The 144,179-nt window shown below is 40.0% G+C and overlaps 3 protein-coding genes across 6 annotated transcripts; 1 reads left to right on the plus strand and 2 right to left on the minus strand.

Annotated features, from left to right (window-relative positions):
- Nucleotides 1-250: 250 nt before the first annotated feature.
- Nucleotides 251-14,128, minus strand: QRSL1 (glutaminyl-tRNA amidotransferase subunit QRSL1). Its single transcript, XM_069011042.1, has 11 exons — nt 14,014-14,128; nt 13,621-13,780; nt 12,333-12,431; nt 11,229-11,325; nt 9,353-9,529; nt 6,976-7,151; nt 6,755-6,867; nt 5,027-5,219; nt 4,508-4,625; nt 1,180-1,385; nt 251-700 (listed from the first exon to the last, which is right to left on the minus strand). The coding sequence occupies exons 1-11, from the start codon at nt 14,035-14,037 to the stop codon at nt 489-491; spliced, it is 1,575 nt and encodes a 524-aa protein (XP_068867143.1). The 5' UTR covers nt 14,038-14,128; the 3' UTR covers nt 251-488.
- A 68-nt stretch (nt 14,129-14,196) lies between these two features.
- Nucleotides 14,197-38,300, plus strand: RTN4IP1 (reticulon 4 interacting protein 1). Of its 3 annotated transcripts, XR_011149957.1 has the most exons (10): nt 14,197-14,555; nt 15,756-15,907; nt 16,689-16,757; nt 16,994-17,118; nt 22,428-22,476; nt 23,957-24,093; nt 26,239-26,422; nt 27,771-27,863; nt 29,529-29,635; nt 38,141-38,226. XR_011149957.1 is itself a non-coding variant. In XM_069011044.1 (9 exons), exons 1-9 carry the CDS (start codon nt 14,309-14,311, stop codon nt 28,634-28,636), a joined length of 1,095 nt encoding a protein of 364 aa, XP_068867145.1. In that variant the 5' UTR covers nt 14,197-14,308; the 3' UTR covers nt 28,637-28,878. The 3 variants fall into 3 exon arrangements, 2 of the variants coding, with proteins under 2 accessions (XP_068867145.1, XP_068867144.1); XM_069011044.1 differs by lacking the exons at nt 29,529-29,635; nt 38,141-38,226 and adding an exon at nt 28,598-28,878; XM_069011043.1 differs by lacking the exon at nt 29,529-29,635 and having other exon boundaries at nt 14,198-14,555; nt 38,141-38,300.
- A 699-nt stretch (nt 38,301-38,999) lies between these two features.
- CRYBG1 (crystallin beta-gamma domain containing 1) lies at nt 39,000-85,096 on the minus strand. 2 transcript variants are annotated; one of them, XM_069011040.1, is made up of 22 exons: nt 85,017-85,096; nt 82,312-83,804; nt 74,445-75,897; nt 74,191-74,367; nt 71,685-71,732; nt 71,458-71,576; nt 69,958-70,120; nt 68,872-69,011; nt 65,027-65,153; nt 64,613-64,648; nt 64,069-64,211; nt 63,687-63,813; nt 63,450-63,595; nt 57,006-57,132; nt 56,797-56,829; nt 54,931-55,040; nt 54,591-54,720; nt 50,736-50,875; nt 48,317-48,440; nt 47,028-47,186; nt 44,144-44,306; nt 39,000-41,021 (listed from the first exon to the last, which is right to left on the minus strand). In XM_069011040.1, the coding sequence occupies exons 2-22, from the start codon at nt 83,061-83,063 to the stop codon at nt 40,933-40,935; spliced, it is 4,506 nt and encodes a 1,501-aa protein (XP_068867141.1). In that variant the 5' UTR covers nt 83,064-83,804; nt 85,017-85,096; the 3' UTR covers nt 39,000-40,932. The 2 variants fall into 2 exon arrangements, with proteins under 2 accessions (XP_068867141.1, XP_068867142.1); XM_069011041.1 differs by lacking the exons at nt 39,000-41,021; nt 44,144-44,306; nt 47,028-47,186; nt 48,317-48,440; nt 50,736-50,875 and adding an exon at nt 53,267-54,380.
- Between the last annotated feature and the right edge of the window lie 59,083 nt (nt 85,097-144,179).

Consider the following 144,179-nt stretch of genomic DNA (forward strand, 5'->3'; position numbering starts at 1 on the left):
CTAAAGGATTCTGTGGTTCTATGTTATTCCCTTGTTTCCTTTTGTATTTAACTCTTGGTGAACAGATCCTTGATACCTTTGTTCCAACAGAGCTTGTCTGGTGGTTGTCATTACAAAAGTCTACACTCCATAAGGTAACCAAGCCCTTTGGCAACAACAGTTTTCACACAAAAGTTCAGGTAATTAATTGGTCAGATACCTTACACACCCTCTGGGGATGAAAAAATCAGCTTCAGAGGCATAAGATACGTAATTTCAACTTGGTGATTTTAATATCAGTAAGAAATGGCTCTTAATGACAAAAGCATGTTTACTTAATGATTCACTTTCCCTTAATTACACAGTAACAACCTGTCTTGATTCCATCATGAATTACTGCATAACATCTTCTTAGATCATTACTTCTGCAAAAGACAATTAACGGCAGAAATACATTTTTAGACCATTCCCCACCGCTTTCTTGCTCTAGCTGACTAGCAAGTCCCATGCTATGAAAAAGAAGCAGATTTCTGATGCTGAAAGACACCATTGTCATGCCTCTTTACTTCTTCTAGTTGAATCATTGGGAATTGTACTTGTTTTTCAAACCATTTGGCCACAGTGAGAAGCTGCTTCTCCTGGAATGAACGTCCGATGAACTGAAGCCCAACTGGCAAGCCTCTCTCTGAAAGAGCTGTAGGAACATTTATGGCTGGCAGTCCTGAAAGAAAAAAAAAATACACATGCAAAGACTTACTATTAAACCTTAGTTAGAATAATTTTTGTATCAATTTTAAGAGAACAAGAAAAAAAATTATGTAGAGAAAAAAGATTAACTAAAATAATTTGATTCAATTAAATGAATGCTAGATGATCACAAGAAATTATTAGAGAGATTTAAGGAGTCAGCATCCTCTGAAAAAGATAATCAGTTCTCCTTAGAGATTTCTGTCTCTGGAACAGATTCATCTTACCTGCAGCCGACACTCAGCTCCAAGGTGCCCCACTTTAAAATCTAGTCTTACATTTTCAAGGGTTTAATAAACTATCCTTACACCTGGTTATACCTCACTGCAAGACTTACACCATGGGGGTGAAATACCTTGATTCTGAAGAGAAGGTTAAAGTTTAGCTAAAGGGACCAGACATTTAAAATGACTGGGCAGGGGAAAACATAACTGAATTCCTGTCCCTACTCACCAGCCATGTTTGCAGCCTGTGTCAGGACATCATCTTGAGCACTGCGGGTCCTGTTGTCTTCTTGGATGAATTCCGTGTACGGTGCTGCATCACTCAGAGTGGTGGGAGTGAGTAAAATATCAACACCGCTCCTGAAAACCTTGGCAAAGTCATTGGCAATGAGACGTCTCACCTTCTGTGCCTTGACAAAATACTTCTCATAGTTCCTAGAAAGAAATAGGGACATAAGGGCCTGACACTTTAATTCCCAAAATACAGAACTTTATTTCTTAGTTACGGTGGAAAAGACAAGCCCAGTAATCTTTTTGGACAAAATTTTGACTCACACTGGTATTTGGGTTTTTGATATGCTGGAAGCTTAGTCACCACACATGTGTTTATGCTTTCATAGCAGTGAAGCTGTCAGAGAAAGAAGAGACGAGGGCATACAGCTGAAGAAAGGTGAAAGGAAAACAAAACCCTAGTTTACAATAATTAACTAAAAATGAAAACAACACTTTTATGACTATTTGGAAAGTAAACTGCATACTGAATTTCACAGAATCATGGAAAATGCTGAGTTGGAAGGGACACATCAATATCATGGAGTCCAACTCCTGGCCCTGTGCAGGACACCCCAAGAACCACACAGCGTGCCTGAGAGCACAACTCAGACTGGCTTGGTGCTGTGACCACTTCCCTGGGGAGTCTGTTTCAGTGCTCAAGCACCCCCTGGGTGAAAAGCTGGTATCTAACCTAATTTCATTGTAGGGCAGCACAACAAAATATAGAAAATCTAGAACTACACAGGTCTGAAAAATAGGAATTAACCATTTAGGATTCAATCCAGCAAGATACTTGAAGCATATGAAAAAGTCCCATCACCTGTGGAGGACTCCAAATGGATTTAAAACTATGTATGTGATTGTAGTATACGTCTCTGTAGAATACTATAAAGACTTTATCTTTACCCTTTTTTTTTCCCCTCATGTAAACATGTGGTCTATGGACTTCTATCTTTACACAAGTCTGAAGCAGAAACACATTAGTCAGCTTCATGTCTATTGTTCCTTTTAATTTCATATGCAGAACTGGTAGATGTGGAATCTTAAATTCAGAGAAGTTCAGTTTCAAAGGTAACTGTCATCTAAACCCTCAGCTATTTGGGAAAGAAAAATTAAAGTGAAAGAAAAATGGAGGGGTGTATTACCAACTGCTATATGCTAGAGTGTTTATAGATAAAACAACTGAAACTGCCCAAACCCCACTTTGTTAGAGTAATCTAAAGATTTAAGATTCCAAAAATCAGCAATGAAAAGGGTTATAATCAATACACAGCAGATTTAAGCTAATAAATAATAATAGGAATTAGACCTTTTCCTACAATCACTTCAGAAATCAACCTAGCTATTCATTTCAGAAAGTCCCTAAATGCCACATCTACATGTCTATTTAGTATCTCCAGGGATGGGGAGTTCACCACTTCCCTTGACAGCCAGTTCCAACGCTTGACAACCCTTACAGTGAAGACATTTTTCCTAATATCCAATGTAAACCTCATGGTGTGCAACATAAGGCTGTTTCCTCCTCTTGTATGACTTGTTACCTGGGAGAAGAGACTGACTCCTACCTCACCACAAACTCCTTTCAGGTAGTTGTAGGGAGAGTGATAAGGTCCCTCCTTTGCTCCAGGCTAAACAACCCAATCTCCCTCAGCCTCTCCTCATAAGACTTGTACTCCAGATCCTTCAGCAGCTTCACTGCCCTTCTCTGGACACACTCTGGCACCTCAATGTCCTTCTTGTTGGGAGTGGCCCAGAACCTGGGACAGCCAGTGCTGAGGGACCATCACTGCCCTGATCCTACTGGCCACTCTACTGCTGATCCAGGCCAGGATGCCATTGTCCTTCTTGGCCACCTGGGCACAGCTGGCTCATGTTCAGCTGCTGTTGACCAGCACCCCCAGCTCCTTTTCCCCTGGGCAGCTTTGGAGCCACTCTGCCCCAGCCTGTGGCACTGCCTGGGGTTGTTGTGACCCAAGGGCAGGACCCGGTGCTTGGCCTTGTTGAACCTCATACAATTGGCCTCAGCCCAGCCTGTCCAGATCCCTATGCAGAGCCTTCCTGCCCTCCTGCAAATCAACACTACCACTCAAATGAGAGTTGTCTGCAAACTTGCCGAGGGAAGACTTGATCCCCTTGTCCACATTGTCTCTAAAGATGTTAAACAGAACTTTCTGAACGATCACCTGGTCATTTTAAAGCTCTGAAAAGCAAGATAAAAATAAGCTGTAAAAGGCACCATTTGCAGGAGACACGGGTTTTCTCTACTACTTATTCTAAGAATGCTTTCTGAACCCTGCACTCTGTTCTTCAAAAGTAATTTACTGTAGAACACGAACACAACTCCCCTGTTCGATCTTGGTGGAAGCCAATTGTGTATTCCTTCACAGAAGAGTTAACTATGTGAATTTTAAAGCAGCCTTAGGAAAGCTGATCTGGACAGTTGTAAGCAGAGGGAGCACACTTGGCAGGAATATCGGCATTCCAAAAAAGCTGGTTGTTGCAAACTGACTGACAACATTCCTGTCTCTGAGAGCAATTAGAAGTCACATCTGATGAATACTGTTGCTGACAGAGCTCTTTCAAAGCAAGCGCACTACAGAGACTGATTATATGCCTAATATTTTTGTTAGTATCTGAACAAATTCAGACAGAGAAAAACAGCACTTTTACTAACATAAATTAGGACTGGATAAGGATTGAAAACTAAAAACATAAAATTGATCCATGCACCAGCTTCTCTACATGAGCTGGATAAAACCCTGACTTCTGTAAAGACATCAGTTCAGTACTTCTGCCAGTGCTTCTCTTTCCCTGTACATTGAGGCAGAGAGCTGCAGTTAATTTAATTGCTTTGTCTCTGGCTTTCTCTAGAAGACCTCTCTACAATGTACCAGCAGTTTTTCTATGCAGTTTTAATGACATTAACAGCTACAGAACTTCTAACACTAGGACAGTAATGACTTCAGTATGATTTCAATGTCATACCATAGGGTAGATTTCTGCCTAATTTAACTAATGGATGCCAATAATGCTCTGGTAGGAGAAAAAAATATCACTAAATTGTTTTACTTACTTAATTTAGGAGGCTTATTGGTAAGACTCAGGGAAAACATTTTCGTTCATTATTAACAGTTCACTAGGTTTTATAGAGCTAAAGCAATAATAAAAATACAAACAGTTACTAGTGTAAGGGCAATTTCTTGTTCATGTCATGATGAACAATTCATCACCATTTGCTCAAAAATTTGTTACCCTGGCAAAGTTGAATTTCAAGATGTTCTTACTGTTTCAACAAGAAGTAGTTTCCTGACAGAATCCTTCCTCTTACAACATCATTGAAGCCTTCTCGCCGTGTTGCAGCATACATACTTTCTGTGGAGTCCTTCTTGTCAGAACGGTGTCCTGAAAAGAAAATGCATTTTGGGTATTAATACTTCTTGTAATCCTTAAGATTCAATAACATCAGGTAAGGTTACACATAGTAATACAACAGGTCACTGTTTGCTGCAGTCTGACATGCTACTATTGTGGAAAAAAACCAAAACATATTCCTGTTTTATTGTGGAAATTAACTAAACTAGATTTTGAGCCCAGACACTGATATGCCTAGTACCAAAATTTATTAAAATATGTATCTATTTACACATTTTTATCTGCACAAGGTTTTTTATTATATTCCACCTTGGAGAAATAACATCAAGCATCCAACCATAAACAAAAACATCTATAAAAACGAACACTTTTACATGGCATCCAGCAGTGTTTCCACTGTCTGAGAAAAAAAGTTTTTTCAAAACCCTTACCATATTCCAGTCCATCAAACCTGGCCATATTTGATGCCACTTCTGCTGTGCACAGCACATGATAGCAGACAATTGAGTAATGAGTATGTGGTAGGCTCACTTCAACCACTTTAGCACCTGCATTCTTGAAGAGGTCAGCAGCCTTTGACCAGAGACCCAGTATTTCACTAGACAGCCCTGGTGCATGATATTCCTTAGTGGAAAAACAAGAAAAGGAGTTATTTTATAGACTGGTTTACTTCTAATAGCAACCAAAACACAAATACTCCTTGCTAAAAATACACTGAAACCATTACCTCACCACTATATGATTTAAAGTACTTATTCAAGCTTTTTGCATCTACTAAATCCTATACAATCAAGGAGTATTAAATTAACAGGATTTAGTCTTCTTAAGAGTATTATGTTCATCTCAGTAGGATCAATATATGTATCACAGATCATGGAATTTCAGCAGTTTCTTCTGAAGAAGTAATTGCCCAGTTATCTCCTTACTTATCTATCAAGACTGTACTGCACTGCTCTGCAGTCATGGGTAGAAATTCTTCAGCTCTGAATCCTGAAAAAACTAGGGCTGCTGCAAGCAGGAAAGATAAAAAGAAATGGCCACACTGTATCAGTGGCAACTGGCACACCTCGGTGAAACAAATAAAACCACCCACCCAAGAAGAACTACAATCAAGGGGTTGGGAGAAGACTTCGATTAGCTACATTCCTCTTTCACAGCCAAATTACAGCTATTCAATTAAAATTTCCTATTTTTGAAGATACTTGCTTTAGTTCTAACCCACAGCATCAGGGTCATAGTACTGTCTGATATCTGAGTAGCTATGACGCATGTTCAATGTATGCATGGATCTGTTTTGAATACCCTGCAGCAGTAGAAAAAACTGTCCAAAGGACAGGAATAATTAACCAATACCACCATTTTAGATTTATCAAAATTTAAACAGTATGCAGCTGAGCAATTTTCTAGGCGTGTAATTTTTGCATTTCACAGATTGTGAATAATTGGTCAGTGGACATCTCTGCTTATCAAATTAAATCTTTTGGTATGCCTGTTCCAGCTTAGGTTCCAATACTGAGAATCCAACCAATAAACATTATTCACATTGTCTCTTTGAAGGCAGAGCCTTTATTAAATTAAAAATAGGCTGAAGTCCCAAACTTTGTTCCTAAATTTCAAGTACTCTTATAGTTGCAAACATGATTGAATTGCGTACACCAGATGCCAAATAACAGATGTCTTTCAGTTCTTTTTAGAACTCTGCAAATCACAGCTCCTTGTGCCATTCAATTGCCTTTAAAATTCTGCTCTGTATTAACACAGTGCCATTTAGGCAAGTACCTCTAAACTCTGCACAAACCAGTACCAAGCTCACTGCATGGGAAGGCACCAAAAGCAACTTGAGGTTACAGAGGAGACTAATGAAAGAGCAACAGAGAGAACCAAGAACTGAAGTTCCCCATTTCCCCTGAAGTTCCTGACAGTGCTTCCCACCATGATGAGAAAATGTTTTAGATGATGCATTAGTGCATGCGTGCTCCAAACTGCCTGAACAGGCAACAGAGCACACACATACTGCTCTTTCCCAGGAGCTGCTTGCACTGTCCTCACTGTTTCAAATCACAAGAGACTGGGAGGTGGTGGGAAGACACAAGTAATTTTTTGGTAAGTGTTTTATTTGCTCTTCCTGTCCACAACTGTTAACAGGATTTAAGTGTTACCTTTGGAATTCCTATTGAAAGCTTGCTGACATCAGTCAAATTAGGTAGCTCAAACGGCCTAAAGTCATCCTGAATTGTGGTAGAGTCCTTAGGATCATGTCCAGCAAGTGAACCTGAAATATGACACAACATGTGAAGGCCAGGAAAACGTACATTAGTTAGTCAGGATTCAGTTTGTTTTGAGGACATGTTGTAAACGAAGATATATGACATAGTAATACCTAACAAAACCGCTGCATCATCCACACATCTGGTTAGGATTCCTGGCACATCCATGGAGTTCACTAGAGGAATGAGACCATGGCGAGAGATCAGTCCATATGTTGGCTTTAAACCTACAACACCACAGTGAGCAGCAGGGTTTCGGGTAGATCCTCCTGTGTCTGACCCTAAGGCTCTATGGTTTCAAAAGGATCATCATTAGTAAGATAATTCAGAACATTTTCAAATCATAAGAATGTGTGGCTTTAAGATGCATGGATTTAAAATTCTCTGAATTCTTCCAGACCAGAAGTCATAATCACACAGCCTAAATTACAGTCTGCTCTCTATCTTTTTTCTGTTCTCTGATTTTTCTTAGGGTCTCTGAATTAGCCATTAGGAGTCCAGTTCTCTTCACAAAGCAGAGGCAGATAGGTAGAATTCAGAGCATCTGAAAATGGCCCCAAGTATCTTCTTCTGCCTTCTCTGTTGGTCTGTTCCAATACTGTGGACTCCAAATGATACATTTCATGTGATTTAGGGTACAATTTTCAACACTGATATCTTATTTATTGGATAGCCAATGCACCATGAATCAGCATTTTCCAGTATAAAAATGAAGAGCGACACTTCTTGCCCCTAACAAGAGGGCATACTTTGGAAAGATGTTTTTCCTGTTTCCGAATCTACAACGATTGATCAAAACTCCCAGTTTACAGTAGCTTAGGTACAATTAAAACACATAGGTGCAATTAAAACACAGTATTTTATTATTATTAATAATTATTTTGAAGTTGACTTTCATTTTTTGTTCACAGGTGAAACCTTGTTCTTTCTAAATTGAAATTTTTATTTCAAAAATTGTATTGAAATGAAACATGCTTTTCTCTTGTTTTTAGTAAGTTTAACTCAAGCAGCATTAAAAAGATACAGCAGTTTTTATTCAAAATCTTTGCCAAAACAAATTTAAACTTCAGAAATAGGTATCATTTTTATCTAAGTGAGTATATGACTTTTCCCATAGGCATTTGTTTCTGACATAGCTGTACCAATTCAACTGACTTTTCTGAAGTGGAATTTTTTTTCAAAGCTTTTCTCTTGATATAAAACATCCTCTATTTTATAGCATTTTTGGACATCCAAATCTCAAATTGAAAATACAAAGTCTGGCAGCATTCCTGGTGCTTGAAAGACACTAATAGGGTGGATATACAATACGTTATAGGCAATAAAATAGCTGGACAAAAAATCTCCCTGATCTGACAATGCGCTGAGTAGTGCAAAATGGGTGCCCAGCAACATAAGGAAAGGTGCCAGACCCTCTCAGGATCAGCCCATTCTGGCTCAGGATAAAGACCATCAGTCCTTGGGAATGGATGCACAGAGTTCAATTTCAACAGTATTAAAATGTTCAGTAGGTTATATCCCAGTAAAGGTTAATTAAAGAAGCTGTAATCAACATTAGCAAGAATATTTTAACAACAAAACAGAAGCTTGTAATGTAGTCTATGGGTAAACAAGGATAGAGTAAGTACAGAGCATTTTTAAAAACCTTCCAATTAAGAGCACAATTGAAATAATCTTCTATAAAACATGCTTCAACATGTAGCTCTAAATTAAATGCAAGGTGTAAAGGTTTGTGATCAGTTTTCTTTTAACAGTCAGATGGGGAAGATAATATAGACAACTGATTTGCTAAATAGTGTGTTGCTATTCCATACAGTTAATAATTACTATTAAAAAAACATCCAGCTTGTTTAAATTCCTTTAGGAAAAAACCTCCAAACAACCATAAACACACACTTGCCTAAAAAAACCCCCCAACACTAAAACTGTCTTCTAACTTAAAAAGAGGGAAGTTTGTACGTTTCTGTGTAGCAAGTGCTCGGGGTTTGAAAGCTTTTAGGTCCCAAATCTCACGTACTATTACGTAACTATGCTATAAAAACAAAGAAGGAGAGGAAAGATTATCATACTGTTACAAATTAAGGGATCTCTTAATTTGCTGAATTACATTTTCAGTGTGTATTTGTGCTAATGCACTTAGTGAGGAAGAGGATGTGTCACAAACCCTGCAAGACTTTTTAAAAGAGATTTTATTCTTGGGAATAAGAATAAAACTGTCACTCCTTTACTGCCATCATAATTTTATTTCACACAGTGCAAAGTGGCCATACCACTGAATAATGCTTGAAATGAGTAAATCTAAATTTGCCTGCATGGATTAATTCTGGCTTCATGATATGCCACAAATTACCGAGGGATGCTGAAATAAATTTTTGCATGCCAGTGCCAATAACCCTCCTATTCCTACTAGCACACGAGAAAATTATAAAATGAAAACATTCCAACATATTTTGAGACATTTAGGGAAAGACCATTTTAAAAGCCTCTTACGCAAAACACGTGAAAGATGACACAGCAGCCGCGCTGCCTCCTGAGCTCCCTCCTGTTATTACCCAGCTAGACTCTTCATCTTCAGAATGGGATTTTGGGACAGACTTTTCCTTGTACTGTTTTGAATAACTCCAGGGATTTCTGACTGGTCCAAATACTCCATCCGTACTCCCAGACCTAAGATAGTCAGACAGGACAAATACAGACAGAAGTGACAGATGACACACTGTATTCACCAATTTAATTATTTTAATCCAATTCCTCATCATCCTTGCAAATTCAATTTCAACAGAAGAAGACTCGTATATGTAAATCCTTATGCAGTCAACTTCTACAACATTACATAGCACTGTAAAATTTATAGCTTTTAATCAGTTTCTGACACAGAACCTGAACTGGTACCCCTTTCTAACTTCTGCTAATGACACTGAAACGAACACAGCCACAAAGACATAAAACTGATTTAAGCTATGTAAAAGTAAAGGAGCACATCTTGTTCAAAACAAAGGTGTTCTGTTTCTCCAGCCCTGCATTTAATATAAGATCACAGCCTTGAGGAAAAACATGCTGCTAGAGGTGGAGAAAAAGCTCTACAATACCAGGAACAAGCATTCCTCTGAAATGACAAACTCTTATTCACCCTGTAGCCCTCTGCAGAGGCCACACTTCACTGGTTCAGAATGCCAGACTGGCTTCTCAGAAACTGTTTTCAGTCAGCTTGTGTCACCTAAGTGTGAGCTGCCACCAGGAGCAGGGGGTACTTTCCTCCTTCCTCAGGACCCCTACGCCATGCTCTCCCTGACTCCAAGGTGCCAGTGTTATCAGCTAAATCATCAAACAGAACAGGCAACTGACAGCAGTAGAAAACCAACCTTATTGAGACATCATTACTTTAGAGCTGGATCCGCTCCCTGATCAAGAGATCATGCAAACGCACAGACCAGAAATGAATGAGAAGCCAGTACTGGGATAAGCCTTTTTAGGAGAATCCTGTGCTTTTATGAGCCTGTTGTAATACCATGTAATCAGGTTTTTCCCAAGCTTTTGCCTGCTCTTCCTCTAAGGAATAGCTTTTTTACATAGAAATTACTTTACTCAAAACAATACAGTCAAAGTATTTCCACCCCATCTATGTGAATTTCCAATCAAACCTTGGACTTTGGTTTAAGTAAAATAAAACCAAAACACAGCACTGAGTGTTTTTCACAGGTAATTAAAGTCCCAGAGATTCCCTTCCAGACCTAGCAGTGATTCCCATCCCTAACAGCCCAATGCTGTTCTCTGCTACACTTGGCTGCCTTCACTGATTTGCAGAAGAATCAATTTGTAGGAGCATTTTTGAATGTGCTCCTGACAAAAAGTCACCAACAGTAGCTTAGGCAACCAAAAAGTGCTGCTCTCGATTAGCCTGTGTGCAGCAAGTCAGGGAGTACCCATACAAATTACTCCAGTGGCTGACTGGCAGAGGCAGTGACTGCCAGTGGGGCATGATAATAATTACCTAAGGGCAAAAAGCCATCAGTAAGGAGACACAAAAAGGCAGCAATTACCTGTATTGTAACCAATTCTACTAACACACTTAATCTAGAAGAAGGCCACTTGTCCTTGGCCTTCTGCAAAGGCTGGACCGCTTCCTACGTTTCGAGCACAGCCACATCCGAACGCCATGTTCACAAAACTCAGCATCTGTCTCATTTACACAACACTCTAAATGCTCAGGGAGAAGTTCATGCAGCTCTGTGTACCCTTCCAGTAAGTATTCATTATTGTCTCGCCTCACAGTAACACTAGTTAAGGATTACAGGTAGATTGGAACAGATGGTGTGTATGCTGTTTTATGTATAATCACACATTAAAAATAATAAATATCACTCACCCCATTGCAAATTCATCTAGGTTTGTTTTACCTAAAAGCACAGATCCCTGATCCAGTAATTTCTGAACTACTGTAGCATTGTAAGGAGAAATATAACCTGAAAAAAATCAGAACAATTAAGACCAACTGGTGAGATACAAATTATTTTTACAAGTAGCTACTCTGAACATTTTGCAGTTGTCATTACCACTTAGACCTTACACAACCTAGGATGAGAACTATGCAAGTGACATGAGACCTCAGGTAGTAAGCAATTCACTTCGTGAATGATGACAGGGGCTTCTCCATTCCCACTTTCATCAGGAACAAGGACATCACTTGTAATACTCATTGCAATCAATCACAACAGCTCTGAGAACGTGCTTTAAGGAACAGCATCTCACGTAATGTAACAATTTTTACAACAGCGAAGTCATATTTTGTTTCTTCTGCTATTAAAAAAACCATGAGCAGATTAAGGGTCTGCTAATCTACTTCTGCTATCTTCCACAAGGATTAATATAAAGTTTTACTTTGTGCAGAATAAAACAGACATAAGAAACATTTCCTATTTTTGCTTTTACTATAAAAACATTGTAATGTCTTGGAAACGTTCATGACATGTTAATAGAAACAATGACTTTAGGAAATTTAAAAAAAGCCTTAAAAGCATTATAGAATGTGTTTGTATATTGGGATTGTTAATGTCTACTCTTCCTACAGCCATATGAAAAAACTATTTAAGTCAACAATTATAAACAGAACAACAACAAAAAAGGACTGTCTTTGGGTTTCATGAGGCAGAACAATACTGACTGCTCTCCTCTAGACCTAAAAGCAATGTGAAGGTAAATGTGAATTTTGGAACCATTTAATTGTAGTATATAGGTTTTTATTATAACTGTTGTTAAATGCATGCAAATATAAATAAAGAGATAATGTCTTAGAAGAAGGAAAAGATCTATCTGTAATACCTGATGAACTTGGCTAGTGAACCTGGACAAATGTATTTCCTCAAGTGACTCCAGCTCATTTTTTGAAAATACTTGGATTTCTGGAAGACTCCACTCCATAAACCCTCTAAAGAGCAAAAGATCTGATTTCACTTTAAAAGCCTTACTGTACCTTTTAGCATATTTGATGCACATGTTGTCTCAATGCCAGCTGTATTAAAGTTGTCTTTTACTGCAATAGGAATTCCATCTAGAATGCCCAGTGGCTGACCTGCATTAGGAATGACGGTAAGACAACACAGATTAAAGCAAAATGGGTGCCATATATATACATGGTGTTCTCATCAATTACTATTTATTTTACACATCCCTTTGGGTGGTTTTGGAAGTAAGATTGCTCTCCACTTGGCATTTGATGGCTGTCTGTTCCATTTTCAAGAACCATCTTCCATTCCAAGCATTGAGCACTCTGCCCAAACCAGACCCAGCCTCACAGAGCAGAGCTCCAAGCCCTCCAGATGGGCAGCTGCCTTCATCCAGGCTGCCTATCCCAAAGGAGTGCATACCTCTTCCAGTGTGACCACACAGTGCTTATTTCAGCCATAGGTGCTGCTAAATCCACTCCATCACTAGGCTGGGAGCCATAAACTCTGCCTACCTGACATACACAGTACATATGACCTGAAAAAGTACTGAAGCAGAGAAAATCTTTCCCAAGTGATTGATTATCCATCATCCAAAAAACCTGAACCAACAAACAACCCCACAAAAAAAAACCCCCAAACCAAAACCTAAAAGGCCTACATCAGGAAGCAAAACAACCTGGCTGACAATTTTATTAAGCTGCCAGAGGACAGCAAGTGTCACCCAGGAAGAAAAAGATGTACTCTGTTGAGTGAAAATCTACCTTCCCTGCCTTTCTTGAAACGCAAAGGAAAATTAGGATGCCCAGCTTCTAAAATGCTGCAGATAATAGGACTGAAAGCTGTTCTGTTCTCCAATTAATAACTGCAATTAGCAAAGCTGCTTTATTTTAATGTGCTTTCTTAATTAAAACTCAACAGGTTGTGCCAGCTGTTTGTCTATCCCAGTCAGGAGACCTGTGAATGACCACTGCATCTGCTTATTCATGGTACCTGTTGGCTACACATTCCAAATGAACTGCTGATGGAAAGAAGAAGCAGGCACCAAGTAGCAGTGCTGTCCAAAACGCACAGAGCCTATTTAACCTGCAGTGCCTTGTTCGGTCCAGGTTTTGCCTCTGATTTTTTGCCTAAATACTCTCCTGAGTGCCAAATGTACACCCACAAGCACCCACGGAAACCTCAAGCGTGAGCCTCATCCCCCAGCAGTGAAACAAGCCAAGACAGCTCCTTTAAAAAGCAAAGGTACTTCGTCTAACAGAGACAGCTCCTCCACAGCAGCAGTAAGTAACTGATGTTACATACAAACCAACATACCTCTTTTATATCTTTCCTCTGATTCTTCAGCCTGCTTCAAAGCGGTCTCTTCCGCTACGGTAATGTAGGCATTCAGAAACTTGGTGCTTTTGATGAGGGCCAGGCACCGCTGGCAGAGCTCCGTGGGAGTGACTTGTCCTTCCTTCAACGCCGCCGACACCTGAGAGCGCAGCCCGTCTTTCAGGACAGCCGGGTGACAGAGGCCGCACCGGGGCGGTACGGGGAGAAAGCGCGATCCCCGCTGAGGGAAGAAGCCCACGGGACGCGCTCTCCCGGGGCGCCTCGGGGAGAGGGGACGCGAGGGGACCCCGGTCACCTTGTGAACCGGCCCCGCTCCTCGGCACCCCCACCCCGCTCCTCGTCACCCCCGGCAGGCGCGCAGGCCCCACTCACCTGTCGGAGAGAGGCGCGCAGCATAGCTCCCCCTTCCCACCGCCGCCTCCTCACGCCCGCCGAGCGACCGCAACGCCGACCCTTCCCCCGGCACGGCGGCCGCGCACCGCCATCTTGCCGCAACACCCCGCGGCACCATTGGCTGGGCGGCCAAGAAGGCGGCCGCCCATTGGCTGCGGGTGCCGCCGGGGCTGAGCGCTGTGGCGAGCGGGAGCGACCCGGCCCGGTCCCGATCCTTATCCCGATCGCGATCCCGCGGCTCGGCCCGGCCCGGCCCGGCCCGGCCGCCCCGGTCATGCTGTCGTGGGGAGCCGCGAGCGGGAGGGCGCTGCGCTGGGCGAGCGGGCGGGCACCGGCCCGCGGGCTCCGCGCCTCTCCGCGGGCGCGGACCGCCATGCCCAGCTGGGTCATAGACCGGTACGGCAGCAACGAGGTGCTGCGCTTCACCAGGGACATGATGTTCCCCATCATACATTTCCCGAACGAGGTCATCATTAAGGTTCACGCTGCGAGCCTGAACCCCATCGACCTCAGCATGAGAAGTAAGTGCCGAGCCCGGGCAGCCGCGGCCGGGCTGCCGGGATGGCAGGGGCTGTGCTGGGGCTGCGGCTCCAGTGGCCCCCGGTGCTCCGAGTCGTGCCAGGACACCGTCCTGCCCCGGCACACACCTGTCTCGGCAGTGTCCAAGGGTGCCTCAACACACGTGTTTGCCCGAGCTCTGTGGAAAACCGTAACTTTTCTAAGGGTCTCAGGGAAGAACGATACAAAATTTTTTTTCAAGTTCTTAGGGGAGAACGATACAAAAAGCCACTGACAAAAGTGTGAGTGTGTTGCGAGGGTGAACTGTTAATTGAGTGATTGTGGTGCTGCTCTGTTGACCGAGAGACTTGCCCGGTCAAGGAGCAGCATTCCCCCTAAGTGATGCTGGATTTTCCCCTCTCTTTGAGGTGAATGGGGCTGGAGGTCCGAGGTACTGCCAAGTCGGCATAGGCGACCGAAGGCAAACCGTGTCCTTCATGCCCATCGTGAATTGGCATCTGGGAACGTGCTGTCATCCCGCCCAGAAAATCTGTCACTTTCACTGCCCGACTCTCTGTATTTGACACATTTAATCAGATTTTCTTCCCCAGTTACTGGGTTTGAAACAACAAGAAGGAAGTTGTGGTAGTAGAATACCTTGTACTTCATGTGTAGAAGAGCTTGCATATCAACTCAGATGCAGTAGAATAAGCAAATATATCTGCAGGAAGCCCGCTGACAGATCTGTAATCTGTGGTTTGGGTCTCTAATAAATGAATTTTTAAAAATCCTTGTATATGGTTGGGAGTTCGGTGATGGGACATTTTCCATCTGAGGATTCCTGTTAAGACACTTTCTAGCATGGTAGGGCCCTTAGGCAGAGTTGTCCAAACACTTGAATGGGGATACATGCTCAAATGCAGGCTATTTTTAGGCTGAATACAGTTGTTAGATGGGGAATTCTGAGACTTCACAGCATTTGTCTGTTGCTTGCTGAAGAGACGTCCAGGTTATTCATCTTAGGAGATGCACCTTAATATTTTTTACATTTGCTCTTTATTTGTAAAATTTGTAAAAGTATAAAATATTGCAGATTTCTTGCATGCTTCAGTTGTAACAGAAATGAGGCACGTTACGTGTAGACAATGCTTTCTAATAGGAATTAGGCAATTAATAAATGAACACTCAGTGTGGTGTGTTGTGGTTGTTTCCATGTTTTGTAGGTGGTTATGGTGCAACTGCATTAAATATGAAGCGGGATCCCCTGAAACTGAAAACTGGCGAGACTGAATTTCCTCTAACACTTGGTCGAGATGTCTCTGGTGTTGTTATGGAATGTGGACTGGGTGTGTCTTATTTCAAACCTGGAGATGAGGTGATACCACCAATCTTTTATTTTTTTTCCAAAATGTATAGTTAAAATGTACTATAGGGTGTTCAGCATTCGTTTTCCTCTTATTTTTTTAATGCTGTTGCACTCTTAATAAGGCCTATCTGGCAGTAAATTCCTAGAATATTTTCTTCCCTTCATTTTTTCTCTGAAAAACATGGTCTTTCAGACACTTGCTTCTACAACTTAATTTCCTCTCTGTGTTTGAGTTTTTGGTCCATTTCAGTGGTAGCAAGAGTGGAATTTGTTTCTAAGTGCATGCTCAAAATGCCACTTCATTTTTAATTGAAGATAGAATTCTAACAAGAAGGGATTTGTTTTTATTTTTCATAAGTAACTTGGAGTAGGAACTTTGGCTTAACCCAAGAAGCACTTCATGGATGCCCAAACAAATACTGATACTGTTTGCTTTCACCTTCATCAGTTGCTTTCACATTTCACCAGTTTTAATACAGCAAATCCGGATTCTGCACCATCCTTGTCCCTCTAATCTGTGCTTTCCTGGCATGGGAGTAGTTTGGGGGGCTTGAAAAGTTATGTCTTATGCACACTGCAATGGTACATTTTATTTACATAGCACTCCAGTCCTTCATTTAGTCAGTTTTGTGATTTTTTTTGTGTAAAGCAAGCTAAAGCTGGTTTCTGATAAACAACGAAGAGATTCTGTAAATTAGAAAAAAGGTTTCTTTAATGAAGGAAATTTCTGTGTACATACAATTGTGCACAGAGTTACAAAAATTGATGGTTATTTTCTATTTGGTTTTAGGTGTGGGCAGCAATTCCCCCATGGAAACAGGGTACTCTGTCAGAATTCGTGGTTGCCAGTGGAAATGAGGTAAACTTTCAAAACTGTGGCTAACAAACAAAACCCCAAAGTTGTAAAAACTGGCATTTTTCCTCTTCAGTATCTAAGTAACTTTATTTCTTAGTGCTTGGATTGATTTGTACACCAACTAGTTTTGAAGATGGCTGAAAATGTGCAATACACGATCTCCAATTCAGTAAAGCATGCTTAAATATTTCAGTGTCACATGGGAGCTGCTGTGTGACTTAGATATGATTTTATTTCAGGTGTCTTTTAAGCCAAAGTGTCTCAGTCACACAGAAGCTGCTGCCTTACCATATGTTGGTCTCACTGCGTGGTCTGCACTTAACCAAGTGGGAGGACTGAACCAAAGTAACTGTAGTGGAAAAAGGTAAGTAAATAGTTCTGGTGCTAAAACTGAAGTTTTTCATTTTTATATTGATGAGCTGCTTCTATGACACGTCCAGCAGTGATAAAGACTTATACCATGACATTCATAAAGATCAGCTGCCTGAGGATGATGGATTCTGTCTACACAGCTGCCAAGAGAGGCTTCTTTAGAGGAAGGCTCAGATGAGGTCCCTATATAGAGGTAAAAAATGCCCTGAGAAGTTGTGGATGCTGCCACATCCACAAGTGGAAGTGTTTATGGCCAGGTTGGGTGGAGCTCTAGGCAACCTGGTCTAGTGAAAGGTGTTCCTGTCCACAGCAGGGAATTTAGAACTACATGATCTTTGAGGTCCTGTCCAACCCAGGCCATTTTATGATTCTGTCATAATCCAGTGTATATCTAGTGTATGGGCTATATAGAGAATTTAAGGATGTTATCTCCAGGAATTTATAGGGACTTCACCTTTCTGCCTGTTAGGACAGCTAGCCAGCCAAATGTAATATCTTCTCAGTTATACTGGGAACTCACAAAAGGCCCTCTCAAGGACAGAGGTGTGGTTCACTCACGTCCTGCATGTGTGGGCCATTTGGAACAGACTGGTTTTCCAGCTTTTTAGAGAAAAATGAGCAGCTGATGAACTCTTACTTGACCTACAGGCCAGAACTTTGATGAGGTCAGGAATGCAGACAAGAAAAGGAGAATGTGCAAGACGAGCAGCCAATCAAATAGAAAGATTGACTTTGTTTATCAGTCTGTTAATCTGACAATGGCAGATGAAAAATGCACCAAAGGATTGGAGCAAATACCATTTTTCTCCTGATAATTGAAATTTTCAGTTCTGTTGACCTTTGGATGTTTGAGTAAATAGATAGCAAGATCTTCAGAATGGAAATAAGGACAAAAGTAAAACTATGGGAGTTGAAAAATAATAGTTAAAGTTACTATGCTGCATCACAGATTTAGGTCATAAAATAATTATTGGGCAATAGGAGTCTGGATGCCTGACCTCTTCTTACCTTGACTGATAGTTTGTAATGCAACACATTGCAAAGGATACTAGATCTATGGAAATTCTTCACCCACAGCTTTAGAAGACGATTGATTGAGTGGTTGTTCATCTATCACAGTGAACTTCATCATGAAAATATTGAATAATTGTTTATTCTAAACAATGTTTTGAGAAAACAAAATTGCAAAATTTAAAGGAGTTTCAAAGAGACATCATTGAAATTAACTTCCAGCTAATAACAAAATTCCTAAGATCACCTTACTTTTTATTTTTCAGTATTTCGGCATTTTATTATCTTAACTTTCACATGCAAATAGAATTAATCTAAAGATACACTGATAAACTAGCCTTGTTTAAAGTGTCTTTCCAAACTACAGGTAAGTGTTTAGATTGTTAATGGTAAAATTCAAACTGCGTTTGTAATGTGTCTTTACATTTAATATTTACTTTTATGTTCCAAATAAAATTTTAATTACTCTGTCAGCAAAAACCCCGATTTTAATGTACTTAAAAAATATTATATTTCCTATCTATAAATTTTGAACTGTAAAACCAGCAGCAAATGATTTATGTGATGGTACCTTTTTTCCCCTGAAAAATTACTTGTAGGAAGGTATTTAAAATGAATGGAAGGGGCTGTGCAGAATTATGTTCCATGAACTCTCAAGTCAATAATTTAAAAATACAAGAATTTATACAGTGTTTCCTAATTTCTTTAGATCATATAAATGGTAAGAAGTTACCTACATATGTGATTTTATGTTGGTCTTTTTTCTCCTGTAGTTGTATGTAAATAGCTATGTAGAAGGGTGTATATGCATACAAAAATGTGTCTTATTTTGGCAGAGCAAGCCTGTATTCCTTGATGAAAGCTACTTCACTGGTGCTTTATTGCAGTGTTAAGACATCTTAAAAGCAGTGAGATTTTTCTGTTGGTGTGTATTGTTCTCTTTGCCTCTTTTAAGGCATTAGCGTGGGCTAACCACAAATACTTGCTGTTAGTCCAGTGTCTGGCTGTACAGTGATCTGACAGATTATCTGCTCCATCTGCACATACTTTCCCAGGTTATGTTTTTACAAGTTACCTGAAGTGTGCTCTCATTGTTTGTGAACCCTCCTGCTTCACTGCAATTCCAGTCATTTTTCCATAGCTTTTATTCTATACCACTGTAATTAATGTCAATATTCTTCTACAAGCTAAAAGTGAATGTCCTTACTATCCTAAATGTTCAAAATGACTCTGTTCTCTGTGGATACCTGGACAGCTTCTCAGATGTGCCACTGACCTGTTTCAGTAGAAAGGGAATATGCTTGTTCAAGACTGGCTCTTAAATATCTTGCTTTCTGTATTCACAAAATGCAAAATAAAAACAAACCTGACAGTTTGAGAAGTTCTTCAAAGTGCTTACATTGCTATTAAGTAAAAGTCTTTATGTAAATACAGAGGCAATATCTTAGACTTTCATGTATGCTGGGCAGAGATGCTGGATTCTGTTAATGTAAGCTACCAAATGTACACTCCTGGTTTATATGGTTACAGTAAAAATTTGAATGGTATCATAAGAAAATATTTTTTTCACTGTCTGTGTGTTATTTCACAATTTTATCTGTTGAGAAGTACAAATTGAGTGTAGGTTGTAAAACTTCTTGATAGGGTAAACACTGCTTGATCCAGGAATAAATTTCTTGGGGACATTTTCTTGGCATAATCAAATGAAATATAATTTTATATCTAAATAAAGTTGATATATTTAATCAATAAATACATTAATTTTATAACTATATAAAATTGATGCATTTATTCAATTTTTATCTCACATGTAACTCAGTCACTGAAAATTGTTAATTGTTTATAATCCAGAGAAAATACTAGTCCTTGATCTGTACACCCACTCCCCACCCTCAGTGTGCTCTGGTGGGGGGCACATAGAGCCAAAATAGGTCCTGCCAGTGTGATGCTTGTTTCTGACCACACCATAGTTTCAAGCAGGGCCCAGGGAGATGGGCTAAACTTTCAAATCTCATGGTATGCTTATCTGGAGAGATCTGCTCCCTATGATCATTTGAACTTCTGGAGCCCCGTGTGGGCTTGGTGAATATTGTGCCTCTGTCAGAAGGGAGGAAAGCCTGGGGTAGGAATGTTCATTTTGTTGTTTTGAAAGAATTGGTTCTCTTGGATCTCTGTCCAGGTCAGAAGATTTGTTAGATTTTTTCCCTAGTGCACATGCTTAGATATTATAGTTTACTACTGAGCTCACCCTTGCAGTGAAAACAAGTAGTTTCTATGATGTATTTTCTTCTGGCTGTGTTTTCCTGAGGCAGTGCAAACAACACTGTTCCTGCTTCGGCACTTGCTCTGTGGTCCTTCAGTACTGTCCTACCAGGTCCTGTACCTTCAAACACTCCCCCACTTACTTGTGTGTCTTGCTGTTGTCAGTGCTGTAAAAATGCTAATCTGTTGAGCAGCTGCACATGGATCTCCTGTGCAGATGTAGTTTGTCTCCGAAATGAAAAGCTTTCTTGAAGTCATAATGTGAGAATAATTGGAAGATGTGGTAGAAAATGGCCCATGTAACATAGGAACAAACTGAATCTGAAAAGTATTTCTATGTGAAGAATCTTGAGGGCTTTTATTGAAGGGGAGAATAAAAAAAGTCCTAGCCAAGCTGCTCCCCAAACTGAAAATCTTACCTAAATCCTTTAAGGAAATTGTACATTTTAAGATGACAGCTTTCCCCCAAATATGTGGTAGAAGAAACGCCCTTCAACTAAGGAGGAAAATTGTAAAGGCAGTTTAAAAAGGTTTCTTTGAAAGGATTTCATTTTGACTGTCCTTTTTAAGGATCAAGATGGGCTTAACCCAATATCTTGAGTGTGGTATCCCAGAGCCTTTTCAAGTATACTAAAGTCAAAATATGCATGTTGCTCCGGGCATCTGTCGTTAGAAGCCTGGTTCTGAGGATAAGTACATTTTGGCAGATTTAAAAGCTGCAGGCTTTGTGGTTTCATATTCTTAATCTGAATTTTGCAGCTTGGATCTGTGAAATGGGAGGGAACAGAATCTGATCAGTTACAAAGGAAGAAGCATTTTAAAATGGATAGTGTGACCAAAGCCAAGTCTCTAAAGCTACTTCAAAGAACTTTTGTAAACTGAGACTCCAGATTGTATAGTACAGTTTTGTACTGTAAAAAGCAATTTCCTTCAACATCCTTCACTGTGAGATTTAAAACAGGAATGTCATCAGCTTCTGAAGATTCTGAGATTTTTCTGGCAAACAGAAGCTCTGAGAAACATGATGTTCCCCAATCCTATGCCAGGACTTCATCTTGGATCTTCCTTTTGTCCTAGAATTAGCAAATAGATCCAAAGTCCCAGCACTGTTTGCAACTTGAACTTCAAGGTTGTCTTACTAATTCACTTTCTGATGTTATTTAATAAAATATTTGGATGAAATTTTTGAACAGTGATTAGTCTTCTAGCAGTAAGGTCCTCACACCAGTAAACTTGTTTTAATTTTTTTGAAATTTAGGGTGATCAGTTAAAATGAACTCTCAGTTGCTAATAATTTGGTAATCTACTCCTTCATTTTCTTGCTTGTGTGCCAGTTTCCACAATCTGGCATTTCCAGGGTCTTGTTGAGATGTACTGTAAAGAACTAGAAAAATTCTAGTGCTTTTTTTTTTAGAGAAAAAGACACCTATCTTAATTTAATAGAAATTAAACTTGTTAATGGTAAGGGTACTTCATTGTATTCTTGTCTTTTAGATAAACATTATGCAATATGGGAAAATTTTGTTCCATGTGTTCTGCAGTTCACAGTCTCCTTAAATAATGTGATACTAAACTACTTTTTCTCTTAGATAAGACTGATTTTTGTGATTTTTTTTCTTTAGGAGATATGACAGTGGTACCTGGGAGACAGAAAGGACTTTTAATTGATTTTGTCCCAAACTAAACAATTATGTTCGGGAAAGTGAGGACAGGTACAGGGGTTTTGAGGGATATAAATGCTACTACCTGACAGCTCCACTGCCTGCATTTAGTGGAAATCCACATGTGAGGAAGTCTCTTTGGCTGTGCTGAGGTAATGCTTTTGGGACAGGACACATGATCAGCAGATGTTAAGTCACATTTTTGGCTATCTGAACAGTTAACAACTCATGAATAGCATTGAATGACAAAACCAATCTTTTGCTAAAAATAATTCAGTGACAGAGATGTATTAGAAACATTAGAATACATAGTTACTGTAGAGTTCATTTAAAGAACTATTAAATATATTTTAATTTTCTCTTGCAGAGTATTAATATTAGGAGCTTCAGGAGGAGTTGGTACATTTGCTGTACAGGTAATATAAACCAGCATGCCCAGGACGAATCTTCAAGCGTTTCAGTAAGAAAAAAAAAATAACAGAAGGGAATTGAGAGAAGGAATAGAGAAATAGCAAGCTACTGATCAATCTGCCTGAACGAGCTGATTGATATTTCCAAAAGTAGAGTATTTTCAGATTTATTGCTTTCCATTTATTATGTTGTATTATTTTAAGGTAGGAAGCAGGGACTTTCAAAGAAAGGAGTTGTGTGTAAGATCACATTTCACAATTTGGGTGCATGAAATCTCCGAGTGGTGTGACTTGAAATATGTAGCCTGTTCTCAATATCTTTCAGTCAGCTCTGTGCTCTAAATATGAACAGAACTTGGCGTATGAGTAGAAAAACTGATGGAGAGCGTATCACCTACCACAACTGCTGTAGTTGGTCAAATGATGTGAGAGGCCACCAGGCTTTTGTGTGCAGTGGATGTAAAGCACAGAGGCTTAGATTTACTTTCCCTCACTGTCTTTGCTCTGCTGCCCTTTTGTCTGTCTTTGTTCCAGTAGCTCTAAACTTTGGAAAGTCACCGTGCTCTTTTGTTGATTCATTAGTTGTGGAACATACTCTTTCATGCACTCAGTTAATTTGGGGATTTTGTTTCTAATTAGTGTCATCTCATGCTGAAACATCTTTCTTTCAAGATTATAAAAAATACAGAAGTTGGGTGATTGCATCACTGCTTTCCATGTTACTGGGCCATAAGCACAGAGGTTTACAGCAGAATTTTTTGTGGTATGCTATTTGCCTGGTCAGTAATAAAGCTGGTGACTTTCAGTATGAAAGGCTGACCAGCCACTGACTAGTTACAGTTTGTAACTGATCAATCCTGAATAAACTACGTTAATTAATCTGGAATAAAGGTAAAAAGTATTACTGTGAATGAAAAAATGAGATGCCAAAAGAGATAAATAACTAGCAAAAATCCTTTACTTTGCTATAGCTTTTGGAGTAGAAGATAACCTGATACTGACCCTGTGGTAAATCAGAGATGACTTCCTTCTTTTTCTTCTTACTAGTACTTAGCCTATTTGCAATAATATGAAATACTTAAAGGACCTATTTAATAATATTTGATGGTACCTCTGGTGACAGTTTGGTAGATTGGCAACATGGACAGTACCTCTTGGTGTATGTTTAGCTGGCAGATTCAGATGGCAAACTGAGAGCCTTATTTGTCATGGGACCTGGTATCTTTCAGTGGCATTAAAAAACCCCCACACTCCTCCTTCACACCAACTCCTTCCCCACAACCACCTTCAATATTGATAAATTCTAGCCATTATTTTGTATGTGGGATTTGTGACAAATTATCTGGTATTGGAACAGTCTCCCTACTCCCTATTAAAGGTGCTCATTTGTTATATAAATATAATGAGACTTTGGCTTTTTAAGTTGTTCTCAATATTTCACTAAATTTTAATCTTTGGACTTGTTTTTTTTTATACTTGTTTTTAGCTAATGAAGGCCTGGGATGCTCACGTGACAGCAGTTTGCTCTCATGATGCCAGCACACTGGTGAAGAAGCTTGGAGCAGATGATGTGGTTGATTATAAATCTAGAAATCTGGAAGAGCAGCTTAAAACATTACCCTTGTGAGTGTTTGCGTAGCTTAATACTGAGATGAAGGAGTTGGCAGTCAGACCTTCTGCCCTTTGATTGCTTGACTCTGTCAGAACTCCCTCATTGCCCTTTGATTGCTTGACTTGTCAGAACTCCCTCATTTTTTCCCCCCATTTCTAAAGCATTATTTTGTAAAGCAGATTCACCTTTTTGAATGCAATTTGCAAGTGAGTATGCCCAGCACAGATTTCATTGTAAGACTAAGCCAGTAAATTGAGCTGGTGGAGACAAGCTCACTTGCATGTGCTTTTCTTCAATGACTGTGATATGAACAGTTTTGTAGCTTCCATCCAAGTATCTTGGACAATATACAATGCATGAATAAATTAAAATAAGTCTGTGAAATCCTGAGTGAGGCTGGTAAATATAAAATTGATCTTCTAGAGGGAACAACTATATCATGAAGCAGTGACTTGCCACTGTGCAACTCAACTGCGAGTAAATTTCTGTTCTGTAAAACTCGGTATAGCTGCTTCTGATAAACAATCACATTTATCTTGTCACAGCAGCTATGTTTAAACTAGCCTGGGAGTTTTCTCTAGAACAGAAGTATTTTTTGCTTTTGTAATCTTTCCATCTGTTTAAACGTAGTCTGCTGTGACTTGTATTTGAATATGGTATTTACACTGCTCTTCTTAGCTAGATCGAGCTAACTTTCTGGGGGGTGAAGAGAAGCTGCTCAATCTGTGGGAGAATTTTATTGGTAACTGTGCTAAGAAGCCATGTGCCTTTTAACTGTAATGCACTTGTCAGCAGGCCTGAGGGCAGTTGCAAGGATAGTGACACTGTCTGTATGGCAGGATGGACTTTGCAGTCAGTGCTAAATTTGCGTTTGTGCAGCTCAACACTTTAAATGCTAAATACCCATTCTAGCAAGTGACCCTTTCGAAGACATATCAACAACAGTGTCCTGGGCTGCAGTTTAATGATGCAACTAGGCTGATCAGTCAGATATACTGAGAGGGATGCTCCTACTTCCCTCCCCTTTTCAGTTGTACTGACTCTTCAGAACCCATAGTCAGCTACCCTTTCCAGGAGCATTAGTTTTCATGATCTTCTCTTGTTGGCAGCTAACTGTTACGTTAACTGAACTCTGAATGTGAAATCACACCTTTGGAAGACAGGCAGGAAAACTGTCATTCCAGAGAGACAAGGACATTTCTATTTAGTTTGCATAAGGTATTTTACATCATATTTGTAGGTTATTTAGATTAGAGGTATGTGTATATACATATCTGTTGCAGTCTGGAGATTGCTGAAAATTTACTGATGAAAAGAGAATGAGTTGTGTATTTAACAGAACAGGTGCATAGCTCCCTGTTGCCCAATTCAGCCTTTACAGGCTCACATGCTGGGATAATGAGAAGGAATACTGAAACTGTGGCTTTTTGCCAGAGGCTGCATATACCCATTCCATGGGGAGAAGGTTTTAGATCCTTTGCATTGTTAGGTTCAATGTTAAATAGGTAGATGTGAAGATAAGAGCTGTCAGGAGAGGTAAAATGGCCCCTAAATAAATAAGGAGGTCAAAAAAACCTTGGAGAAGTGAAGCTGAGAACTGGGTCACAGAAAGGATGCAAGGAAATAAGTGTTAGTAGAATAATTTGTTTACGTAATCTTAGCCACTGTAACTGCCTTTCATGTGAGTACAGCATGTACAAGAGCTGTTCCTAGTTGGGGGCATGAGTCCAGACTAGTTTTTACATGTACATACCATATTGTTCAGAGCTAGACCTCAAGACTGTTCCAGTAGTCTCTGTGGGAGGGCTGAAGAGATAGAGCTCTAGAAGGCTTTAAGCAAGTACAGAATGTAGTCATGCATCTAAGTTTGCTTTTGGGAGTTTAAGTGTACTTTTTAAATAGCCTTTGTCTGCTGCACAGTGAATGGGCAATAACCTGTAAATTTCAATCCCATTGTACATTAAGCTGGGACTTCGCTGAAGTTCTGGGACTTTCTTAGTGCTATCTTGCAGGCTGATTATTTTATTGCATTGCAGTGATGTGTAAATGTGAAGTATTTTAGTTTAGTATATAGTTTCTGCTATTAATTAACTTAATTACGGTGAAGTTATTTTTCCCATATTGAGATTTTAAACCTGTTCTTTATATGTCTGCAGGTTTGATTTTATCCTAGATAATGTTGGTGGATCCACTGAGAAGTGGGCACTAGATCGCTTGAAGAAATGGTCAGGAGCAACATATGTTACCTTAGTGACACCTTTCCTGATCAATATGGACAAACTTGGAGTGGCTGATGGCATGTTGCAAACAGGAGTCACTGTTGGTTCCAAAACTCTCAAGGTATTTGACAAAATCCTATGTACTTTGATATTTTGCAGTACTTTAGTGACTACTTCTGTGGCCTGGATGTCAGTCACAGAGTTCATGGAGAGGCAGCTGTTGCATTGTCCTCATATGTCACTAAGTATACTATCCTTTCTTTCTTTCTTGCACTGAAAGAAATGTGTTGGGGTGGTGCTGCTGGGTGTATGTAGTAGTTTGGGGAGCTTTGAAGTTTGATTCCTTATTGTGCCTTTTCCATTGATTCCATTGTGGCCTTTTCCCTATGGTCTCCCTAGTGAGTCCTGCTGACAGCCAGGGTTTCATAGTAAACACAGCAAATCCCTGCCTCACTGAAGTGAGGGCAGTTTTGTTACTTGCTTTAGGCTGGTCAGGCTTTCTCTCAAAACATTGCTCCATGACTGATTCTCTTCATCCTGTTCCAGCACCAGAGAGTAATAAGAGTGGTCGAGGGTGGCTAGGAAGTCTTTCATCTCTTTCATGTTCATGTGTCTGGATGGTGATACTGATTTTTCTAGTTTTCATAAAGTGGATCTTAAAACATTCTGCCAGTGGCCAGATCAGTGGGGCTTTTTAGAACTTTTCCCTTTCTTCCCTGTGCTTGTGTACTTGCTCTCCAAATGAATGCTTTTCAAGCAGTTGCTATGGTATTCCTGCAAAGGCTTGGCTGAACGGGATTTTAAGTCCTGCAGCAGTACTTTCACAAGAAAGATAAAATGAAAAGGCAGGGAAGAAATAATGTAATATTATTTTTCAGAGTGCGTGTTTCCATGATGAAGAGAATTCTATGCCATATATAAAAATCATATCTCTTTGGCAAATGATGGCTCTTACTCTTGTGATAGCTTACTCAGAGGAGATGCTCTTGACTTGTGCCTGTGAGATCTTCCCAAAATGCTTTTCATGTGAGCTGCCATCTGTCACTGGACAATGATGACTTTGGCAGATACGATGGTGGAAAATGAAGTCACTGATACTGAAGTGGAAGGTTCTAAATGTCACATTGCTGGGTTTATTTCACCCCTTTGTGAGTGTACATGAACTCATAACATAGTTTCTCTCTTATGTAACAAATAATGCTGTTTCTAGCTGCAGAGACAAGGTAATTGTTTTCCTCTACTAGCTGACTTGTGTAATTGGACACAAAATTCACCCTGATCCTATTGTGGAACACAACATCCTAGCCTGTGCATTTAATCCACATGCTTAGGTGCCATTTTTTTCAGACACTAGCATATAATTTCCATGTCTTTTTCTTGTTACTTCTTTAGAGATTCTGTCATTAATTTTAGTTCCAATTTCAGTTTGCTCTCATGATTTTTAATAGATTTTGTGATCTTTCTTGCAGCATCTCCTTAAAGGAGTCCATTATCGGTGGGCATTTTTCATGCCAAGTGGCCCAAATTTGGATGAAATAGCAGAACTGGTTGATTCTGGAAAGGTATGTCAATGAAGGTTACTTGTGTATTTGTGCTGAAAGAGATGCTGCTTGGACTCAAAAATGATGTAGGTCACTACTAGGAAATAAAATGTTATGAGAGTCACGGTGAGGAGAACTAGTTGAGAATCAACTTGTTCCAGTTTCTGATTTCTGCCTTTTGCATGGAATTTAGGAGTTCATGGTCCTTAAGACTGTTCTGCCTTCTCCCTCTTGAGTGTACATATTTAAAAACACAAAGCTTACAAAGTTACAAGGAGTAAAGTCCAGTGACTATTTGTTTCTGCCAGTGGGAATCATTTCATATGAACTCTGTATGAAAATTATGTTTTAAGAGTTCTCCTTCGGTTCATTTGGGCAGAATAACATGGCTGTGTATCTGCATATGCAAAATTGCTTAGCCTGGATGGTTGGGCATCCTGCCCATAGTGTGCGCAGAACTAGAATATTCTGGTTATTGCAGGTAATAGATGATCTCCATTGGCAGAGTGGTGACAGGAATCTTGTGTTTCATTATTTCAGTGCTGCAGAGTATGATGTTTGTGCTAATTCAGCACAGGGACTTGGAATATTGTGAGCATTCATAAGCTTCTGGGGAATCTTAGTGGACTTGGGGGAAAAGCCAAGATAGATTACGGTGTGTTCTTGTGATCTTTTCAGGTTTATGAGCTTGTTACAAAATATATTGTGGGAGTGAACAGTTTATTTCCTATGTTTTGGATTGTGTGGTGATACAGGTCCCAGCAGTGTCCTCTTTGGGAATTTTGGCAACATGAAATTGTCCAAGAGTAGAGAATATGGACAACTGCTGTTAATCTTTCTGTGTGGTACCTAAGCAGAAGAGTAAGCAGAATCTGCCATGACTGCTGGTAATTCCAGTATGTGAACTGCCATCTCGTGCTCAAAATTTGTGCATATTAGTAAAATTTAGATTTCTTAGAGTGTTGATCCCCTTTCTTTTGGTATGCAATATGTTCCGGAGTTTGGAAAAGAGTAAATAAACTGCTGTTGTACTTAAGATCTGATTGCTTCTACTTTGCCACCTCAGTGCTGCTGATAAGAAAAAGTTCTCTGCTTTGCATTATGTCCAGTGCTATAGGCATAATCCTGTGGTCAAGAAAGAAGCTGCAGAAGGTGGTCCTCATCCTGTGATTGCATTCTGTCACACTGCTAAATTATAAGTGTCTAAGAAAAAGAAATGCCCTTGTATTTGTTCTTACCATTTGTCCTGTTCTCAGCCAGTTGCAATTTGTTTTGTGTTCTTCTCCTACCTTGTATGCAAAACAAATGCAGAATATGCTCATGAAAGCCTCTTGGGAAACACCTGTTTATGCAATAGAGATAGGGCTTAATCAGTGTTCTTTGCTTAGTAACCTGGACAGGTGAATTGCAATGCCTCTTAAAAGGTACGTCATACATACATGAATATCCTGATGTACTTCTGGTTGTAAGATGATCATGAGGACAAAGATGTTTGCTTGGTCTTTTATTCTCTGTGCACAAACAGGTCGCAATGTCAGACTGTTTTCTGCAGAGTCATTATTCTAGCAGCATTTTACTCTATTTTGTGCAATGTTGTAAACATTTGAGCTGTCATCAGAATTTTGTAAGACCCAGTTGTGTTCCATTTAGACAGATATTAATAAGACTATGACCTTTCTTGTTTAGACACAAGAGTTCTCTTAAATGGACAGACCATACATTCAGAAGAGTAGGTGCTTGGAAAAAAAGGCAGGAGAGAATCACTGGAGAAATTGTACCACAATTTCCTATAAGTAAGTGAAAATAAATGTTTATGTTTGAATAGGAAAGAATAAAGTACAAAGAAAAAAGCACAAAGCAATGAAGTGTATCAAGAAGGCTTGGGGAAGCTAGCAAATTGAGTTCATGTAGTTGAACTTGTTACCTTTGAGTGAATATTTTTGAGTAATGCAGGGGGCTTTTTTTAAATGTTAGTCTTTTCTGTTAAAGACATCTTAATTTTGAGATTGTATGAAGTGTGAATAAGAGAGCAGTTAGAAAGCTCCTGAAAATGAGCAGCTTTTTTGTCAGGAATAAATGATGAGGGGGGATTAAATGTAGGAAATTAAAAAGAGATGGTGGTTTAAAGAGATATTACAGTGAAGCGTTGAAGAGCATACCTCTGAAACATTTACAGATCATTTTGATTTTACAGTGTTTCTCCTTACAGTCCTTCTGCACCAACAGAGGTTTCTAGTTCTGATGAGTTCATCGTGTTCCTTTGTGAAAGCAAAAGGATTCTCAATCCTTCAGTGGATGAACAATAAGCAATTTTGTTTAAAGTGACTTGGTTTTCACGTGGATGATCTTTGCAGCAAGGAATAGAGGTTTGCAAAATGTCAGCTCTGAGGAGGAGTTCTTTTCACAGCCTTTTTTTAATGGGGAGGAGAAGGAGAGGATTTGATGAGTTGGTAGTACAAGGAAAAGAGAATAATTTTCCTTGTGTAATTTACCTGCACATCAGTCAGTTTTGGGAATTGTAAAACCATTTTCAGTTTATGAGCTGTTTTCTCTGCCTTGAAGCTGGACATCTTTCAAAGAGACTATTGCAAGACTGAGGGTCTGGGAGACTGCTGCAGCAGTTGTGGGCATGGAGAAAATCCAGTATTTCCTTGACAAATTTTAGAGATACTGGCTACTTTCTCTACTCCTGGAGAATCCCTGTTGTGGTTTGAATTGCAGCAATTAATTATGACTTAATGTGGGCTCCACCAAATAAGTTGACGAAGCCCATGTCAGAAGCTGCTGTATCTCTTTACATGGTAGAATGTTCCTGGTGAATTACTAATTCTCATTTAAAGACAACTGAAATCAACAGAGCCTTTGATTCAGGACACAGATCTGCTGGCACACTGTCCAGTGAAGCATCATCACTGAAAGGCTCGTTAGGAATTAATTTGGTGTATTTGTGATCAGTGTTGTGGATTTAACATTGACAATTTCTGGCTTTGCTGCTTGCTCAGCGTTTTCCTCCTAAGGACATGTCAAATAGTCCTTGGTGAAAATAGGCCGAATTCATATAAGTACTTAAGTTGGTAGAAAGCCTCTAACTCATAACTGAGCACTAACTTTGCCTTTTATAAAGCCTGGTGGAGGAAGGCAGGCTCAGAAGTCTCCTTAGTGTCATAAGCAGGAGCACTGAGTGTGTTGTGTGTTCCTGCTGGATCATGATAGGATGTGGGTTAACCTGCAGCCCAACAGAAATGTGACATTTTCATTTTAATTCAGCGCTATTTAAATGCAGTACAAGTGTGTGTGCAGTGTTTCTGGTGACTTAATACTCTTTCCTTCAGGGTGTTGTTGCATTAGATGGGCTGGTGCGTAAAAGTTGTTTTCGCAGAAGGAAGGCTAAAGGGCAAACAGAGTCTCCAATCATGAAATGGGTAGATCATTCTCTCTGATGTTTGCTTTTTAGATAGATGTTCCAGCACAGGCACCCACAGGAAGAACAACTGCATGCCTATATTAATGTAATTTTTGAGTAGTGTTGATTATACATTTTGCTGAAGGCACTGGATGCTTTGGACTTAGCACCTGCTGTTATGGTTTGGAGGGCAGGATGCTGACTGTTCTTTGGCCCTGCTGCTGTCCTCTTGTGCAATGCTGAACAAATCACATAACGTTTTGCTACCATAATTCCTTGATCTCCTAATGTGGGCTTAATGCCCTTTATCCAGCTTCGGTGATTTACTCTGAGATACCTTGTTAAAATATGGAATTCAATTGTTTTCTGTTCCTGGTCTTTCCTATCCAGGAAGTAAGTAACACAGATGGATATGGTCATCCACTTTGACATGCCATGGGTTCTGAGAGTTGGCCATGATTTAAGATGGTTTATACCTACTGCTAGTGTAGGTCATCACAGCTTCTGGACTCAGTATCCTAACCTGTGTGTATTGATTTGCTTCCAATTCATCTTGTTACAGTTCTGCAAGTAACTTTTTCCCTGGCCCTTATTGTACTATTGCTGTATTTCTCTCACCTGTATGAATATCAGTGAATATAACACTGAGTCTTTGACTGCTCTCCAAACATGGCATCTATAGATGTGGCCTTTTCTACAGTAATTCCAGACTTTATGACTGTGCTGAGGTATCCTAAGGTACCTGAGAACTCGCCCTCGCATGGTGCCTGCTTTAGTCTCTCTTAGAAAAGGCACTAGGGTGCCTAAGTACAGGGATTTCTACACTTAAATGTCTAAATTAACTAGAGATCAGTCCTTCTCCCCACTCTCTGTAGTCACTCACACCTGCTCTGATGACCATCTTTCTTCATGCTAAATTGCAAAGCTTGCACCTTTTTTTTTGCTTTTAATTTTGTGTTTTCTTGTTGCAGTGCATTTGCTTGCCAGGTTGGTTGGCTAGAGCACAGAGATGTTGACCGAGGAGGGGTTGCCAAAAGCTCTGTTCAGTCCTTTCTCTTCCAAAAAGAACCTCTATCTGCATTTTGTCATGGCCACCAAAAAAAAAAACCACTGTGATTCTTATTAAAACACAGCTACTCCTGTTCATCCAGGACATGGTAGCTTGCTTATGCTCTTCGTGAAAGTGCTGTGTGGTTACATCACAAAGTGTCTGTGAAGGGCACTAATGGAAATTTCACATACTGTGGGAGATAGGGTTTGAATATGTAAATTCACATACTCCACAATGAGGTCTGGAAAAATTTCATCATTGTCTACCAAGCATTTAATCAGATGAATTCCCTTAACCTGATGTAATTTTATATTGTGTGGAAAGTCAGTCCTGGTGTTCTGAACTCTAGCCCCTTAGTGTAGGAGGGAATTGTGCCTAGTGCAGGTGTAAAGTGTGCGGTCAACAAGGCAGCTCTTGTCTGCTGTGAGTTTAACTTGCTGAGACCTAAGGAGATGTGGATCATGCAGGACCAATTTCTAATCTCTATATATGATATGCTTTCATATGTAAATATGTATTTATATACAACTGTACTAAAGTTGGTTCTGTCTTAAGTATATGGTGACATTGCCCCAGATTGCTTTAATTACCAGCATAAATACCAGGACAATTACCAAGAATGTGCCTGACAGGGGATTCCAGAAGAGATTAATTGCTTTTCCTTTAGTCAACAGTTTTTCAGCATGATCCAGTACATAACTAAACCCAGGATCCTCCTTATTTCTATTGATTTAAGCTTGCGCTAGGCTGGCACACATTGCAGTTCTGGGCTTGTCCCAGTTTCTTACTGCTCTTCGTTGTGTTCTGTAGAAGCTGTTCTACCAGGGCTAATTAACAAACGAGAGATTTTTGAAACCTCTTCTATGCTCTGAACTGTACCCTGATAGCCTGCTTAACTGGGATTTGCCTGCTAGCATTTGAATAATTGTACATGATACTCATGAGTTCCTGTGGGCTACTGTTAGAGATTTGATATGAAAGAATGTACTTTGGCTTAATAACCAAACAAATAAGATCTGATAATACAGTTGTTGGTAAGATGGCTGTGGGATTAGACCCTGGGACACTTGCCTTCCATTCCCATGTCTTAACCACTGCAGCACCATTTTTCTTATGGGTGTATTGTTGGATTAGTTTTACTTCAGTTAGGTATTTGGGATAGAAATATCATGTACCTGATGTCCTTTAATGTGCTCATGGATGAAAGTGCATATTCTCTGAAATACAAGTTAATAAAAAACACAGCAAGGAAGTTTTTTACAAAACATTCAAAGATGGGGCTCTGAGCAACCTGGTCTAGTGGAAGGTGTCCCTGCCAGCTGGACTTGGGTTCCAACCCAAACCATCCTACGATTGTATGCTGGTACTGTGCAGTTGCAATGCTACCTCTACATGTGACCAGAGCCAGCTGTTCCAGAAGGTGAGAACTTCAGTCTTTGTCTTCAGTGAGGGCTGACCCTAGAACTTGCTGTTGGCAAGCAATATGAGGCTCAGCGTACATTGTTGCATGCCATTTTACGGGGAAGAAAGGATGAAGAAAGGGGTGAGAGTAAGATCCAAAGAGCATGGAACATGAGTACAGCAGAGAAGATGGTCAGCTAAAGCAGGAGTGTCCCAAAACAGCATCACTTTTCCCTATGGGAAGACAATAAAGTAACAAATGGATAACCAGTTGTTTAGTTCCAGGACAACGACTGTTCTTTTTAATGATTTCTGTTCAAGATTCTTGTTGACATTGATGAGAGACTCACTAAAGGCCAAAGAAGACTATCGAGCTCTGCCTTTGTACTCACAGACCGCATTTAGGCACGGTGGTAATTTCTGGACGAATATGGCCTTTATCTTTTAACTCAGCTAGTCAAAACAGCAGGCAGGTCTTTTCCATTCCAGCAAGCCCTCAGGAGGATTTTGATGTCTGGTGGAGCACATCCCAGCTTTTGTTCTGTGCACGTGCAAGTACCTTTTCTGCGGGGTGCCATACGGGAGGCTGAGGACCCTCAGTGAGGCATAGGAAGGGGATGTGCTCTGGGAAGCAGCAGCTGGGAGGGAGGGAGGCGGTCACCCAAGGAAGGCTGCCCGGCAGCTCTGACACGGCCATCCTTTGCAGACCTGGGGGAGAGCCAGTGCACTGTCACTGTCCTTTGAGTGAGGGCACTTCTGTCCTTCCGCGCTTTGAACTAGGCTTGCGCTCAGTTCATCGCTCTCCTGAGAATTTCAAGGCTCTCGCTCCCCCTCCAGTGGCAGGAAAGAGCTCCACGCACTGGAGCGACTTGTTGCTACTATGAGGGTCAAAGCCGTCTCCATTACTTTCATGTTTTTTCACTTGTCCCTTCCTGATAACTGCAAACTGTGTCCTTGTTACCGCAGAAAGTGAGACCTCCAAGGATGGGCCTGAATTTGTCATGAGTAGGAGTGTGTTCTGCTGACCAGTCCACTCCTGCCAGTGCTGTTCACTGCCTTGCTGCATTCAAAGGTGGAGGGGCTGGGACACCACCTCTGTGCTGTGTGTAAGATAGCCCTAATCAGCATCAGCAGTTACTCTTTTTATTTTTCCAAATACATGGGTTCATTTCAAGAGACCTGAGATTCATTTCTATAGTATGTCCTGTATTGGAGAGAATGAAGAGGAGGAAAATACCTTTCAGGCCCAATCTGTTTTCAGATAAACATTTCAATGTGGGTATGTGTAATCCTTTCTCTCCCAGACTTTAGTTTAATCCCTTTTCCCTGAACAAATAGGTGTCCTCTGGCAAGGACCTGATGCGTGGCTGTAAATAGGCAGTGTTTTTGTTATCCAGTTAATCTCCATTTATTATCACACATTCAGCAAACAGCAGACGCTCCCCTACTTGTTTGTCTGTTCACAGGAAGAAATTTTATCTTAGTCAGTGGATTATGGTAAAGGCTGAGTGAATCACTGTGCTGCAACACGGTCAGCCCTTTCAGGGTTATTCAAACAATGGGACTGTCCAGCCAGTCAGATAAAATGTTTAATGCTCTAGATTGCCAGGATCATCAATTCGGTATTCATGTCTCTCTATAGCACTGCCTAAAGCCAGCATTTAAATGAAGCTAGAGGTTACATCAATGTAGCAGATGGGCTTTGAGCATGTGGTGACTGCAATACACACGGTGTTTTGAACTGTGAGGCTGAATTCAGGGCTCCTCTGAATCACTGTGTCACCACTTTTCAAATGCAATGCTTTGAACTCTACCCAGCAGGCTGAGTATGTAACCCTCTGTGAGGGTTATAAGCTGCAACCTACAGTAAGGGACTGCGGGTTAGCAGACCAGTGAAGTGTCGTGTTTATGTTTTCTCACTTGCTGCACATGTCTGAAATTAACTTCTGCCTTTCCCTGGAATCCCTTGCACTTTAAATCCCCTGTGCTGCTGCTCTTCTTTCTTCCCTGAATACTTTCCACCTCCTCCTAGACTGTTGCCATGTCAGGGTCATCTGTGTCCATGCTCCAGCAGGCTGGGTTCCTGTATCTCTTTTTTTCCCCTTAATTGAAGCACAGCATTGTACACAACTGCCACCAACAATGAGTACTGTACAAGTGCTTGGCTCAACAAGGTTTGTGAACTGTGTTTTCCCAAGCATCTGCTGTGAAAGCAAGGGCTGGTCTTCCTCAAAACAGTCAGTACTGATCAGCAGCACGTTCCTCCTGCTGATGGTCACGGCAGCTGCAGCTGCACTCAGATGCTCAGTTTACCCCAAACCGTTGTCTGATTCAGTGTTTTTGCTGCCTTGGGTTCACGTCCCTGACTTTGCTGATGTCTAAGACAACATTTCTATTCTGTGCTGAATGCTGACCAGACATGAGTTTGTCTTGAACATGATCATTTATAGCCAACATTTCTTCCTCAGTTGGGCTATCTTTGTGGCTCCTCTGCTGTGTGTTACTGCTCACTTTGCTAGAGGTTAGTTTACAGATATTGTCCAGGCAGAACAAGGGAAATAAATTACTCAGCCTTTTATGTTGCTGTGTGGCAAGTTCGAGGCACTTGGTAACTGTATTTATTTGCACAGTTGCTCTCAAAGTGATTTGTCTGCTAATTCTGATGCGTTCTTTGGAGGGGGTTCATTCACTCCTGATTTTCTGCCTTGTACAGTTTCACCCTATGGCTAAGCTTGCCTTGACAAAATAAAAAGGAAAATCTAGAATATTAGGAGATACTGTGGTACAAGTTAGAGTACTGATGTCTTGGATTACTGTTGTCATACAGGCAAAGCCAGCAGTTATTTAAGTGCAAGTAGTGGACATCAAAGTAAGGCACAATGTGTAAATGAAGGGGAAATTAAGAGATTTGAGAAAAGGACCTCCCTGAGCATGGACAGCTATCAGATAGCATTTGTTGTGCCATTGGGGAGGGTGCTGGATGGACAGCACTGCTGCTCGGAAAGTGTGTGTGTGTGTGTGTGTGTGTGTGTGTGTGTGTGTGTCTATGAAAACCTCTCCTTGGTAGTGCTGCACACTCACCTTCTAAGCGGCATGTCTGAAAGCAAAAGCCTTTGTCTTCTGGTAAAAGCAAGGCAGCTTTTTGAAAGACAGCACCGTTCCAATGCTGGCACATTGTTTGTGTCCTTACTGCTGCTGTATTCCTTTTCTGTCAAGCAAGATGCATGTCCTGCCAGCACAGGGAAATTACCAGTTCTGGAGTATTCAACAAGAGATGGTGCATGCTCACAGCTATAAGGAAAATGCAGAAAATATTTTTTCCCTGACACAAGTGAATAGGATCTTCTAGCACTGTAAATAGTGTGTTTGGATCTTTGGTACTTCAAATCTTCATCACTGCAAGCGCTAGCTGCAGACTCATCTACTGGTCATGTTTTCCTCTGGTAAGAGGATTAGGATCAGTGCAAGAACATGCACTGGGCTGATGTTATGGAATTCAAGGTAAAGGACCAACCTCAGGGTAGGCAGATCTTTGGTAGGAGGTGTGGGAGGTACTTTTGTATACAAATCTTATTTTGGCATTTGGAATGGTGACTCAGAACTTGACAGTAGAACAAAACCTCTTCCCTTGGACCAGCAGTGACAAACATTTTTCAGAAGAGCTGGAATTTCTTCTGCTTCTGTTGGTACACTGTGCTATCTAAAGAAAATGCTTATAGGGGTTTCAGGCTCCTTAGTTAATAATGGGGAGAGTGAATAAGTAGTTTCACTGTTGTTAGAAATGAGTCTAAAACAATCCAGAAGGCCACTCTACAAAATTAATGCCAGAATAGCAGTTGATGCAAGCTGGGCTTAATAATGATTTATGCCTCCTGGAATACACAGTGGCTGAGTTTTCAAGTGTAGCTAAATGATTTCAGCAACAAACAGTGGTGAACTTTTTTTTTTTGTACTTCAGTTGTGGTCTTTTGAGGGTACTGAGCCATGTACTGATGCAGATAGGCATCAGATTTATAGATATGTTTAAAATATCTGACAGTGTGAGAATTTGTGGGTTTAACAGGAAAACCAGTAGAGAAATACGAGAAAAAAAATGTTCTGTCAGTATATCATTGTGGACAACAAAAAGTTAAACCACAGTGTCAGTTTTTGAAAGGATGTAAATGTTAGAGCCTTACTTGGTGACTTTAGTGGTAGAAGCCCCAGGTAAGGGCTCTAAACTGTGCTAGTAGAGGTGATTCAAAACTTGGGCAAAGAGCAGCAGAAAGCCTGCTTCTGCGTGCAGAGGTATCTCTGAAAAATCTTAAAATCTAGTGGCTACATGGCAAGTTCTGTCCTAACTACCTTAAAGAAACCTCCCCCCTTTCTTCCTACAGTTTTGAAGTGTGAGGATGATGCATTACTTTATTCCTAATATAGAGACATTTTTTCTTTATTCTGTAGATTCAACCAGTTATTGATGAAGTCTTCTCTTTTTCTGAAGTTCCAAAGGCCTTTCTGAAATTGGAAGGAGGACATGCACGTGGAAAAACAGTGATCAATGTAATTAGTAGACAATAAAGTATCTCTAATCATTATTCTGCCTGCAGTCAGTCCTTGAACATGAATTGGTATGTAGCAAGTGTTTCTTTTTTTAAAAGCTCATACAGGATGCATAACTTAAAAGTCTTGTTTTAGGAAAGCCTGTGATTCCTTTGCATGGTGCCTGTTAACAAGCAGACAAGACATACTGATGTCCCTTAGGCGTTTCTATCTGAAAACCATGTTAAAAGTGTAACTGTGACTTTTGCAGAACACCCCTCACTCTTGGAATAAGAGGAACAGTCTACAGCATTTTCCTTTTGTACATCTTGGAGCTTTTCTTTTCCAGATGTAAGTCCTGAAATGGTGAGGTACACCCTTATCTACTTGTCCTTATGAAACCTGTGCTGTTTTTCCTTGGCCTTTCCTAGTTTTATTTACCTTCACTAATGTAGATTATTACTCAAGCTATTTCATTCTCAGAACTACATGGTTACATCACTGTCTCAAGACTGATACTTTGATCTTGTTATGGCAACTCTCTCATGACATAGCTAATCTAAATAGAAGCATGGAACAAAATCAATCTGTAACTGATAATTATTCTAACTGCCCAACTCCTGGCCCAGATTCAGCTGACTGCAGTGCTTATGCAGGTAGGGTAGACATGATTTTGTCAGTAGTCAGGAGCCCTTGTTCCTGCTGCTTCCCATCACTGCTGGTGAAGTACCGGAGGGGGTGTTTGTGTCTGGTGGGCTGTTTTTAAACTTGCCATTTTGCCAGAGATGGGCTATGGAGTAACTTCCCCTGCAATTATGCAGGTGGATTGAAGGAAAATGGCAACCTCTTAAGTGAGAGCTGTCCATTTATTGCAGTGCAGCTGTGGTGGTGCACAAACCATGTCATGCAACACTTCCACCTGCAGATGGAAGTGACAGCCACATGAGTGGTGGCCCCGTGCACAAATGCACTGAACACGTGCTTGCATAGAAGAATCACACATTCCTCAGAGCCTGCAGCTATTCCACACCATGTATTCACTCCTCAGGGGCTGGCTGTCACAGAGGAATTATGGACAGAGATGGGCACAAGATGAAAGCAAAACTAACCATAAAATTCATCTTTCTACCTTTAAAAATAATTTCAATAAAAAGTTACCTAACTTAAATTTATTTTTAAAATGCTATATTATATATAGCAAGAGCACATCAATATGACAAAGTACCACTGTTTGGAACCAGTAGCAACATATTCTCTATTAAGGACTAAAAGCAGCACATTTCAGAGCAACAAAACTTCAGTGCATCTTTACAAAAGGAAGAAAATTAGTAAGGCACTTCCTCTAGGGTGGTAATAGTAAAAGCACCAGTATCCTTTGAGGCAATGCAATAGTAATGAAAATGTTAATTTTAAACAGACTTACTATGCAAGACAAAGGCCTGGATGCTCCTAGGAGCAACTTGTAATAACACTGGTCTAAGCCAGAACAAAACACAGCAGCATAGTACAAGAGTTTGTTTGTATTTTACCTTTTTGCCAACATTATTAAGGAAAACTAACATGACCAGGTTCAAAGCAGGGCAACAGAAGGACCTCCTGCAGTCATCAGGACATCCTACTTGTCACAAGTTCTTTACTAAACCAGTTACACTTACTTGGAATGTGCACAGCCTTTGTGGCTGGGCACATATCCAGGCTTGGCTGTGCCCTTTCCTAGGGGAGTCTGACACTTCTGTCCAATGGGGAGCCAGCAGCCCCCCACAAACATTACTCTCCAACATCACCAGAAACAGTGGGGAGTCTGGCATTCTCCGTGGTAAGCCCAACAGGCAATGGCTGGAAAACTCAGTAACCACAGTGCTTATGTGCTGTTGGAGTCAGCTTTAGTGATATTTTCCCTAAGAATTCTTGTTTTCTATATGATTTTGGAGTTCAGGAAGACTCTACTTACTGAAACTGTTTTAAAAGGTACAAATGTGACATGGCAAAGAAGAAAAATACCCACAACTCAAGAAGTTAGGCAACCTATAAATGGGAAAATTCTTCATATTTCAATGCATCCTTTTGCCAGCCCTCTCTTTTTCTAACAAAATATCTGCTACTTTACATCCTCTATACATGAGAAAACCTATAATTTTTTCTGCATTTAGGACTTACTATATTAGCTTACTAACTAAACTTGAAGCCACAGGTTAAAAATTCTTTGGATGTGCTGTACTAGCAGTCTTTAAATTTTCAGTAAACATAAGTTTGTTCCAGTGAACCAAATATATTAATTTCCCGTAGTGAATATTTCTCTAGACTACAGCTCATAGGTCCACGTTGCTATAGCCACATATACACTGCACTCCTGTCCTTTATAAAATAGGTTACACTTACTGACTATTCTGGGTTAACTACACACTGACAGAATTGTAACTCCATGTGGTCTCACCCGTGTTTAGTTGTCCCATTCTAGCCTGAGGCATACTGCCACTTTCTATCCAACACTGAGTTGTAAGGATTCAAAAAAAAAAAAGGTTTTGAGATACTCAAGCTTTTATAGGGATAATAATTGAATAGGGAGGTGAAATCATTCTGTTGCTTGTTCTTTTTAAAATTGTGAAGAAAAGACAAAACTCTCATTGTTGATCCTGTATCCTTCAGAGATGGCAGTGCCAATTCCAGTGTCCAGAACAGTGGCCAATTCAAACATCATCTTTCCTTCTTTGGGTTTATACAACCAGCGGTTCCCAACACTGCGTTAACTTTTCTTCATTGGCTGTGTTGACAACAACATGGTCACAATCATACTGTGTGCCTCCTGTAGAGAGAAATTTCAAAGAGGGGAGATTATCTTTGAAATAAGAGACAAATACTCTAGGTCTCAGAAAAGCTCTAGTAACAGCTGGTGTAGACAGTTTCTCTTCAACCCATGGATCTGAGAAGACAAGTGTATTTTCATCACTGCCTGCTTTTGGAATTAATTTTGAAACAGTTTTTGAATTAACCAGGATCAGTCTGCCTTATTCTCTCCACCCCTTCAGTAATTCAGTTTTTTGGCTTTTTCAGCCTGGATGGAAAGGGAAAGAAACACTGATATACACTCAGTATTGCAGTGTTGAAGACTGTCCCTTCCCAAAAGTCACGCTTGACTAATTCAGTTTTCCTGCAACAGTTGTCAATTGTCACTTGGCTCTGAAAATGGAGTGAAGATGTTTAGATGATGAAGTAAGTCCTGCTACTAACAGACAATATGCATGTGACCATGTCAGAGACAAGGTCTGGCACTGGTTTACTCCTTGTCATTATAATCCTTTATTTTGACCAGAATGTTCAGCTGTTTGCACTGGCAGCTGAACATATCTGAATGCAAAATAAGAACATTTCTTAGAAGAGCTTAATCTGCTTACACGATGCAATGCCAAACACATTCTCATAGAAGAGCACCATTAATATTCTGACTTAAGAAACTGGGAAGCAAAGACACATTTGACTAGAGCTGAAAGTCAGAATTGATGTTTTTTTCCCCTCAGATCTAGTACGTATTGCAGAAACGTAGGACACGTGCATCTCCTGTAGTACAACACACCTGCAAAGCAAGTGGTATTCCCACTGGAAGCAGCCATCTGAGCCAACCATTTATACAAAGCACTGCAATGCTCCCACGACCACTGTCTTTGTGTTCTGCGCCCCAATTGCCTCACCCTCCCTGACTGAGCAAAAGACAAACTTGACAGCTGAAAGCTTGTGTTGAATGTAACATACTGAGCTATGTAGCTCATGTTATTTTTTGTAGCTCAGTTAGCACTGTGAGTGCAAAATTTGTTTTTAAGTGGTGTCTGATAGAATGTAAACACGCTATAATGGGAAAAGATAGGATTTTTTTTTTTCAGTGGACAGACTACTTTGATAGCGTGGTGTTCTGGACAAGGCTTTGTGCTGTGCCAGTTTGTCCACAAGGTGGCACTGGCAACTGCACAGTTAAACAACTGCATTCATTTGCTGAGGAATTCTTTAATGCGCAATTCATGGTCCAGAATGGATCAGCAGAATTGGCAGGAACAGGCAATGTTCCTACTAGGCTTTCTCAAATAAAAGCTACATGTATCTACTGTTTTGTATTTACTGTACAGATTTACTTTGTTTTAAAGCTAAGAGTGCATCTATACTTCCACCACCAGACCTATCCATTGTGAACTTCTTCAGTTATAAATGCAGAATACATAATTGCCTTCAACATGATTAACTGAAGAAAATGCAATGCAATAGTATTTCTGCTTGTTTGGTGCCACTTAGAATGGGCTTTAGAAAAAGATATGCAGTCATTGTGACTAAAGACTCTCCTTGAACTGGAGTGTTTTTGTTAAGTTTATAGTTAATCTTCATTAGCTTTTTGTGGCAGTAAAGAGAATTTGTGACCATTTGTGCCACTGTTGTATTATGGTTAGACACCAGATAACCCTGATCTCACAGTTCTGACAGTCCTACCCAGCTGTGGCAGGTGATTGTCCCACTCTGCTCTGTGCTCACCCTGAGTGAGCAGCCTCACCTTGAGTCCTGTGTGCAATTTTGGGCACTACAATATAAGAAAGATACAAAGCTATTAGAGAGCATCCAAAGGAGGCTACAAAGAAGGTGAAGGGCCTTGAGGGGAAGCCATACAAGGAGCAGCTGAAGTCCCTTCGTCTGTTCAGCCTGGAGGAGAGTGAGGAGAAACCTCACTGCAGTCTACAACTTCCTTGTGAGGAGAAGAGGGGCAGACACTAATCTCTTCTCTGGTGACCAGTGGCAAGACCTGAGGGAATGGCCTGAAGCTGCATCAGGGAGTTTTAGGTTGGATATTAGGAAAAGGTTCTTCCCACAGAGGGTGTTTGAACACTGAAGGAGGCTCTCCAGGAAAGTGGTCACAGCACCAAGCCCAACAGAGTTCAAGAAGTGTTTGGACAATGCTGTCAGGCACATGGTGTGGCTCTTGGGGTGTCCTGTGCAGGGCCTGGAGTTGGGCTTAGAATATCCCGAGTTGGAAGGAGCCTATAAGGATCATCAATGATTCTAGGAGTTCAGTCCTGTTTAGTTCTAAAATGCTGACTGTTGACTATGATATTTTTCTGGTTGGTTTGGGGGTTATTTTTTGGGGGGGTGGTGGTTGTAATTGATGTAATTAATATCATAGCATCAATTAAAAATTAATTTTAAAACAGCTAAAATATTAATAGAAATAGAATAAAACAGATATAGAAAATGTTTACTCGCCTCACCCAAAAAAGAAATTATGTAAGAACATTTGATTATGCTAATTCTCCTGATCATTCAATTTTCTACTTTTTCAGACTTTCTGTGAAGCTCTGAAAACAAAGTTCAGAAACAGTATCTACACAAATCAAATTACTATGACAAAAGTGACTCCAAAATACACATCAAGTGCTCACAAACCCTAGGCTGCTATGGCAGAATCTCATGCTTGCCATAGAGGCATAACCATTAATAAACAAAAAACCCCCACCTTTTTGCATCTAATCACATCAGTATACAAGCCTGCCATTGCTTTCCTAATATCCTTTGGCTATTTCATCTACAACTACTAGGTAAGAAAATTTTCTCTATAGAAATTAAAGTTAATGAGAAGTTAGGTTGTTCTTGCTTCAGCATTTTAAGTAATCATATTCACATTGCCCAAAAATTCACTGAGGCTATCTACAGTGAGTGGACACTGAGAATACAAAATAAGCAAGTACTGTGAGTTACTAAATGGTATGTAGGAGAAATGAAATGAAGTCTTAGGGCCTGTATAATTCAGGAGGTCAAACTAGCTGATCGGGTCTTTTTTGCTTCTGGATTAAAGCAACTAAAGCATCATCCTTAATTTATAGGCACATTTAGTGTGTATCCCACTGCAAATACCATGTAATTAAGACCCAGTGTAATGAGATAACATTTGCTTACCTTTGATATCTAAAACCAGCTTGGGTTTCATCTTGCTATAAATTCTGCCATCGGGACTAATATGCCAATATTGTTTGTCTTCATTCCGCTCAAAGGACAGACCGAGTTTAGAGCCAGGAGTTATAAGATTTCCAACAATTGTCAAGCAGCAATCCTCTGCCATCTGTGTCATCAGGAAAGCAACAGCAATTATTCAAAATGGCCTTACGTCTAGTGTCAGCTGGTTTTTTTTATCAAATAGAAGAGATAGCATCAGGTGAGAATAGAATTTAGGAATTACTTTCCCTCAAGGAATCTATTTTTGCCCCAAACTCAAGACTCATTTTTCTTTTGTTCCTGTTTCTGCTGACACTCTCCACTACACAGGAACTGTAAAATAACTACCCTGTATCAGATCAAAAGGAACAATTAGCACCTGTCTCTAGCAGTGGCCAATAACCAAAGATTACCTTGATACTGTGGAAGATTACATTGACCAAACTCTTGCATGCAGTATGTTCCCGGTTATCTCTTCCAGTCTACAGCAATTGCCAGCCCAGAAACTTTTCCATGCATCCCAATATCTTTAATGCTCATTTTCTGTCCCATGTGTAAATTTATTAGTCACTACCCACCAAGATCAGTGTAACCCTTTTACATGAACACTCTTGTATATCGTAACCCTTCGATACTGTGGCAAGCAGTTCCAAATCCTAACTACCACTATTAAAAAAAAATTAGGAATAATTTGATATGCAACTAGTTTCATTTGATACTCTCATCCCTTGATTATTTTAAGGGATGTCTTGTCCATGCTATGTTTGCAGAGACTTCAAGCACAACATCCTTCAAATGGCTAAAATGTCCTCGTTATTTTGTCTCTTGCTTCCATAGAGGCTCTCCATTTCCTCTGAACATTCTTTTTTCTTTCAATCACTTTTAGTTTTACAGTAACCTTTTCAGATAAAGGACATAACTGCACAGTATCAAGTGTATGAATTTCACAGGGTATCACAGTAATATTTGCTTCTTTGTTCTACACTCTTTTCCTAGTCACTTGTATTATTTGATTCCAAAAGTCTGCAAATGTCTTCTTGGTTAAAAAAAGAGCTGGCAAAAATTAAGCTTACTTCAAAGGAGTACTAAGGCTGTATTACTAAGTAACAGTTAATTTTTCTAGATAAAGCGATTTTCAGTAGATCACCATAAGCTGCACCTTTTAACTACTGAATGCACTTCTGTGGCAGGTTAAACACTCATCTGCCATTGTTGAAATGGCCCTAAATTATTTTTACAAGTGCTTTTGAAAGCACTATTTCTTGAAAAGGTCATACTTCTGACTAGCATAACGTAGGATTCGAGTAAGTTGATTTAGTTGTGAAATTCCTGTTTGTATCTGAAGCATTCTCTAGTGGAACTAGAAAAACTCTGAGCTTAGACATTAGGTCCACTGGGCCAGTACTTCACCCATCTCCAAGAAACTCATAGAGTAAGGAAACCTGCACTCACATCTATTTCTGAAAAAAGGAGCAGATTGACTTCCATATCCTGCTTACTGGTTATCCCACATACTTAAAATGGCCCTTCCTTTAAAACCCCAGGCACAGCCCAAGGTACTGTGACTCAGTCACTGAGATGACCCAAGCTTACAGGAAGGTGCAGGTTCTTCCAGTGACCTATGTCTGCCTATGTGCAGGTAGCTCAGTTTTCTTTCTAATATGTGGTAAAACCCAATTTTTGGTTTGTGCAAAATGGATTTACTACCGTTCACCATAAAGATGGCAGAGCTCTATAACAGTTCAGTCACTTAAGATCAAAGTTGCCAGCTTGCACTCTGCACTAAGCTACCTGATTGCTATACAGCACAAGCTGTGTATTTTCTGTGCACAGAAGAATTGCTTTGTGAGATACAGAAAAAGGGGCAAAAACCAGGAGCATTTATCCAAAGCCGTATAATACAGCACTGCCTCAATATGAAAACTTTCAGTGACATGTTTGAGAGGCACCATCAAAAGAGAAGTCTTTTGTATGTGATATTAAAGCTTTTAGCTTACTTTGCATCATTTTGCTGTCTGCATAAATCCCTTTTACAACTGCATGTGTCCTGTAAACATGTCCAAACAATGCCTTAGCTTATTAACAGTAAGATTCTTCCCTCCAGCATAGATGACATAGTTATAAATGGCTCCTTTGAAGTTATACAATCCTATAGAAAAAGTTCACATGATTCTTTGCAGTCAAGCTGTTTAACAGTATTAAAGTAACTTAATTTTCTTTTGGCTGGCATCCCTACCTAAGACTGTTCATGCTTAAACATTATATGAACTGCGCATACCTCCGCTCACCTCAATGACAATTTGCACATGATTAGTTTTATGGCCTGTGAGAAAAGTAAGGCTTCATTTGGAAACTTGTACAGAGGAAAGGAAAAAGGATGGATTTGACAAATACAGGGATAGTCAGAAAACAAACAAAAAACCCCAAAACAAAACAAAAAAAGCCCCACCCCCAAACAGCTCAAGAGAGTGGGATTTTATCTTTAAGCTTGCCTAAATGCAGAAGAGGATATCAATCTACATTACACTAACTGTCCTACCACAAGGTATGCATAGTTCAAAATATTATCAGTACTTGAAAAAGTCTCCCCTGCTTGGATATTTCTGCAGTACTTTCTCTCAAAATTTCAATTATATCAAAAAAGTATCATACAACTAGTTTGTATCACCTGAAAAAGCCAGAGTTGATCAAAACAAAACCCACAAAAACCAACTCCCAACAGAAAGATTACATTATAATTGAAGATTAAGCCTATAAAATAAATGAAGATTCTGCAGTAGGAACTAAATTCATAAAGCCCTACAATTGGAGAGGAAAAGAGAAAATGCACATTGAACTCAAACCTTACCCGACACCTTATGAATCCATCCTGATAAACCCAGATTTGATCATCTGAGTCTGTATCTTCTGCAACCTGTATTCTGAGAAGATTCAGATTATCTAGGTTTCCATCAGCTGACATGAATTTTCCTGTTTCCTTGTTTCGAAGCCTGAAGTACACACGTTTCTGCAGAAAACAAAAGAACTCTTTAACCACAATCTCAGCAGAGAAGACATCCTGCTCTGGGTTAACTTCAGAGCAGCTACTATCAGTGCTGAACCCCAAAGCTCCCTCTTCTTTCTGAAATTTTAACTTTTTTATTCACTAATTTAATTCAGAAGCCCATAAACATCTTGGACAAGATAAGCTTTGAGAACTCGCCACTCTGCATGGAGAGTTTTAGGCTTTCCTAAGCACTGAAATCAGCACACAGTGGAAAGCTAAAAATTTTTAATTCAGAGCAGAACGAACTTCTCTGTGCTAACTCCTATAGATGCTCTGAGCTTTTATTAAGGGTGCACTTGTGTGGCCCATTACACATGAATACTTCTGTTCAGACAAGCTCTCAGCAGGGCAGTCAAAATGCATTATTCCTAACTCTGCTTAAGGCTATACAAAGACAAAGCTATGACAGCAAGAAAATACAGTTGGTTACAGGTACAAGTACCCTGTGAATTAGAAAAAGCTGTTTCTCCAATGAAATATGGCTCAGCAAGAACCTCAGATGTTAAAACTCCCAGGACTGCTGCACCATTGGACAAGATCATATGGTCCTTACTTAGAGAACAAAATAAAAAGGGCATGACAAGAATAAATTTTGCATTAGATTTGCAAATTATTCTGCCAAGTAATAAGCGGGGAGGGACCTTCCCTCCTAAATCAATACAAAATCACTGCTAACTGAAGTATCTTTTTTTTTCCCCAATTTTCTTGTTGTTCCCTAAAAAAATAGAGATATGCCAGCAACCAGTCTGGGTGCTAGTTATGAAACAAGTTACGATACTTTATATATAGCAGTTATAACCATTATTTATTAATCCTTAATTAATCCTTATATGCTGTCTTCTGTACTTTGGTTTAAAGGATGTTCCTAATGAACAGTTTAAGCAGTGTAACTGCTTAGCCATGTAGCATAATTAAACAGCTTTTATTACACACGAAATTCTGGAGTGATTTCTTTACACAATTGCCAATGCTGAAGTTTGTCACATGCCTGTGACAAGACTGTAACACTGCTTTCAACTGCATAATATCTCCTCAACCCCATAACAAGATACAAATCAGTACTTGATATGCTCATGTCAAAGCCCACTCACCTGCAGTAAAGGTCTCAGAGAACCTATCTGACAAAAGCCACTGGCTTTATACCAATCTGGAATTTCATTTGGTGTTAACAACATCTGACGTCCCCTGTAATTACTGTGTTCATAAATTATCCATCTATGAGGAGAAAAAATAAGACAATGTTTTAACTGCCAAATTCTGCTTTGGAATCAATAAATGAGTTTAATAGAAATCTGTCCCACAACATAGTAGTGTTTAGCTTTGGAAAGCCAATGACCTTTGTAACAGGTCTTAAAAAATAATAACATTACACCCTGATTTAGATCAGCCACATTAATATGAGTACACAGGAGTTCAAATTTTAGAGTCCTATTATTTAAAAATTACAAGCTGAATGAAACAAAGCATTTTCTTGGGAGAACCTAACTTTTAAATACCATTTGTTTTCAGGAGGCACTGTGACTCCTCAAGGAGCATAGATCTATATGCCACATGTGCTGTATATGCTACACTGCTGCAGGTGCAGAACCAGCTGTTTTCCAGCTGTTTTGTGTATCTGAACTTGGCCAGGCCTGGTGCACGTGAGAAAGAACTGCTATGGATGCAGACTGGAACAAGCAAATACTGGAAACTGCAACAGGGTGAAGTTTTGTCGGGTATTTGGGTGGAGGTTTTATTTCATAACACCTCTCTTCTTTCCAAATACCTGAAAGGGTGGTGGGGAAGAGATAGAGCAAGAGTGCACATAGAAAAATTTTGTTTAGCGTTCCATAGCATGCATCCAACTATGCTTAAAATCACACATTGAGTGTAATCTGTCAGAACCCACCTTCTGATTCTCCATTATTAGCACAACCGGTGAATTATGGCTGGGCTTCAAAATAGGCTGCAATACAGTGCAATCTGTAGAGTTTTCTCACACTGATGTGCTGAGACAGTCCAGTGGCCATGGGGGTTTGACCACATGAACACTCAATATGCAAGTTTTCAGGTTACCTCCTTCCACTGACTGATTTGTCACCAGACATCTCCATCCAGAAGAACACTGACTTTAATTTTGGTGGTTTTTCACTGCCTAATACACATCTAGCCCCAGGTATGAAATTAAGAGAATTATAAATGGTGGTCTCTTAGCAAAGGAAGAGAAGATGAAACCCTCTTCAATAAGGGAGGCAGCAGGGGCAAGGAAACTGTTAACCCTGTACTTTGACACATTTCAGCAGCTGACATTGCTATAATGAAATCAGAATTTTCATATCATATTCTATGTTTCCAGTGATCCACCAGAAAAAACACCCCACACATATTCATTGGACAGGAAACAATTCACGATTCCATTACCTGGAATCATGACATTGGCAAAGGAGTAACTTGATGTTTGACTTCATGTTATGGAAAGTGAGAATCAACTATATTGTGGTTATGGTGAAAGATACTGAAACCTTAGGAGGCTTCAGAATACAAATACGTACTTTTTCTTACTACCTTTGTGTCAAAGTCCAGTTCAGTGTGCTAAGGAAACCCTTTGACCAGCTTATCCAGATGGGGAAAATGGTTTGCTCTACAGATTTATTATTAGCTATCCACTTGAGGGCAGTCTTAAGCTACCCAACCGCATCTCTCTAGCACACACCTTCGAAATTTCTCTCTCCAAAAGAACACATTTAAATGCAAAGCAACAGTAACATGGATCTATCATTAAAAACCAAAAAAAACCCCCAAAACTACAAAAACCACCAAAACTGGAGGCAAGTATCTTAGAAGTAGAGGTTAACAACAGGGGGGAAAAAACCAAAAAGAGAATGTAACAGATCCGCTGGAATCCTAAAATATAGGACAGTAGTTTCAAAAATGCTTCCAAACAGCTTTTAAATTTCATCACAGACTATTTTTTACATGATCTTCAAGGGTATACTCAGAGAACACAACTGCTTGAAAACACCTACCAAATCTAACTGCTAGATTCTCATGCAGTTCCTGAAGTAAAAGGGACTATTACTACTAACACCAAAATAGGTGAGATCATGGTCTGATTGCACCTCTGTGTCCTTAGTAGAGGTTAAAGGATGAACATGAAGACTTATTAAAAAACATCTTGAACTTATGACACAGATCACAAACTAAATTACTTTCTTATGTCTGAAACCCAAACCAAGAGCACAGAAGTTGGTTTTAAGGATGCTATCCAAGCTGATTTTTATAGTAGGGATTGAGAGAAGACACAAGTTTCCTTGACAGCTTTATTCAAATTCATTTCAACTTTTCGTACAGGACATGAGTCAATGATAACATGTTGTTGAAACAGGATATGAAAATGCTCTGTAAGAAGAAATGGCATTAAAGCACTACACACATTATGATACTCTAATTTTACATTGTGTGGTTCCATTTCACCTGTAAATTTGAATAAGCATATCATTCTAAAGAATCAAAAGGTGATTTTAAACTTACATGCCGCCAAGGACTTGAACTGAAGCTATTCGAGGATTGTATCCCAGGAACTGAAGATTTAAGATTTCTGTACTGAATTCGATTTTCTTTCCTTGGAAACCCATCTTTTCAAAAAGAGCTATGCAGGGCTCAGACAGCTCCTGCAAAAGGAAGATGAGTGCTTTTATAGGGTGTTGGAACTCCAGATGGTGACTGTGAACATCAGTATTCCACATAAGCCCTTTTATTTCAGAGGTTTCTTCTTGATTGTTTAAGATCAAAAACCCTGAATGTTTTTGCTCTTCAGCTCACTACTTAAACTTGAAAAGTCATAAAAAACCTTTATACAAATCACACAAGGGATCTTCTTGCATGGAACATAAAACTTCCTTATTTTAAGGCACAAAGATCTCTGTGGCTGATTCTTGCACAATACCTTAAGTATGTTTTAAAATACATTTTAATTAGTGCCAAATCTCTCTTCCATTGCACTAACCCCCACTCAAGGGAATTTTCATATAAAGAGCTGAACAGACAGTAAGATAATATTGATTTCTACAGCTTCAAATGGTGACACCTTGTCAGCACTGCTTATCACTTACTGCATTAATTTTTAACTTTTACAGTAGGTTACGGCAACATCAATCTCTGACTAGACAAAAGATTCAAGATTCATATTACTGAGGTAAAATTCATGACAAGTGAAAATTATAACATCTGAATCCTCCAAATCGCTTTGGGGAGATGATTCTTCTCCATCTCTGTCAAAGTGCTTCTGATGTCAAAGGGATTCTGTCCACGTGAAGCTCCCTGCATCACTGAATCCAATTTGAATGTCTTCTGGAAAAAGAACCTTGGACTCTTTTCTGTGGGGCAAGGTATCTTTAGTGGACTGGAAATAACCTCTCATAATGAAGGCCTTCCTGTGGAAGCTGGGAGGTAGGGTTTGAAGTTCCCCAGGGTAAAGTCAATTAAGCCTGAGTGTCGTGGTGTTATAGTGTACACTCATAGACACAAATGACACTGCCACTCCCTTTCTCATAAATCTTCCAGCAACGACTGCATAAAACCAACACCACAGCCAGAAGAGCTCCTTGCTTCTGGCATGTGTTCAGTGCACTCACATCAACTGGATCAGGAACGCCTGACATGGCGCAAAGTCTCGACAGACTCCCATCAGCCTCAGGCATGGAAACAGGCCCTCCAAGGCAGATCTGGCTCCATGCATGCATGGCAGCTCATATATGCATGCTTCCATATGAATTTATTAGTCAAGACATCCTATCTACCAATTTCTAGACAGTGCCTAAATTCCTCTTTTATGTTCCTTTAGATGTTTAAGGGCTCAGATGACAGCGTTGTGTGAGTGTCACCATTATCTGTACAGCAGTCCAGGTTACCGCACAGCAGCTGAGCTATGCTTCCTGATGGCACACATGCTGCTAGGCTGTGGAAAATGCCAGGAGAGGCCTTTTCACTTTACTCCAAAATCAGAGTATGCTCAGCCCCACTATGAAAGGCAACACCAGTTAGACTGTCATGCATCACCACAGGTAAAGAGCCCAGCAGGACCAGTCACACTGTGATGATGTCCCAGTGTCTCTGAACTCTAAGCCTTTTTACCGACTGGCACATGCCCTCTGAGACATGCAACTTCTCAGGCAGCAGCCTTTCAACCTCATGTAGTGCTTTAGAAATAATCTACTTGCAAAGAAAACAAACAGAAAAGGAAATCCTCCAATTTTCTGCCACACCTTACACTGGGCATTTTTTTGATTCAGCAGCAACACTTTTACATAAAACACTCCCCACAGTGAGAAGTGCAAGGTCAGCTCATGAATTTTCTTTCAGTACTTCCCATCTACTGTACCAAGCTGGTGTTCCTGTATATCTACATTTAGTTATTCCACAGAGTTGCTCATTAAAAAGTAATTTCAGATGACTGTTCAAGCATAAACCACATTCACAGCTGTTTTTTATAGTATGTTCAGGAAAAAGAAAGTGTCAAACTCAAGAAGGAAAAATACTATTTTGTATCTGCAGCATAACCATGTGGAGCATGCAAAGCAATTACAACCAGGATATAGTGGCATAAAACCCCCAAAAACCTTGAGCTTATGAACAGCCCTTTGCATAGTTTTGTAATTTCCCTGATTTAAAAAAGCCCTTTTAGCTTTCACTTACAAGTGTATCAAATATCCCTTTCATTTCCTTTTTTTTTTTTAATGGTTTCTTACAAAAAGATCCCTGCAAAGGGGAGCTTAACTAGATAAATACACTAACATTAAAATAGTAAAGGTGCTTCTTGTATAGAAATGTCACAGAAAAATCCTGAGGAAAGTTATAGAAGCAGCAGATGGTGGGGAGGAATTAAGATTGGCAATGCCAAAATACAGGCCCAAAATAAATCTGAGAGGTGAAACCAGGAGCTAAAGTAATAAGGTTCAAGCTTTTGGAAAATCATGAAAAATAAACAATATAAATAGTTAAATAGAAATTATCATTCTTTCTGTACTGGTTTGCTAATAAACCAAGGAGCAAAGTAACCCATTTTCCTCTTCTCCACAGATAGGGAGCCTCTGAAGAAGGAAGCAGCAGCACATGATTTGCAGGCAGATGCAGGTCTGTGCTACTGTCTGAAGTGTGACAAAATGCTAGAACAAGCTTCACAAGCGTAACGAACTTAAGCACAGAACTGGCATTTATGTTTTAATGCAACAGTCTCTCACAAATAGTAAATCTTTCAAAAGTAAGCTGATCCTTCCAGCTTGAAACAAGCATTCTAAACCCAAGAACTACTGGCATGTACAGAAAAACCTATTTTAATTCATGATGATCACCCACCTAGCTTGGCTAGAAACAATTCTATTGTTTTTAATAGGATCTATTAGACAGAGAGTTCAGAAGGCAGACGTTCTTGCTGCAGTTGTTTGTTTACAGAGTACATCAAAATTCTCCAGAGACATGAAAGAGAATGACACATTTTAGCTCTCCTTCATCAACTGCTACACTGCTGACAGGTTACTAAAATTACAGTGGAGTGCAATAAAGTTGCCAAATTCAATACAGATATATCTTCAAGAAGATATTCAATCGTGAACTCCTCCTTTTTTAAAATGAGTACCATCTCCTCATGTTGCTGTTAAGTTCCTGGAATCTTGACCACATTTTGCCAGTAATTACTTTGATCTTAAAAGATACTTGCAGATTCCATAAGTGATCCATCATAATGATTGGTTATAAGCTTGAGTAAACTCGTTCCGGGCCACTGATGAGTTACAAAATATGTAAATATAATTTAGTTTGTATCCACAACACATAACATCACTGCCTCATTTTGCCAAGTAGTATTGGGTGTTGCTTTACCTTATCTAGAAGTGTGCATTATTTTGTGATTAACTCAAATTCCTTTGTCCTGATGATACCAACAGTGTTTTATAGTTACATGTATTTCATGCAAAGTTGCTTAAATTAGCCTGTTTTTTCAATATTCATCAAAAACAAGGTCCATGGTACAGATATTTCTTCACACTGTCCTACCACTTTCTCAACCCATTCTAAGTGGTCTCTCTTACTGGGAAATAGACTTGATTCTTTACAGAAGTTCTTTTATAAGTTGTTTCTAAGAACAGGGATCCCAGGCAGCTGCTTCTGTGACGACATCTCCTTTACGAAAACAGCACAGAGGTCAAAAAAACCTGACTTAATGCAGCTAGGACATTTAACTGCTACTGCACAGAAAAAAACCAAACCCAAACAAACAAACAACACCCCCCAACCCAAACCCTCCTCTGTTGTATGTTTGAATTTTTACTGTTGCAAGAAATGGGGAATTATTGCTGTACTTATTACAGTATTTCTAATATGTTTACTTACAATATTTATGATCCGTAAAGATTTTAGAACTGCTTGGGGTGAACAACCCATTGCTGTCAGATCAGGATAGATCCCTTCTTCTAACACATACTGGTTGCCAGCAAATTCCTCCTGGTCATACACTATGCAGCTGCAGAAAGAAGGAGAATTAATTTCCTCTTAAGACATCTGTGCCAGTAACATTATTTACAATGTTTTGTCCTGAAAGACGTGCAAACTGCAGAACATTGTTCTCTGTAAGTCCCCATATATGAACCACCCCAGGTGTTAGAAAGCTGGCTGTTTTTCTAAAACTTCTACGATTTTAGTGATTTTGCAGTATTCATTCAATATAACTTACCTGCCATCTAAAATTTTTGAAGACTTCACAGCAAATGAATCGATACATCTTGTGTTTTTTTCAAATATTTGGCAGTTACCCTTGAATTCAGGCTCTGAAAATAACTGGACCTTTAAAAAGTTATAAACATATTTAAGGAAATTCATTCTTCTGTCTTCAGTTACATCTCTACCATTAATTTTATAATTAGATAGAAACATACTTAAAACACCCAGACTTCCTTGGTTACCTATGTTTGTTACCTCTTCAGTGTTGCAATACTTGTTCAAGAGAGCAAGGTTACAATTCCAAAAATTACTTCTGGCTGTACATCACTTAGTAACATACAAAATAATTAAAACAACACTAACGAATATAGCTCCTTGGTCTATCTGCTGGGTAAGATGTTTAAATTCCCACAGAATGGTCAGAATAGGCACACATTTTATTAAAGGGCCATAAAAAGTTTTCTTTTATATTATCAATCTGCTTAATCTCAAAAATGCATACTCTTTCCAGTAAATGAAAACTCTCTGCTTTGCAGAGCACTAACGGTGCATAATCCTGGCAATGGACTCAGACAGCATGCCAAGAGGCATGGTATATATTCCTAGGGTAGATTGGCTTTATGGGCCTGTTACAGCTATAGACACAGCCTCATGTTGGCTCTTTCTCTGCTCCAAGGATAAGAGAGGATACATCCCCCAGAGTCTTTTGCCCTTATTAAAAAAAAATTCTAAGCAGCAAACTTGCTAATTTGGTTAGAGGATAATTAGCCATGATCACACAGAAGTCATTCACATTACAGCATGCCTACCAGCTTTATTCACTCTTAATAGAGATAGGAGTGTGGGCAGGTACAGCGTTCTCCAAAGAGGAACACGCTGACGATGGATGCAGTCTCTTGGCTGCAAGCCTCTACTTCTTTGTTTCCTTAAGATAAGGTCTTCCTTAGGATGGGGTCTTAATAGGCACATAATATACAGATACAAATAATTTTTCATGCACACAGCTGAAAATAAGCAGCCTTGAGATTTTTATTCCCCATAGTTTATGCATTATGCCTGTGCAGGAGATTCCAGTGAAGCGTGCTACTAATCAGGAGTAGCAAACCAGGACAGCTAAGAATTGTCTCCTTAGTTTTTAGTTCCATGATATACTCACCATTTTCACTGAAACGAAAATAAAAATAACTTTGTACAGGGACAAACCTGAAAAGGTTCAGAATTAAGAAGGATGAAAAAGCTGTCCATTAGCTTTACTGTCAAAACTACATATTAGTACTTGCACACAGGAGACAATCCAATGTAGAAGTATATTAACTCACTGAACAGACAAGTTCTCCCTGCCATTTCCTTCCCTTAAGTTATTGACAAAGGTGGCATTAACTTTTAAGCACAACTCAGCAGTATTTGTGAGTGAACAACTCCAACTCCCTTCAAGTACAACCGCCACTAGCAAAACTGTTAACCAAAGAAATAGGTTCAAAAGGAGTTAAGTCAGCTGTACCAAGAAGAACAAAACCTATCCTGTAAAGCCCTCACCTCAGCAAGAGACTCCAGGTCCTGCACCTCTGCATAGAGGGCTGCGGGCTCCAGCTCCTCAGAGCAATCACTGACACCCCAAAACACCTCAGTCACTGAACCAAAACATTGCCAGTGCCCTAAGAAAGTTCTAATGGCAACTGTGTATTAAATCCCACCTTCCTTGGGTCTTAATGTGCCTTACTCAAGAGGTTTGGAAACCTGCAGTTTTCACTCTTTGTCTGACTAGTCAGCCGTCTATGCAAATACCTGATGAGTCTTCCACTGGACAAATAGCCATTCCTTCATTTACATGTTACAGACACTACACAGTATGTTTCATGTGCTTAGAGAAGTGTCTTACCTTGACTTTACCCCTTTCGTTTCCAACAATATCCTGCAAAAGTTTTGAGGGGAAAAAGAGAAAAAAAATTTCAACAGTGATAAAATAACATACAAAATTTACTATTAATTATTGTTTAAATAATGTAAATAAACTGAACTTGATAGAAAAAGTAGAGTTCCAAATACTTCAGAGAAGCTTGCAAAACAAGTATAAAGTTAGCTCCTTACCGCAACAATGGGTTGAACTGAAGATATTTTGCAATTCTTTCCCCCCCATGCCTCAATGCTGGGATACAGCCCTTTAGCCAGTATATACTGCTCCCCTGTAAACTCAGGATTCTCATAAGCCACCCATCTGAAAGAGAAAGAAGAGGAGGGTGGTTGGTAGAAGTCACACTACTGTTCCAAAATATAGATGTGTATGTTCATAACTGTCTTAATGTAAGAACAAATAAAAAACACGAAGTGCCAAATTGTGATGCTGTTAAAACCCTGAACAAGCCAGTGTATCTGATACTGCAAACCCCATGCAAATTTTACTACCTTCTTCACTATGTTGATACAAATCAGAGTGAATTAGCTAAAGCAAACCACAAGTTCAGACACATCATCTGCTACATATCCTAGAAGTTATCTTCAGTAAGAATATTCCAAGATGTTTTACAATGCTATTATTTTACCTAGGTCAAGTTCTTCTCTAAAAAATACCCCAAAAACCAGACAGATATCAGAATACAGCTTTTCCAACAAAACCAACTTTCAGAGTCATCTAGACAGTAAATGTAGCAATACTGATTTTTAATGTTGCCTGTAGCTATGGTTCACTTGTGTTTAAGCAAATACACACGCCAGCAGGATGCTGAGCTGCAACAACAGACATATATGCTAATCAGAGCAGACTTCCCTGCTAGGAATCAGAGACAGCAAGAAGAACATCCTTGAAAGTTAAGTATTAAAACCACCACAAATTTGACCAGATCAATGTATTTAAATGCAAAGCCATTATTGTAACTACTCAGTTAGATCTGATGCTTGACATAGGCCACAAACTCAGATCTGCATCAAGTCTTCTGTCTCAGTTGGAATGTGCCTTTTTTGAAAGACTTTCAACTTTTGAGATGATACACACTTGAAGTGTTGGAAAAGCAACCAAATCACTGCATATATCTCTCTGATGTCCAATTACCCCTGCAGTGCTTTAGGTCCAATTTTAAATATCTGGTATCAGCTAGTCTTGCTATGCATAGTCTACTACATTCAATAAATCTACTACTACAGTGTTCTTCTAACCCTGGTTCCATACTGAAAGCCCAAAGAGAGCACCTCCTGCACCTGTACTACCTTTGATTTAGTGATAACCTGCAGAACTTCTCTTGCCTTTCACTACTACATTTCCTAAACTTTCTCATACTTACACTCTTTTTTTCCTGTTTGGTTGTTTTTTGAGTGCCCATACTCGAACAGACCACAGCAGCAGCTGCGTTTTGTTCATTAAATTTATGCAGGAATCAGGACATCTTGCTGGTTCCTGGTTCTACATGGAAATCTTCTATTCAGAGTCAACCTGCTTTTCATTTCAGCCAGTGTGGTGCATAACGAGTGTATGCTAGGTTATGCCAAAATCCACTTTCAGTGGACTCAGAAACTTACTGAGTTTCAACACTAACAAAAAATTTCATATCATAAAGCAGTAAAATTATACAGATCTTAAAGTCTGCAAGGGGAGATAACTCTCAACATCAAAATTCCGCATAAATTATCTATGTGTGTCAATCAAGTGGATTCTACTAAGCTGCAGTTTTATTCCAAGTACAAATGCCACAGTGTCTGCAGATACAAGAAGTGGGATAGCCTCAAAGCGAAATAAAGCTGCATCAACATGTGCCAAGAGTATGAACTTTGTTTTACTTGTCCATGGCAAACACTCAAACAGTGATTCACATATATCACTATTCACATGTCTTGGTTTGCCTCAGATATAATCAATTATTCCAACTTGTTACGCACTAATTACTTACGGCATATTTCAAGGCCCATTTCAAACTCACCTCAGAGTAATTCATCAAAGAGACATTGGTATGTACAATAAATTGAGCAGAGAGTTCAAATTTCTCAGGTGTGTCTATACCTGTATACCACGTGTACCAAAAGCAGTGAAAATGAGGTTTCCTTAAACAATTTCTTCAGCAGACATTAATTAGATTTCTCAATGCACAAGTGCCAGGATACAGCTATGGTGCATTGTAGTTTTACTCAATTGAGATCTATGCAAACAAGTGTTTCTGATACGAAGTGAACTGTAAGACATGTCAGCAGCCTCCTAAGAATCCCTTGATAGAAGTTATGTAGTTTCCCCCATCTAAAAAGAAGCCTGAATGCAGAAGTAATCAACAAATCTCACTTGCATATGTTTACATTTAAATAAATGGGATTTAAATAATTAAGTGCCACTCTTCTATCCTACTCAGCCCATGCAGTTAGACAGTTCCTAGAGTCAGGGCTTAATGGTGAAATACTTGTGCTTCTCCATTCAGAAGCCCATATAACCTGCTTAAAGTAGTAATAACATCATCAAGGACAGGCAGCTGAATTCAGTACCAGCTAAACCTGTCAGACCTCAAGACTATCCCTAGGAAGGAGCACTGCCTTAATCCAACTTCTCACTTAACAGAAAGGCCTGGAGAGCAAGACATTGCCTCCATGTCTGAACAAGAGAGACACATTCCAGCTGCCAGGCACAACAAAAACTGAAATACTGCTCTGCAGCATGGCAGCAACCATCCTGCCCCACAGGGAGTGAGCTCTCCTGACACAACAGATTTTGTAACCCCCAGACGTACAAATTGCCTTAGTGAGTCTGAGCAGCAGCTCCCTCCCAGGTTGCTGGCAGGAGGGTGCTGGAGACCTTTACTCCTGGGCACCATCCATGCCCCTGAAACCAGAAGTAGTGTTAAGCTTTGATTATGTATTGTTAGTACTATTACACACAGAGAATCTTTCTCCGAAAACCTCTATTTATGACTTCTAGGAAGTGCAGCTCCAAACAGGGTCTGAAAGTAGAGCCAAGAAAATAATCCAGACACAGGTAACTCATTGTGGATACAATATTGCTGCTAGCAAGAATTTTTCTTGCTACTTTCTAAGCCCTGTGAGATACTTTTCTCTCTCACTAAGAGATTAGCAGAAGTTCTATAAACTGTGAACACCTGCGACCTTGTAGAACTATGTTTATGGTACAGTAGAAAAATATTTTGACAATGGATGTTTAGGATTTCTAGCCAATCAACCCAGGGGGTGGCTGATCCTTTGTCCAATTAGACTGTAAAGAAAAAAGTCTATAAAAGAGTTTGTAAAATAATTAAATAAATCAATCTTGCCGCACAATTCCTGCCTGCTGGATCTTCTCTCCTCTCCTCCCTACGGCTGCGGGCTACAGTAATAACCCACCAAAAATCGGATTTGCCCTCAGCTGGCCCAGGACTCACCTCGTCTAACTTTAGGAGGGAGGTCAGAAAGTTAACTGGCACTTGCACATTTGTACCATAATTAACAGATAGGATGAGGTAATAAAATTCTGTTTATAGGAAAGAGAAAACAGGTTCATCATGCTCCTTTGTGACTGTGATTCTTAGTATCCCAAGGACCTGCAAACTTTAATTTTGTGACTCCTTGAAAGGTTTTTTTTCCTGAACATCAGTTCAGTTATGGAGAGAAGTTAAAGCTTTGTTTGAAGTGTTCTCCAACGGGGTAACCAGGGGTACTTGCCCTTTTCAGCTCCCAGTGGAGGTTTGTTCTTGTACCATGTGTCTCTTCAGTTTCACTCATGTTACCTTCCTGAAGGCATCTAGACAAAATTTACTATACCTTCTGGTTTCTGTATATGAACCACTCATTACCTAATTATTCCCTTAATATCACTATCCATATGTACACTGGAAGCAGCCAAATCTACATTGTGGATTAACTACTTGAAAACTAGGGGAAAACCAGGCTGATAACACAACCACAGTAAACGGATGACTACATAAAATAAACAAATCTGGAAAAATTCCTCCAGCAAGTTCAAAAGGAATCAACTAAAAGACAAGAGCTTCTTCAGGAGTTCTGCAAAATGTTTGGTGTGTTTATCGATAAAGAAAAAGCACATTTCAAACATGCAGTTCCTATGATTTTCTTCACTATTAAATATAAACTTGAAGAAGTTTTTAAGCTGAGGGGAAATCAAAATAGTACAACACTTGATTTTAGTACTTGCATGAACTTGTAAAGGGTGTTACCTGTTGCTAGTAAATAGTTCCATTTTCCACCACTTCAACTTCTGCCAGTTTGGAAATAAAGATCAAACCCTACTTAAAAGAAGAAATGCCTCTCCTATTTTCAGGCAGCCTAGATTGCTTTCTCCCACCCTAATGGCAGAAAAATAATTTTTGAATTTTATGTTTGGCCAGTCTTCAAAAAATGCTCAAGGGCAAAACATTTTCACTTTTAAAGAAGTACATTTTCATTTTTCAAAAAGTCAATCCTTATCTCCTTAGGATATATTTTTCAGGATGTCTTTACAATGGATTTAGCAAAGACATGAAAATATTGCTTGGAAACACTATAGCTAACAATTTTAATGCAGCTAATGCTAAATTACCCCAAAATGGAATAGTCACTCCCCAAATGCAAAGCTGGGCTATCTCCAGCAATACAGTTTAGATCTGCAGCTGAGCTCAGAACTTGTTCAGTAGTATCTGTGCACTGCAGTGTCAGGCTTTCTTTTCTTTGATATACCCTTTAAATTACAGAGCAATCAAATTAATTATGTGGGAAATGCAGATCATCTGTTATCTTACTGCTCTAACTGCTTACCCAGATACCTGTAGTTTAAAAATTGCAATGAAAGGTTCAGGGCTTCTTACATTTTTGACTTCTTATTTTAATTGTTTTCAATATGATACCAGGAAGGTTACTTCAAAACATTATGACAAGCTTTTACTGAATCTGTCACAGTTCATTATATCATAATCTGCATTACAGTCTAAACAGCTCAGGAAATTGCTCAATAGATTATTCATTGCTCTATGACAGATTTCTTGGAAGATATAAAAAATCTTCTACCTGAACAGATGGTTAGCACTTAAAATGAAGCACTGTATTGCCAAACACGACTTCACACAGATCATTCAAGCTTTCTGACACATTAACATTCTGTAACATCACCACAAAACCCCCAAACACTCACAACCTCTCTGAAAACAGACTCTTAAAAGCTGAGTGCTAACCACCTGTTATGAACAATGCATCTGAACTTTTAAAAAGGTTATTGCCACAAATTACATCTTTTGGAGACTACAAGGTGAGATTACTGGAGTGGTAGCAGAGTCTGTGGGACAAGTTTTGTTCATAATGACTTCTAGCCACCTTTGCCATCAGAGTATTAAACTTACTCTTAATTACTAGAATGCTCAAACTCACATATGATTCCTATCTCAGATGCAACAGACACATTTACTAGAATGACTACATGAAGGGCTTGATAGGTAACCCACAATTTGTTTCCCAACCTTCAGAGGCCACTCTTTCCCAGGAATCTCCCTTGCATATTACAGAAGACAAAAGAGCACAGTGACTTCAGAGGTCACCAGGCAGAAAAAAACCTGCTGTCACACCATATTCATACACAAATTAAAAGCATTCCTCTGGAATGCACAGAGCTTCATTCTGCAACCTTTATCCAGACAAAACTTGCAGAGATATAGCACAGATAACATATGGAAAGATTTAGGGTGTGGCGGGTAAGGTAGAGCTTCCAACAAGTCAACTGCCTGCATACCAGGCAGGAAGACAGACTGTACATCTCATGCTCTTTTGGTTCTGCTACTTTAGTTAATTTTGTGTGTTTGCAGCCATGACTGCTAATACTTGTCTGCATTTCCAAAATTCTTTGATACAGTCTGCAAGGCTGTGAAACTCAATTTGTAATTGATGGACTCGACTAATCAAACAGCAAAGTCTATCAACTGATCAACTGCATGTGATAGCACTCATGGCACAAAGAGTTGGTTTGTTAATGGCCATGCCTAATACAGAGTTTTGGGAACCATATGTTAAAAAACCCCAAACAAAAAATAAAAACCAGCACCACAGCACTAAACCACTGTTAACCTATAGGATTCACTGCAAAGGCAATGTTAATTTTCAGAACAGTTACTCTCTCTAGTATCAAAATGTATTAGTGAGCATGGTGAAAATTATCTCTATTTAACACACAAGTGAGAGAAAGAGCAAGGAATCTACCTCTGGTCAAATGCAAGAAGCCTGGAAATTAGTTTTAAACCTGGAAATTATTTCCATAACAATTTTGCTGTTGAAATGCTTAAAACAAATGCAGCCACAAGAACAAGCTATTTCTCCCTCTCTTGATGAAATGTTATCTCATGCTTTCATACTTTGTGTATCACAAAGTCAATGCTTCCTGGGACCATCTTATCTTACTGTGAGAAGAAAGATGATTTACTGTACATATTCACTCAAACTTTACTTTTCACATTCTGTGGTCAAGGGCAGAAAATTTTATCTGAAGACCCCACATAGAAGTCAGAGGGCTGAAAAACATCTGCAAACACTATCAATTTCTATAAAGACCAGCATATCTAAAATGAAAGAGTGAATAAAAATATCACTTACACGCCACTTAGCACCTTTATAGACTGTGTCCTCAGCCCATATCCAGTGTCTTTCAAATTGGAAATGATACCTAACACATTGATATTGGAACCCTTTGATCCAAAGTCTTTTTCACTGTACATTATCATATGGCAGCTTGTGAAGTCCTGTTAAAACAAAGAGAAGCACCATAAGGAAAGTGGCACATGACATCTCAGAGCACTCAGGAGACACCTACTACGTGTTCTTGGAACTTACACCAACAATCGGTCGCAGGGACTGCAACTCCTCATCGTAGCCACCCCAGTCTGTCCAATCCCGATACGCTCCTTCTTCCAGCAGGTACTGATGGCCTTCAAACCCAGGCTTCTCGTAAGCAACCCAACTGAACAGCAACAACAACAACAACAGAGTCTGCATGTGCAAATGGACAAGTGCCACTCCATGCTTTCGTGAAGCAGATACAGATATGTGACATTTATTCTTTGGCTGTGAATATTTTCAAATTTAACCCTGGTGTGTGCCTCAACCCAAAAGCTAGGAAAACAAAGTAAACAGGGACTGGATTTGTCCACTGCAACTTCCAACCTGTGGAGTTACTACTTCAGCTGAAGGGTAAATATGACTTTTCCACACTTACACTCCTCCCAGTACTTTCATGGATCCCACTGATGAAAGTGGAAGCCTTGTCTTGTCTTCTGATTCCTTTTCATCAAGCATAAAGATCTCTGATTCTATTTCCACATGTCTTCCTTCAAAGAAAGGCTTCTCATAAACAATTACCTGTAGTGGAAATGAAACAAAAGAAAAGTTGCAGGGAGGATGATAAATTCTGACAATAGACAGTTTCTTTTGGATGGGCACATAGAGGGAGAATGCAAAATGAGGAAACCAACTAGTGGGATCCTTTACAAGAGGCCTTACCACTAGAGATGCAACATGAGGGCTTGAGCATTCATTACCTATCTGCATTAGCTGGATTGCTATTAATACTGTCATATATGCATGTGATGGATGCAGAAATATGACAGAAATTGCAGTTTCATGGTGTGGTCACATACAAAAGGACTACCCAGTAAACCCTCAGTAGCTGGTATACAATCAAAGCATACTTATGAATTACCCGTGAGTCGTTCATGTGCTGTAAAATAGCTTTGGACAATCAAATAAATACTGACTTTTACCTTTGGCTCCCCACTGAATTCAACTTTGCGACCACCCTGCCAAAGAAAAAAAGAAGAAAAAATTAAACTAACTTAAGCGTAAGTAGGCATAATATATATAACTATATATATAGTTATGATATATAATAAGATCATAACTTAGGCAACTTGTAGATATCTTTAAGAGTCATCAATTCTTTACAAAAAGGCAGGACTAAGGTGAAATATTCTTTAAAGGGCACCAGTGAAAATAAAAGGCAGATTAATGGCAGAGATGAATGCAATCAAAAGTTCAAGAATTTTATAGACTAAAAATTTTGGGTTTTTTAAAAGAGTTAGATTTTTGTAAATCTTGAAAAATCTAGCCACCTTAATATGTTATTTAGAACACACAAACATAGGTCATTTAACTCGTAAGTAATAACAGTATTTTACCATTTTCAAGGGTCTCATGGACCTAATGTAGGCTTCCTTCTTCTCCCAAAACAACAAATTAGGATATTCACCAGGCTCCAACATTAAAGGGACTCCCTGGAAACCAGGTTCTTCATAAAGAAGCCATCTAAAAGTAGAGGGGGTGGAGGGACAAAAGCAAGAGATAAAAACCCCAGAACATTTCTGAACAGTAAAGAACAAGACAATATGCTTACTTTAGGAAAGAGATCATTGTATCCTTAACAAAACTTTGTTTCTTTGCCACCAAAACTGCCAGCTAAAAGCTGGCGTACTGACAAGCTTCTGTGCTCCAAAGGAGCCACCAATAAAACATGCTTTTTGTTTGACCAGGCCAAAAAACCCAAAACAAATCAGTGAACAGTAAGAATTTCACTCTGTCTTATCTGAAGGCAACCATATTTAGACTGAAATATCAAGATTTAAGGTTATTCTAGTATTTTTTAGAATAGTTTTAAAGTGCAGAACCAATTTACAAGATTTAAAAAAATCTCTACTAAACTCGACTTGTATTTGATGTAAAATCTGCTCAATAAAAAAATTCTGACCTTATGTTATTTATTAATACATAGAAAATCCTGACGACTCCTTAGAAATCTGTTTCCCCGCGGTTTGTGTCTGCTAATAAATCTACTTTGAATGCCGTAACTTCAAGAATTTTTGACAGGGGCAGCAAAAGTAGTTTTTCAAAGCTTTTTCAAAAAAAACCTTACCCAGTAATCACTTAATGGAAACAAAAAATCATACTGCTGATCTCTGCCTAAAGATGTCAGAGTATTTCTTCAATTCAAATTTACTGATCTCAGAGAAGTGCAGTGTGGAGCAGTATAAAACACATAAACAGCAGCACTTTTTGCAGCCAACCCTGCAGGGTGTAAGGATCATAATGTATAAATCTGGTGATATCAAAGATATTCAAATAATCCATCACTCTGTCATGCATTAAAGGGAGATTTCAAGCTAATGTAAAGTGGCACGAATTGGTATATTTTCATTGCAGATACATGGCTGCAAGAAACAAACAAGGTGCTCTAGTTTTGTTACTGTCTATAGCTGAATGTTTGATATATTGTGTGCCCTGTATTCACACCACTCAGTAAGCCCTTGGCTTGTGGATGGTCACACATGGTATTTCCAAGGGCTCAGTACTGGGGTGAATTCCATTTAATACCTTAATATCAATGATTTGGATGAGGGGATTTGAGTGTTCCCTCAGCTGTTTTGCAGATGACAAGAAGTTGGGCGGGAGTGTTGATCTGCTGAAGAGTAAGAAAGCTCCACAAAGGGATCTGGATCAATGGGCTGAGGCCAATGGGATGAGATCCAACATGGCAAAGTGCTGGGTCACAATATCCCCAAGTAGCGGAAGAGTGGCTGAAAAGCTGCTTGTCAGAAAAAGACCTGGGCGTGCTGGTCAACAGCAGTTGTACATAAGCCAGCATGTGCCCAGATGGCCAAGAAGGCCAGTGGCACCTGGTCTGTATCAGCAATAGTGTGGCCAGCAGGACCAGGGCAGTGATTGTCCCCCTGTACTTGGTGCTGGTGAGGCCACACCTCAAATCCTGTGTTTCAGGATCAGTTTTGGGCCCCTCGCTACACAAAGGACACTGAGGTGCTGGATCATGTCTAGAAGGGGACAGTGGAGCTGGTGAAATGTCTGGAGCACAGGTCTAATGAAGTGTGGCTGAGGGAGCTGGAGGTGTTCAGTCTGGAAAGAATGAGACTCTGGGGAGACCTCATTGCTCTTTACAACTGCCTTGAAAGGAGGTTGTAGCCAGGTAGTCTCTTCCCACAAGTAACAAGTGACTGGACAAGAGGAAGTGGCCTCAAGTTGCACCTGTGGAGGTTTAGACTGGATATTAGGAAAAAATTATTCACTGAAAGAGTTTTCAGATCACTGGAACAGACTGCTCAGAGGAGTGGTGGAGTCAGCATCCCTGTAGGTATTTAAAAGATGTGCAGTAATGGTGCTTAAGGACATGGTTTAGTGGGACTTGGGGAGTGTTGGGTTAATGGTTGGACTGAATGGTCTTATAAGGCCTTTTCCAACCTAAAGGATTCTATGACTAAGTTCACTGCAAGAACTGACACACATGGAAGAACAAGGAGAGAGTACAGTCAGAAGATAAAGGTGCATTGACTCGTTTTTCTTGGCAGCTTTTAACAAACAGCAATTAAGCATGAACACTGGGAAACTTTATGATGATACAACCACACCCACATGGCAAGGTGACTCAGCATCAGAGCCTCCCTCACCTGCCAATACAGTGAACTATGTCATGCCTGTAAACGAAAAGGCAAAACCCCCCCCACCCTGCAACATGCAAAAAAGCAGCAGCCATCTGCTGAATTTCTCATGGAAGCAACTTCTTTCTACTCTGGACTAATGAACAGATATCTGAGAAAGACAGTTGAAAAATAATCTATTTCACTTCCTGGTGCGAAGATTAGTCTGCTTTCCTTCAGGGATCCAAACACAAGAGAGAGATGTTAAGACAGCAAGAGTTTATGTGGATTTAGTAAAACAGTGCTGTTACACTGATGCAAAAAAAAAAGACAACTCAGATGTGCACAGGCTCTGCCTCCTTTAAAATAAAAAATTGTAATTTTACTAGTAACAGATAGCTTTTAAGTGAGACAGAAATAAATTGGAGAAGTAGATGGAGTTAACAATCAACCTCCAAATAACATATCTGCTCTCATTACTCTTGCGAGACACGTAATTTGGATTAAGGTTGCAGTTCACCAGAAATAACTTCCTGTCCGAGAACCAACTACTTGGACATCTTCAAATTTGCATATATACCAAAATGCTTCATTTTTTTCCACAAGTCAAGGTGTAAATATTTACTCAGATAAAATATCCTTCGGCTAACAACAGAGGTCCATATATCATGCGGCGTGTTTGAAACATCTTTGCAGTGGTATGTAACACGTGCCTTTAGCTGGGCAGTTTTTGATAGACCACTTGCAGCAAGGCAAGTGCTATCAGTGCCCAAATGTAAGAGCTAACAACCAAGGTCTGTACACCTTGTAAGAAGTTCTGCAGGATCCAACATGGTTGGAAGTGGCTCCAGTCTCACTTTTTCTGAAAGAAGCCTCTCTCTTCTGCATACTTTTCCCAGTACTACTTTGAGGCATGTTTTCCATAATAAACAAACTTGTAAATCATTAAGTCATGAAAACTAATATTGGTTCAGTGCCTGGAATTTCCCTTAGAGGACTTTTTTTCCTTTCTCATAAAAGCTTGCTTGGTTCACAATATTACCCTCCTAACTCAGATGGACAGATAGTTTCAGGTGACATATTTGTCTTAAACATCATCATAAAAACCCAGATCAAAATGCACTATGAAATACAAGAAGGTCACGTATGGACTCTCTAAAGCACTAAGCCATGTTTTATAATAGAAGGACTTCAAAAATTTTCTTCATTTAGTAGGTTGATTTCAAGTTTAGAAGAAAGCAAGTGGGAAACGTGGTCTTATTATAACAGTTCATTCCCCACCCTCACTTATGGTAAGATTGCTTGAATGAGAAACAGCAAGAGAGGCAAACTCTTATTCCTTGGCTACAAATACACAGGGGTTATTCAGTATTTGCTACACGCAAACAGAAGAAAGTCTGGCTCTAGCAAAACATTCTAAGAGGTCAGACTTCCCAAGAGTGAAGCATTACAGTGATGTACTAACACTACTGTCAACAAATACTTCCAAAATATAGGACTAGAATAAATACAGCCTGCTCGCAAGTCTGACAGGTGTAATCAAAGGTTTAAACCAAATTCCTTTCATTGCACTACACATTCATACAGAGCTACATACTTACGTGCCCCAATGTACTTTAATAGAACAAGTCTTCTGAGTAGTTCCAAACACCCCTGTTTCTTCAGTGTCATCAAAAAAGGAAGTCACGATTCCTAACCCTTCAGGCTCTGTATACAAATCAATTTGGCAAACCCTGTAATCCTGAAAAATGAAGATTGCCATAATCACTTGATCTGTGCTGTGAGTTCTGTAATTACTGTGCATAACTAAATCAGTTTTGAAACACCTGTTCATTTTAAATTGTTTCCCCCCTTGTCAATTACTACTGCTATTAGATGCCTATAATAAAAGTATAGCTAAGCCAGTTTGCCTGTCTCTGAACCAAGACAGTCAGTCAACCTCTCTTCAGCATTTACACTGTTTACTTTCTGCCATCTAGGCAGGAATGCATCTTCTTTCATCAGTTAACATCTCCTCTAGCAAATTAAATCCTAAGATAACACCAAACAAGCCATCCTTGAAGAGAACTGCAACTTAAACAAGAACTGTAGTTACAAGCAATATATATTCCTCCTTTTTCTTTCCTAGTCAAATAAATTTATAGCTCATGCTTGTTTTGGCAACCTGCAACTGTAACTGCTTAATGGTAGGTTAAAAGTGCATGTAGAAAGGCTGTTGCCCCATGTGTGAAACTCACTAGTAAGTTTGCCCATACTGGGCAAACCAAAGTTTGGTGTTTGACATTGAAGTTTGTATTGAGTGCAAATTTGGTTTGTATTGGAAAAAAAAGAAAAAGCTGTATTTCAAAAATACAGAATTGTTGATGGTTTTCTGGGATGCTTTTCCTGAGACTCACCAGACTGTAAAGCATATGCTGCATGTAGCATTTTGGTGGCTATTCTAATAAAGCCCACCAAGTTTAGTTCCTACCCTATCCTTCCTGTTGATGTTACCACAATCCCTATTGCACAAAAGCCCCCACATGCATTTTGTGATTAAACATGAAATTCAGCATGGAAGATTGCTTCATGCACTTGTAGCTCATGTTACACTTGTGTCCTAATAGACCAATCACACTCTGTATCAGTATAAAACATCACTACACATTAAGATCCATGCAAGTTTTTTTTTTACTTATATTACTTGCCTTAACCACATGTCTTATTGAACCGATCACTGCAGGCTTTTGAGACTTGCAGTCACTTTGCTCTTCGGAAGTACCTGCACCCCAAATATCTGTGAGTTCCAACTCTCCTTCTTCCAATGGAATAGAAGGGCCTTCAAAATTTGGTTTCTCGTAGAGTATCCAGCTTAAAATAAATTTTAAAAATCTAATTTTTAATGGTGCTTTATCAAGCGATTTGCAAAAATCATGTTCCCACTTAAGACATTGTTTCATACACAGTGCTGTTTCCAGACCCTTCCCATTTCCCCAATACAGCTTATTTGCCCAACACTGCTGACATCTTTGTGCCCAACACTTTCTAACATCTGTGATACCTTTAAAAGCAATTATAAAAACAAAGATGTCTACTGCTGAATTGTACTTTCACAAAAAACTCCTCCACCTTTGTAAATTGATAATTTGGGGCAGCAAAGACTACTGTCTCTGAAGACCAGACTTTGTATGAGATACTAATCATAACCAATGTGTGCATCAGAAAACAATGACACTGCAGACTGCTGCATCATGTATAAATAGACAAGTTGCTTGGATCCTGTGAACAACAGCCTGGAGTTCCACAGGAGCTGGTGTAGATGTGCCAGAGACTGCTCAGAAGACAAGGACAACTTCATTTTTAATGGCAGGTTGGAATATATAACTAAATAGGAACTTTATCCATCTGCAAATACAAACCCTTCACTCAAGCTCTCAATGGAAGGAGGAAAAAACCCTCTAGACCACGCTGGAAAAGACAACCTGGTTTACACAGATCAAAAGGTTTTCATTCCAGTTTTCTAAAGCTAAACAGCAACCAGTGTGCTTCCCAGTACCTCCTACTGCAGCTAGCCCTTGTGTCTGCAACTTACTATCAGATAATTACTTTTGAGAACCTGCTATTTGACTGCATTATAGCCTGGCCACAGCATAACTTGCCATGCTAGCCACACTACTAATAGCCCCTCTGTTAATGATGCTATGAAGAAAGCAGGAGATGAACTTGTTTTGAATTACTCTTGAGCAATATAGCTTTTAGAGAAAAATCCCTCCTTTTGTCAAGAAACAGTCAATTATCCCTATAGCATCATCTTATTCCTTTGGTCATGAAATTAATCATGTAAGACCTGGCTTTAAACTTATTTGCTAGCCTTTTAGTCCAATCCAAATACCATCCAAGAATCCCTAATGACCAGAGGAGGTGAAGGGCAAAATAGCTGGACAGAAATCTGTCATTTCATCCCCCACCTATGCCTGGTGAAATCTTGCATCCCTCCAGATGGTAACACTCACTCAACTGGTCAGTAAAATAGGTTATTCAGCTCAGAACTTCCTGTTGCAGAGGTAAAATGCTGTATTTCTTTCTCACAGCATGTTACATTACCATTTACAAGGCAGATTTACTGTGAATTACTTGACAGTTCTGTTTCAAAACATTTTTGAATAGAATAAAAATTTTTGTATAAAGAGTAAAAATTGATCTCTTACCATCCTCTGATGACTTTAACTAAAATTGTGCGTGATAGAACCCAAGAACTGCAATCCGGAACATCATGAAAAACTTCAATGCCAGCTTTTTGACAGTCTGAGTCACAGTATATCACCAGCTGTGTTAAAAAAAAACAAAACAGAAAAACACACCAGCAACATATAGTTCTATCTTCCTAGGCTTTACATACAGAAAGGAACAGTAAAACTATTAAAACTGATCTTACCTTGCCAGGTCTGGGATTGATTTTACTTCGTCCGTTTCTTGGAAGTGTCTAATAGACAGTGAGGAGAGAAAAATCACAAAAAAAACTCCACAAAATCAAAAATTTTCAATAATTATACTTAGCTATAAAAAAAGGTCTAGTAGAACAAAATAAAAACTACTCTGAATAGTAAAAGCTGGTAACCTTTCAACTATACCTACTTACCGCTTCCATCTCTACTTCCTCTTGCAGAGCACCTTGCCATAAATGTATAAATTTACATGCTTTTTTAACCTCTGAATTATCATCTCACTGAAGTCAACTAACTTCAGATTTGAAACCCTTTAAAATCCTCCGGATCAGATTTCTATATACTCTAGGAGTTAAATACCAAGAGACTACTTTAAAAATCTGCATTGATAAATGCCAAGTTGTACAATGATAAAGATAAATTTAAATGTCTAAAAGTGTCAAGCCATAAAACATGAAGTATTTTGAAGGAATATATCATAAGACTGAGGGGGCATGATGGCACATACACGTATGAGCTAACTAGCATAATCAGTTTTGTGATGAGCACCTTGTAACAGGTTTCCTCAAAGAGTATGAGACTGTGCACTAAGTGACAAACTAAAAATATTCAGAACAAATAAAACACACTGAGGTATACAAAAATCTAAAACAATGTTGAAGTCAGCAGTAAATTATATGATATAGAATATTTGGCAAACTTGTGGTTGCATCACGTCATCTTCAAACAAATAAATGTAGCATTGAAATTAGGTGTTTGGTTTCCTAGCAATGACAGGAGTGCTCATTCTGGGACAGGGTCCTGCTCTTCTAGGAATTATTCACACAAACAAAAAGACCAAAACAGATCCTGCCCCTAAACAGGCAACCAGCAATACGTGCAAGGAATTAACGAGAACATAGTAGTTACCATGCAGAGCAGGCAGTGGTCGTAAGACAGAGTTCTTAACCACCACCAGGTTTTTGTAGGCATTATCAAGACAGGTTGAAGCATGACTGGTTTTTTAGCCTGTGCTTCAATTCCAGTTCAAACTTGTTCTGTATTTTGAGGAATGCCAAAGTCATTGTTTTGGACTACCCTTACTCTTTCCTTCACATTGCCCAGTAGCCATTGCATCACCACTTTCTTAGTCAGTGGAAGATGCACAGTAAGTACACCTCATAGAAACATTTTTGATTCCCAGCTTGAGCAAGATAATTCAGTCAGCAACAGTGCCACACTGCCACAGAAGTCCAGAAACCCTTTGAAGCCTAAAGGGATTCTCTCAAGTGCAGTCTTAGGTGTGTACACACTCCTCTGCTATATCAGGCCTCCACACTCTACTGCAAAACTGAAACCACTCAAGAACAACAGTTTAAGTAGCAAAATCCAAACTAAAACAGTACTAGACATTTAGCTTTAAATTCAAGTTTTTAAACCCAAGCAGGACCGTCAGAGTAAGAAAGCCTGTTTAACTGGCAACATAAACCTACACTGCTGTAAATTTTCATCTCCACACTAATTAAGAAAACTTCCCATAAGAGAATAACCTAGATTCTCAAAACTGCAAGGTACCATGGGTGGTTGCCTCCTGCAAGGTGACGAAGAAAGGGGCTATTTCTACTACCTCACTCCTTTTAGTAGAACTGTTACAGCAGATAACCATTAGCTTTGGAAAGCATTTCTCCAACTTCTTACATGCTGCGTCAATTCCACAGGTCACGTTCATGTGGCTATTAAACTTTGGAAAATGTATTTCTTCCCATGGTTCTTAGATCTCCTGACTATAGTTTTCCTCTCAGGTCACAATAAGGGCTTACATTAACAGAAATAGCAAATACTACAGGGCATTTGTACATCATTTTAAAAACAGAAATTACAAATTTATTCCACGTTAAAGTTGCTTTGAAGGGAAAACATAGGTCTGTCTTCAGTCATGAGGAACAGATGCTTGTAATCAGAGCAAGGGACAGCCCTCCACTGTAACAGCACTTTCAATAATGCCTACTATCCAGTTCTTAAATTATTCTTAAAGAATATATATTTTTCTGCCAAATGCATGGGAATACAACAGAAGGCTAAAATAAAAAAATTTGCTCTGTTACTTATTTAACAGTACAATGGCTGAATGTCTTGTTGGAAGAGAAGACAGATTACTGTCAACAGAAGATTTCTGAAGTTCACAGAAAGCATTCTAGTAATTTGCAATAAAAAATTAAAGTTAGCATAAGATTTGTTTCAATATAATACAAAATCAAGTATGAAGACATATTCAGACATATGCTTTCCATTCATATGGAAATATGAATAAGTCTCAAAATAAATACCCCTTAGTCATGTTGATAGATGCCATGTCATTTTCAGATAAAACTGGTACCATACCGAAGTTCACCTCAATGTATTTATAAACTATATGTATCCCAAAGAGGGGAAAACAACCAATGCATGCACATTGCCTTTCGAAAACATAAAAGCTGGATAACTTTGCAGGCAGCTTTTAAAAAACACAATACTTACATCCACATCCAATAAACCAGGGGGGACAGTTGATTCATATCTGGTTGTTCCTAACCAGCTGGAAAAACTTTTTTCAGGGTTGCCATAGTTGGGCATTTGTAAACTTAGTTCCTTTTTTGCACTGTCTGCTTGCAGGAACTTCTCCACAAAACTTGGAAACTTCATATCTGAAAGAGACTGAATTGCAAAATCAAAATTAACAGTCATTCAGCAGCAGACAAACATTGTTTCATTTCCTGAATGATCTTTATTACCTCAGATTTTTGAGGCATGATGAATGGCCCAGAAGCATCCTGTTGTAAAGGAGGCATCCCTGAGGAGTCAGTTGCAAAAGTTGTTGTGTTATTTACTGAAGTGACAGAAGGATTATAAAACTTTTCTTTAGAAGACAGCAAGCTTGAGAAGAGGGAGCTTTTTTCAAGCCGGGATCTCTTAATTTCACCATCTGTACAATCAGTGTTCTCTTTTCCATTTATTTCGTGAGTAAAGGCAGGTTCCTCTCTACATGACTGAAGAGATTTGAATATGATACTTTGCTCTGTTGATGCACGCTTGGGCCTGACTCTGGCTATTGTTTCCAGGCTTTGCATTTTAATTTGTTGCGCTGGTAACAGATCCTGTGTTTTTTCCCTCCTCAGTCCCAAACCAAAAGTAAATACACTAGGATCAAATACTTTCTCTAAGTTATCTTCATGAATTGGAGGCATTGCAAAGTGGGGTGCTGGAGACTTTGGAAGCTTTGATCTCTTCTTTTTCTGGGGTAAGCAAACTGAGCTGTCTAAGTTTTTTATTGTTTCAGCAAACTTCTTCATGTCAGATGGGGAATCAAAAATGCTGTCATCTTCAGCAGATCCATTACAGGTTTTGCCTGGGCTCTTTTGTGTGTTGGTGTTGTGCTCTGATTCCAATATACTGTCTTGACTGCTGTCATCATACTGCAGTGCTGCAAAGTTCAAATCTCCTGGCTTTACCTTTTTGTCTCCATTTTCCATCTTGTTAAATTCTGATCTGGAAACCTGATGAGATGGTAGAGGATATTTATCATTATTGCAAGGTGATAAAGCCTCTGTGTTTGGCAGCATCTTTTCTTCATTTCTGTGGAATTCTGAGCTTGTGTAATTTCTTTGGTAGAAAGGATCTTGAGCATTTTCACTTTTAACAGGTGAGTGCAAAGACAGTTTAAAAGGTGAACTTTCTTTCTTTGCTGTGGTTAATTCTGGTTCTGGTTGCTTCAGAGAGGCACTACTAGCATCACTTTTGCTGCTTTGGTTAAAAAGGGATATGGCAGCTTTTACTTTAAGTTCTGGTGTCTTCCCAATATCCTCATAGGGGGCAAGGCCTTCTTCATTTTTGCCTTTTAACTCTGCAGCGCTTTCTTTCTCCTGTGTGCCGTTCTCAAATAACTTCTGACGACTGCTTTGCTTATTTAAAATTTTATCAGGCTGTTCATTTTCCTTAGGTTGTTTTCCAAATTTCAGCTTTGCTCTGCCAACGAATGTGCTTGGTACAGTACTATTTTTTGAGGCAGGGATGTCAGTAGGCCTCTGGCTCTGGTTAGCACATTTGTTTTCAAACAAGGAAATTTTGTTGGCAATGTTGCTGTTAGTTTTATTAACTGGTTTTTCAAGAATATCCTGCTCACTTTCTAAGCTGTCTTGATTTGTAGGTGTTTTAAAATTCAGCTCTATGTTCTTCGGTTTGGCTGGACTACAGGAGGCAAAGTGACACAGAGTGACATCTTTAATTAATCTTGAACAAGCTTGTAACAATTTTCAAAACAATAAAATGTAGCATTATAAACCATAGACTTAGTTTGAATTTTGGTATCTCAAAAGGAATCAACTAAAAGAGGAGTAACTATATGGATGAAAAAAGATTAGACACTAAATAAGGAGCATATATTTCAAACGTACTTCATTCTTTAAGGTTAGTAAAACAAAAAACACAACAGCCTACAGCATCTGCAATTGAGGCAGAGAACACAAGTACTTATGACTGACAGAACATTAAAATTTAGTAGTGAATAGGGAGAATAAATTATAAACATGCAATTCCCTGCAGAGTTTAGAAAACAAATCCCAATTCATTAAAGTGATAATGAGTTGGTTAACATTTGCATATTCTCTCCAATGAGTTTTGAAGACATCTGCCCAGATTCTTTTTCTGCACCTACACTGCAGAAACAACCTTAAATTGAGTGAAAGAATTCTTCCACTCTCATTAGTGCTTGCAGAAAATGTCAGCTGTCCCCAAGCACTGCGTCACCACCATGGTTAAGCAAGCACCACATGTGAGCACTCTTCCACTTCCTTCAGGTAAACTTAGCTAACAATTTAAATTGTGTAAACTAACCCTAATAATGTCACGAGAATTGAATTTGGAAACACAAAACTTCTCTGTCAGAGTGGACAGAGAAGCATGTACAAGTACATAGCACACAGTGCTCCTGGGCTATGGCAGAAGGCTGCTGATGCGTAGCTGAGTGTTTCAAGCCTCCTTTCCTCTGAATACCTACAACCAGGAAAAATTATTTGTCCATGTAACTTGCTACTGCATGCTGTACAGTATGGATGCCAAAGAGCAGGAGCAGAGGAATTTTCCAGCTGCTGAAGCATTTTGTGAAGTTTTCCTTTCTCATGCTTTAGCTGAGAAACAGTGGAAGACGGTTTTGTAAACTAACTCTCTATCTTGCACCTGCACAGTCTTGTTTTGGTTCACTGAAGAAAATATTTTGAAATAGACGTTGTAGCATTCAGCCAATCACTCTGGGAGGTGTATGGTCAAGCAGCCAATAATGTCATTTCTCTATTGCAAACCAAGTTATATAAACAAGGTGATAATTAATTAAATAATCCCATTTATCCTGGGCTTGAATTCCATGTCATGATTCTCACCGTCCCTGGGGACAACAGTGACAGTACAGTATGAACAGCTGTGAAGATGCAAGGCAGATGGCTTCAAAATTTATCAGTCAGATCTAAGGAGTGTCAAAGAGCCCGCCATCACCTCAAAGACAGTCCTGTTCTCCAAAGAGGAATCTGGGGACACTCAGTGATAGGGGCACACTGCCCTATATGAAAACTGACAAAGGTGGGAGATAAAAAGAAAATAGCATGCAGCAATCTCCAGGGTCCCAAATGTTCTACCAATCCATGGATGATTCCAGTATTCCAGTACTTTCTTCTTTTTTTACCTACACAAACTGTGTTCACTGAGTTCTCAGGCAGCTGTTTAGCTCAAGAAAGAGGTGTGAGATATGAGAACAACCCAGAAAGTGAGATCCTTTCCTGTCTTCCTCAAGCAATCCATCCCAAGTAAGAAATTAAACCCTACTAATGCAACACTCTCCATTGTACAAGCTTTATTTCTTGGGAATACCATGAGGAACGAACTAACTGAAATAACAGAAGGAATCAAAAATAGTTACCTATGAATCTATACAGAGAGCAACTGTTAAAAATCATAGACTTTTAAGAGGTTGGAATGGATCTTAAGAGATCATCTAGTCCCAGCTCCCCTGCCAGGGGCAGGGACACCTTCCACTAGACCAGGTTGCTCAAAGCCTTATCCAGCCTGGCTTTGAACACTGCCAGGGCTGGGGCATCCACAACCTCCCCAGGCAACCTTCTGTAGCATCTCACCACCCCTAAGTAAAAAGTTTCTTCCCTAATATCTAACCTAAACTTCCTGTCTCTCAGTTTTCACCCAGTACTCTTTGTCCTATCATTACAGTTCCTGGCAAAGAGTCCCTTTCCAGCTTCCCTGTAGACCCCTCCTTCAGATACTGGAACGTTTTTACGATGTCTCCACACAACCTTCTCTTCTCTGAGAAGCCCCAACTCCCTCAGCCTGTCTCCATAAGGAAGGTGCTCCAGTCCTCTTATCAACTTTGTGGCCTCCTCTGGGTTTGCTCCAACAGTTCCATTTCCTTCTTATCATCATGTCTTTTCAGAGAAGACTTCCCAACAGTGCTCCCTGTAACTACCAGCCTACTCAAGCTGGTTCACAGCTGGAAGGCTCTTATGAAGAATGCATGATCAACAAAAGAGGAAATAGCAAACTTAAAATCAACTGCCCATACTTCAGATAGGTCCTAATAAAACACGCTTGGAAAACTTATGGAAAAACAGAAAAACAAAATGTTCCTGAAAGAGGGGAGGTATGGAGGGAACTATCATACAGCATTAGATGAAATATATTGAGGCCCTACTTTTCATTTTAACTACATCTGGATTTTCCTAAGCTTTTAAAAGTTAATTATTCTATGATTTTTCTCTTTGGAAAATGAATATGGGTTGCAAGGGACCTCTAAAGGTTGGCTAGTCCAACTTCCTACTCAAAACAGGGACAGCTTCAAAGTTAGATCAAGTTCCTGAAGGCTTTGCCTGACCAAGTTTTGAATCACTTCACGGATCAAGATTTCACAACCTTCCTAGTGAAGCATTGCAGCAGGGCAGCCACTGTTGCTGTGAATTTTTTTGCCTTATATGCCAATAAAACTTAACTGTTACAACTTGCAGCTGTGGCTGTTGTCTCTTCACTCTACAGCTCAGGGACAAATGTGGCTCTGTCTTCTCTACAGGTAGAGAGAGTTGACTGAGGTCTACCTGTATCCTTCTCTCAGTTGAAGAAACCAAGCTGCTTCAGCTTCTCCTCATACGTTATTTGCTCCAGAGCTGTCACCTTCTTTAATGGCTCACCACTAGACTCATTCCAATTTGGGAACATCTCTCTTGTACCAGAAGAGATTTGGAAGGGGAGGAAGTGCTACAACTCAATATAGGGACCCAAATGCAGACTCATGAGCACCAAATACCTTGTTCTTTGACCTGCTGGCTATGCTTCTGCCTATGGAGATACAGGCTTAGCCTTCACCTGCTAGGATGCACTACTGACACGTGTGAATTTCCTGCTCACCAGGACCCTTCATATCCTTTCCTGATCAGAAAAAAAGAATGTACCTATCCTCTTTTACCTGTATTTTCAAGAGGTAATACTAATGGCCCAATTGTCTTAAATTCATTCCCATACCACCCTTTTGTCAGCTGTCACTTGAGCTACTACATGCATTTATTTCAACATAACAATAGATATCTTCCTGATAAAATCCATGTCTCTTTGTATGCCCTGACACAAGCAAGTTTAATGGCTAGCAGTGATACTTATCAACCACACCTAAAACCTATTTTAAATGAAGAGCTAACCCCTCAAAGGTATAGTTTCAAGCTTTGCAAATTTATGCAGAAACAACCACTTCAACACTTTGTATTTTATATTCCGCAGTATTTCTGCGCAGCAGCAGCAGCCACCAAACAGCTGAGACCAAAGAGCAAGAGAAAGCTCAGCCCTGCAGCTCTACTCACTACAGCTGGCCTCCTCTAACTAATCTTTTCATTACACCTTTTTCCACACTACAAAATACTGATTTTAAATACAGCCAAAAGATGCACTTTATTGCAAGAACTGAATTTCTAAGCTTGTTTAAAAGGAGATGTTGTTTGAGTATCCTTTAAGTACAAGTATCCTCTCATCTCTTATGGGGAAAAAGCATTGAAAGATGGATTCACTTAACAGTACAAATGCTTTTTCTAACAAACAGCCCAATGTGGCTGATTCTTACTACCCATTCCTGATCTGCAACGCCAGGAACAAGCAGGCACAAGAGAAATACCAATGTCCTTCTCTTTGGCTACACCTTGCAGCTAAACTGAGAAGCAAGCAGTTAAACCTCTCCCAGTCATAAATGGAAGGTGAGTCATATGTCAAGCATGCAACTGGTGCCAAAAAACACTGATGCCAAAATATCAGATTGAGGTGAGCAAAGAAAAATGGCATGTGAAAAGAGCAGAATAATTCAGCAAGTGGGCTTAAATGTAAAGGCAACTACAAAACCATGTCTGAACATAAAGTATGACAACTGAAGCCAAGTTTTCTGCTAAGCACATCAAAGTAACTACTGCCTGAGGTTTTATTTGCCAATTAAGACTTACCATCCACCTCATTTTAGTCTCAAATCTGATAGGTTTCCCTTTCAAAACCCAGAAGCAAAGCATCCAGTGACTTTCAAGTTATCCAGTACACAGACATAAATGGAGAAGATAGAAAATGCTATCTTTATTTACAGGAAATCTGCATTTCTGGAAGTGACTGGAGAAAGTGACCTGTTTTGAAATGGTTTCTAAAGAAATTTGATTCCCAGAATTGGCACAATGTCATTAGTAAGAGACACCATGCATTTTTAAGGGAAAACTACTTGTATTATACAAAATCCATCTTACAGGGGGCCAAGGAACCTGTAAGTAAATGCGTATTTTTCAACGTGAAAGGAATTCATGTGAACTACCTAACAACAATTTTTTAACCTTTGAAAATGGAAAAGTTATCTTTTCAAAGCAATAACTAGAGAACAAAAACACACCATCTTCTAGTAATGGCACCAACTTTTCCTTTCCCATTTTACAGCACCTTAAACCACAGCCAGGTTTATAGTTCGTATGCTCTAATGAATGACTACAAATTATACCAGATCACCTGAGCATGTAACTCTGGCTAGAGAAAGAGTTTGGTGCTGTGCAATGGCAGCTTTAGATGCATCAAGAACCTTGCAGGCAACACAGCAGTCTACACCCAGAGCTAAAGTCCTTATAGCAGCAGATAAGGCCAAGACGCAGTGCCACACACCTCACAAAATGGGATGAAATAGAACAGGCTGTTTATTAATTAAAATTTGGTCTCTTTTAGAAAGGACACCTCTCTGTTACTTTATGAGTGCAGTAAAAGATAATTCATTGTACAGCAAGCCCAGGAGATACACCGAAAAATGAAATCCAGCTATGCAGGCGCTTATAACTTCATCATCACTAATAACAGAGACATAGAGAAAAAACAATATGAAAGCTACCCTTTCATTGAAGCTATGAAGATACAAACTCAGGAGTTTAAGATCCGCAATCTATACTGCCAGATGGCAAAGCATCACCAAGAACAAAATGCCACAGTTTAACTTTCAATATTCGTCTTTTTAAACTTAAGTTACAAATTAACAATTCAGATGTAGAGTGTTACAAATTGTGCAAAGGAAATTGCTCCTGTGCTTCTCAGATGTGGGAAGCATAATTGGAAACAGAAATGTCTCTTAAACCATCACGTTGAATCTTCACACCTCTCTAAAACAATGACAATTATGAACACATGGTGTACCTGAGGTGGGCCTACAGGATTCAGTGTACACCAACACCTGTACCTGAACATGCCAGAATGAGGAGTGCAATAGCACACAGCACACAGCTGTGACAACCAAACAACAGAAATGAATAACGCAATAAAATCATTCCCTGTGGATGAGAATGCAGAAGAATCCAGGAAATCAATCACTGGCCTCATACTATGATAACAGTGAACTTTATAAATACAGCCAATTCTTTATAATCCTAAGGAAAGCTCTGATCACCTGTTTGACAGAGACAGTTTCTTCAAGTGTAAAACCAAATACTGAAAACTAATATATGCATAATTCTGCAAATACCTGATGTTACTCACATACATCAAAATTTAAATGATTCATCCTGCACATACTTAAGAAAGCAACCGTATGTATTCAAATCTCTGGAGTGTGATCAATCATATAATTTGAACAATCAAGTTCTACATTGCATCCTACATTTCTTCATAAAATAGCAGAACTTAGGCTGTTTCATGGAAAACCTGAACACATTTCTTATTCAAAGATTTTCACATACAAAATATTCAACCACATTCTGATTTGGTTACAGAGCAAAAAATAACATTAAGGTCAACAATAGTTGAATTATTCTGATCCACAACAATGATGACTGAGCAGCTTTCATATATGTTAAGCTATTCCATATAATGGAATTGACAAAGACATTCCTTATCCATTTAAGAAATGAAAAAATGAATTATTTTTCTAATACATGTAGACTACAGTGCTTGTTAAGTGGCAGCTTTAATTATGGTAACTTTATTTTTTTTTAAGGCAGTTCTTAACTGAAAACAATTTAGGTAGGTAACAGATACACAGCTAGTGTTTCTATAGATTCTATACCCAGACACAAGCAAAACTACAGCTACAAGGACAAGGTAAACTTGTTTGTTACTTACAGGCTAATCTTTGTCGTGACTGTTCTGGAAGCATCCAAACTCTTCAGCTTCAAGGTGTCTAAATCAGAATTTGTCTGTCTCTCAGCTGACAGACACAGGTCTCCATTTTTAATCCCATCAGTATGCAAGAAAGCTCTTCCATCTGGACCATTACCATGCTTTACTGCCTTGGTATCATTTCTGCCTTCAGCAAACACCAAGGCATTGTCTTCTGTCTTAGTAGCCAAAGAAGCTTTGGGAGACTCCAAACTGTCTTCCCCAAAAGCCACAGGTATAGCTCCCTTTTCCGCTGAAGTTCTTTTTGTTACTGGGTTGGTCTCTGGCGATGCTAAAGGTTGCCTTTTTGAAGAGGAATCTTTCACCTGACCCTTCAAACCAGTAGGGGAAATGGGTACAGAATCCGACTGATTCTTTTTATATGATCTTCTCCTTGCAGAAGTTGTGCTTGAGATCTGCTGCTTGCCCTTGTCAGCTTCAGCTTTAGATGCCCCTTTGTGAGCAGATCCAACTTTTAGGTCCTGATTATTACCTGAGGAAGAGGAATTTCTTTCAGGAGCCTGTTGAAGAGACCTCACTTTTCGTTCAGAGTTTATTATCTTGTCTGAAAACCCCTCAGAATGGGCATCATCCTCAAAACCAGGTTCTTCTCTTGCTGTATTCTCAGTCTGGTTTCTCTCTCCATTTGGAATGTCACTAGATGACTGAGACTTTCTCCGTTTTCCAGATCTTTTACTAGCAGATTTTTTATCCATTGTGTCTGAATCACTACAATTTTCTTCTGATTGGAGAGTCACGGGTTCATTAAGGAGTTCGTCGGTTTTCCTTAGATAGATATCAACTGTTAACACTCTAGCAGAACATGCGTGTTCACTCGCTGCAGATTCCAACTCGTATGGCAAATCCTTTGGTTTTGCATGCCCAGGCTCCTCAGACACCCACGTGTTCACAAGCTGCTTGTGGCTTAGGATACTCTTTTCTAAGTCTTCACTAGACAAATTTCTCAAGCTCTGTATGAAATCTGGAGTTGTGGAATTACTTATATCTGTGACGGATTCTTTCTCCAGTCCCAGTGTTTCCACATTCAGGCTACTCTCACAGAAAGAGTTTTTGATGGTTTCACTGCTGCCGCTCCAATCTGCTGACCACTCACTGTCAGAAGAGACTCCCCTACTACTACTCCATTCTGAAATTGTATCGTGATACAGTGGTCTTACTTCCCCACTGAAAGTATATTCCTGTGCCTCGGAAAGGGCACTTATGTTTCTCACTTGTTTCTGTACTTGAGGAGCTTCGTGTTCTTCTCTGAAGTGCCTACAGTACACTGTCTGCGCCCCGTGAGGAGAACCTGACCTCTCACCCTTATGGTGCGAAGTGTGTTCTAGTGAACTTTTGGCATTTTTCCTCTTCCCTGTACCAAACAAGTTTCCAAGTCTTTCCAAAACGGGTTTCTTTTTATTTTCTTCTCTGGAAGGATCTGGAAGGTGTGAGGTGGACTACAAAAACAAACAAACATTTGGTTAATGTCAAAATTGTTTCTATAATATGTTTGTTTGTTTTAGCACCATCTATAAATTAAAAGGACACAGTGAATAGAAACAAAACAGTTTACTGAACAGTACCAGCTCTTGAAAAAAAAAAAGAACCAGAAAAACAAAACCCTTGCAAAACAATTAGGATTCCACAATGCTTCTGTATGTTTTTACCTGCATTTGTTTACAAGTGTGCTCATCTTGCCTTATGATGGCAGCATTATATGTCCCGAATCTCAAGCTTTTGCACAATTAGCTAACGTCACCCAAAACGTTACAGAAAAGCATCGTGGTGCCTGCAAGACCGGGGACAAACTTCATATCAACGTTTTCCTTATGAAAACAAGAGTGAGAAGTTTAACTTTCTCTGCATACTGGCTGAGTCAGTTTTCACACTTGTGCTGGTAGAGAATAGTTTCAAAGGTGTAAGTTGTCTTACCATTCATACATTTCTCAATAATGAAGTTCAGTAAAAATTTGGCTTGTGTTTTGGGCTAAAATACCCAGAACTATAAAAGCCACTGCATCATTCAATGAGCATTACTGGGTCAAATACTGCCCTGGATTACTCTTGGTGAAGTTCTGCCTTACAACTTCTAATTAACATGGTAAACAGGAAACACGCAACAGCATCGCCGAGTACACATGCATATTTGCATTTTAATACATTAGCCCTTTTTACATGCCGGTACCATGAATACTTGTTTTGAGACGTCTATTCCAAAACACCGCGAGTATTTTCTACTCCGGCGCACCAGACCTCTCGAGGTGAGCGGGTTCCCTCGGCAGCACGGACCCTGCTTCGGCAGTTTCCAACTTGTTCCTTGCTGCAAACGCTCAGACCGCCTGTCAGTGCCCAGCGAATTGCCACTGCCCGGCGTCCCCCCAGCGCGGGCCGGCGCTGAAGCCCCCGCGCCCTCCGCGCAGCCCCGCGGCCGCCGATCCCTTCCTCGCGGGTACGGCTGCGGAGAACCGACCCAGCACCGCCTCACCGGAGGAATCACGGACCCCGGCCCGCGCGTTACCAGAAGGGTGAAGACGCTCGAGGCTGCCACTCTCCTCCCCCGTCCCAAAAAGGGATAAGCAGGAGGAAGGTGCCGTGGCGGACTTTATTCGCCGCCGGCCGCGCCGCATCCTCGCCTCGCCTCCCCATCCCTCCGAGCGCCCGACACTCACCGCCCGGTTCGGCTGGGTTCGGCGGCCCCTGCGCGAAGCCGCCCCACGCCGCTGCCCCGGCGCCGGCCGTCTATGCGCTCCGCCTCGGCCCGCCCCCGCAGCCCGCCCCGAGCCGCCGCCCCGCCGCGGGCAGCGGCTGTACCTGGCCGGGCCGCCCCTCCCGGCCGCGGAGGGAAGGGCGGCGGCGCTGGACCGGCCCCCAGCGAGGGCCGCGGGGCAGCGGGAAGCGCGGGCGCCCCCGGCCACGGGCGAGGCCGTCGAGGGGGCGGCGGGGCGCGAATGGGCGCCGCGCCCCGTACGTGCCCCAGCAGCCCGCGCTGCGGCTGCCGCCTTGTTATTGAGGGCAAAACGCCGCCCCGGGCAAAACCGACGCCCTTTGATGTTGAGGGAAAAGCACCGAGGATTGGAGGCGGGCGGTTCGCTCCGCCGCCGCCCCGGCGAGCTGCAGTGCGGGCTGTCCGGCGTGAGCCGGCGCCCGGGCCGGGACAGGGGCAGCGGAGTGCGGGGGCGTGTGGAGCCGCCGTCACCCGGCCGCCCCCCGACGCCGGCCGCTCGGAGGTGCCCGGAGCAGGCGGGGCTCCCCCCGAGCCCCGGGAAGGTTTGCCCGCACCGGCACCTTCCGGCCTCCGGGGCTGTCGTGGGACATCTGGGTTCAAAGCCCTGCGGAAAGATGAACCCGCATCTTTCACCTCGCCCCGGCGGGCGCGGCTGGTTGCCGTCTGTGGCTGCCCGCCCCGGGCTCGCCGCCCGCGGGCCGGGGACACGGCTGCAGGCGGTCGGGGCTCCGCCGCCTGCCCCCGGCCGGGCCGGCGTGAGAATGACTCCGCGGCCGAATGGTGCCGGCGCTCTCCTCGGGCGCTCAATTAGTATTTAATGTTTAATGAATGCTCAACTAGTCCTCTTCTAATTAACGCTTAATTACTTATATGAAGTGGAACAGCTTCAACAGGAAGGACCACGCAAGTCTCACTTCGGAGCGTCTAAAGGCCCAGCGCGGAGGCGGGAGAGACACCAGGTCAGCTCGCCTGCAGCTGGCCGGGGTGCCCGGCCTGCGGTGTGTCTGGCCCCCCAGCTATTGAAGAAAATAAGGACCTTTTTTATGGAGTCACTTCCTCCTCCAGCTGGAAAAGTGTTAAGTTAGTTATTTTTTCTTAAGCAACAGCCTACATAGTCTTGGCTTAGGAGAGCTGCACAGAACCTGCTTAATGCCAGTGAATGTGCAGCAACAGCAAGGCTTGCCTACGCACATGAAAAACACTAAAAAACATGAAAAACGCAGAAAGTCTAAGTTGAGGAAGAGGTAGAGTTGACTTACCATACTGCAACCTAACAGAAATCCGTGGAACCCTTGTATTTGCCTACCCTCTCTTAAACAACATCACTCATTCAACTGATAAGCAGCTGTACCACCAACCAAGTCCTGTGTCCTCACGCAGTGATCTTCCACCAGTGGCCTTCAAATAGGCAAGTCTATGATCATAACTTTAAGCTAAGTTTTTGTATTGTTGGGGTTTAGGTTTTATTAGACAGTGAAATAATCTACAAATGAGAAAACTGATGCCTGTGCTTTCCCCCTCCCTTTGATGACTTTTTTCCACCAGTAGAACCAAAACAATTAATTAAAGAGCAACATTAAGGGCTGCATTGAGTTCATACAGCTCAGACAGGTAAAGTGCTTTAGTGATAACAAAACCAACTATAAATTTCCCTATCAGATGCAGCAATCATGAGTAATGCAGCCCAATTACCGATTTCTTGTTCTATGTATATATTGCCAGTACTAACTAATTATGGAGAAAGGATAAGATGACAATAATGACCATTGCTAGATAAAATAAGCAAAAATACAAAATTTTTACACTTAATGCAAGCTAATAAGGTATGATACTGATTTCTCTTAAAATTCATAATAACTCCAAGTGTGAGGAGGATGACTATATTGTTCATACTAAAAACTGTTGGAACACTACAACAGGGAAAATTTAATTTTATTATGGTGTCAACCTGCACATTAATATTTGGATGGAAATAGCTGTCAGTCTTCTAAAGTAGTTGGGAGTACATTGTCCACCTGACTGTCATTATTACACTTGCTGTCAAGGTTTGAATTTGCAAGATTACACTTGGAAGAATTAGTTATTTGAACTGGGGATCTGGATTTCTCTCTTCCCAGCCACTGATTTTCATAAAGTCCATGGGAACTTAATTACCTTTGAGACGTCTCCCCCTTTCAAATGTAGTTTAAACTACAACCAACAAGTTCAAAAGGTGTTGAATGGAAGTGAGGAGGGACAGACAGCCAGTCCAGTCACATAAGCCTTGTTTCCTCGGGGAACAAGGCTAAAGATTTTTTTCTTGATCTTGAAATAGCTGCCCTATGTGAACTGTTTTGAAGTAATTTCTTCATACAAAGTACCTTAATTATATACAGCTCTTTCAAAACACATAAAAGACCAGGTACTTGCCCTGAAGAGCTTGTATTTTAAGTCAGATAAATGTAGGTGAGCCAGTATTGCCAGTGCAAGAGGGCACAGAGACTGCGCTTCTCAAGGGACTCTGAAGTGGGACCCAGCCTGCCAGAGCACAGCACGAGAATGCTTGACTTCCAGAGCACCACACAGAAATGTTTGATTTCAGAAGGCAAGAAGTACCCTTGCTCTGCAGATCAGGCTTCTTCAACGTGTTTATGCTCAAGCATTCTTACTCTTGAGATATTAGCTGCTTGAGAAATAACCAATCAAAGGCACTGGCAACTGAAAAGCCCAGAGGACCTGCCTATTCATTCCTTGGACACTGTGGAGGAAGTAGTTCCAAGCACTCTGCATGAACCTTTAAAGCCTTAAAGTGTTCTAATCTGAAAGCAAAATGCCGCTGTCTTCTTAACCAAGAAACGTAAATCTTGTTAGTATTTATATTCATACCTGTTTATGCTAGCATTAAAATATTTCCTCAGTTTTTGGCTGAGTTTTTTTCCTCATTAGCTAATGTAAGTTGCCACAGCCAAACCCCTAATTTAACAGTGTAATTAAACACGTGCTTTGCTGGTCTCCAGTGGAAAGAGAGCATAAGCTACTATGATCTGTTGAATCAAAATATCAGGATGTGTCTTGAGGGATCAATTGCATGCTATTTTCTTAGATGAGTTCATCTGAGTCAGCTGAACATAAATGAATACACTTCTTAGAGCACACATTAGAGCAAAAAAGCAGTATTTTTACTAGTCATTAGCAACTCTGTGGTAACTAATAGATGGTAATATCTAGTGTGGACAGTTCTTTAATTTAAACATTTATTTTCCAGCATATGTTTGCTTTCAGAGGGGAAAAGACAACACACCATTTAGTGAAGAGTAAGTTTGAGTTTTGTCATTCATTAGAAGGTCATAAATAACTGGATTTCGAGTGACATGAAAACCTCTGAGACCCTTCTATCTTCAACAACTCTAGTAGTGTAGGACCCTTTCAAATTCATGCTGGAAAGCCAGTAACTTCAAGTATCTTTAAATCATGGTATCATAATTCCACCAGCCATGAGAAACAGAAAGCCTTGATGTTCTAGCAGTCACATGACATCCTAAAAAGTGCTTTAGCCAAAAACATTTAAATAAATAAACTATTACATTCAGGCTTTGGCATTCTGCAGAGACTGAGACTCAAATATCCCACACTAACACCGCCAGGCTTTGTGAGACTGAAAATCCCTCTGGAGTATTGCTTGCTCAACATGCTGTAAAAATATTAGTAGAAAAACTGGAAGGAACAATGTACAAATCAAAGCTAAGAGAGAGAAAAGTCTGAGAAGCACAAGACCCACTCGAGTCCTTGTTTCAAGTCCTACAGAGAGAAGATTTCATACTGATCTCCTACAGGTGAGTCCCATAGCTACTGGCAGAGAGAGAGGGGTGAGTTGCAGATGGAAATAAAGGCTTGGTGCTTATGTTATTCTTTTAAAACCATGGGGGAAAAATATACTTAACAAAATATTTGACCTGAATTAATTCTTGTTGTGATTCACTGAGGGAAAAAAAAAAGCAGTTATGTTTTAAGTTAATCTAAATGATATCTGAACTTAACCAGTTTAACTGACATTGCTGTCAATCAAATAAATTTGAATTACTTCAATTCACTACACTAATTGTTCCTTGTTTATGCTGACCCGTCACAAAGACACAAAAGGGGGGTTACTATTAGGAAAAGTATGACTTATGTTATTTTAAATCCCAAACTACCTTCTTCCAAACACCAAGAGTTTGGCATATGCTCTTTAACCTTTTTTTAGCATTTCTTTTAAGTATACCATGTTCCAGGTTGACAGTGTCCTCTTCAGAGTTAGACCAAGAAACACACTTTAAATTTAAAAAGTCCACTCCAGCGTGGAATTCACTCCCTGCCTCTTCCAGCTCTTTGCCTGCTATGCAGATAGAGGCTATAAACAGCAATAACTGGATTTTAAACAATTTCAGCTTCACCTGAGCAATTTGTGCAGGGAATGCATTTATTTAGATTGGGGAACTTACCTGAGTAACCAAGGGGCTATAAATGTGAGGCTTGAGCAGATGAAACAAACAAATGTAAGTTTTCTTAATAGTCATATATTTCCACTTACTGTATTTTCTATTAAGTCAGGATATTTTAGTGAAATATTTCATATCTTCAAGAGAACAGGACCTGTCTCCTTCCAATTTATTTTTTCACTGTAAATTTTGAGTTCAGAAGTACACTGGAAATTGACTATTTTGCAACAGCATTTAGATTAATGAGACTACTGAGCCTGCATGTTTAACGGATTTTTTGGCACAGAAATAATCAGCTCAAGAAGCATAGATGTATCTATAAATCCCATATTATCTCTTAGGTGACAAACACCGAGATTTAGATATTGAATGTATTAGAAAAGAACAGCAAAACTGAAAGGAGCAAATCATGCAAAATCGAATAAATGGAAATCTTTCAAAAGAGCTCAGGAAAGACAAAGAAGCATTCTTCAAATGAAACAAATCCTTACATGAGTATTTAGGAGAGGAGGGAGATAAATAAGAACAGGCATGTCAGAAAAGGCATGTCTGCTCCCATCTCCTCTTCCCCAGAGCTAGTTCTTTCCATAAACTAAAATCTATCCCCCTCCCCTTCTGTCAAGAGGAGCATCTGTTGGTTAAACAAATGCTCTATAAAACGAATGGAGATCAGTTGATTTTATGATTAAAAAAAAATATAAGTGTGTAGTAACCTGAAGATTTATGGTGGGGTTTAAAAAGGGAATAAAATAGTGTTGTTTGCCTTACCATGATGATGATAATTCTTTCTGCTGTTTACAGAAGAATAAACAAACTATCGTGTGTGAGATGCAGTCCTGTGTGTCACTAACCAAACCCTTTTTCTTAGCAATCCTCCCACGCTTTAACCCCTTCTTTCTTCTGGCAGCACTCAGGTAAAAACAAGCAAAAAAAAAAGGAAGTAGTATCTGACTTGAGCCTTTCCAACTGATAAGTCATTTGGCAGACAAATTATGAAAGGGGCTCAATTAGAGGATAGGAGAAAGAACTGCAGAAGGGTGGCAGCAAGTCCTTCAGTAAGCAGCTCTACAGAAGCAGAGAACATGTTGCAAAGAACTACAAAGTTAGTGTTGGGCAAACGCCTTACGTGTATTAATTAAAGTGCAATACTAGAGCGGAGATATGCAACAGTAGGAAAAAATATACCACACACGTTGGTTCTCACAGACCTGGTTACTGTTTTCTGATCCACATTTAAGATGGCTAAAGAAAAAAAAAATCACCCGTGCATCTATACAGAAAGAGACTGATTTATATCGGTGTCCTTGGTTCTTCACCTTCCTAGGCTGAGCTAGTCATGGTAAAATGGTACTAAAAAGGGACTTGAAAAAGCAGAAAAAAACTAGCACCAAGAGTAGGAGCAGGGATTATTCAACACTGAATAACTGAGAGAATATTTAAACTCTCCTGAACCTTAAAGACGTCCATAAAAAAATTATATGCAAAAAAATAGTATTAACATAAATAATTGCACTAGCAACTCACTGTGTTTCATTACAAGAGAAAGTGAGGAAGTTTGATACCAGTAAGCCTCACATCTTCACTCTCAGGATTTTGATTCTTGCTGCTGGGTCAGAGCTGTATCATTAGATAATCTACTTAGGGTAAAGATTCATCAAAACTACCTCTTTCAGAGTGAAAATAAACATGTATGTGTTTTGTTCTAAGAGATAGGAACTTGAAAGTACTTTTTCTCTTGAGCAATAAAGGATAAATGGCAAAAACATTTTGGAGAGCAAGAGAGTGGCTTTTGGAGTTTTTTAAGTGTCCTCTAGTCAGAAGCCACAACTAACAAATGTAACCCCTCTCCTTTTTTTCATTTCTGAATGCAATTCACAATGATAAAGAGTCTATTACATAAGTGGTTTTGATTTAGGAGGTCTCTTTCTTTTCTTCTAGGCTTGTAGGTCTCTCTTCTGTTTTGTGAGAGTGTACAGTGTCCTGTCACTAACTAAATGGTGTATACTGGTTAATATAAATTTAACATAAATTGTTTAATTTAGATCTATAGCTTACTGCAAAACTTACTCCTTTTCGATGAAGAATTTGTGTATAGTTACCAGAGACAAGAAATAAGATTTTTTTTCTGCAAACCTAAGAGTGTCTGTATGACAGACAGAGCAATCAACCTCTGGAATTCAGCTCTTTCTTAAGCACCATCAATCTTGATCTCTTCCTCATGCTTTCACACAAAACTGTTGATGTCAATAGGAGCTCAGCAGTCTTGAAAGTATATGGCACTTGAAAAAGTCTTGCAGCATTACATTAAATGAATATAGGGAAAAAAAATAATCCTACAGAGCCACCTATATTATCAGTCTTTGCCAAACAGGGCACTGATGTGGCTACTCTGTGCTGGTTAACTGAGCTGGCTTTTCCTGGGCATCTCTACGTGATGCTGCACGCGGCCTCACCTTGAGTCCTGTGTGCTCTTTTGGGTGCTACAATATAAGAAGGATATTAAGCTATTAGAAAACTTCCAAAGGAAGGTTACAAAGATGGTGAAGGATCTTGAGGAGAAGCCATATGAGGAGTGGCTGAGGGCACTTGGCTTGTTCAGCCTGGAGAAGGGGAGACTGAGGCGAGACTCCGCTGCAGTATACAACCTCCTCGTAAGGGAAGCAGTAGGGGCACACACTGATCTCTTCTTTCTGGTGACCAGTGACAGGACCTGAGGGAATGGCCTGAAGTTGTGCCAGGGAGATTTAGGCTGGGTATTAGAAAAAGGTTCTTCCCACAGAGGGTGGTTGGGCACTGGAACAGGCTCCCCAAGGAAGTGGTCACAGCACCAGCCTGACGGAGTTCAAGATGTGTTTGGACAATGCTTGCAGGCACAGGGTGTGACTCTTGGGGTGTCCTGTGCGGGGCCAGGAGTTGAACTTCAATCGTCCTTGGGGGTCCCTTCCAACTCAGGATATTCTATGATTCTATGTAACTCAAGAGTAAGGCAGAATTTCTAATACACTCCTGTGCCCAGCGTTTCTCATTAGCTCTAAAAGCTCAGCAGGTGAAGGTTATATATTGTCTCACAGTACTAGGTAGGAAACCTAGGTCTCACCTGCAGTTTAAATTCAGTCTAGGGAACAGATGCCCAGGAGTTAGTTTAACTAACTAAAGCACCAAAGTGTCCTTCAGTGGCTCAAGCTCTAGATACATAGAAGTCACTCGTTATGTAATTTGAAATTTATAAAACCGGGGATCTTTTTCTTGGGTATCAGATAGGCTGAAACTATAAAAGGAAGACTAAAAGCCTTTTGTTAGCAACACAGGGACTTTCCCCAGGTCAGGCACAGTAGAATATAGGCTGTCACAGGCCAAAAGGCAGAAAGCCATCCTTGTGAGCACTGTGTTACTGAGGTGAGGCTGTTAAGGTGTGAAAGAATAAAGACAGTAAACACATTGTAAATTGGATTGCTAATTTGATCAAAGCCAAATTTCATAGACAACAAAGTGAACTACGTGTTTAACATGCTTGCTTTGGAAAGTTGATGTGGTGGTGCTGTGACAGAAAAGAATTGGTGTATGGTTGTGACTCTGAAAACCATTTAACAGGACAGAAAATGACAATATTTAATCAAACTGTATTTAAATATGAAATTAATACAGTCTCTTTTCTTCACAGAAGCTCTCATTAAATAGATCATGAAATGTAAGTCCTATTACACATTATACCAGGGTACCATTTGGTACCTTTCAACTGAAATGTGTCTCAAGTCAGCCCCCCAATATGAAGGTGCCCAACATAGCAGCTGCTTTGGAAAATTTAGGTTTGATAGTCTAGTGCTTCAAAGAGCCCTTTTATGAAATGTATAAAGTGTTTACACTCCTTGATAACTTCTTTGATGCACAGATTTTTCATTATGTACAAATGAAGAGTTTTAGGTACAAGAAACTATTACTACTAAAATACCTTATCCTGGCTTCATAAAAATTGGCTGGATACCTTGTTTTACATCCAAATTACAGTATTATAATTTAGCAGTTATTCTAAATAACGCTGTTCACCTAAGGCTTCCGGAAGTCATTAAAATTATTTCTTATAATAATTATTACAGAGAACTGCCTCAATATTGGTTAGAATAAACTTTATAAAACCAGTATGAAGAAAATAGGAATGACTCCAAACCCACTGGTTCCCTACAGTGCTGTGGGGCAAAAATGTAAATCAAGTAATGTAAATCAAATCCCACAATTACTTCCATATCGCAATATTCTCCATTAAGCAAGAGAAACTTCTAAGAGGAAATGTTCTCATGAAATGCATTTATATTCTTAGGTGTGTTTATTTTAGGCTCCAAACAGAACTAATTAATGCAGAAAGCATTAAAATAAACAATACGTCTGTCTAGAAAACAGATACATTATTACTTCTGAAGAAAAAGGGAGATACATGTTTTCCTGCTATTACAGATGAATTACTACAGACATGCTGCATTATGTCCACTCAAGCTGCTAAATGTTAGCCACTAAAAAGATACAACTAGAACAGCATTTAAATTGCACTACTATTATTGGTGGATAATTGGATGAAATTTCTAATTCTTACCTGGTATTAAAAAACCTACATCATGTCTTACCTCTAAAAATATTTTTTTTTGATTAACATAATGCAAGAGGGAATGAATTAGATCAAACTGGATGAAACTGTACAGTTCAGAAATACCCAGATTTCCAGGAAATGTCAAGAAATACACAGTTATTGATGCTGCACTTGAATTTCTGAAGTTGTTAGTTTGGATATAGGCCAATCCAACATACTCTATGATTGGCTTTGGCATCTGTGGCTTAGAGCAACAGACTTGACAAAGGTACTTTTATAGCTAACCCTTGAAAGCATCATGATTAACCACAGTTTTAGCTACAACAGTTCTAGTGTTGGGCTCAAACTATTTTAGATACTTTCTAAATAAATTATAGCAAAACCACTGCATTAGCAACTCCTGGAGTCTCCTTTGCATAAACTTATTCCATTATTTGTTGGTGCTTTGGAATGCAGGAGGGAGGTGGTTGTCGACCATGAAATCCTGGTAGACAACAAGTGTTTCCTATATGCAGAAGGCAGGCGTGAGTCTTCTCTCCCGTTCCTAATCTACCGCTTCCCTCCCACGCCTTCTTGGCACCTGTTGGGAAAGGCTGGGAATACAAATCTCTCCTACTCTGTATGGTTTTTCTCTAGCTACCTACCCTTTTCCTCTGCAGGTGATTCCATCTTCTTGTCTCTTCTGCAACTTCTTCAGTTGCCACACAGTGAACCTGACAAGCCTCTTCAGTTTCCCAGCTGTGCACAAGGCTCTGAACAGCAGCCAGCAGCAAGCAGGGGGAGCTTCTCTTTTGCTTGCTGGACACTTGGAAAAAAATCCTCACAAACTGTCTATGCATCTCCCGTGTTCGGAAAGTGGGATTATTTTTCAGGTCCAAGAGTCAGAAATTTACTTAACAAAAACTGTCTGACACACCAGACAAAAAACATACCCTTGGTGTTTCCAAAAGCAAAACCATCAAAACTCCCCTGGAGAAGAGGGAGGGGGAATATCCAGAATTACCTCTGATGAGCCTTTTAAAATCATGAATTTCTCCAGATGAAACACAAAAAAACCTGAACAGATCTTGATGTTCTTTTTATCTGAACTCTGGTTGCTAAACATTTATGGTGTAGTGTGTCAGATTTTTCAGACTTTTCAAAAGCTTTTCAAAAACTTTAAAATCCCTATTTTCCTCTGAGACAATTGTTCTCTTTTTTTTTTTTTCAGCAAATATACCCTAGAAAGCAAATTGAGTAAAAGGAAAAGAAAAAAAAAAATAAGGGGGGGAAGGAGAATTGTAAAGATAGGAGAGGAAAAGAAGGTATATTTTTATTTGCCTGTCATAAGGTATGATTCAGAGGAAATTATGATGTCAAGGTTCCATCATAAAAAAGCAAAGTTTGTAGTAGAAAACATTACATTCTATTTAAGTCTTTAGGTATTATTTGTAACCACAACAAACTCAAAACTTATCTGGTGAAATGTTACCCACTGTGATTTTGAGAATTATATGAACAATACTAGTTTGTAGGAATGGTAGATTTCTCTTACAATCTCTAAATCTTATTCAAACAGTAATTTAGGCAGTTTGGTTTTTTTAAGTGGTTCATGCTTTGCTTTTGCAGATCTTGAGCCATGGCAGGTCAAGCGCTTGTTTTAAAGAGGTAAGTGAAGGAGCATTCCAGCTTACTCACTATAATTCAGTTCTTGAGACAATAAAACCAGAAAGATGAAGTTTTTCATGACTACCCTCTTCAAACCCATTATTACACTGCAGCTGGAACTACAGAGCAATAAATTACACATATATGTAAGCATATACACATTCCTAATTGTCATATGCATTATATAGCTTAAAAAGTGGCAAAAGCCTGGTCAGGAGGAATGGACTATTAGTAAAAGCTTAAAAGCTTTGTGTCGCAACCTCCTCAGATCTGAGGGTGTTCAGGTGGACTGTGAGCCACCTGGTCACGTAGCATGGCAAAATGGAAAGAGGGCCACACCCAAGGAGAGCGCAGAGCTAGCTGCCAAGGTCCTGAAAATGATTCCAACACATTGCACAAGTGTGGAAATGGTACAAGAAAAGCATGATGCAGAACAAGTCCTCAGCTCTCCACAGAGAGCACTGCACAGCAGTCCATCATGGAGGCCAGAAACAAACCCCTGGTAATTCAAAGAGCAACTTCACAGGATGTACTCACCACAGGAAAGAGAAGGGAGGAGTATACCCTTTGGGAAGAAAGCAGTAAAGTGCCTGGTGTCATCCTAAGGAAGAGTTACGTACTAGCATAAGTAACACCTGTGAAATGTTGAAATGCTGTGAAGCTAGGTGTTTGGCATGATGATACACAGAGGTGGGGCAGATAAAGGATGGTCACCGATAATACTAGACTGTCTGGTGCACACTCCCATGTCACCATTACCAGAGTCATTATGTGCTGTCAATGCTTGATCATTGATGACAGACCTCCTAAATAATTTGTAATGCATTAAGGGTTCATTGCCTTCCCTGGGCAATACCACACGGAGTATGTGGCTGTCCACATTACCTTACTCGTGCAAAGCACAGACATGTGCTGGTTTGATAGACTTTTTATTTTGTCCCTGCTTGGGAGACTGTAGCTTATGCAGCAGCCCAGCCCTGAAGACCTCACCACTATCACATTCTGGGACCACTGCTCACATGGCTCTAGGCCATCACTAATCCTAACAGAAACACATTTTCATCCATTGCTTCCACTAAATATGTTCACAATATTACATGGAGCATGCAATAACTCAGATGAAATTCAATTTCAAACATAGCTCAACATGAATACTATTCAGGATTCAGATCCAATGTAAAGTTGAACATAACCTTTTTATACTTCACCTGCATCAAGGTGAATGTATTGAATTGCTCAGAAGGAGAGTTGTCCAAGTGACATCTGTCTTAAGTTGCCAGCCAAGAATAAATACATGTAAGTTGTCTGATACAAGTTAAAATTAGTTTGGGTGGTTTTAACTGTGTATATAAACCCCCAACAATCTCCTCAATAAACTTTGCAAGTACTTGAAAGATGTCTATCAGAGTAAGAATTTACTGGTATCCCTGCCTTCAAATGTATTCTAAAGGGGTGGAGGGAGCCTTCTTGACTCAGTACATCCACTGCCATCTTGAATACCAAAGTATTAGACTACAAGACAGATTCCTCCTGTGCCAGTATTCCAGGACCTATGTTCCTTCTATGAAAATGGTATGTAACCCCATGCCATCTTCCCTCCTGTATTTTGCCCTTCTCTGAGGCCCACGTTTGTTGTCAGCTGTGGTCCTGCACACTTAAAATCAACTACAGCTTAAATGCTCTCCTATTAAACTCACCAAAAAGCAGCAGAAATATAAGAGAAAAGGATGTTCTCAAGGTCTCTCAGAATCAGCCATAAGAATTGGACATAACCCAACCGAGATGCTATTTTTAGGAAATAAGAGAGTTGATGTCTTAGGCCATGTTGGAAACAGCAAAATGAAAACCTCTGTAAGTTAATACTGAAATGAATTTGTGGTTCAAATGGGGATAAGAGTAATAGTGAGCTGGGAATATGGAAAAAAAGTTAGCCAACAAGGAAATTGCCATGATGCCATCAGTCTAGTCAGCAGCACAGTATTTTATTAAGCAGAGAAGTAATTTTGTTGAGCAATACCCAGAGAGGTTTTGTCATGGATAGTTGAGAACCTCTCTTGTGCTGTAATTAGCCATAAATTTCCAGACTTTTTGGAAGACAAAAGCATGTCTTCAGTGGCCTAAAGCCAAATCATAATAATCAGATGGTTTTATAGTGGACCTGTTGCCCAGGCTTTTTGACACTGGGACTTCTCAGAATTTTGGTCTCTGCCTACACGGTGAGTATGACACTGCATGTATAACTAACTAGTTGCTTGACTTTTCTGTCTTCATTATTAGCAAATATGGCTGAATTGAGGACACCTGTCAACTTCTTCTGTTAAAGAACCATATCTTTGTATCCAGAGCATCTCTGCTGCAGTGTTATGAATGCTTGCTGTGTCCTGGGACACCTGGGCAGAATGATGCTTAACCAAAGGTTTGTATCATTATGGATACTCTAAACTAAGGAATCCTTAATTCTGTTGTGTGTCTCAGACAGATCAATTGTGTTAGAAAGGCAATTCTGCTATGAATCTCTTACTCTTTTAGGGATGCAAATATCAGAATGGTAATTCTTTAAGCAGAGACATAAAATAAATCTGACTTACAGCAGAATCCTAGAAAATAATGTAACTGAAAGCATTTAAATGACAGAAACTGCTTATTCAGTTCAGTTCTGAACACTCCTACTTCCATTTTTGGGTTAGCTTTCTTTCCTATCTGCTGTGAATTTAATCTATAAATAATTAGTTGTTCTTGCTTTGGGGTTTTGGCTTGCTTTTGTGCAATCTTTTTGGTCAGTCCTCTCTGGTATCCCTCTTGTCCCCTCTTCCCTCCTCCTATTGAGTCCTTAACAAAGAACAGACACGGGTGAAGCAATGGATGTGCAATTATCACAGCCCAAAAGCAAATGGGCTTGATGTACACAAATTCATATCACATTTCTCTTTATTTTTTTTTTCATAAAACCAGACACGGTATCTAGGTTCTATCAGTGCAATAAGCCACACCAATGGTGACTTACAACTACAGCTGGCTGCCCAAGTGTCCTGATTCAGCATTCCCACAGGTACAACAGCACCCATGCACTATTAAAAGCAAATTGCTTGTATAAGGGCTCTGCTACTTCTATATTTTTTTGTGTTAATGTTGAGAGAGCTCTATGTTAAAAGACAGCACCATAAGTTATTAAAACTGAAAAAATTAACAAAAACATAGTTCAGTCCTCCACTCTTACTTAGTGCTGTTCTTTAGGAAGAGCTTGCCTACATGTGCGTTCTTGCTGGCAGGTGGTATTAGACAAACACTATCTGGACATGCTGGGGTCAATTTTGCTTTGTTGCCACGATCCTGAGCACCCCTTTCAGTTAAATATACTTATGGTAGTCAACATTGCCATTATGTCTCTGTAGACCATGCTCTTAAATATTCTCTTTGCAAAAAATGCTTCGATAGAAGTTATATTCAAATTATTGCCCCTGTACTTTGTGGGTTTTAACATTTACCATGCCATTTCAGTTTACTGGTTTATGACACTACTCACCAAACACTGTGGTCAAGTAATTTAATATACAGTGGCTTCTTGGAGCACAAGTGTTTGTGGGAGACATCACTGTGACTTAAATTGTCAGCATTTAAATTCTGTTCCACCAGTTCTGCATTTCCTGGCTTCCATAATGATTTCAGTACTCTCTAAATTCTGGGTTTTTCTTAATGGTTATGGCGATGTTGTGTTTTTAATTATGAATTGCATATTTATCAACTAAATAAATCGGAAAAAATATTTCTGTATTAATTATCTCATACTATTGCAAAACAGAGCATGACTCAGAACTAAACATCTTAAAAAACTCTAAAAGTTTAAGGGACAGAGCAAATATTTTTTAAGTGTATAGATACTTTGTCAACCATTTAAGAAACGCTGGCATGGCAAGGGCAAAATGAAGCATTCTTTTTCCCTTCCCACATTTCTCCACTCTACTCAACTGGTTTGGTTTGAGAGTCTGATTACTTCCCCCCCATGAATTTCAAAGTAAATACTTCAGTGTTCTTCTCACATTAACATCACTTTCTTGCCCAAATCACATCATGGTTGAAGCCCAGGAATAGGAACAAATTGTGTAGAAAGGATAAAAGGGAAAAAAACCAAGTTAAATATACCATTATAGCATTTTCATGTTTTCCTAGATATTTTAAAGCATAATAAGGAATTACTGTGCTGGTCAGCACAACAGCATCCTATTAACAGCCATACAGACAATGAATAATGTAGCTGTTCGGAATGTTGTCAAAGAACTCTCATGTGATCCGTGCTTCACCACATCTGTTCTTTTCCCATTCTCTCTATATACTGTTTTCTTCAACCCACACAAATACATCAGGACAGCAATCCCAAAGCCATGGCTTATGAATAACATCCCCCAAAAAGTCCTCCAGTTCTTATCTACGTTTAAATATACACCCATACATACATATCTATATTCATTTATATATAAAAATGTAAATAAAATTACTCTTCATACTTTAGCCTATAGAAATATTTATTGCTGTATTTTTGATTGATTTAAATCAAAGAAATGTATTTATCCAGATTTCCCATAAATTAGTGAACTAGAGGCACATCACATGTAAGTAACTCTCACAAGCAAATCTGTCTATATAAAGAACTTAAAAGTTTTACTTTAAATTTAAAACATGGGAGGCTACTCTCTCCTCTGTAGGAATGATAATGGGGAGCAACGTGATTAAAAAGTAACCCTAGAAGGGTGAGCACAAATATGAGTAATTGAAAAGGGAGTAAGTGCCAGCTTTTTGTGGGGATTACCAAGGGATTTTGAATCTATGTGTCTAGTAGCATGGGGGAATTCCTAGTAGAAAAAAAAAGGAATAAAAGAAAGAAAAAAAGGAAAGGAAAATTATTCATCTGGTTAAGCCTGAGAGGGAGGTGGAAAGTATGACCATTATTTCAGGAAAACAAGTTACACTGGGGGAAGGATGGTGGCTGGAACCACCACATGGTAGCAAATGACCTGTCTGCCCTGAACACGCACTCCCAGTGAGGTGTACAACCACCCTGAGTACCCTTGCTATATTTCCCACGCAAGGAATAACAGTAATTTTACCAGGTAAGGAACACAACAGTTCTACTGAAGAAGAGAAAAAAAAAAAGTTGAGCATAATTGTGGTTAAGCAGATAGAAACTCTGGCAAGAATCCAGACATTCAGCACAGCAGTGAGCAGGTTTTTTCCTGTTTTTTTCCAGGTAATACAATAAAATTTGTCCTGCTGCAACATTTAATTAGCTGGAAAGATATAACCTATTCCAAACAGCTGAAGGAGGGCCTGTCTAGATTGCAAAAGAAAAGAAAAGAAAACAAAACAAAACGACGGAGAAGCCCAGCCCCCTGCCTCACCTAGGACTCTCTTAGGTGACTGCCTTGCTATAACTCCCCTTCACCTCAAAACAAAAAAATGCTTCTGTGTCATATAGTTTCCCCTCCTTTTCTCCCTTCAGTCTTTGAACAAGGGAGGTTTGTGTTCTCCTGAAATTGTGGGGGTTTCTTCTCCTTTGAGAAAACCAACACCAGCAAATATTCTCAGCCCCTGCATGACTCATTTCACAGGACCTTGGCTACAAGGTTTTGTTCAGCTTTCTGATTCCAAGCTGGAGAACAGGCCTTCTCTTCTTTTGGTCTCAAGTTCTGGGAGGAGATCAGTTAACCACTGAAAGGCCTTATCTATTAAGAATTGGGGTGAACCTTAAGGCAACGACTTGTTCTCTTCTGGACAGGTTCCTCTCACCTACCCATGAACTGATAATTTTGTTGTCTGTTGCCTTGCAAAGCGACTCACCTGCTTTTACACTTACTTGGTATGGAAGTTTATCAAATGACAGTATTAAATGCTTTGTTTCTACCATTTAAACATCACTCTGGGAGGTAATTTAGTAACCCCATGGATCCCAAACAGACTTTAGGTTTTGTTATTTCTTGAGAAAATCAACCACTGTAAGAAGAAGCAGTATGAGGACCTGGGCTGGATGTCTTGCTAACATTTCTCTGGGCAAGGCAGACAGAAATTAAAGAAGCAGATGAGGAAGACTAACATGAAAATATCTTAGACCTTGATGAACTATCATCTTGAAAGATGAGTTAAAAGAGCAGGAGGAATTCGGGATCTGCATATCTGCTGTCTCAGGAATATGGCAAAGGCAGTGATAGAATAAACTCATTTATTCCAGTAATTTGACGCAGAATCAAAATGGGCTTCCATAGCCACACCTGGGTGTTAGAAGTACTCCACCCGGTTTCCTTCGATGAATATTCATGTCATAGAACTAAATCTTTGTGTGAAAGGCAGTAGCTGTGTTCAGGTAGCAGGTAGGTGTGAGAACTCTTATCTAGATGGAGAATCCTGAGAAACCTTTAGACAGGTACCTGGTTATAAGTCTGAAAATATGACTAATCAACACCTGAATATAAGAGCAGAGACAGCATTAGAGCACACAGATGTGACTTAGAAAAAATTGCTGAAGTCTAAGTATCTTGCATGAAATTTTAAAGTCTAGATTTTTGTGATCATTATTCCTAATGCACAGGAAATATATAAATAGTGAAGCACGAAGATCTCTATTTTCATTCACTCATTTTACTATCAGCAGAAGCCAATCTAAATTTGAAATTGTTCTCTAGGGGAATAAATGCCTTTTGGCTTAACTATGTAGAAACCTATCAGCTTAACACCTGTTTGTCTTTAACTACGTAATTTAAAGTCATTTGAGTTTGCCATAGCACAGGTAGGACTCCTTCACCCTTGGTATTAGTATTTTGTCACTGTTGAAGCTGTATGACTGCAAAATACATATTTTATCTGTGATTTGGTTCTCAAATTGAATTATTATTTATCCAAGGAGAATGGAATGAATCAAACATTCAGGAAGTTGTTTCTTTATTCATAGTGAGAACACTGGCCACACTGTTTGATCAATTAAACAGTCTAAAAGATATAAAAAAAAGATAACAAAATCATGGGCACAGCTATCTACTTCATGCAGTATAGGCTATAAGACAGCTCAAACAATCCTCAGTGTGAATCCACACAGACGTTCTAAATGCAAACAGGAATCTAATAAAGCTGTTTACCCTTCATTTGCAAACAAACTCAAGGATACCAAATACCCCTATTTAGCTTCAATTAATGAAACTGGATTATGAAAATGTAACCAGTGATATAATGCATTATTTGGGAAAAGGAATAATCTGAGTTTTAGAATCTAGAAATAGTGCATTTTGTGGATCTGACACCTAGAAATTATTTCAGGGGGCTTTTTAGTATTTAATAATGTGTTATCAAATGTCTATTTGTCAAAATACCAAAAGAGAAACTGCTAATCTTTGATTTCATGAAGTAAATGCTTTGCACATTAAATATCACAGGACTAGAAAAGTCAAGAATCACACAGAATCACAGAATATTCTGAGTTAGAAGGGACCCACAAGGATAATCAAGTCCAGCTTTTAAGTGAATGGCCTATAAGGGGCTCAAACCCAAAAATGAAATGTATACTCAGATTTGTATGATTTTTAATTTCTCATAGATCCAGTTACCTTCAGTGACTTAATAAATATATGCTATTTATATTTTGATAAGAGCACTCTGAAATCTCTCTTTCGTTGTTATATAGCTGACATTTTCAGTTGTTCCAATCAGAAGCTTACAATAAACAAAATTATAAATTTCAGATGGCCTTGCAAAGGCCAGAAGAAGTGGAAATCTTTGTACAGAACCAGAAGTACATCTGAATCAACATCAGAAGTATTTGATGAGAAAGCAAAATTATTATAGAAGGATGCCTCTCTTTTCCTAAGACAATGGTTTAGTGAAAGCAAGTCTTTTTAGCTTATAATTTGGGCAACACAACATTTACTCACTGAGTAATACAATCAAGCAAGTGATCTTAAACTTTTCTTAATATCCTGCTTTTACCATCACTATTTATGGAAGTCAAACAAAAAGAAAGAGAAAAAACGTTGCACTGTACATCAAGAAGAGTTGCTGTGAAGTACAGGAAGAGGCAAGATGAAGATTTGTTAAACAATCCTGGAAGAAGATGAAAAGGGAAAACCAGGGTATATTATGATAGAAGTTTATTATAGACTAGCTTTTTGGGTGGAGAGAAGTTGTGTTTTTTGATCACACAAGGGAAGCATCCAAAAGGACAGAACCTGATGGCTTTAATTACTTTTTGGAATTAATTTTTTTCTGCTGGAAAATAAATACAAGAAGGAGACAGTCCAACAAGTTCTTGGAATATGCTGGGGACAGCCTTTTCTTCAGAAGGTAAAGAAAACCATTAAGGGTGTGGCTATTTTAGATCTGCTGACTAGTAGGGCACGAACTGGCTGAGAGTGGAAGGCAATCTAGGTGAAAGTGAACTCCATCATTTAATAATCACTACCACAAAAATGGAAAGAAGCAAAACAAAATTACTCTTTTTTTCCCAGAACACAAAACCAAAATTTTACAAGCTCCAGAGACTGATAAGCAAGATTTCTTAGGAAGACTGTTTAATTAATAAAAGAATGTAGGAGAGCTTGTCTGCTTTAGTCATTGCTGGAGTCAGTTCTTAATTACCCAAGGTAAAGGGAATAATATGAATTAGGTAAAAACAGAGGATAAAACAAATTAGTCTGGGTACATTATTCTGCAAGACTCAGTACATTTACCTTTGAAAGGCTTCCGAACAGATTTCCACAGAAAGAACAGCAACAGAGAGGAGTCTGATGCAAACAGTTTATGTTTTGTAATGCACCGTTTTCTACCAGTCTCCCACAAGAAATGCTGAGAGAAGGTAGGGCTTCCTTAAATCCCAATTCCCATAAACCATCTGTCATCAGCAGGTGACTGTATTATTACACACATTAGGAGATTATCCCAGTACAAAAGAAACTGCTGAATTCACACACACACACACACAAACACACACACACACACACACACACACACACCCCCCCCCAGGCAATTTCCTTGATTTTTATGGTTTATCTAACAATCAGACCTTTGCGTTATACATCAAAGCGTAAAATTATGTGGCCTGGTCTCACTTGCTTTCAGAAGTTTCATTTAAAAGGTTGTAAATGTTCTTAGTACATATGGATTGGTTCCAAGTTAGAGAAATAACACCCCACCAGTTTAATTTAGCTGTAAGTGTGAACAAATTATTCCAGAAGAAGAACTAAATGCCAGCTCAGAGCTTTCTAAGTAACAGCTGAATCCTGCTATTCTTTCCACTGAAAAATACCAAACCTCTACTTGCTTTTCTGGAAGTCCTTGCAAGGAGCTAATATACAAGACAGCAACAGAGTGAACAGCAGTTTTTTCTGTGGGAAAGCCAATTCCCCAGCTAGCTCTACTACAATGGAATGCCATCCCAGCATAGTAATGTGCCATTCTGCTGTTTCGTGAAGAACTGAGATCTTTTTATAGGATGTTTCTACAGTATCAATAGAACTAAGATGCTGAATGAGACCAAAAGGGATGTTTGGGGTTTGTGTTATTTGTGTATTCAGCTAAAGACCAATGAGTCTTCTCCAAATGCAGAAATTAGTAAATGAGATTTGCTGGCTTGAGAAGACAAGACAATAAAAGTATTTGTTTTAAAGACAGAATATTTTAAGCCTTCATCAAATACATTCAGATGAATATTAGTTCCGCAAGGAAGAAGAAAGCAACTTTTTCAATTACTGGCCTGCTGAGTACTTTTGTTAATGTGGAAAAACAGTATTTCTCTCTCCATGGAAAGATTACAATAAAGACAAGAATGGCATTGCACAACTTTGTCTACAATCTGAAATTAAGTTCTCACATAAGAACAGGAGTAATTAGCATTTTCCCTAGCTTGCTTCCATGCAGTAATACTGCTGCCAAGCAAATGAGTAACACTACATGAGCTAAATGAACACTAGAAACAAACGTGTAGCCATTCCTCCTTCTCTGGGAAAAAAACTTACACAGTAAGGGAAGAAAACAGTATGGGTTAAGAGGGGAACTGTAGAAATGTAGGTGCTGTTCCTTTATTATTTTGGCTTATATATTTTTTATGAAAATAAAGGAAAAAACCATATGGTTTGTGGGAGCATGTGGAAGATCTCCTCCAGCCATTTTCTTTGTTGTCTCTTCATGCCAGCTATAGTCATTATGTACCTTCCTTATTTCCACACATTATTAATTTGAAAATTTTCCAGTACTTCAAACACAGGTCTTTTAAAGGAAGATTACAATTATACCTTGTGTTAAATCCTGTTTTCAGAATAGGCATCTTCATGATATATGCAAGCATGTTTGTGTATATCTACATTTATATAAAGGCACATATTTCGTTCTCTCTTACCTTTCTAAGTGCTGCTGGTAATGAGGCAGTAGACATTGATATCGCTGGGAGAGCGTAAGAGTGGGGACAGATCACTGACGGTGCTTGGCTCTCCTGAACAGTGCAGCGTCTGCCCGATACATCATAGTACCTGCGAGGAGAGGAAACATTGTTCAACTACTGCACCCTAGCAAAATAAAGCCTGAGTTAGTATTTGCTGTATTTCTGAGAAAACACTAAGATGTTTTCTCCTGTTGCAGTGGCTCCGGGCCTCTGGTACTTCTAGAGTTTACTGCTTTATTTTAGCCAAACTACTTGCTCCTCTTATTAGACATTAATTCATCCCACCTGCTTTGGCACTCTGAAACTAATCTGTCAGCTTTTTCTGATAATAAAACAACCAAAATCCAAATACAGTACTCAGCAGGATAACCACATCAGAGCCAAAAGGCAGAAAAATTAGTCGTCTTATCTCCAGTCACTCCACCTCTTCAGAGACAGCAGATTACAACATTTGGAGCTCCACATTACGCCACATGTTCTGTTCACTTTCCTTCTGGAAGATGTCTCAGTAAAGAACCAGTTGCATTCTCAGAACAAGTCATTTACTGGGAAGAGGCTGTCACAATAAAAGTGTCTACAATCTTTAAAACAATACATTCATTTTTAGCAAGTCAGTCCTAAAACTTAAGGAACCTAATTTTTCTTATGTTTATTCTGCAGTGTCAATTTTCAAATTCTGAATCCAAAGAATGTGAAAAATTTCACTTAGTCTCCTCTCAAGAGGGAAATAAAATAGTAAAAACTGACCAAGTTATAAAATCTCTCACTTCACTGTCTGAAAAATCGAAGTAGCAAGAATCCAGAATTGTCTGAAGATAGTTTTATTAAAAGGTTAATAAATATAACACTTTATATATTTTTTTCCTTTAGATGATTCAACAATTGGTTAAAATTCAGCTTTTTAGAAATTGTATGTGTTTTGGTATTTTTATTTCAAAATTTCAAAATTTTTCATAGGATCATAGGACAATTCTGTTTGGAAGGGATGCCAGGAGGTCCCTGGTCCAGTGTCCTGCCTGAAGTGGGGTCAGCTATGGGATTCCTCAGGGCTTTACCCAACCAACTCTTGAAAATATGCAAGGACAGAGACATCACAACCTCTCTGGACAACAGAGAAAATGTTTTCTCTTACATCCAGTCTGAGTCTCTCCCTTATCAACTTTTCCCAGTACTCTCGTTTTCCCACCATGCACCACTGTGAAAAGTCTGGGTTCCTCTCCACCACCCCTCAAAGACGCCTCCTCCCCAAAACTGAGCAAGCCCCAGTTCTCCATCCTCTCTTCAAAGAGCAAATGGAGCCTCACAGGCAACCACCATATTGGTGGCCATCCAATGAACTCACACCAGTTTGAAACACTGAGAGGTCTTTAGGCAGAAAAAATCCCCTCATCAAATATTTTGCTTTCAGGAGAAAAAAAGTCTCAAAATGTTCCTGTTTTGTTTTGTCCTTAAAATATGCATATTTTCCATTTTGGTTGGAGCAAAACTCCTTTTTTTCCCACAGGCTTCTTTTCCAGACTCATCATATTGTCCCAAATCCAGCTCTGTTTGTACAGCTTTATTTGCAAATTCAGTTTTATAACTGACTTTCATATAGAGTTTTCAAAGAGTAAATAAGTGAGCAGGAAAGCCTCGGGCATATTTATAAAGTTGTTCAGTTTATTGCATAATTGTGGTGAAAATGTTTTGACATTTTAACACATCCCAATAAACATGTGCAATTATTTTGTTTATTTACCTATTTCTAAGGAAGAAACTGCATCACTCTTAATATCTGGTTACCCTCTGCAGGACATAGCTGACTTTGAGCTGTCCATCTTGATTTTCGTGTTCTGCCTCCACCGATAGAGCTTGCTTTTGGGGTGGTTCCACACACATTGCATATGAGACAATTCAAAAGTTGCACTAAAAAGCTGCTGAAAGTAGTAGTGCTGAAAGATCCTGTGGCACCCTACCCAGTCTAAGGTCAATACTGCTGAAGGGAGGAAGAGGAGGCTGGGGACTGTCAACTCCGTAACTCAGAGCAATGGAACAAGAGACACTGTATGGGCAGGAGACAGGGAAGGTACTTGGCTGAAGTGTGGATAAGAAGTCTGGGTAAGGAGGAGGAAAATAATGGCACACCAAGGGAAGTGGATGGAAGAGCCATCAACTGTTGAGGTGACACTGACACTCTGCAAGAGGCCACCATTCACCATGATGCTGGTGGGCCAGTGACAAGCTTCTGCACCCCAGGTGATATCCAATGAACATGTGTCAGAAAATAACACACCCCCAAATGCCAAAAGGAGGAAGCTCTGGAAGCAAACACATCCTAGGTAGGAAGTTAAAGTATTTCGCCAGGATACCCTTTGTCCTGCTGCAGAAGGGGGCTGTGCTGGTCCCCAGGCAAGCCAGCAACATCCATCTGGGATGCTCCTGCTGGCTCCCTTTCAGCCATGAAGGCATCGGGGACATCATCACACCTTGCCCCACATGCCCACTCCTGATGGCCATCAGGCCCTGAGACACCATGAGACCTCAGGGTGCTGGCATGTTCACAGTGTGGTAGCCAGAAAGCTGCTGCTTTCAGAATACAGTGAAGCAGCACTGATTCTTTCAGGCACCTTTTTTTTAAAGGACACAGTTTCACACCAAATTCACACCGATTTCACTGGAGCTGACAGAAGCAGCCTGGGAGGTTTCAACCCAAAGATGTTTGCACTGGAAAACAGCCAGCTCCAGATTTCCAAACAGGTGAGAAAAGGTACTCTTTGAATTTCTTCACGGTTTGAGGTTTATCCTCCCAAAAATCTGCTGACAAGCTGAGCTCACCAGAGCCTCCAAGAAGTCTTACTTTATGGCACCGGGCAGTTTTCCAGGGAAACTGGAAAACGCTGCAGGGAAACGCCGCAGTACGCTTCCCACCTGAAGGCATGGGCATGCACACAAGCTCCTGAGGGCAAAACAGGGTGTGAAGGCACAGGGCTGCACCTCCTCTGCCCCAGCTGCCCAGCCAAATTCTCTCCTTCCAGCGCAGATGCAGAGCAGCTCACCCCAATGCATGGCAGAGAAAATCACTGTGGGGCAAGGGCAGGTGGGGGGACAGTCACCATAGAGAAATGGAGGCACTGTCAACCCACACCCTTGCTTTTCTCACCCAGGCGTGTTTGTGTAACCATACCCACTTGCTCAGAGCCCTGAGGCTCTGGGGGGAGAAGGCATTTGCAACACACTGAGCATGTTATGAAACCCTCCCAGACATTTTGCTCAGCAGTAACTACAGCAGCCCCGTATTACCTACACTGTTTCCAGCACAAATCCAAACCATACCCCCATACCTGCAATCATGGAGAAAATTAACTCTATGCGAGCCAAAACCAGCACATATGTTTCATAGAGCTATTAGTTACAGTAACAACTAATTTTACAGTGAAGCAAAGGAGGAGCAAGCAGGAGGCCTTGGAGATTACCAAGCTGTTGGAGAGAGCATGAGGCACAAAAAGGAGGAAAGAGAAGTTCTGTAGGTACATACATCTTCTCTTTACCTGATTTACAGTAGAACTACTGGCTGGAAAAGGAAACCATCAGATGGGAACTGACCTGGCAGTGCTCTCTTTATGTTGCAGACCACACAGTTCAGCCCCATCACTTTTACCTGTCCTTGCCTAAGTGCTAAGTAGCAACACAACCTTATCTTATTAACTGTCTTAACATATCGACTTAAAATATGACAATTGCAAATAATTTTGAAGGGAACTAGCCTGCAGGCAAATGTATATAAAAACAATGTAGGACCAATGAGCAAACAACTCACTAACAAAAAGAAGAAAAGACTGGGTTGCCATACATTTTAAACTAACACTGCTTACTAAACTAACATCCTTATAAATTTTGCAGACATGGCTTCCCTCATAATTGATCATATTCATCCCTGAGATCCATCTCTCCCATCTGCTATTTTTCAGAACACTCTTCAGTCTGTATCAAATAGATGGTTCTTGCCTACTAATTCCCACTTTTCAATCAACACAGTATGAGATCATTTTTTAAGAGAGAGCATGCATGAGCAAGAGCAACTTGATTAAAATGGAAAGATATTTTGTTTGTTTATTCAGATCCTCTACCCAATCTTCCCCCTCCCACACCATATCAGCACTAGAATTTTTCCCTGGGAGCAGGAAATATCAATCTGATCAGTGACATACCTGACTAAAGATTTACTGCAAAACACAGAACAATATGAGGAGCAGTAAGGGGCGTTCCCCTGGTTCATCCACCACCTCAGTGCTCGTGACTACGATAGGTGCACCTACACTGCCAAATAATTTACCTCCCTGGTTCACTCCCTGGTCCTGGTGCCCTTGTCAGCTGTACAGCACATGCATCACTGTGTCCTTGGACTCTCTTCTGAAGGAGACCAACTGCTTCCCTCTGAGGAAAAGCCAAGGTGCAGCTCTGTGGATGGACTGCCCTAAGGATGTCACAGCAAGGATGGGACTAGACCAATAGTGGCTTCTCCTGCCTTCCACCATCCCAACCAGCCTGCTGTCCTCAGACAGCCTCTGTGTGCCCCACACCCCAGAGCAGGCAGCATACTTTTGGCATAATGCTATAAAAACACCAGTCTTGCAGGCAACAAAGCAGCCTTCACATTACTTCAGACACTTTGAACTGAAGCCACAAAATATAATTATGATCTTAGAGCCATGGGGACCCAGGTCAAATGTTAGGCAGCACAAACACAAACAGTTCACTCCAGAGGCGAAAGAGGTGTGGATACATCCGTAAGGATCACTCCTTGGGGCAGATGCTTTAGCAGTGTAGACTATTTTAAACAAGGTTTTTTTTAATTGTGCATTATTTGAGTTGCTGTCGTTACAGTCTTAATGTATTTTGAGCATTTCAAACAGCCTGCTCTGGGCTGAAGTTTTCCCTACAAAGCTACTACTTGTTATTCTTTCTGTCATCTTTTCAACAGAACCAGTATGTGGACTCCCTGCACAGTCTACAGCAAGCTACTTACCACATTTATAACACCTCTTCCCACTGCCTCAGCAGTCCCATTTCTGTGTCCCTGGTTATAGAAGAGAAGAGCCAACTTCTGCTCTTACACAAAGTGGTTGCTACACTGGGACATCTCTGCACATACCTACCTACTCACACAGAGATTCAAGGAGTGAAAATCCAGAACAGACACACGTCTTTGAAGGGACGTATGGTTGGGGGACATGTACTACATGACCTTCTGTTGTGGGAGTGACAGGGGGTGTGTGTGTGTGTGAGTTTTACAGGGAAACTGAGCATTCAAACTTCTCCCAGGCTTTGGGACTGATGAATGGCTCTGAGCTCCTCCTTGGTCATGGCACTAAGAAGCGGCAGGGAGGCACGCACCCTCTTGTGCCAGCACCCTGCCATCTAATGGCCAGGCTTCAGATTCACAGGTGAATCAAGTTCTACGTTTCTGTCTCCACCGTTCTACATCCTAGAGACAGAAAAGTCTGTTTAAACTACCTTAGGTCCCATCTTGTCAGCACAGAAGTATTCCTACTGGCTTACTTCGAGGTGTTTTGTCATACATCTTAATAACAGGGTTAATACCTCACCTAAAAGTACCTTTTGTTATAGTTACTCCACAGTGTCTTACTAATTCAGCCTAAATAATTCCTTCCTTTGTTTAGCAAATTCACGCCATTTAAATACTTGCAGGCTTCACCTGTATCTCTCACTCAATCGTTATTTAGCATCATCCTCCCTTTTGTAAAGGAATTTCCATGTTCTTCTCTCTGTTTCCTTCTGACAAGACCTCTCCCGCCAAGATGCGTCCAGAGCTGGATATAATGTCCCTGCTCCACTCACAAAGAGCAGGTCCACTGCCTCATTGTTTTGTTCCACGATACATTTGCTCACACAAAAACTGCACAGAGCTTTTCTGAGCCACTCTAACACCACAAACTTGTCATACTTGTTGTCCACTTCCATTCTTACATGTGTTTGTTTTTTCTTTCTACTGCCTTCCCGGTGCAATATATTAATTTCAGGTTATTAAATGTATTTGTTTGCATTTGGCAGTTTGTTGAAGCTCTGAGCAACTGCTCATGAGATGAAATGGCTCCAAGCTTCTGGCTTTCCTGCACTTCAAACAGCATTCAGCTGGAAATACTACAGTCATTGGGCCTTCAAAACATGTTTTTCTGAGGGCTAACTCAGGCACACAGTGCTGCTCTGTAGCCAAATATTTAATACAGTGAATCCAAGCAGCTTCTGGTTTCTTATCCCAAGTAATCCTTTTCCATTTTACAAAACAAAAAAGCCCCTCCATCATAGAAATTACTGCCATTATTAATTATGTTTAAAGTTAACTCCTTTACCACCTCTATTAATTAGGAAAGACACTACCGAAAGATGGATTATAAATCCAACAAGAAAGTTGAATTATAAGGCTATCTGCTAGATAATCTGGAAATTTAGAGAATAATGAGGTTAGATGCCCAGAAACCCTGCCATTATATAACCAGTTAAAATATTCATGAGTAGTAGCATAGAGCTTGATCTATACCAGACTTGTGCCAGTTGCTCATCACCCTTTCACTATTTTGCCTCCTGATGTTCTCAACTACGGAATTAGCTGTAATAGATTTAATTTTGTATCTTGCTGTCATCTTAAGTATCTTCACAGCAACTCCACTTTTTCTCTTTTTATATCCACAAACCAGATTATTATCATTCTGTATTGATGTTACTATGAGGAAATGCATCATAAATTTCAGTTAATGCCTACCACAAACAATCACTTCTCTCTAGTTGTATTCTAGCCCTCATTTGCATCGGAAAAATCACAATCTAACAACCAACAACAATTTGGTTTGGTACAAAATAACGGGAACATGTACTGATCCACTTTCTAAAGCCTCATTTCAAAAGAAAAACACATTTTGTCATTTCATCACTTGGAGACTATTCGAATTACTGAAGCTCTTTTTTATCCTGTAATTTGGAGACTGTTAACAAATTTTGTCAGTTACTACTTTTTGTGAAACTGAACTCCTGATAGTGGTGATAGTGATGTTTAAAGAAAATCCCCAATCTTAGTAAAATATTAATGTAAGAGGTACTCCTTTAAGCTTTTTTTGGCCTTTTTAAAAAATTCATCAGAAAAGCTCATTATTACCACCCAGCCACTGGGTGGCACCTCTACATAGATGCCAGCTGTGCCCCAACAAACCCCATGATGCCTTCAATAATCATTCCTCCCACAGCCAAGTGTTGACATTACGTCAGCTTTGTGTACACAGCCATGTTTGGGAGACAGTCAAAGCTGGTTACTAAATATTGGCTTTGTGAAATATTCCTGGGATTTTCCGCTGTAATTTTTCAACTCCTAACTTTTGGGAAAAATTAATCTGTACAGAGAAACCTGTCGGGGGAAACCTGTTTCTTTGATATGTGTAGGTATGGGCAACTTTTGATAGTATATGAAATTGTTTTGACAGATGTGCCAGAGCAAATATATAATGAACTTTGTTGCTTTGTAGCAATATAAAACAAATCATGTCTAATATTACAGTAGCATCCAACAAGCCCAAGCAAAGTTAAATTCCAGTTTTGGTGGGCAATGAACTAACAATGTCCTTGCCCCTGAGGTCAATTGTAACTATGCTGCACTAGACTATCTCAATGAGTGAAAAGCTCATCTTGATATTTATACTCTGGTCTAGCTCTAAAGCATTGTATAAACAACAATCATCACACTGAGTTACCTAACACAGGTAATATCTCATTTTATATAGCAAGAAGCTCAAAGAACCAGATGAAGCTGTTTGACTGAGGAGACGAAAAGCCAGCATCACTCATTTCTTTAAACACATGATGCTTGTCTTCCTTTGTTCATATTGACTCACCATGACTTGAGGAACAGAAACATCACATTACTGCATCATTTTCCTACTTTCTGTAGCTACATTGGGAGATACAGAAGATTGCTTACAAATCCAGAGACATGAAAATGCTTTTGAACATACAGACTCACACTTGCAGCATTTCCCCATCTACTCTTTTATGTGAGTTTTAGCATTTTGGTTCAAAGTGATAGCTGAAATAAATCAGCACAGTTTGTGCTCTTTACTATTTAAAGTTTGTTGTGAGCATCTAGTAATCTGCCTTGGACTAAAGTTCCACTTTAGTGGAAACAAAGCAGAACTTTGAATAAGTCCAATTCATCTGGACAATTCTAAATACAGTGCAAGTCCAGCAACAAGTAGGAAAGTCTTTAATTCCTGGGAAAAAATTTTCTGTCCACAAGAAGGGATAAAACAGGTTTGCATACACCAAAACAAGCCTCTCAAGTTCCCACTGTCCAAAGGCAGGAAAGGCCATGCAGGATGGGTACAGAGGCAGCAGGGAGGCAGGGATGCACTGTTACACACACCTGAACACTAGGCCTTGTGGTGGGGACACCAGTTGTCACACAGAAATGAATGACCACAGCTCCAGGCTGCAGCTGGGGACTGCAGCTGACAGGAAAGTCCCGTTCAGTGTGAGATCCTAGAAGGTCTCATGGCCTTTCAGCAATCTAATGCTCTCCCCTGCTCCAGCCTCTCCTGCTCCCACTGGGCCAGTGAGGAGACCCTGGGCAGGTCCCTGAGTCCAGCATGAGGGTGAGTCCCTGACAGCACAGCCTGAGAGCGAAGAAAGGGCCAAATGAATGAGATGCAACCAGGACTTGTGAGGTTTGGCTGGTGCTGCATAAACTCATCCATTTATCTAAGCATCAAAATCTTCATAAACCACACCCTGCAATTTCAGCAAAGGAACTCACCTAAAATGAGTTGATTTCATAGACTAAATTAGCCTACTGTCTAGAACAAAGAGAAGCAACCAGTATGGTACCAGCCATTCCACATTTGCATCAATTATGCTGAGCCCAATTGAAACTCAGACTTTTGGCAACAAGGCACTGAGCTACCTTTTTCTCAGAAAATAACACAGTGGCTTACATTCAATGGAGATTTGTGATTACAAATTGCATTAATGTAAGTTTATTATGTCACCTCTGAATATCAACAATCTAAGTACCTAGGTAACCTGCAGTTACAAACGTGCTGCAGAAAAAAGCCATCACATTTTTTTTCAAGTGGCACTACAGAGGCACCAATTAAGAATGTAGATCTAGATTTGTAAATTTAGCTTTGAAAACTGGCCATTAAAATTTTACTGAGCTCTAAGAAGAAATGAAGAACAATTATACTACAGTAATTAAACAACTTCTTTTTGATGTCAGGAATGGAAAACTGAATTGAAATTATATATTTGGTAAGAAGTAGTAGGAAAACACAGAGTTATACTTAGATAAGGCAGTTCATGTAATATGAGACATTTTGTTGCTTCCAGACTTAATAATGGACTTATCATTTCAGGATTTAAGTAATTATAACTTTATTGCAAAAGATATCACTATGGATTTTTTCATTTGCCTGAAAACACGCATCTGCAGAGATTTTAATATAAATCCTAGATTAATTACTTTCATTTAAATTCCCTGCATATTTCAATATGGAGTATCTGAGTGAAGCATCATTTCTTAAAAGATGACAATACTGAATCACAATTTATGAGTGTTTAATGGGCCAGGTCCATGACTCTCACGTCTTAGTGCAAACAATCTTCTTTAATGTGTATATACAGTTGTATTTATGAAAACAATTTAAAAATGCTTTAACACAGACATCTTTTTAGATACAACTTGTAAAAATCTATCCTCATACTTCATATGGCTTTTCAAGTCATATCTCCAGCAGAAGTAGTAGTTGAGGGAAGTCTTGAAAAATATTAGACCTTTCAACAGGATAACAATGGAGAAAATGAAAAGGCGACTCAAAAACTTGTATCAATTTCAGTCACAGATGCATCACAGAAAGTGATCTTTATCACAGATTCTAGCACAGCACCAATGTAAGATACCATTTCACAGTACATTCCATAGCCCTACAGATTATCACCAGAGCTCTTCATTCTTGCATTCCTTTAAAAGCCATTAATATAGTTACTTAAGTTGTCAAAAGTTACACATCAAAATAAACACACGGATCTGGATGGGTTTCCTACATACCTCCACAGAGGTCAGGCTTTCTGCCAGCTCAAACAGACATCATAACATGGATTTACACTATGAAGTGCTTCTTTGAAGTCACATTGGCTTCTTCAGAAGGACTAGCTTACCGAGTAAATAGCAGCAGAATTCAGGATTCGTTCTGGATACAAGCTCACTGAAGGCAGCCTACCTGCATCTCTGCATCTTTACAGAGCCAGAAGACCACGGGCTTCACTTTCAGAGTTTGTTTTGCTTCACTTTTTCAGGAATGAGTTGTCTCCTGACAGTATCTTTGCCTCTTGTCAAATCCATTTACCACTCCCGTTTCACCTCCTTCTCTTTTCCACAGCTACCAAAAGTGATCTTGCAGGCAGTGAGAGAAGATAAAAGAAAGGATGCAGAAAACAGAAGAGACAGGGAAATGAAAAGTGAAAATGGGAGGGTCCTGGGAAAGGAGGTGCAGACAAACTAGGGAGAATATTTTTTAAACTGGGACACTGACAGCCCAGTTAATTTTGTGTAAGGCTTTGTTATTTAAAATGATGAGCATTTTGTTACAATTCAGTACACTTACTTAATGTTGCTTCCACTCTGCTCATTAACAGCTCTCTTCTGGATTACTAATCTACAAGGCCTTCAACTATTGGTTTTGAACAGCTCATCTTCCAGCCTCAATGCTTGATCTTCCTAGAATGCTTAAATACCTCCTGAGCAGGAAACACCTTCATGTTAATTATATTAACTGTCTGAGCTGAAGCCTGCCAAGCAGTTCTGAACACAGTAAACCAGGCACAGACTCTTTGTGATGAGTAAAAACAATGTGCTCCTATAATGGAATCATTACATGTAAAGAAAAATCCTCAGAAAAAACCAAAATAAGGTCTTAACTTCGAGGAAGCTGGTTACAACAAACTATTTCTATCTCTGGCACTGATCTGTGGCCACACCTCTACACAAGAAATAAGTTTATCTTGTCTCTTAGAGTCAACAAACAGCCAGAGCAGAGGTGGCTAATCTCAATGCACATGCACTTCTGCATGAAAACAAGTTTGATTTGTCCACCACAAGCATTAACTTTCAGCCACACCTACTCTTCTGTTTGGGTCAAGTCTATAATTAATGAAATCTCCCTCTCCATGTGACAAGCAAATTTTTATATTATCCCCCTTATCTTTGATTAAAGATGCCATCTATAAAACGATGAGATTACTATGGTAGTGTTTGAAGAAGCGTTTGATTTAAAACAAAAACTTAAGAGAGTGAACTCACTCTTAATAGCCTACAGCTATAGCATCGCATATTCTTATGTGTACCTGACCTGGTCTGTACTGAGCAGGAGTAGCCTCCATGGTCTTTGCTGAAGGAAGGAATTTTCATTGCAGTAAATGTCGTGCTTCAGCTCTTTGTCATCAAGAAATGAATTGTTCTGGTGACAAACCGCATTGTTCAAGTGTGCGTGAATACCATCTCAGGGAGCTTTATGGGCTTTCAGTGTACAAGCTGCTGAAAGCTTCAAGTCTTAAAATATCCATGTGACCATTTAAAAACAAACAAAACTGCAAAAGCTCCACATAACAAAGTTTTCTGGTGTTCTTTTGGAGCCAAAGGTGTTTGTACCATCCCAGTGTCTCAGTAGGTTAAGTGGCTCAGTTTGGCTCTGGGTCTTACGCAAGATGTTTAATTGACAGTTGAGTACAAAGGGTAATTAAGCAAATACCTTGAATCACAAAAAATAATTCTACTACACCATTTCAATCACATTTTAATTTTAAAATAGTTCACACAGTAAACTTTATCCTAAAGCATCATGTGGTACAAATGCATTATGAGCCTTGGACTTTACACATGAAATGCAAGTCGTTCTGGAGCCAGTTCAAAGACTGACTTAAGTCATCTAGGATGTCCTATTTTCAATAGCTGACTACAGAGTCATCTGCCAGCAACTCTGTAGTTACCTGCTAAAACCTTCTATTTTAATTTCTGCATTTGCCTACTTTCAACCCTCTAAGGGATAGAACCAGTTTAACAAGGCATTTATCTCATCATTTGTGACCCAGATGGGGCAACTCATTCACAAGGGACAAGAAATCAGAATGTCCCACAGATAAAGCCTCAGGATCTGGGGGCAAAACATTTTTGATACTTGGTTTGAGACAGCAGAGTATTTTGTCTCGGTGATTTTTCAAATCATGTAAACCCCTCCTTTCTTAAAAATATTCCTGCAGCTAAAGGAGCCACAGATTCCTTTCCAAACCACTAAGTAATCTCCAAAAGAGAGCATGAGTAAACAACAGAGGTAATCAACACTCTCTTACTAGAATCAGTTATGCAAGGGAAAAGAAAGAAAACCATCGTGTTTTCACTGTATTACATGCACAATTAAACAAGGGACAATTTCAAAATATTTGGACCCAGTCTCCAAACCCAGACCTTCAAGCACTCTAAAAGCCTCCTCTAGACTGCTGTGTGCAGTAAATGCACATGTGAAGATGCAGTCAACCTGGCAACAGACCTTTAGGACTGCAAAGTTTCTTCTTGCAAAGATACAGACCCTGAAATCTCTGTCAAGAGATATTTATTAACCATAACGCAGAACTGTACTTTTTTCTGTCTTCAAATGCAATAATACTGACTCCAAAGAAATCAAAGATCAGGAAGAGGTAACTAAGAATGACAAATAATTCCTAAATATTTGAAATTTATTTTTGAGATGGATGATTTCATTAGTTTAAATGTTATAAAATAGTAAATTATAGGTATAAACAGAAAATGGTATGCTTTTGCAGAAGCATCATAAAGAAATAGCCTTATTGAAAGACTTCTGCTGATCTGTTTCCATCAGAAGGCAGCACTGTAGCCTGGTCTGTAAGTCTGTTAATTACAAATCTTTAACATAAGAAAAGTAAATGAAATACACCATTTTCTATTAATGTTTCTATTAATTAACAGGGAAAAAAAAAAAGAGCTACAGAAACAAGAGGACTCTGATGTCTTGGTTTCCCTAGTGAGAGCTAGTTCAACATAATTTTAATAATTTCGGTCTCACTAATTAACACGTGGTAACATTTTTAGGAACTTCAGAACAGCAATGGCTGTATGTGGAAACAAGACCCTATATCCTTCTCAGGCAGTGGTTTATGAGGTAAGTTCAGTTGTACAAAATAACTTACATGAGTATCCCCAATACACCTCTTCCTTAAGGACGTGTCAGAAGAGTAGTGAAAATGGAGGCAATAAACACAAGTCAAGCTTTACAAATCTCAGCACAAAAATCTAGAATTAACAACCTGCATTTTACACACCCATCTCATTATGGGTATGAAACCAGCTCATTCATTAGAAGTTTATTTTCTTACCACATAAGTCTGTATAATTTAATATTACCCCAAATCCATTTTTATCCTCCCAGTATTTATCAGAAGTCACAAAATAGGTTAAAATGAAACATCAGTCTCCTAACAAAAGATCTCCAGCTCAGGTATAGCTGGTATAGTGAAACACCTCCCCATGTTAATTGGCATAAAACAAATTAATAAAGCTGTTGTGATGCAGAAGAAAAGATGGAAACCCTCTAGAAGATAAATACAAGAAGGGGCAAACCAAACTGATTATGTTGTACTCTGCTTTCCTTTTGCTTGATTCTATGTTCTTAGTAATTCTTCTTTAGTGCTTTACTAGGCAAATACTCAAAGAGTTGGCTCAAAAGTCAGTTTTGCTACAGAAACTTCGGCAGACACTTAGCAAATTATTTCTGTTAAAAGACTCTTCTCATCCCTAGTAAAAAGGCACAGAGTTTTCATTAAAGAAAAGCCTCAGTTCCCCCCGGGTGTTGTAAGCCACATGCAGCAGCAGGTCTGCACTTCAGTCTGTATACAGGTACAAGAAAACAGAGAAGTGCCCTGGAAAGCCTGGACAGACTGAGCCATGGACCACAACACCAGAAGATGTGAGAGGGCAGAAGGCTTTTGTTTTACAGATAACTTTTTGAACTAGAACTGTCTCTCCTCCTCAAACCTCACCTTCATTATTAAATAGTAATTTGGGCTAGATTAAAGGATAGTGGACCAGCATAAAAGGCAGAGTGCAAAAATAACCAAAATAAACACATTTGGGACAGATTATTGAGCAGATGTAGATAATGAGACTGTTCCAGCATATGAGACATAAAGAAACCAGAGTGGAAGAAGTAAAACACTTCTGAAAGTATGAGAGATGAAGGAGTGTGAGGACTTCTTCAACAATTAGCAGAAGAACTCCTCAAGCCATTTTTTTAATAATGTATTTCTTCTTCTTGGAGGAAATGGAAAGACAGTTCAGGAAAAATTAATTTGTATAAACATTAAAAAATTGTCTGCAGTGATTCAAGCTTTTGCAATTTGTTGTTTTCTGCTGCACTTGTTCTATGTAGGTGCCACATAAAAATTCAAACTCAAATAGTAAGTAATACAATGTAATCAACAGGAAAACTGCATTAAAGCCAAAAGAAAAGGGTGTAAGAGGTAAAATCTAGTACTATTTGCACTGCAATTATGCTGAGAGTCTTTTGAGTCTCGCTGTGGTAAGCCCTGTACCAAAAACTGGGTATGTCCAGTAAGAGGGAAGGGAGGAGACACAATTACACTGAAACATCTGCAATTATCCTAACAGTTTCAGCCCTACAGATGCTTCATCAGTTTTATCATCACCAAGACCCAGCATCTGCCAGGTAAGACTTGTGGCAGGAGGCACCAACACGACGTAACAGCTGGTGTGAACATCAAAGCCACTGAGAGGACATGAGCATGTTCCCAGGAGTCATCCAAGAAGGACACAACATAGGTACCTCTATGGTCTTTCAAATCAGGATCATGGGCAACAGTGACAGTCACACCGACTTGGTGGCATCTCTAGTAACCTCCGGGGTAACAGATGTATCAGTGATAACACTTCACTACTACCTAAGTGATGTAGGACAGCAGGGAATGTCACCCTGAGGTAAGGTGTGATCAGCTATTTGCTTGGACATGGATTTGTGTCCAGACTGATGCTTACATGGATTATGAAATACGAACAGGAAGTTCAACAAGTATTCAAAAAGGAAGTCTACAAGGAAGAAAGAAAACTTATACAACAAAAAGTTAAAGAGAGTGAAATAAGGTTAGATGTGCAAACCTGTGTTTCATTAAAGCATTAAAAAGACACTATTTCGTTTATTTTATAAACAAAGTGGGGCAATTTTTTCTCTAATTATGTGATAAAGCATACTGAGCAAAAACAGCCTTTCCTGTCTTTCCTAGGCAACCTTATTAAGCTCTGAAGTCTAGGATTTCTTTTTCCTTGCTCTAAGCTTACTAACTACAAATGTTTCATTTGTAAAAATTATCAAGGACTTTGCTACAACTAAGTTGCAGCTCTGACCTCATGTGCACCCCAGGCAGTTCATTTCAAGAGCTTTCAAAATAAAATGTCACTTCTTAATTCCCGTTAAAAAAAAAAAAAAAAAAAAAAAATCAGCCTTAAACTTCCTTTATTAATTTGGTGATTCCTACATTAAAGATTCTGTGTGGGTTTTAAACATATATAAAACAATATTGTTCATCAGCTTTATATAAGAAAATACTCATTTTTTTGGCAACCTGGATTATTTCATAGTGACTTTTCTGATCTTCCAAGTCACAGATGTTTGGTTTTTTTCTCTGTCTTCCAGAGTATGTATGTACATAAAACTCACCACACGTTTAACTATCAAGGTTCTTCCACTAATTTTTCAGATCACAAAGTGATATAATAAATATTTCCGTGAAGAGCAAATCGGTAACTATGGAAAATCACCTAAGGACATGCACTGGGTCTGGCTGGAATGGAGTTAATTTTCTTCATAGCATCTCATATGGTGCTGTGTTTTAGATCAAAACAGAAAAACACATCAAAGTTTCAGCTGAATGGTGCTTGTACAGCACCAAGACTTTATCAATTTCTCATACATTCTCCTCAGCAAGTGGGCTGGCAGGGAACTGCTGACCCAAACTGATCAAAGGGATGGATATTCCACAGCATGTAACATCATGCTCAGCAATACAAACTCTGGTTTTGTCACGGGGGATATCTTTCCAAAGCAGCTGCTGCTCAGGCACTGGCTGGGTACTGGTCTGCTGGTGGAATTATTGAGGGACTGTGCATCAGTTGGGATTGTTTTTCTTCTCCTTTCCTTATTAAGATATCCTTATCTTGACCCCTGAGTCTTTTCTTGCTTTTGCTCTTCCAATTCTTACCCCATCCCACTGACGGGGAGGAACGAGTGGAGTGGGTGGGTGCTTAATTGCTGGCCAAGGTCAACCCATCACAAAATCCTTCTCATGGGGCTGGGATTGGGATTCCTTCACAATAAAATGTCCTCAGGAGATTATATATGTTCCAAGGCCTATTTATGAAACTCATATCATTTTTTGGTTATCATGCAAAAATGTACACTGCTCTGGTTTTGCTTTACTTTGCCATCATGTTGCACTATTTCTTTCACTTAAAGAAAATTGTTTTAATTCAATCCTGTGTGACTGTTCTAAACAGAAAAAAAAGAAGATACCAGAGTTAAATCAGTACTGGCCATAAATACACTCCAGTAGAAGCATACATACTTGATGAGCTTTTTGTAGCAGTACCTATGCATTTGATATTCTTCATATGTAGCTTAATGTTCTTTGCATTGGTGTCATAAAAGACAAAACACACCCAAAATGTCAGTTTCCTCATGAGCCTGTGATCCCAGTCTGCCATATGTGTAGAGCAAGTGGTTGCAGAAGGTGCCTATGCACTACATATATTCAGGAAAGCTAAGTAACACATTAAAAAAATTCCATTCTTCTATTTGTGGTTGTCCACAGGCACACACATGAATAATAACAAAGGAATAATCAGTTAATTCAGAAGTGGGAAGTGAAAGGAAGACTTCAAGGAGTGTTTTTCTGAATATACCATCAAATTTGGATGCCCTCAGAAAATGTATAGTATTTCATGAATGTGGAACTGTAAAACTGTCCGTTGGACCTCTTAAATAAGATAAATACAGTTTCTGACCATGCTGGAGGTGCTACTTCCCCAGCAGCCTGGGTCAGTTCAGTAAGTCCATCACCCAGAGGACACTTGTTTATAGGCACAGAGCCTGTTCCCAAGGCTGTCTGCTGGACTACCAACAATACTGGCAGGCTGTTTGATGTGGTGGCAGGTTGCCAGTCTATGACATCTTAGACCTTAACTCTCTGAAATCTTCTGTAGAGTGCTCATCTGCAGTCACTTCATCTTGAGAGGATGAGCTGGAAACAGGATCTCCTGTGAACTCAATTACTGTATTCCAAACATTTTTTTGCCATGGGGACTGCTCCTGGGTAGATGTGGGGCTGAAGAGTCTCTAATTAGGCCACCCTGTCCACCACAAATGCCTTGCATCCCTAGACTGTCTCAGAAACTGTCTTTTTTTTCCAGGACCTACTCATATTGCCAAAGACTGAGAATATTTACACCCACCACGTCCTCCTAAATTCCTGGGAATGGTGAGGAGTCATAGAGAAAGGCAACACCCTTCCTCCACACAGAGGTAACTTTGGTGCCAAAGGCAGCAGGGTCACGACAGGAACTGACTGGCATCAGCAGCACTGTTTCAAATTCTGGAGCATTAGTCAGTGTTGCCTGTTGCTCACATACCCTGACAGAACCTGGCTTCTCTGCCAAATATAACCTGGCATCCTGGCTTGTGCCAGCAATGGTACTGAACACCACAGTGATAATAAGGATTACATAACAAGATACTACAAGGAGGATAGTGCCCAAATTGTTTCCTTATTGTCCCTTGATAGTGATTTGACCCTGGCAGAGATGGAGAAGGCACTGCAGTGCCACAGCACCTGTTCCTCACCCAAGCACTTTGGAAGCAAGTCACCAACATCCAAAGCTGCATGAGCACCAGTGGAAAATATTCATGTTCCCAGTTTTGGGAGGTGCTCACTACTCCTCCAGATGAACCCAGTCACTGCCTCTTTTGTTCACGTGTCCTTCTTCAGCTTTGTGAACTCGGTGACAAAGGACCTAAACCAACGAACCCCAGCTTATTAAAAGTATTGGAAACTGAAGGTAAAAGCTCTGCGAGAACAAGAAACTTGCACTCAAGCTGAGGAGTGTTTGAAACATAGGAAGAAGTCTGGCCCTTTGTTCCTCTGATAGGAAGCACAAGTGGCAGCAGCAAATCCGTGGATCCTTGTGGATATTGCTAGATTAGAAAGTCCTTACGTTTGAGCCCAGTAACCACACACCCATGCATCTGTGAACACAAACGATGACCACTGCTCAAAAGCAAAACAGATGATTTAAAATACATGTCCAAAGAAAAAGGTTCTGCCAAACCCTTGTTCTGAGGAGCTGTTATGATAATTTCTCTATTTTCGACCAACTTCTAACATCTCCTGTAAAAACCTGACCCCAGAGTTCAGAAAATGGCATATTCAAAAGACTCTCCAAAGTTTTGGTATTCACAGGCTAAAATCACAAGGAAAAGAGAGGCAAGCGAGGGCAACCCAGGGAAGACATAAGAAATGCTAAATCAAGTAAGTCCATCCACATTTCAGTATCCAGTTAGACAGTACTTATTTCCATGACCTTAACTCCTAACAGCCTTTATTTCACAGCTGTTTCCCCTGACACTCTTAATGTGATTGGAGACGTAAAGGCAACTGCATCTGCATGTTTTTCCCACAAACTGAATAAGAGGCTTCTTGGAAGAGGATTCACAACTCTTTTCAAAAGTAAAACACTTGATGGAATATTACACACATGGAGAAAAAAAACAAACAAACCCACCAAGTAACAAAAACTATGCTTGAAGAAGGACCCTGATTTCTTTTGAAAGTAAATAAAAGAAGGCACACACATCATGGAATGCTGCTGCCAACACCTGGCTGCTCACACTTGCTTCATTAGATGACATAAACAATTAATTTGTCATCAGCAGCAACATTTATTTATAATCATCTGCACATATAATAGACATCCTGCTAGTAAGAAAACACAGTAGTAAACCAAAATGCATGTTAGATGAAAGCAATTATTACGTCTTGTATATATTTTCAAAATTTATATCAAATGTACTCTACACACCTATGCTGCAATACAGCCTGTATATCACTGAGTCCTCTGGAAATAAGTAAAAATGTATTTCAGAACGATGAGAGAAACAGATCAGATGGTGGATAGTCTGGGGATTATTATGTCGAGAAAAAGAACAGAGGGAATTGCATGTTGGTAAAAAGTAAGTAATAGTACAAATGAGAGAGAAATCCTTCCATCTTGGTGGCAGAGTGTCGACCAGGAAACTAATGGTAAACTGTTATCAACTGCTACTTCACGTGAAACAAAGTCAGAATGGATACATCTCACTGTGGGAAGAAATGAATACATAACAGCACATTGCTTTGGCAGCTCTCCCACGGTAATGATGGGAAAGTTCAACTTAACTGGAAAAGCCTATCCAGTCCATTATTGGGTGAGAAAGAATTCCATGGGACACAATAAAGAACAGTGGGAACAGAAAATTTCTGGACTTGGACAAGCCTTAACCAATTATCAAAATGTGGAGTCCTTAGAGCATAAAGGAGTTGCTTTAAGATGGATGCAGGAGAAGCCCTGCTGCAGAAAACAGGCAGGGAAGGGGAGAGCGCTGTTTAGAAGAACTACACAAGGAAATATGCCAAAGGTTGTCAAGTAACTCAGATCTAGCTTAGAAGAGATTAGACATGTCCAAACAGGTATACAGACCTTTCTTTTTCTTTTAAAACCAAATAAAACCAATCAAAATTAAACTGTAGAGTTAATTAACTGCAAGTTAATCACAATGACAGTGATATTAAGGAATCACCCTGATCATACTTAGCAAAATCACAAAAAAAAAAAAAATTTAAACAATTCCAAGGAAAACAACTGACAAATACATCTTTGAAGAGAAATCACATAAAGTAAACAGGCATCCAACAGTGAGAAGTGATCCAAATACGTTTCTAACAGTAATTAAACATCTCTCATGGCCTAACTGTATTTTGTACTTCTAGAAGAAACTTGACAGAATATTAAAACATAAATACTCATCACAAAAAATCTTGATTACATCAGGCAACACTACAACATCATCAAAAATACTGTTGTGCTCAATATTTGAACTTGCTAGAGGACATGTAGACATAGAAATCGAGAATTCAGAGTTGCCAAGGTTTTGTTGGACACTTCCTGTTCAGTTTCTCCCCAGCAGCCAAAGCAAGCACCCCTGTAACATGCAATCCTCCTCCCTCGAATACCTCCGGGTGAGCCCTGAACTATTATTACTGTCTCCAATGCTGCCCCACTGGTTTGGCAGCTAGTGGGACATTCTTCCAGCACCAGCAGCCCGCCAACAGCTCCTGCCAGGCTCACACAGGGCTTCTGAGCACTGTACTCTGCAGTGCGGAGAAAAGAGGTATAAGCCCATTAAATCTAGGTTCCTTTAGGATGCAGAGGATTCATAAAAATACTCAGGACTAAATTACTACACTTTTTCACAATGTTTATACTTGAGGTCACCTTTCAATCATGTGTTTGTATTAAAGTCTCGCTCCCACATTGTGGTTAGTACTTACAGGGGGGAAAAGGGGACTTCTCACATAAAAAACCAGACTAGTTTATCATCTGACTAGATTAACTTCTGACAAAAACTTACATTATGAAACACATGCTGATTTTCTAATTTTTTATTTCTCTGTAAGATATTCTTAGCACCCTGGCACACATGTAGGAGTTGTTTTGGATAAGTCTCCTGTTTGTTTTGAACCTAAGTTTATAAAAATTAAAGCATCCTCATAGATTATGCTTCAATCCAAACATATTATGTTTGCACTAACAAATCGTTCTTGAAAGTCAAGATCAGAAGTTAGGTATCTTAACAGAAAAAGCTGCATTTAGGCCTCAGAATTTTTAAAGTTAATTTTAATTTTTTGTTTGTTTTATTAACTATATGGAACCACTAAACAGTCATGTTGTGCCTCTACTCATTTTTGTTCTTTTGTAGTGAATTACAGTGAAAACATGAAGTGTCTCCCACAGAATCTAACTTATCCATAAATTTATCTCATCTGGAACACTGAAAATCCTGTGTTAAAATGACTAACTCTACCTTAACTCAAAGGCTATATAGTGAAGTTTTCTACTCATCCCAAGAGAGGAAGATATCATCTAGATCTTATTGAAGAACTGGTTAGTTCAATTACCAGTCGCTCCAAGCCACAGATACGGGGCCTAAGATAGTGCCAACAATGAGACAGACTCTTATGAGTAACAGCACAGCTCTGGCTGCCTTTGGATTTCTACTCTTCCAACAGAGAGGACAGAAACCTCCACAATTCAGGTTTGTTAGAACTTTAAATATAAGCTTTTTCCTGAAAACATCAGGAGGTTTCAACCCAAATACAGAAGAGCCCTGGCTACACTCTACTTCTGACAGGTAGTGTGACAGGAATGGCCACTGAGCTGTTCATCAGGAACCAGGGAGTCCATTTCACGTGAATACACTTATTACCTGCAGGACTGTCACTTACATTGTATTTAAAATACTCCCCTGTGGAATGTTCATAGGCCTCTCAGCCTCTTTTTTAATCCCTCACCTCATACACACCCTTTAATTACACAAGGACTAAAAAGCCTGATAAGTTCCGCTCTGAAATTGCAAATGATATGCACTCATTCAGAGCTTTTGAAAGATGCCAACTTTTTTTGGTCTTTTGTGCTGTTATTTACGATTTGCATAGTCAAAACCAGACTCCATTATTCTAGACATTTGATAAACACACAACCCAAGCCACCACAGCCTGAGAGAGATTACTCTGTAAACTAACAACACAGACAAAATGTGTGAGAAAAAGATCTCTTACTGCCTAAACTGAAAACAGACAAGGGTACCTCCCACTGAATAAGTTAAGGAATCCAGCCACAAATCAGAAGAATCCCACAAAGTTAACTCAGAATATCTCTACAAGGTGGGGTGAGGCAGACGTCTGTGTTCAATGTGCCGAAGTCCGAATCAGCCAGGTAAAAAGTAGCTTTAGTTCAAAAGTCATGTCACTGTGCTAGCTGGGTGCTGTGTCTGCACATTTGTCCTTCCAGGCTGACTACAAGAGATTTTTCTCAGTGCTATAGAAACAAATCCATCAGCACAATCAATCAATCTGCCTCTCTACGGAATGTGATAGCACTAAGCTATATTTGTTTACGGTAGCTAGACAAACCCAGCTATGTTGCTTCCAAAGAGAAGGTGCCTTGTTCCTAGACAACTTCTAACCCAGGGAGGCGAGACCCTACCTGGAGTGCTGCATCCAGCTCTGGGGTCCCCAGCACAGGAGGGACAGTGACCTGTTGGAGCAAGTCCAGAGGAGGGACACCAAGTTGACTAGAGGGATGGAACACCTCTTGTCTGAGGAAAGGCTGAGGGAATTGGGATTGTTTAGCCTGGAAAAGAGGCGGCTTCAGGATGACCTAATTGCAGCCTTCCAGACTCCACAATTTCTTCCTCTTCACCAAGCACACAGATCTTCAAAGAGAAAGAACATAACATTTCATTTCCAACAGAGAGAACATAGGATAGATATCTTCCCATTTCCATCCCTATTTTCTCCCCTACTCCTTCAGCTTTTGCACATAGCTAAGGGAGGTCACAAATTTGCTTCAAGAGGGGACAACAGGGAAGGTCCAGCATAGGTATCCTCCCTCTAGCATGGAGAATGAATTATTTGTACTTTATCTGTAAAACAGTATAACCAGGGGTGAATCATCAAAACGCTCTCCTTGAAGATAGAGATGGCACCACAATGTTACAGAATCTTATTAATAATCATATGGTTTCATTTTATGCCAAATGTGTTTATACTGTAGCAAAATCCAAAATATTTATTTTGCCACAAGAATTACTGGTTATTCACTAAATAATTCATAAGTGTCACAGGATTCCCAGCCAAGGGTAGGAAATTACCAGTCAGGACTGGTAATCACACAGCACCTCCTCGGCTGTTGTGGAATGTCCACTGTGAAATCTCACTGGTGGTTTCCAAGGAATTAAAATTATGGAAACCAAACCAAATAAATCAGTAAAACTTTCTGAAAGTCAAAGAATAAGAAACTACAGGCACTCCCCAAGAAATCCACAGGTTCACAGTGACCTTGCACTTCTCAGTGCCGAGTCTTTGCAAGTCCTTAGTCTTCATATTATTCTACTATCAAACATTATCAGCAGCACGCCCTTGTGACAATGTGGGCTACCTCTACATCTCCTGTACATGAAAGGTGTACAAAATGATGTGAGTACAGAGAAGGGCCACCAAGATGCTTAGATGCTGGGGTATGAGGTACAAGAAACACCTGGAAGAGTAGAAACTGGCTGCTTAGCAGGGACCAATCTCTACTTGGAGGTGCACAGGGAAGGACTAAGATGCAAGGGGTGCAAGTTGCAGCATGAGAAATTCTGCTAGCCTCCTGCCAGGAAAAAACAGACAAGCTCCTCACCTCCTAAAAAGCAGCTTCTCCTCAAAAGTCCACTGATTTTAGAGGTTCTCTCCCACTTTCCTAGAAAAAGTCATCTTTTAATTGGAAGTCATCTACATGACTCTCCATGACCCCTGAGAGACTGCATTGTGGCACCTACTCCTGGCCATAAAGACGGGACAGATAGAAAATTATGGTTTCCATGAGGCCATGCAACTTAAGTGTTTTCTGCTCAACTGCTTATAGTCTGTGGACTTGGGCACTTATGCTTCTGGATTTGAATGGCATCGGACAGTGTTCCTGACCTACAGCCTTGCCTCAACAGCAGCACCACAGCTGTGGCACCAGCAACAGTTCAAAATACGCTGGAGGCAATAAAGAAGTAGCTTACAAAGAAGAAAGACCAACCATAAAAAAGCTGATTAAAGGATGCACAGGGGCCCCTCTTTGTCTGTTTTTCTTAGAGTACTTATGGAGTGATTAAACTGTACAAGGAGCACTGCAATAAGGGATCCTTACTGAGATTTTTATATTTTCTTTTGTCAAAATGTTGGAAAATGTGAAATATGTAAAAACTTTCTTAAGAAAGGAGTTTTTTGATATTTGATCTTTGTATACTTTCAAGACTAATCAACAAGAGGGGAGATTTAATCTGTGAAACAGAGAGCAGCCAACAAGCTCTAAGTAATGTCCAGGTGTTACAAAGACAAATTACTTACTGGTAGAAATGCCTTGTTAAGCTTTAGGGCCTGACAGGTTTCAGCCATCTCACACCTAGAGGGAGGTTAACAAAGTTGGGAAGAAGGATGTACCATTGACAGCAGACACAAAGAATGCAGAATTTATGGGCCACAAGGACATTTGACAGAACCCCCAAGATGAGGAACAAACTAATAAACCCTACCCAGCAACTGTGCTGAATCAGCTCTGCCCGGGTAAAAGGTAATTCTGCAGGGGGAGATCCCAACCACCGACTCATCGACCCAAAAACCCATCAGCCCAAAAGAAGAGAAACACCATGGGACTGATTAGCATGAGAAGCGAGAGAATCATTAACCAAGAGGATAGAACAATAAATAAGAGAACTGTGTAACTTGTAGCCAATGAATCAATGCTAAAACGTATAGTGAAAAGTTTTGGTAGTGCTGGCTTTGTGAGTTTGACACCCAGTACCCCTTTCTGCACAGAACTGTAAATAAATCAAATACCTTGACTATGTGTGTGGATTGGCCCCTTGCACACAGAGTAAAAGAACCTATTTTGGGACAACAAAAATGGAAGTTTTGCTTCTGGTGTTGAGGTCTACCTGAAACTCAGGATTTGGGGAATTCATCAAACATGTATGTTTTACAGATTTTCATAGCTCAGCATACTTTAAAATTTTAGGTTGGTTGACTTTATAACTGTGAATTCTAAATGAATAAAGGATTCAGGTACCAAAAAGAAATTTTATCCAACTAATATTTTTTAAATTTTTATTTCAGAATTTCCAAGTACAGTTCCAGAATAATACAGAAGATGATATCTTACTGTCTTTAAATAAATACTACGGAGATTTTTTTCAGAGAGCACTAAAGGAGGCCAATCTCTTATATTGATCAGTCTTTGCCTGATCTTTCCCTTCTTGTCTCAAGGGAGCACCTAATGATTAAATATTTGATGATAGATTGTGTGAGCTCGCAGTATGTGGCTGCATGAACAAACACATGTGAAGAGAAGCTGTACAGCAGAAGGTTTGCTGGTGTGATGAATATAAGAATCATATATAGAAAGATACACTGCTATCAGATGCATTACATGCATGCAAACCATTGATGACTTCTGTCTGTTTTGAAAGCTGAAGAAGGCTTTTTTTTTTTCCTTGCACAGGAACCTCTGATGACAGAACAGGTCCTCATGTTTTTATTCTATTTTACAATGCAAGCTGCTAAAGGAAGAACTGCCTAGTATCAACAGTTCCCCATCTTTCCTATCACAGGATTATATTTCCAGCAGAATTTAACTTTCCTAAGCATTACTATTTTGGCTAAAATGCAAATCAGACCATAGGTGTAGTAGCATCCTCTCCCCTTTCTCCTGCTTCCCCCATTCTCGTACTCTAGCTGTCCAGGGAAGGTTTGTTTCCCATGCCTTTCCCAGCCTTCCCAAGAAAATGCAGAAGCAGGGATCAATCCCAGTTCCCTAAAGAAACTTGGAAAGTCTTAACCACAATCAAATGAATAACAGAGTATATGGAATAACAGGAATTATGCAAAAATGAGTCTCTAAAACCAGACTGCTTGTAAACAAAGAAGGTGCCTTAAAGCTGCACATGAAAAACCAGAACACAGTTTTTGAAACTCATGACTGTTTGACTTTGCACTGAAGCATCTCCTACGTGGACTATCAGCCTATGGACTCCCTCATACTGGGTAACATTGATGGAACTCAGATGCCCAGATTTAGATGTTGGAGGTGTCACCTTCAGGCAGCTTTTAAAGTCAACGAGAAGAAGCTTGCACTTCTAAGATGCAATTCATTTAGCCTGGTTTAGACACTCAAGGTGAAATGTATTGCACCCAGACATGACTATTTGCCCTCCTTAATTATAAAGTGAAGAACTATTTCAGATGCAGATACCTGAAATTAGAGGATATGCATGTCATCTTGTATATGAAGTAAATTAAACGAATTATATTGACCCTTTCTATAGCATGCTAATTTCTATCTACAAATGTCCTGCCTTTTCCCTGAGATCACCACAGGTGCAATAAAGTACCGCTCTTCTGTTTGTTCCATGCAAGCAGGAACCCACTAGCATGTGCAGCATAACCTGCATGATGTAAATCTTGAGAGGGTGGAGAGGGAGGGAAAGATGGCACAGAGTTGTAGGAGCAGGGACCAAGACAAGGAGAAGAGACAAGAGATAGATATGTTGAGAAAGAGCAGAGATTGAAAACTGCTGTTTCCTCATTCATACAAGTGGTACTCACTGAATTGGTATGCATTCAGTATTTAATACCGTTTTTAGCACTCCATGCATTACTGAGTGCCAGCTGTATGTACCTGCACTCAATAAGAACTTTTTGTTTGTGCATCTTCCTGGGTGGTTTCTACAGTGATGTTTCATAACAGTAATTTCCCAAAACACTGTTCTATTTTTATTTGTCACTATTTCCAAGTGTGGATCTGACACACTAAAACCAGAGGTGCCAAGACTGGCACCTAGTTTGAGTAGGATAGAACCTGCTTTTCACAACAGTCCTTGTTTTAACAGACATTTAAATATTCCGTACAGAACTCCTATCACCTGAATGGAACTCAGCACTACCATGGATCAGATTCACCCAGATACAGTAAGGTACACCATCTCTTCAAATAAACATCCAACAAAGATAGAAGCACCCAAAAAAACAAGGAAAAAATCCTTGACTGTGAATAGCACAAGTCCATTAATTCACTTCTTTATTTTTTAAAGATAGTCTTTTCTAATTTAAGGGAAAAAGCACAAGCAAAGAAAGTCAGCAATTCTTGTGCACCACAGCACTTAGGAATGAGGTGCCACTCTTCTCTACCAGGATCTACCTTTCATACCCTGACATCCAAGCAGGCTGACCAGGAAGGCACCAGCAGTCTTACTGCTTCATATTTTTCAGACTGTCATTTGATTTTGAAAAGGACAAAATGAAAAAGAGAATGTTCTTCACCGTGGTTTTTACACAGCCACCAAACCTGCAGCTGATGTTAAACTCATGCAGGAGAGACAGACTACTACTTTCAGGGCACAGATGTCATTACACTTTCACAGGACAGTATTTTTTACTTCTTAAAAATGCAAAAAAAGTAAATGAATTTTTTAGCACATCATTCCTCTAAGTATCTTTCTAGAAACATATATTTTTTCTAAGGACCAACTTCCTCATTAGGTCACAATGTAGAAAAGAAATTCAGAAAAAAAAATCTGCTTTTAATTCTTTGATCATGACAGCTTAAGATATCTTCTCTCCCCTATAAAAAAATTAAAATGCTACATCTTTATTCCTAATGAGTTATGCTTACATTACAGATTACCAAGAATTATACATCAAACTGAATTACCCTTTTCCATTTCCACTTCCCCTTAACTAAGTGCAATTAGGAACACTTGCAGAAATCCATATTCAGTGTTACAAAAGAACATGGGTGAATGTTTCCTTTTTCTTTTTATCAACCAGACAATGCACAAATGTGAAGTTATAAAGTACATTGAATTGAGGGCTCATATTTTACTGTACAAAACAGCCACCTGTGTAACAGTTTTCTACATTTTATTCTTGTCAGTCAATTGAGCTACTAATGGTCTGTGTTATTACACACTCTGGTTTTCACAGGATGAAGCATTTGTTCTTCATCTTTTTCCAAAAGACGATGTTACACATGGGCTGTGAACCATAGCTCCTTCACCTCTTCTAACACAGAAGTCACAGTAGAGTAACTTAGAGAACATGGAAATAGGGAAGAGATACCAGAGCTTGGTCTCACTGACACTTTTTCCACTCAAAACATAACGTTTCTTCACATTCACCATATCTCATGGATGTGCATGTTCCACCCCAAGATAAGGTATAATCCCCAAGATAAGTCTAACTTTCCTTGGATGCAGCCTAATGCTGTTTCCCTTTCCTTATTTTTATGCTATTACTGAACCCTTAATAGTTTTTGTTTCCATGCCAAATCCCTGTAGAATAATAGTCACACAGGTTTATCTGCCTTCACATACTTAATATGTTGTTGAAGGTGAGCTGAGTTAATTTAATTGGGGGAGAGGAATAATAAAAACAAGTGATGTTGCTGGTGGTAGCATTTCTGACACACTGAATAGCAAATATCCGTGCTTCTCGAAACTGAGGAAGTAATAAGCAGCAAAAATATCCTCCTTTTTCATGGTGATTACACTGACACATCTGGGGCAAGAACCTAGCTACTGTCATTTATATGGTAGCCAACTCATAACTGGACCAAGTAACTTGTCTTGTCTTGACCATCAAATACAAAAAGCTCCAGATTCATCGGGTAGCATACATTGTGAGAAGCACTGCTAAACAAACACACCCCAAAGATATACAGTTTTCTTTGTCCTCCTGCAGTCAACTGCCTGCTCCAAAGTTCAGTTCCAAGTCATCCTCTTCATTTTTAAAGTTGCCATTGGGTGGAGATCATTCAGTGTCAAAACCATGACAGCTGTGTAAAGACATGACCTCCAAGGGACAAGTAAAAATTGGTTTCATAATATGATGCAGTTATCTATGGCATGGTGACAACTGTAATTCTTTTCCTTTTTTTTCACTGCACCTTTTTCTGTTTAGAGGCTCCGACTTGTAGGTATTATCTGAGGGAAAGAGATTCTACAAGCTTTTGCTGGAAAAAGTAACCAGAGGAGTTCATCTGGCTGCCCTGACTTAAGCCCATGAATACAGGCAGTACAACACAAATTTTATAGAGACAGGAGAATGTACACTTGTAGTTTCAAGTTTAAGGCAGCTTGATACTTGTTTGGTTTTTCTCACAAGATATTTTTTATGCCATACTGGGTACTGCTCTTCCAGATAAATAATTAACAGCAAGGAAAAGTATTGGCTACCTGAAAGATAACATAATAACATAACAACACAACAATAAGACTAGCAAAAGAGCTGATGATGAGATAATTTTTTAACTGGTGTATCATATAAATAAGTGTCTTCAAACTGACAGCTGTCATGCTTGCCATGTGCCAAACCATAGCTAAAACCACGGCCACTAATTAAGCATCTTGTATCTTCAAAATCATCCCTCCTAACAGGATGCCTTATCTGGCCTATAAAGTATTCTTGAGATCAAACATTACAACCTACCATTGATGTAATAAAAATAAAATACTTCAAACCATGTCTTTTGAGAAATGCTACCATAATCTTCAACATATTTTTAAAAATGCATTTAGTGTTTTTGGCTGTATATTAAAGGCTTAGTTCATTCCATCTTTTGTGAAAGACAAGGATGGTAGAAAGTTACATAAATAACAAGTTTGTGCTCCCTGAAGACAGCCAACTGCAGTTAAAGACGGTGACATACACGTGTATTTTCATGTGCTGAAGCACAAACCCAACCTGTCATTAATAGCAGAAGGATTGGTTCCCTGACCAAAACCCAAACCCCCCAGTGTTTTGTAACAGGAGTTACAAACCTATCCTTTCAGAAGACTTGCAGTTACTAGACTTCTCTTTTAATTTAGGCACAGAACTTGGAAACAAATTTATGCAGTAAAAAAATCCTGATAGCTGGAAGAAAAATGAACCCACACCTAAAGACTTACGCCACTTCTCTTATGACACCATTCATTTGCCCACATCTATATATTCTGCTCAGTTTTGGCTCCCTCAATACAAAACACACTGATAAAAAGGGATGAGCACTGATAAAAAGAGATTGAGCACAGTGCCCCAAGATACTGAGGGGCTGGAGATCTTGCCCTTAGGAGTGGCTGGGGGAGTGGGGCTGGTTCAGCCCAGAGAAGAGATGACCACAGAAGGGACCCATCACCTGTCTCCCAGTATACATGAGAGGGTCACCAAGAGCCACGAGACTCTTCAGTAGTGCATGGCAGGCACAGCACAAGCTGTGAGCTGAAATATTCTCCAGCCTTCTACCACAAGAAAATATTTCATGAGGCAGTAACACAGCTTGCCCAAATTTGTTATACACTCTCTCTTCTTGGAAGATTTCAAAACTCTAGTGGACACAGTCCTGAGCAACCAGGATCTGAACTCAGTGCCAGCCTTGTTTGGGACTCGCTTCCACCCTGAGCTACACTGTGACCCCCTGCTGTTTTATCTAGCCTTCGGAAGGCAAAAGAGGGATCTGCTCCTGCTTGAGGTCACCTGCAGAACTGCCCTGAGCTTGGCCACTCATTAGCATTGTGAAATACATAATTTCCTGGTTTAAAAGTTCTGAAAATCAGATTTCATTTTCTCTTTCCTACAAATACTAAACATAAGCATTATTTTTTCCTTTTATAAAAGAGGTCGGCATTTAAAGTCTTCAATAATACATTTCAACACCAAATACAAACATCATTAGACAATACTTTAGTCAAGTTCTAACTTCTACCTGATGCCTATTTTTCCAGCAAATACTAATATTTTCATACAAAACCACCTTCTGAAACTTACAGATTTCTCGATTTGAACCAAATACCTGAGAAATAAATAGCTTACAGCTTTTTTTTTTTTTTTAATGTAGGCAGCACTGACATCTTCTCACTGCCCGGCTTGTGATGTTCGGATCTGAGCAGTGTTAACCAAACCCTTTCCTGACGTAGCCTCAAGTTCACCATATGCTACTGTGAATTACCTTCACGTCAGAGACTTTACTGCTCGGCAACCCCACAGTCTCACTGAGGCTCTGCATGCTGCGGCCACAGGCTGTAAACAGCCCCCGGGGAATGCCTGTGTCCCCAAGAAGCCAGCATGCACTAGATAGTCATTACTCATGGGAGACTTGGAACCACACTGGGGAGCAACAGCTACGGGGAGCAATGTAGGAGAGTGCTGTCAAGTCCTTCTCTTTCATCTTCCTCCTCTACTAGGTCCAGAAAAAGCGAGCACAGGACAAGCCCACTGCTGCAGAAGAGTAAAAGCCATTCACGCACACCAGCCGCCCTTAGGAGGCTGGTTTGGGCCAGGAAGCCTCCCCCTGCTCCGGGCACAGGGCTGAATGTTACTTATTCACACGGGCGCTGCTGTTTGTCAACACGGCTGGGCGCCGCTCCGCCAGCAGGCTGAGGCGAGCGCGGGACGGGAAGGCGGCTGCGGGACCCGCGCTTCCCTCCTCGGGAGAAAACCCCCTGGCCTCCAGCCGCGCCCGGCCCGCCGGTCCCCCCCGCCGCCCGCTCAGGTGTCGCGCTTACCGCGGGGCCGGGGACTCGGGGGGCGAGGCGGGCGGCGGGGTCCAGGCGGGCACGGCACAGTCGCCCCCCCGGGGATGCTGCTCCTTCTTCTTCGGGCGCCAGTGGGGGAACGCGGGGCGCCGCTTGGGCGCGGCGGCGGCGGAGGGGCGGCGGCGGGGGGCGGCGGCCGCCCCCTCGGGCTCCGAGTCCTCCGACTCGCTGCGGCCGAAGAGGCGCTGGAAGCGGCAACGCCGCGCCATGCCGGGCTCCGCGGGGCTGTGCGCGGCCGCGGGGATCTCCCGCCGGCAGCCGGGGCGGCAGCGGCAGTGGGGGGAGCACGGCGCTCTCGGGCTGTCCACGGGCATGGACGGGGCGGCGGTGGCAGCCGCCCGCCCCGGTGTATGCGTTTAATAAGGAGATTCCCTCCCTCCCTGCCCACCGCCGGACGCGTCGGTCCCTCCCCGCGGAGCGAGCCGCGCAGCGCCGCGGCAGGCGGGCTCCCCGCCGGTCGCACAGGAAGGGAGCGGCCCACGTGTGATCCGTGCCCAGGGTGCGCATTAGGGGCCATTATCTTGTTGTTTTCTCTAACCCTGAGGTGTGCCCCGCGCCCCGGACACTTGTGCAGGGCGCGGGGAAAGGCTGCGCGCCCGCACCGCGGGCTCCGCAGCCTCCCGCGGCCGCCCCCCGGCCCCTCCTAATTTAAGGCGAATAACATTAATAAAGAAAGTCAGCTCTACAGCCGAGGGACTCAGGAGCCAGCACACCCCAAACCTTGCAGCGCTGCTCTTTGTCTCGGTGCCCGCCACGTTAATTAATTAGCTTCTTATCCCTCTCCCTGGGAATAAATTGGCTCTGACCGCCCTGCTGGCTCGTTATCCCGATGAGGAAGGGATTCCGTAGGGAGGCAGAGCCGCTCCCGCGTGAAGGGTCAGCCTGAGACACCTTGCAATGGGGAGGATCGTATCAGGTGGCATCGTGACCAGCCCGCGGCAGGACCTGGCGATCCCATGTGTTCCTCGGTGCTTTTAGGAATCTTCTCTGAAATGACCCTGCAGTCAGTTTCCTTTCCTTAGGAAACACTGTTGTGCGCTGACGGATACCATCTGTCCTAAATTGTGTCTAATAAGCACACATTTGTCTGATGTAAGGAGCTTTCAGGGCGCTTGTGGTTTTAGTTCTGATTTTTGCTTGCTACTGATGGGCCATGGATGTTATAATGGTCTGCTACAAATACTAAGATGGCATAATAAAAATGTTGGGAAATCTGTGTTCTGGAAAAACTTTAAATTCATCATGCAATGGTCATATTAAGACAATAATTGACAAACACTACATAAATTGATGGATATAAGTTAATGCTGTTTTTTTTATGGCAGGAGGAAAAGGATGTGAGCAAGGCAGGGAACACAAAATACAGAGGAGTTGGCTGAGCAGCTAAGTCTTACTTATGTTACTGTTTTGCTCCAACCACTATGTACACCTGTTTGGGCAGCAGATTCAGTTCTTTTCTGAGTTGTAATTTATTTGTTTTGTGATTAACTGAACAGAATAACTTAAAAAGAAAGTGATTTTTCCCAAAATTAAATATGTATCATGCCAAAACTGGGCAGAACTGGGAAGAAAGATAATTGTACCCTCAGGAACTGCATAAGGGATTGAGAAAAAAAAAGTCAGTTTCAGTAAAGCAACCTATATAAGCATGAAAATCATAGAATCACAAAGCACTTGAGGTGGGAAGGGACCTCTGAAGGTTGTCAAGTGCAGCTCCCTGTTCAAGCAGAGTCAGCAAGGGCAGGCTGTTCAGGACCTTGTCCATTTGGATTTTAAGCATTTCCGAGGACAGAGACAGGAGACTTGATGGCAGGTAGATGCTGTCCTTGATGGATGGCTAGGAACAAAGCAGAAAGTCCTGTCTGCTATATCTGGATAGGATTTTTGGACATTGGATAGATGCTGTAAAGATTCAAATAGCTATTCTTCTCTTATTGTAGCCTAAAATTATTCCATTCTACTTCCTTGACTAGAGGACCACAGCTGTCATAACCATGGTATTTTCTGACATTCACCATTGAAGAAACCGGATAAATATACTACTAAGTCTGTGTGCTACATTTCCATTTAGGTGCCAGTTATAATTGGGATTCTGTTTTGCCAGAGCAAAGGTAAATTAATTGGTCTTGGTGAACCACTTCACCTAAACAGCACTGGAGAGCAAGGAGTCTGGGCCACTGCAGTTGTGATGTGTCCTCTCCCTGACACTCTATCTGTTAGGTACCTTGAGTTCATGGCAGACCAGGCAGATGAGGGTATGTTCAGCAGACCTGTGCTACTTCATTCCACACCAAAAAAAAAAGGTGTGTTTGGCCTGAAAATACACAGTTTAAATGACAGAAGAGTGAAAATGGAGAAGTGCAAGGCACACTTTTTTTCAAATCCTCTTAGATTATCTTGGCAGGGTCTAGATTAGCATTAGCACCAAAGAGTACAAAGAAAATGTGCAGAGTTACCTATCTCTCTGGAGAGACACATACAAGAAATATGCATTCCACATAAGCCTTGAGGTATCTGACATTTGTGCTTCAGTGTTAACATACCCTAAAAAATCCTGATACACAAAAGTAAGTGAAGGGGTTTGGTTGTTAATATTTTTCAAACTTTGGGCAAAATTAAAGTCTGGTTGTTAAATATGGCTGTGTCAGAATAATGTGTGATTTTGATCCAAACATATCTGTCGAGGCCCAGTACTTTTAGTTGTACCTGACTGATGTGGAAGGTTTGGATCTCTTAATTCAGGAAAGGCATTTTTAAGACCATTAGTTAAGACAGACATTTGTAAGAATTAGCCAGTCATTTAGGAAATTTTAAATGATGGTCATGTTTATGTCAGCAGCCAGTTTATGTCAGTTTAATCCAGGCACATGCAACAGAACAAGTCAATCTAGCTTTATCTGAACCAACACAATTTTGCAACAGTTCATAGTACTTCATACCTTAGAAAGGTATTATGCAACAAATTATCCTTCTCCTGTTTGGTATCATTCCAGCATGGTGAAAAAGAAGATGATTGAGTATCTAGATTAGACTTTGCCATACTCAGTATCCTTTTAGCTTGACTGCAACCTCTATGTGAGATTTAAAAAAACCAAAAAAACCCCAAACCTGAAACATGCTAATATTGGAATTACAAAAATAATCTGATAAATACAGACTCGATATCTTTGAAGTTGTTACAGAAATCAACTAATACACTGGTTGAGATAACACTATTTATTCAAATAATTTATTCCCCCTTTTTATTTTTTCAAACCAGAAACAATCACTGTTCTAATATAAAACTATTCCAATAGCTCTGAAACAAACAAACCTCCAGTCTAAAACCCATACACAAATTACAGAAAAATAGGAATGGATTATCATCAACTTTGTCATCAATTTTTTTTCTTTTCCAATACAATAGAGGTGTGAAATTTCCTTCAGAAATGGTACATGCATGCAAACATTTGAGATTCAGATAATTTCCTGTCAGAATATATGAAGACTGCTTTGGATTTCTACTTTGGAGTTGGTGGTAAAAGGGCAATAAAGTACACAGGGGCCCAAATCCTGCCTGTGTCCCACATAAAACACGTAAGTCCCAAACTATGGTCCTGAAATCCCACATTCATTTGACACCTAACCCTGCAGGCACTTAAATTCCAGGGTTGCCTCCCTGTTTGTCTTGAAAGTGCCCCAGGTACTTAGGGATTCACTTCCCCACATGCTCAGAGTTGCCTCAGTCTTCACAGGACTGTCTGGTGCCTGCTTCTTGCCTAAGTCTGACAAGTGGCTAAAAATTAGGTATTGCTTGGCCTTACTCTGTGCTGGGACTCCCTGTGGTTGCATATTTGGATCTTATTTAACTCATGCAGCAGGCTCTGTACAAAATGCTATATTGGCTTCCATTTTTTTCCAGGAGTTCCAGGTGTGATGTAGAAATAGTGATGGAAATGGTAGCCTTAATTCAGGAATATCCTACCTGAATATGTTCTATCTCACAGTCATATCACCACTAATGTTTGTTTTCTGGCCCAACAAGAGACTAGAGGTTCCCTGGCCACACCTGAAAAGAGGAGTGAGTCTCACTCCATGCCTTGAAAAGAAAAGGCATAAATTAGTGTCCTCAGTAAATTATCAGACACGGTGGAATGTGGGTGATCACCCCTGGGGTTGAAAGACAGCCTGGAAAATGCAACTAAATATTACAACCAGGAAAAGCCAAGGCTAGGAACAAATTAGTTCAGGAACGTGGCAGCCAGAACTGTAGCAAGAGCACTATGTAGGAAGCCGGGGAAGCAAAGAGACCATTAAATAAAATAGCAGGGCAAACCCCTTAGAGGTAAGCAACTCCATGTCACAGGGAAAGACTTTGGAAAAATGACAATAGCTCGACAGAGAGTAGGACTAAGGAATCTGGAAGCAAGAGACAGTGATGAGCTTCAACCAAGAAGTAAATTTGGAAGTCAAGCATTTCTGGGATTGCCTTACGTACCTGGTAGGTGGGGCAAAACATCACTCAGGCTCAGAGGGCAATCATTATTGGCGTGCCAGTTGCCATGACTTACCCTGGTCTGTCTGGTGGCCGAATGGCTGGATTGCCTGAGGGCATACACAGGGGAGCACACAGGCACTGCAGCTCAAGTAGATGGAAGCACCTCAGGCTCTGAGGACATTTTGGAGTGGGGGTGAATTTACATAACCTCACACTCTGATTTTTGTTCTTGTACACACTGTGTAATTACTTCAGGCAGCAATTTAGATTTGGATGTTGGATGCTTTTGGTCCTATTTTAAGTTGCCTGGTTCCCATCATGGTTCAATTTGGGATCTTCGGTATTTAGGTTCATCTGTGAGCTAATACCTCTCTTGAAAACATGCAATGCCCATCTCTTAGGTGCTTGTTATTGATCAGTTAAGTCAAAATTGGATGTGATTCTTATCAGGGTCAAGATTTCCCCTTCATTTTTCTGATAGCTTTGGCTTAATTTATAACCCAGTTATTCATGAATAGTTCTGCCAAACCCATTGATACTCTAAGATGAATAAGATCTAATAAACTGAGTATTCCACAGCAGATGGGTGTGGATAGACTTTTTAATGGGAAATTAGCATGTTCAATTAATCAATTCAATATTAGCATGGTTTCTTATTCTTATTTTTGCTGTAGAACGCCAAAAGTTTATCTGAGCCTTTGAGTTGCTTATATATTTGCATAGATGAAAAGTGTCATATAGACCTCCCTGCTACCCATGTATCTCCTGTCAGCTACTCAAAGAAGAGTCCTACAACCCATCTTTGGGCCTTTAAAGAGCCTTTTGCATTAGAATCCCACAGCTCAAGGGAAGCAAGCAGAATAAGTCATGTATACAATCCATGGGGTCATATAAATTCAGTGCTCACCCATTAGAAGTGTCCCGCAGCGAGGCCAAGCATGTGGTCTTTGACTTTAACATAAAATTTTACAGTGCTAACCAGAGCCATTGTAGGATTTTTAGCACACAAGTGAACTACTCCTGCATCAGTTACTACCTCCACATAATTCTCCCATCGTGACGCTAACAGTGAGAGTGCCCTGTTTGGTTTCAACGCCAGCTAGGTGCAGCCCATAAGTCCAGGCAGATGGCCAAGTAGATTTCAGTTATGAAATGTTCAGGAGTTCCCAGTGTTGAATATCCCTCTTATTCTTGCTAATACATCCATGGCAGTAGTTTACATTCCTTCAGTTCACAGGAAAAAAAAAAGTCTCACAGAAAACATTTCTTTCAGGTGTTTTCTTCTCTGTTACCTGCCAAGTGCTTTTCTCGTCCTGTTAATGACAATCCAGTGTTACTTTTCTTTAATGATAACTATCTTTCACTGAAGTGCCGTATCAGTACAAAGCCAAGACAACACCTACAACTCACTTCATTCTTGCTCTGAATATCCAAGTATTTTGTTCTTCTGCCCACCTGTAGAAGATGAATGTTTCCTCTGTGCATTTTTCAACTTACAGTTTCTTCAGATCTTACAGTCTTTGGACTTACCAGTTTGCAATAAGGGTTAACATAAAGATTCTGAGTCTGGTCTCAAGCTGAACACTAATATCCGTAAAACACTTTATGTGTGCTATGTCAATGTTGCTTCAATATAGCATTTATTTGGCATCTGAAGATTTTCAATAAGTAGTTTTTTTTCCTCCCCAAAACTGTAAGAGGGGAAGATAAAATAGCTATGAGAAAACAGACGATATAACTAGTTGGAAACAAATGCTGTGGAAGCTACTCAGAGGAGAGAACATTCCACATTGTGGCTACTTTTTTTCTTTCCCATCTTGGTGGGAAAGGAGGAGGGAGGTGGGACATGCTGCTTCTCATAGGATTGGCAGCATCATCAATGCTACTCTATGCATCAGGGGCTCCAGCCTCCTCTGGAGTTTGAGTAAAAGCAAAACCAAAAGGGATGTGAGTTCTAGTACTGTTCTCCTGTAGTCACAATTTAAAGGTATACTAGTAAGACCATATATT

This window comes from Aphelocoma coerulescens, chromosome 3, assembly GCF_041296385.1.
Source record: "Aphelocoma coerulescens isolate FSJ_1873_10779 chromosome 3, UR_Acoe_1.0, whole genome shotgun sequence".
In the NCBI taxonomy this organism is placed as follows: domain Eukaryota; kingdom Metazoa; phylum Chordata; class Aves; order Passeriformes; family Corvidae; genus Aphelocoma; species Aphelocoma coerulescens.

Bases quoted from the DNA above. Each gene is read 5' to 3' on its own strand.
- QRSL1 (XM_069011042.1), bottom strand. From the start codon at position 14,037: ATGCTGCGCGCCTCTCTCCGACAG. The intron at 7,152-9,352 runs GTAAGAGGCTTT...TTGAAACCATAG, and splicing joins TCATCTTTCACGTGTTTTGC to AGCCTTAGGGTCAGACACAG. The intron at 701-1,179 runs GTGAGTAGGGAC...TTTTTCTTTCAG, and splicing joins ACAGGCTGCAAACATGGCTG to GACTGCCAGCCATAAATGTT.
- RTN4IP1 (XM_069011043.1), top strand. From the start codon at position 14,309: ATGCTGTCGTGGGGAGCCGCGAGCGGGAGGGCGCTGCGCTGGGCGAGC. The intron at 26,423-27,770 runs GTATTTGACAAA...TCTTTCTTGCAG, and splicing joins TTGGTTCCAAAACTCTCAAG to CATCTCCTTAAAGGAGTCCA. The intron at 27,864-38,140 runs GTATGTCAATGA...TTTATTCTGTAG, and splicing joins AACTGGTTGATTCTGGAAAG to ATTCAACCAGTTATTGATGA.
- CRYBG1 (XM_069011040.1), bottom strand. From the start codon at position 83,063: ATGGATAAAAAATCTGCTAGTAAAAGATCTGGAAAACGGAGAAAGTCT. The intron at 71,733-74,190 runs GTAAGTATTGTG...ACTGTCTATTAG, and splicing joins CTGGTTTATTGGATGTGGAT to ACACTTCCAAGAAACGGACG. The intron at 63,596-63,686 runs GTAAGTTCCAAG...TTGTTTTAACAG, and splicing joins CCCTGCGACCGATTGTTGGT to GACTTCACAAGCTGCCATAT.